The sequence below is a fragment of the Epinephelus lanceolatus genome, chromosome 11 (assembly GCF_041903045.1).
Source record: "Epinephelus lanceolatus isolate andai-2023 chromosome 11, ASM4190304v1, whole genome shotgun sequence".
NCBI classification, from domain to species: domain Eukaryota; kingdom Metazoa; phylum Chordata; class Actinopteri; order Perciformes; family Serranidae; genus Epinephelus; species Epinephelus lanceolatus.
Window position 1 is genome coordinate 1,289,447 of NC_135744.1, and position 144,179 is coordinate 1,433,625.

General features: G+C 42.1%; 1 protein-coding gene and 2 long non-coding RNA genes across 4 annotated transcripts in view; 2 read left to right on the forward strand and 1 right to left on the reverse strand.

The window, feature by feature from the left end:
* Nucleotides 1-2,948: 2,948 nt before the first annotated feature.
* On the forward strand, nt 2,949-80,502 carry LOC144464609 (uncharacterized). Of its 2 annotated transcripts, none has more exons than XR_013492285.1 (4): nt 2,949-3,367; nt 56,391-56,440; nt 75,690-75,727; nt 76,011-80,502. It is a non-coding gene; the product is annotated as an uncharacterized LOC144464609 (long non-coding RNA). The 2 variants fall into 2 exon arrangements; XR_013492284.1 differs by lacking the exon at nt 2,949-3,367 and adding an exon at nt 38,693-38,917.
* Nucleotides 38,933-40,502, forward strand: LOC144464610 (uncharacterized). The gene is made up of 2 exons (XR_013492287.1): nt 38,933-39,228; nt 39,848-40,502. It is a non-coding gene; the product is annotated as an uncharacterized LOC144464610 (long non-coding RNA).
* Nucleotides 80,503-143,349: 62,847 nt separating the features above from the next.
* LOC144464624 (uncharacterized) overlaps nt 143,350-144,179 on the reverse strand; it is a 2,789-nt gene continuing 1,959 nt past the window's right edge. The window contains exon 3 of the mRNA XM_078172155.1: nt 143,350-144,179. This exon is cut by the window's right edge and continues 564 nt beyond it. The gene's annotated coding sequence lies outside the window, so the exon portion shown is untranslated.

Below are 144,179 nucleotides of genomic sequence, written 5' to 3' on the forward strand. Positions count from 1 at the left end.
AAATACAGGTGGATAACAGCCGTTGGACAGAGCACTGTCTAACCTTAATTTCTGTAATGGCTCACTTTAACCATGTCTCACATTAGTGAGATTCAGATACTTAGCTGGCTAGGTTGTGAATGCTAACGTTAAGCATGTTTAATACTGGACAGCAGTCTGGTAATGTTAGCTAGCTAAACACGTCTGACTGTCTGAAACTTGACTCAACGACACTGACTAAAAGACATCTCAAATTATTACTTTATACCTTAACTACCATTAGCTGATGTTGCTTACTTGAAATAAAATGTGTCATGCAAATACGATTGTCTGATCCCAGAGTTCAGTTCTTCCTATACAGCTGTTACCCACCTGTATCCTCTTTCATGGTGATGTTCAGGAGGAATTCTGTACCATGATATTCTGCTGCCCTTCTTTCGACTATTTGTACACTATATTACCAATTAAGATTGCACCATGGTAAGAGTGCCAATCTTGTATTTTCTTGTGTATCAAGCAGGTTCAAATAGTGCTGTCTTTGGTGCTGCCTGTGTTTTGCCCACCAGCAACTACATGTTGTCATTCCGTGATGTCAGCTCGGTTAGGTGCTGTACACATGCCACATTTTTTGTGCTCTCTTACCCATTGTTTTCAATCTAGATGCACAGCAGGTGCACTTAAACACAAGAGCAATGCTGTCACAATGCACACGCATTCCCAAGTGCCTATGTTTTTTTTTAGGGTGTGAAAATGCTCCCTGAGATAGACAGAGTTTAACTTTTGAAATGCAGCAGCATGCACTGCATGTCACTTCATGAACAACCAATCATAGCCGACAGACATTTTTTGCTTCTTCCATTAATATCAGTCTGTAATAAATATGGAGCACAAGTTGATAATTTTTTAAGAGTTTTATATCTGTCTCACAGACAGTATTTTAGGCCTACACGCTTAAAAAACAGTGTTTGGAAGAAAATAAGCTCTGCATGCCCGACCTTGCATTTTCCATGCAATTGTGTATGACCCCTTACTCCTATCGTGAACTTCTATGGGTGGAATACACATAAAAAGCAATAGATTTGATTGAAAGTATGCCCCTTTAATTTAATTGTAACCACTGCATTCAACAGTACTCTTCCATCACATCTACAGAGACTTTGCCAGCATTCCATCATACAGGAATTCAGTAAAATGGCAACCCTTTGCATGCACAGTGCATTCTCTCATCTGATGTGCAAATAACTCCCTTTTTCCATTCCCCTGTCGGGAGTTATTTTTCAACAATCACCGGCTCACTATACATTATCCCTTACATATAGCCTTGCTCCACAATAGAAGCATAGCTTGGGCCTGGAAGTGGATGTATAATGCGTAATACTCATTGAACAAGATCTTTTGTCAGGACTGCCGTTGTAGATGAGGCAGAAATATAAATTTCCAACGGTAAAGTGATCTGGTCTTTTGGTTTTCTTTTTTGTGTCATATTATTTAGCTGTTGAGGTGTATGTGAGTGGATGTTTTTGTTTAGTTAGCATTAAGCTAGATTTTTTTTCACAGAATGCATTGTGTATTTCAATAATGCTTAAATACTGCTACATTTTAAACACAACAGTAATTCACGCAAAAGAAAATTGCATCATATTCACAGTTAATTAAATCTATATTTAACATGTTGGCAAGAGAAAAACTGACCATAGATCAAAATGTTTTTATATCCGAAAGCTGTTGGTGAACATATGGGCTGTGTCTTTCTGTGTGTCTGAGACAGACAGACACAGAGAGACAGAGGAAGCGAGAGCAACCTATATTAGCTGAGACAGTTGACTGAATTTGAAGAATAGGTTTTTACATGCAGAGCAGCCACAATACTCGGCCCTGACTGGCAGACAGTATCAGCCTCTCTGATTCAAATGGCGCAGACCTGTCTGATTGGAGGGATTAAAAAACTTGTTTTAGCACAGCGTCTGAACAAAAGTTTGTGTTGTAGTTTTATTGCCACAAACCTGAAGGTTGTCAGTATGTCTGCTACAAAAGCCTGCTGATTTTTTTTTTCAGAGCACCTTGCATGCAGTGTTTGAGTGTGTCGTCAGTTCTTCCTTTTCTCCATTCATTTCAGTACTATCATTATTTTATTTTTGTTGTTGTTGTTGTTGTTTTTGTTGTTGTTGTTGTATTTTTGTTGTGGAGCAAAGTTTTCTAAATATTTTAAAAAAAAATCATGAACTACAGATGAAAATAAATTAAGGCAGCTTTTATAATGTGTCAAACACTGCAAACTGTCCCTGGGTCTCCAGTATCATGGCCTATATACTGTGTATTTGACAAATTGTTTAAAGTGAGTCAGTCAAACATCTGATTTAGCAAAAACACAATAATGAAGAACCACTATAACACAGAGAAGACCAATGTAAAAAGTGAAGATAAAGGGTTACTAATCTGTTTTTCTGTCCACTTGGAAAACAGCTTATTACAACACCTCTTTAGGAGTGAAGGCGTTAACTGTGTGCACATAATACCAATCAGTGTTAACACTGATTGTGACAGTGGTGTAAATGTCCCACGGTATTTCCAATGTCAAGTGGCTGTCCGGGTATGGTTATGTGATCTCCTGAGGCAAAGCTGGCCCCACAGATTTAAGTAGCCTATACACAGACACAACTAAAGTTCCCCGCCCCTTGCTCACACACACACACACACACACACACACACACACACACACGCACTGCATCTGACCCAGGGGTCAAGGTGCAGTGACTCTGACGGTTGTCTAACTGGGCCTCTTGAAACTCTTGCCTTGCATTCCAGCCAGGCATATTATCAGTGAGAGAGAGAGAGAGAGAGAGAGAGAGAGAAGTGGGGGCAGAAAGAAGCTGGAAGGTATTATGCACTATTTCCTTGGCTTCCTAGAGGCTGCTGATTGTTCCCTCCCACTTTTACAACACAGTCATGGAAACGCTGAGAACTTGAACCTGCTATTCTCCAGCTGCCTCGGCCTTCTAGCTAGCTCACTTGTTTTCTTTCCCTGCCGTTCCCTCTCCCTGTTTCTCTCTCTTTTTCTCTGGGCTGTGTGTAAGAGGATCACTTTGTTTCAGTTGTCTTTTTCCGCACTGCTGCAGACACCAGTAGAGGAGGACAAGAACTGAGGAGATACTGACGGGGGTGCACAGCTGCAACAGTCCCCTCCATCCCCACACCAGGACTACTGCCCCACCACCCCCCACCCCCACCCCGATCTGTATGTTTGCCTCACCCTCTGTCGCACCCTCTCTGCTCTCTGCCTCACTGAGGGGTGGGGGTGCCATGTGGGAGCTCAGAAAAATGGAAGTGGATCAGAGATAGACAAGAGAGGAATCTGTCATTCTTAGACTTGGATGTCGGTATCTATGTGGTATGTACTTCTCTTTCTGTCTTTGCACTTTTTAGAAATTCCTGTCCTGTACCAAGACTCTCTCAAACACTCTGTGTTTGAGCCCTGACTGCTTTGATTCATGTGCTGGTTGCCAGCAGTTACCTATTTTGAGTTTTACTGTTGGACTCGCAGTTTAGTTTTTGGGCATCAAAATTAAGAACATTCTTCCTCTTCCCGTCAATGTGTTCAAGTTCATGTTTTATTGTAACAATAGATCTGTCAGCTCTGGTGATAAGAGAGGGGTTTTGTGCATTTGAATTTGGACCGAGTTTTGAGGGTCATGGTAGAGTGAAAAAGGAGGTGGAGTGGGGGCAGATGGGGGGAAGGGAATTTTGAGGGGTCAGAGAGAATTGAACTTGGCTCTGAAAACTTTTCTAGTATGACATTCTAACTGCACAACATGTGCCAGCCTCAGAACCTGCCAAATACTGCATGTTTGAGCTGGCTCATAGAAGCTTTGTTGTGGAGGCTGTTTCTTTATCTGATGAAACTGATCAGTTGCTCAGTGGTTTCAATTTTTCATGAGCTTGGAATTTTGAAGTCTGGGTTGAGTGCAGTTTTGAGACATTAAGCATCAAAGTTTTAACACCCTGACAAAAATCAGAAATATGTTTCACGTCTCATTGTGTATTCTATACTCATTTGCATTTCAGAAATGAGAAATGCATTGGTAGCTTTGTTTTTATCTAACGCAGCAATGAGATAGAAATTTAGGATTCCAAGTTTGTGGTAGCTGTTGCTTACAGTGCAAACTACTGCATTACTGCAGGATGTCTGAATGACTCCATTATGTGATAAATGTAAGGGATACCTCTCAAGCATTGGACATTGCATACAGCGATTAAAGCTATACTTTGACATTTTTTTCTGTTAGAATTTTCATGGTAGATTTTACAGTAATGGCAGTGATGAAAAATTATTGCAAGTAACGTTTCCCATAAATTTAATTTTACTATATAAACAAACAATATAGCATTATGTTTTTGACTAGGTTTGAACACACAGAGTGTTGCCTGAGATCAAGGATAGGGCTAAAGGTCCTTACAAGTTAGTATATTAACTCTGAGACACAATGGATATTCTGTTCTCTTCTTAGTATAAGGTATGTGCATCCTAAAAGATGTGGCATTGGTGAGTCTGTAAAACTGAGCTGAGCTAAGTGGGTGGGTGAAATCCTTTTGGGAAGCTATTGAGCTTGAGAGCTGTTGCTGATGTGTGTCGCTTTGACTGTTCAGTGGCAGTTAGGGGTTTTGACCTCACTGCCTTGTCTCTGAAAGAGCGTTCATTAGACATCTTAGTAAAATGGTAAAGACGTGTCTCGACCGGCATTACTGGACTCAGTTCTCCTGTGAAAGGTGGGATTTAAATAAGATTGTCATAGTTTAGTCGTTCCTTTTATGAATTTATTGTAAGCCTACTCTCTGTGCCAAATACTATCTTTTTTTTCTTTTTTTTAAATTTTCTTTATTTTGAATCATCAGTTTACAGTCATTTAAGAAAAACTTCACATAGTGATCCAACTTTTCAGTATTTTTAAATAATAGAAACATAAAAAACAAAAAAAACATGGGGAGATTACAACTAACAAAGAGAAGACCAGGCCATCCCGTAAATAAAATATATATATATACATACAAACATAAAGAAAGTTATACAAAAGAGCGTTAGAGGGCGTTTCAGGGAGATATACATTTTCCACTTTTCCCAGATTTTCTCAAATCTAAATTCTTGGAGCCTCATGGAGAATGTAATTCTTTCCATTACATAAATTTGATATACAATAATCATACCAGTCCTCTAGTGATGGGGTGTCTGGCTTAAGCCATTTCCTTGTGATTGCTTTTCTAGCAGCCATACTCAGTATACCAAATAAGTATTTTGTTGTAGCATTTGTGGATGTTGAATTTAGAAGCCCAAAGAGCACTTTGTCCCAATTGAAATTGATTTTTATCTTGAATATAGTCAATAATTCTGTGTATATGTTTTAAAAATGTAAAATGTTTTTACTTTCGGACAATCCCAAAACATGTGGTGATGATTAGCTTTCTGACAGCCGCATCTTCTCCAACAACTGGAAGAGCCAGAGTGATGGGATTTTTTGAACAGGAGTAATAAAGTATCGACCAAGACTCTTCCATCCAAACACTCTCCATGAGGCTGAGCTTGATATTCTCCATTGATATTCACAGTAGTTTAACCAAACTTCCTCTGGTATGCAACTGTGAGATTCCCTTTCCCATTTCTGTTTTACGTAAATGGTACTTGTTGTTTTCATCTCCTGGAGTCCCTTATAAAGTCTTGAAATTACTTTATTTCCACAATCTGCTCTATAAGCACTAATAAAAACATTCAGTAGACTGTTTTCCAATGCCTTTTGACCATAAAGCTGTCACAGTCACACAATCACACAGTCATAATTATTTAACCCGTGTAGCCTCTTATATCTCACGTCCATCCTGTTCGGGACAAAGTCAAGGTCATATGAACACCATCTCAGAATCCTTATTTCTTCAAGCAAGCCACCCCTAGTGATATTTAACCATAATTTAAGAGCCAAATTTATCCACTTATTACCTTTGTCCATTAGATTTTTAATCAGTCTTTTATCCTCTAACCGTACCTGAATTGGAATTTCCTCAGACACGTTCACTTCAGTTTCTTTCCATCTCGCTTGGTAGTCAGAATTGCACCAACAAAACAAGCTCCTCAGTTGGGCCAATATATAGTAGTCTTTTAGGCAGGGGAGCACAAGTCCACCCTTGCTCTTTGACAATTGCAGAGTATGAAATCTTGTCCTTGGGTTCTTCCCTTGCCAAATGTCTAGATATTAATTTGTCCCACTCGTTAAATTGTTATTCAATTATTTCAATCGAACGAGTCTGAAACAAATAGTATACCCTTGGCAGGACATTCATTCTCACCGATTCAATTCGTGACTCAAACGTTAATATTGGGATTAAGTTCCATCTCTTTATGTCCTCCTTTATTTTCTGATTTAAGGGGTTAAAGTTTAAATCATACAGGTTTTTTTTTTAAGTTTTTAGGGATGTTTACTCCTAGGTACCTCATATGATCCAAATCCCAGTCCAATTGGATACTGGAGCTTATGTTTTAGCTAGGTTTGTAATTGAAACTTAAAAACTTTCTTTGGGATATTCAATTTATAACCTGAGACAGAACTAAAAGATTCAATGAATGACAATAGACTCAAAATTGAACTCTTTGGGTTTGACAGATAAATTAAGACGTCATCTGCAAATAATGAAATTTTATGTTCTTGACCTAGCATCTTATTACCAGTAATATTACTATCTTGAGTGTTACCCTGACTTAAAGCTTCAATAAAAATTGCAAACAGTAACGGACTTATTGGGCAACCTTGTCTGGTCCCTCTCTCCAGGCTAAAGGGGTCTGATATTGATCCATTTATTTTTATTTTTCCCCTTGGATTATTATACAGTGCTTGAATAGATTTAATGAAGGTCTGGTGAAATCCAAATTTTTGTAATACTTTGTATTAAAAATTAAATTCCCAATTAACTAGATCGAAAGCCTTTTCCGCGTCAAGACCCAGTAACACCGCCTGGAGTTTGTTTTCTATTATGTTCAATGACTTGTAGCGTTCGGCGAATATTATCTTGAGTCTGATCTAAACTTATTATCTGGGTGAGGATTTTTTCAAGTCTTTTTGCGAGAATGTGGGTAAAAATCTTATAGTCTTGGTTCAGTACGCTTATTGGCCAATAACATCCACATCCACAATTATCTTTACCCTCTTTTGATATTAAGGAAATAACTGCTTCTCTCCAAGAGGGAGGAGTTTCACCAGTCTCAAGCACATAATTAAAGGTGTCTTTCAATTTTGGGGCCAACAGATGTTTCATTTCCCTGTACCACTCTCCGGGAAAACCATCCGGTCCAGCAGCCTTAATGGGTGATAAATTTGATATTGCCTTCTTAATTTCCTCATCTGTGATTTTACTAATTAGATGTTTGTTTTGTTCATCATTCACTTGAGGTAGTTTTAACAGGTCAAGAAGAGCCTCCATTTTCGTTTAATCTATTTTGGGTTGTGTATATGAATTTTTATAAAAGGTTTCAAATGATTGTTGAATGTCTTTTAATTTGCAGTGTATGGAATTTGTTGTAGGGTCCTTTTTTTTATAGATTGTGTTTTCTGCTTGCTGCTTTTTTAATTTATAAGCGAGTAATTTAGCAGATTTTCCTCCCACTTCATAATATCTTTGTTTTAGAAAGATCATCTTTTTTTAATGTCATTTGAGTAAATTTTATTCAGTTCATTTTTTTTCCAGTTGATTTCCATTCGTATTCATTGATTCAAAGTTTTTTTATGCATGTTCTCAAGATTTTTAATTGTGTTTGTAACTGATCCATTTTTTTTCCCTTCTCTGCTTTTTTAAATTAGAACTACTAGTCCATACCCATTGAGTGCAGAGTTGCCCACGTACAATTTCACATGGTGTGTGTTTGGGATACAGGTCATAGGAAATTGCAGATTAAATAGTCAACTGAACCCATTAAGAAGAGTAAATATTGATATGATTTTGTTTGATTGGGTCAATAATGGAGGGGTCCCCTTAGATTATGTGTGGTCATATGCCTACAAAGTTGCGTGGTGATTGGTGAAACCCTTGAGATGTTATACACCTTTATGTGATGAGCCATGCCCTCCGCAATATTCATTGCCTTATAGAAGCTCAGTTTTAGTTAAGTTTTCCAACTTTTGCCAAGAAGGAACTTTAGATATTGGTCCATAGATTATGTTCACCTTGTTTCATGCAGATAGGTTAAACTTCCTAGGAAGAGATTGATTTTAAGTGTTTTTCAAAAAATTCAAAATGGCAGAAAATCTTCATAACCGGAAGTTATGAGCTCGTAGGCAAATTTTTTCCTCATGAAGAGAGGCATCTCTGTGCAAAGTTTCATGTCTATACGGCATACGGGGCATGAGATATGCCCATTCAAAGTTTGCAATTTCAATTGGTTGCTGTAGCGCCCTCCTTTGGCCAATTGATGTAATATTGCTTCATTCGCATCCTCCCATGACCCTCTACCACTGTGCCAAATTTCACATGGAGTGACCAAGTCAGTGAGAAGAAAAACGTGGAACAGACACACAGACAGACACACCCACAGAAACACAGACAGAGTTTTCGTCATTATATAGTAAGATAGCCTATGAATTTCCCTCTAAGAACTGCTTTAAAGGCGTCCCAAAGTATTGGTGTGGACACTTCCCCATTATCGTTTTTGTCAAAATAATCTTTTATATCTGTCCTTATCTGCTGCCTTATTTGATTAAGAATCCCTGTGTTTAATCTCCAAATAGTATTCTTTTTTTCAGAACCTTAATATTAGGTCCATAGAAACTGGGGAGTGATCTGACAACTCAATGGTTTCAATATTGCAATTAACTGCCCTAAATAAATCCCTTTGAAACATAAAAAAATAGTCCAACCTAGAGTAAACAGAATGCGGGTGAGAGAAAAAAGTATAGTCTCTCATTGTAGGGTTCAGCTCCCTCAATACATCTGAGAGTCCCAGCTCCTCCATCATTAATTTAATTTTTTTTTAAAATTTTCTTCTCTCCTGAATAATAAGGTTTTGAAGTGTCTAGAGTCGGGTGAAGTCTAACTTTAAAATCTTCCCCACAAATTAGGATGCCCTGAGCCTCCAAGGTTAATAATTCAAACTTTACAGAATTTCCTTTCAGAAGCTGGAGGGGCGTATACATTCAGAAAAGTAACTAGAACTCCTTGCAAATATCCTCGGACCAGTACAAATCTTCCCTTGCTATCTTTCTTTTCACAAATGCATTCAAAGTTTAATTTTCCAGAGATTAAAATTACTACCCCTCTCCTAGAGTCTTGGCTATAGGAAGATGAGTATTGATTAAATTTCCATGTTTTAAGTTTTTCATGCTCCCTTTCTGTTAAGTGAGTCTCTTGGAGGAGGGCTATTTCTACTCCCTCCCGCTTTAATTTTGCCATAGCTAATTTTGCACCATTTGATTGGATTTCCCAGATCATTCACATTATAGGTGGTTACTTTAATTGGCTTGATACTTTGCATTGTGACTCTTTATGTATATTTTATGTCCCTGCTCCATGCCTGCATAAACAAAAAAACATGTTTTACACCCCTGATGCTACAAGGAACAGTAGCGCAAAACTGAAACATAACCAGAAACACAGTAACAAAATGAACACTGTCACAACAAATGACTTCCAATTTTAAGGCTTTGTTTATAGCCTTATGAGTCTGTTGGAATATAGAGGGAAAGTCTCTTCCTCTTGGCAATGAAAGAAGGCCCTCTTCAGCCTTTAAGCTGATACAAAGGTACATGGTGTCCAGTGAGAGGTTCCCGACCGAAAAATATCCTCTGTATGCCCTGAACAATATTTTTCTCGTAAGTTTAATATCATATTAGGAATTACATATAAGTATAATGGTGTACTCTATCTCTTAACATTATTTAACATTTCTAGGAGGTATATTGCTAATGTAATTATTTCTATCAAAGCAGATCATGCTTTAATCATGTAGCCTACTTATCAGGAGTTTATTGCCGAAAAGCCTGGAGCCGTTCCTTGAAGCCTCGTTTGGCGACTGTGGTCTCCTGGTTTCCCCTCTTTCTGCTGGTTCGCCATGTCAGCTGGTTAATCTGATCCAAAAGAGAAGTTGGGGTTTGGAGCACAGCCACCGGTATCCCTCTCTCTGCCATGCCTGCCGTTGCCTTTTCTGCCAAGTTGTAAACCACTGTGCCGTCCTTATAAAACACCCTCAATCTAGCCGGAATCTAACGGGATATCCCTCTCCTTGAGCGTAGCTTTGGCCTCCGCATATTCCCTCCGCTTCCGCAGCAGCTCTGGTGTGTAGTCATGGTCCAGGTGTACTTTTTCCTTGGAAGTCGAAACCTTTTTTCTGCCAGGCTTTTTTGCTCACGTCGTCCTTCACTCTGAAGCTTGAAAACTTGACCACGTTTGATCTTGGCGGGGCTTCAGTCTGTTTTTTTTAATATCCTCTCTTATGCCGTGTAGTTGCTGGCTGGAGTCCTTTCTGAATTCTCATAACTCTTTTAGGATTAACTCCAGGTTGGCATTTCGAGTCGGCATAGAATCACTTTCCTGCTATGCATCATCCTCCATGTTGCTGCTAGCTTGTGACAGTTGACTTCGTATTGCTCATTTTGTGCGAGAATTTTCTTTCCTTTTTTAGGCATTTTTGCTCGCCCGCTGTATCTGCAGCTACTTCAGCAACTCAAGTTTGTTGGGCAACTTTTACTTTTAATTGTCGGGAGCCTGACGCTCTATGCTGCCATCGCCTCACCTCCAAATACTATCTTTTTAACTAACAAAGCATGCTGGGAAGCTTTTCTGGATTTCAGTTACTACTACTCCTTTATAAATACACACAAACGGTGCCTGCTGCAGAATCTAGTTCTCTATTTCAAGCATGTGGGTCACAATCTAATGAAGCAGCACTGCACATTTTCTTTATGTGGACTGGTAAAGTAGCAGTCAAAAAGTTGAGTTGACTTCAGCTTCAGTCATACATCATGATAAAATACAGAAGCATAGATTGCCTGCTCAGCACTGGGAAACAGAAGATGAATTAGTGGACTACTGTTTTATTAATCAAGTCAAGTCATTTTGTAGATTTTTAGAGCTCCAGAATTTGCAGTTGTGTATATTGTTTAATATCCCAATTGTAGTGATATTCATCTATATATCATAAACAGTGTTAAGGGTAACGCGTTACCACCAAAAATAGTAGTGTAAAGGCCCATTTATGCTTAACGTTAAATACGGATCCGGATACGGACGGAGCCTTCTGTCTGTGCTCCGCGTTCATTTTGTTCGTATTTCTGCACGTTTCCATAAAGCTTACAGATATGGGCCAAACGGAGCAGTACCACTGGAAACCGTGGGGGCAGTGTTGCTGTCACTACCCAATACGTAGCTCTAGTGAGACACGAAGAAGACATAACAAGTTACAAACTATATACATTTCTATGATGTTACTTCTCCTGGACACCGGGATAAACACATGTTACAGAACAGGTAGGAGGAGATTGGAAGGGAATTAAATGTGAGTTGGTCGGTAGCGAAGGAGAAGTGGAGGTTTGTGCAAGTTATCGAATGCCCCGGCGGACATCCTAAAGTACTGGAAATGACGCTCGTCGTCAATTTCTCTCATCAGCAGTACTAGAGAAAAAAATTCTCCATCCTCCAGTCGCGATATATTTAACGGCCTCACCGACCACCGCCTCCTACAACGCTGCCTCTGTTTTTGTCTTTTATGCAAGAGGTACATTATCAATATCTCCTCCACAGTCGCCATGTTTGTTTTTGAGTTTGTTGTTGTCAAACTTTTGACTCTGGGCTGCACCCTGGTGGATATATTGGTCAACATCCATGCCAACGTAAAGGACGCATGGAAGTATGTGGGCAGTGACGGTAACATTGTTTGAAATGGACGTATACATTTTCATACGTATAGGGAGCATAAATGGGCCTTAATGTTAAGGTTTAGTTCAAGCCTGGACCCAAAAGCACAACTCAGGAAACAGGTACACAGTGAATAATGAATCTTTAATGTTCAAACGTGCTGGTAAGTGCAAGGGGGAGGGGTGGAGCGTGGTCCCAGGATCCCAACGTGTTTCGTGAAGGCACCAGTGAGGAGGAGAGTGAGAGTGTCTGTGGTGTGGCGTCCGCCATGTGGTAATGGCGGCGGTGCTGCGGCACGGTGCAGTAGGTTCCGTCTTCTCGAGTGTACTCACTCCGAGGGGAAACACAGGAGAGCAGACGACAGCAGGAAGGTCCACAGGCAGGCAGTGAAGAAGCACACACGAGATCACGAGGCAAGCACAGCAATCTGAGTTGAGGTGGAAGAAACACAGAGACATTAGCTACACAAGCTAATAAGGCACGAGGGCAAAAACACAGAGGAGCCAGGATACAAACTATCACGCGGACTGATGAAACGATCTGGCGACGAGTAGGGAGGAATCCAGAGGCTTTATGGAGAGGTTGATTGCTGGAGTGGATTCACCTGGCGCTGCCTGTGGAAGGAAACCACGCCCACATACACACACACAGAACAGACAGGGAGAGAAACACAGGAGGAGTAATACAGACAGGGAATGACACACACACACGCACACATATGGGAGAGGGAGGGGCTGCCATGATGAGGATCATGACAGTACCCCCCCCCCCCCCCCTCAATGACCGACTCCAGACGGTCTACCAGGCTTGTTGGGGTGTGTCCGGTAGAAGTCAGTGAGGAGAGAGGGGTCCAGGATAAGCCCCCGAACAATCCAGCTCCTTTCCTCGGGTCGATATCCCTCCCAGTCCACCAGGTATTGGTAGCCACGCCCCCTGCGGCAAACATCCACTATGCGGCTGACTGTGAAGGCTGGGTGTCCATCAACAAGACGGGGGGGAGGTGGGGGGACGGTAGGAGGGCACAATGTACTGGTGGAGACAGGTTTTAACTGGGAAACATGGAAGGTAGGGTGGATCTTCAAAGAAGCAGGGAGTCTGAGGCGAACAGCAGAGGGATTAACAACTGACTCAACTTCAAACGGACCAATGAATCTGGGAGAGAGTTTCTTAGAAGCCACACTGAGAGGGATGTCCTTCGCATTCAACCAAACCTTTTGTCCTGGTTTGTACTCCGGAGCAGGAGTACGCTGCCGGTCAGCCAACCTCCGGTTTTGGTCCTGGGTGCGCAGGAGAGCCTCTCTGGTCTCCCTCCAGACTCTGTGGATCCTGCGCAGGTTCAGCTGGACCGATGGCACGGCGATCTCCTGCTCCTGGGAAGGAAACAGAGGTGGTAAGTAGCCCATTGAGGCTTCAAATGGTGTCATACCTGTAGCTGCTGACGTCAGGGAGTTGTGTGCGTACTCCACCCAGGCGAGGTGAGTGCTCCATGAGGCTGGGTTCCGAGCACATACGCAGCGGAGGGTGGTCTCCAGGTCCTGGTTGGCCCTCTCCATCTGGCCATTAGACTGAGGGTGGTAACCCGATGACAGACTCAATGTAGCAGCCAGTGCCCGGCAAAACTCCTTCCATACCTTAGATGTAAACTGGGGGCCTCTGTCAGAAACAATGTTGGCTGGAATTCCATGAATCCGGAACACATGATCCACCAACAGTTCCGCAGTTTCAGCAGCAGAGGGCAGTTTAGGAAGACCCACAAAATGAACAGCCTTGGAAAAACGATCCACAATCGTTAGAATGGTGTCTTTACCTTGGGATGGAGGTAATCCGGTCACGAAATCCAAGGCTATGTGGGACCATGGACGGCCGGGCACTGGGAGTGGATGGAGGAGTCCAGCAGGTGGCCGATGGGTTGCCTTACCGCGGGCACACACAGTACAGGCCTTGACATATTCACGGGTGTCCGAAGACATGGTGGGCCACCAGAAGTGGCGTTGTAGGAGCGTCAGGGTGCGGAAGGCTCCAGGATGGCAGGCGAACCGGGATGTGTGCCCCCACTGGAGGACCTGAGGACGGACAGAGACAGGCACAAACAAACGACCCTGGGGACCACCACCAGGATCTGGGTCAGTACGGAGAGCTGTCCTTACCACGGACTCAATCTCCCAGGTCAGAGAGCCAACAAGACAGGATGGGGGGAGAATGGTGTCTGGCACAGGTGGGCTGCCCTCGTCATCGTGAAACTGTCTCGATAAGGCGTCAGGCTTAACATTCTTGCTCCCTGGCCGGTAAGTGAGGTTAAAGTTGAACTGGCAAAAAACAAAGCCCACCGGGCTTGGCGGGAGTTCAAACGTTTAGCACTTTGAATGTAAGCCAAATTTTTATGATCAGTCCATACCGTGAAAGGTGATTCCACTCCCTCCAGCCAGTGTCTCCACTCCTCCAGTGCCAACTTGACAGCCAGCAGCTCCCGGTTTCCCACATCGTAGTTTCGCTCCGCAGGTGACAGTTTCTTGGAAAAGAATGCACAAGGATGTAGCTTGTTGTCTCCTGCGGCTCTTTGGGACATGAACACCACGAACTGGCGGGCAGGATCTGGCTGAACCAGGACGGGAGCCGAGGTGAAGCACCTCTTCAGATCCCTGAAAGCCTCCTCAGCCACAGGAGACCAGACAAAAGGCACAGAAGTGAGTAGGGTTAATGGTGCAACTACCTGACTGTAGTTCCTGATGAAGCGCCAGTAGAAATTCGCGAAGCCCAGGAACCTCTGGAGCTGCTTGCGGGACTTGGGTTGGGGCCAGTCCGTCACCGCCTGGATCTTCGCAGGATCCGTCCTCACCTGCCCGCTCTCCAAGATGTACCCCAGGAAGGAAACAGAGGTCACATGAAACTCACGCTTCTCCCCCTTAACAAACAGCTTATTCTCCAACAACCTCTGCAGAACCTGTCGAACAATGTGCTCCTCGAGGTTGCGGGAGAAAATCAAAATGTCGTCCAGATAAACGAACACAGAATGGTTTAGGAAGTCTCTCAACACATCATTAACCAAAGCTTGGAATACGGCTGGAGCATTGGTTAACCCAAACGGCATCACAAGGTACTCGAAATGTCCCAGGGGTGTGTTGAATGCCGTTTTCCACTCATCACCCTCTTTTATACGCACCAGGTGGTAGGCGTTACGCAGGTCCAGCTTCGTGAAGATTGTTGCACCATGGAGAGGCTCAAAAGCAGAGTTAATGAGGGGTAATGGATATTTATTTTTGACAGTGATATTGTTCAACCCCCGAAAGTCAATGCAGGGTCTCAGTGTTTTATCTTTTTTACCCACAAAAAAGAATCCGGCACCAAGCGGAGAAGAGGAAGGGCGTATGATACCTGAGTTCAGGGAGTCTGTTATGTAGGTCTCCATGCTTTCTCGTTCAGGTGTGGAGAGGTTGTAGAGCCTGCAGGTGGGAAGAGGGGCTCCGGGCAGCAGCTCAATGGCGCAGTCGTAAGGTCTGTGAGGTGGTAATGATTGAGCCCGCTGCTTGCTGAACACCTCAGCTAGGTCGTGATACACGGATGGTACGGATGGGGGCACTGCCCCCTGGTGCCCCCTCGTGAAGCCGACTCTGGGTATATCCATCTAGTTAACTATACCTACGGATTGTTACACATATGTAAGGTTTAATGCTATATCGTACACTGGCAAATTATGTGACAATGCATTTCAGGCAATTTTACAGAGTAACTAGTAATGTAACCAGTATTGTAACTAATTACTTTCTCCAGGGAGTACTCAAGTAAAGTAAAGGATTACTTTTTTAATATAGTAATGTGTAATGTGTAATACAATGTGTAATGTGTAATACATTACTTTTTAGTTACGACCCCCAACACTGATCATGAAGTACAATTGCTAAATAAGGAAGTCATTTGTCAGCCTAAAACAAACACATTTTAGGTAGCACAGGTGCTCAAAGAAAAGGACTATGGTGCTTTGTGGGTCACCATGAAGTCAGGTGATATGGTACAGGTCATCTTCTCTCCAACACTCTTTTTTTTATGTTGTTTGAGATGAAAACAGAAACTCTGAAAGCAGGCAGGATCTGACTTCTTCTGGGAATAGGACGTGGTTTCCTTTTCTGCCACAACCAAGAGAAAAAATGCCATGATTTGCCTTCCAAGGAAACTTTTAGTCGTGGAGAGAGCATGTTCATAGTGCCACTCCCTACTCCACATGAGCTGTTTGATAGTTAACAGCCATGAAGAAAAGAAATAGGAATGTAAAATGAGCACAACCTCTGTTACTTGCAGTGGTGCTTGCAGTTGAAAATCCATTTGCTGTTGTCCCAAGAAGCATGCTTTTTTTTGTCATGGCTGACTGCCTGGTGGCTCTTCCTGCTTTGCATTGGGTTCACTCTTTGTGACTTTTGTGGCACATGTGCAAAAATCACAACCCTGAAAGAAACTAGGCGCATGCATGGGGGCGGCAGTATCTCAGTACATAGGGACCTGGGTTGGGAACCGGAGGGTCACCTGTTCAAGTTCCCGTCCGGACCAAAATGTGGAGAGTGGACTGGTAGCTGGAGAGGTGCCAGCTCACCTCCTGGGCACTGCTGAGGTGCCCTTGAGCAAGGCACCGAACCGCTCGGAGCGCCTGTCATTGGCAGCCCCACTGTGACATCTCTCCACTTAGTGCATGTATAGGTCCTGTTTGTGCATGTGTGTGTTTGGACCTGTGTGTAAATGACAACAGAGTGAAAAAATTGAATTTCCCCTCGGGGATTAATAAAGTATATAAAATTAAATTAAATTAAAATGTTGAGAGTGAAACAGTAATCAATTTGTGTGAATGGAGTTGTGCTACTCTGATCACCACCTTAATGCAAGTCTCAGTGCCAGCATCCTTAGCTTCTGTACTGTGACATATTTCCCAGTGAGCATTGCAGTTACAAGAGGGCTTTACATTAAATCCTTCACATTTGATTAGACTGCCAAAAAATGAGAGTTTAGTGCGATATGGATCTACAGTGGAATCGGCTGCTGAGCAGACTGTTGGCTCCACACACATCTGCCTCTCTGTTAGATCAGGAGGAGGACAAGGGACACAACACAGCACAGTACACGATACTTCACGATGCAAATGTGCTATATTTACATCGCGGGGCTTGCGATGTGGCTTGCCCTAATTAATTTAAGCATGCATGTTTAAATTGCCGAGTGATGCGCATAAAACTCGCTTCCATTTTAAAGACTGACCAATAAAGTGTCTCTAATTTTGTGGAATAAAGAATAAATGGCCTATTCAAGTGCTGGAATTTGTTATTTACGTGACAACGCCTGAACGCAACACAGGCTCCGCTCCATTGACTGTGTGCACAGTGCCATGCTGCGGATTCAGGCCTGGCTCGGTTATAAATGTCTCGGATTCAGGAAAATGCGGCCCGAGCCGTGCTCTAGTGTGCTCACCTGTGTCTGTGTGTGCTCACGTGTTTGTCTGTGTGTGTGTGTGTGTGTGTGTGAGTGTGTGCGTGTGCGTGTGCGTGTGCGTGTGCGCGCGCTTCGGGGCCTAACTCTGCCATGCATGATACAGAGAGCAGAGGAGAATTGTAAAGGCACGACCATGTAGAGACAGAAATGACATGCTGTCATGTCTACAATATAATTTATCACGTTATTAAGTGAAACGTTAGTATAATGTTATGTTATTATATGAAGTGTCACGCAAAATAATATAACTTAAGTTTACGAAGAGATAAGATGGAGCCCTCTCCTCTTATATGGTTTACACACAAGTGTGTGAATTGACCTGGTTATGAAGCGTCCATAGCGCCAAAGCCTACTTTGCAAAGGTACACAAACTTCCGTAGAAGGATATTTTTGGAGGAGGGGGAGAAATCAGCTATTAAAAGAAAATATTATAAATACCACAAATCTAAAAGTACATTAAAATAAAGATAAACATATTTATATTGTTTACCAGTATCTTTGGGTCTCTAGCCCTTGCATCTTGTCAGTGGTCACGTCAGTGCTGAGCTGAAACATAAATCGATAAAATATACTTAAAATAACTTTCCGGTAACATTACTGCTTCTACACAGGTTAAAAAATACTTTACACAAAGAGCATCGGTAGCACACAGACATGAAGTCGCATAGGTGAGACCAAACAAAGGCTAGCCCAAGCCTGAGCTACTCACTGCTGAACAATGTTTAGACCACTGAGCATTGCCGTTAGTTTCGCTCTATTTCCAGCTCTGTGATGGACAGAACACTCATGTCCGGTTATCACCCTAGCAGAATTAAAATCACACACTCAACCTTACGCTGCACTTGTTAAAACATTATCCGAATACACACCAAAGCAATAACCTGCATACCTGTGTGAAAGGGAGCGTTCACCACGCTCGGACGCTGCAGCCAAGTCAAAGGCTCTCTACTAAGACAGGAAGTGATTTATCACTTCCTGATTGGCACCTGATCACAGGACTGAGGACAAGTGATCAGTCCTATGACCCTGCTGTGTCACTAACAAATATTACCTTTTCCACATTCTCACATATACATAATTTTTCCCGTTACACAGCTTTTTTTGCAGGTTATCTGTTGGATACCTGACCAGGTGCAGGACTCTGGTTCAAAGTCTCATTTGATTGGATGAACGTTTGTAGACACCCCTGAGTGCTGGATGAGTCAATAAACATTTGAACTTGTCTGACCTGGTTTTACAGGAAGAGAAAACACAGGGGTTTTGATGCAAAACTAATCTGATACAGTTTTTTTTTTGTTGTTTTTGTTTTTTTTACATATATTTGGCATTTAACAAGAAATTCATCATAAATCAAAACCCTGTTTGTTTCTCGTGTTCTGTCCACAACACTTTCTGTCAGACACATCAGTATTCAGGCAGAAAAACACAGTTTTTACCTCCTGAACAAGGAATATTTTCAGTAACAAACCTCAGACTTTGGCCTCTAGCTTCCCAGCGCGGCGCAGGGTGGCGCAGGGTGGCGAACCCCGCACAGAGCTAGTTTCGAGCAGCGCAACCCGAGGTTGGTAGTTTGGCAGACCGAGGTGTGCTGAGATGGGTGTGGCGGCGCAGCAGGGGGAGGTGTCGACAGATCCAGCTTGGCGCAGTGACAGTTTGGTGCCAAAAGGCTTCGCCGAAGGTGTGCTAAAAGCTCGCCAGCTGAAACCAGGTCTACTGTCAGCGCAGGCAGAGCGCAGCCGGTGTAGCTGAAGTTTGGCTGACAGGCGGACAGTGCGCACACGTCACCAAAACCTCACAGGCAGGTTTCCAGAATGTCAGGCACATTAACAATGCAATAAATACCCACAAAAACCACTATTCAATGCAACTATCTGCAATCAGCACATAAATGTATCTCTATATCGACTGTCCCGTCACATCTGATTTCAGATCAAAGGGGATCAATTTTACGATTGTGGTGACCTCCTCCCAGGCTACCTTTGCATCATCAGCCCGTGGAGGTCTGCTCGCAGTTCCGTATATTTGGACACTGCAAGCTTGGACCTCTCGGACCAAGACATCAGTTTCCTCCTGGGAGAAGTTTGGCCGTCTGACGCTGTTGCTCTCTTCTGCCATGGCGAATTGAGCAAACTCGCATTACGCCGTCACGCGGCGCATTTAAGGGCGAGGAGAGGGGCTCATTTGATTGGTGTGATGTGAATCTGCTGTGTAAAACCCACTCCACGCCTTCTCTCCTCCCTCTTTCTGACTTGCGCAGGTAGGAGGGACAGAGGTGGGAAAGAGGAGTAGCTGCGCCAGCACGCACGGTGTGCCAAACTTGCAAAATCCGCCTGGCCACACCCAGTTGGCGAAGCACAGGTGTGCTGCGCCTCCGCCTCGCCCGGTCTGTGAAACTAGAGGCCTTTAAGTAAACTGCTGAATTCTAACTAGGAAACTATTTCTGCTGTGAATGTGAAGAAAATGTGAGGTACTCTTACTGATACACCTCAGTTCATTTTGGCAAACACAACTTATACTCAGTACATTTCCATGCACAGTTAAGTGGAGCTATGGTCATAGCTTGACTAGGCCATTTAACTGGACTACTGCCCTTGTCCCAGTATACAAGCATGGGAAGGGAATCGATTTATTGATTGAAGTACGTCCGACTCCACTACGATAGGTGGCGGTATGCCCCCTCTCAGTTTGTTAGTATTTACTTTTTCCAGTTGACCTATTACATCACAGACCAAACAATCGACAAACAAGTTAGCTACGGTTAGCTAGCAGCAAACTGGTACCATAGTGGACAACTTTACAGCTCTGTACATTTTGTCCATTCAAAAATACACAGCTCTGAATTTAGATTTCGCCATGTTGTTACCGGCTTCTTCTTCTGTTGTGCATTTAATTCTATTTGACCCCCAGGTCAAAGCCTGGGGTGGAAACTGGCGCATACACTCAGCGCCTTTGCCAGTTTGGCTCTGATTGATTGTTTATATTGCAGGAGTAATTTGAGACCCGATGACATTATCTGGGTGTGTTTGTCCAACTTTGAGAAATTTAGTACGATTTCAGTCAGACTAACATGTTAACATGTATTTTAAAAATCCAGTTTTAGTCAGACTAATACAATAAATCCATTTTCTCTAATGTCATGGAAACGTACTGACTCTTGAGTCTGGACAAAGGGATATGGCTCTGTTCAAGTTCAAGTTCATATACTGGCATAATACTGACAAACAATTTACAAACAAAACTGTTGGCACACAGTGTGTGACTGTGAATCCATCCTGTCCTACGATGGGAGTAGTTATGAGAATAACTGCTTTGACAAGCCAGCTGTTCATTCAGCCTAAGGAGTTATGACTCTGGAGGCCAAGAGAAAAGGAGCCTGACTGACTACATCGCCTCTTCACACCCATGTCTGGTGGCGTTTGGACAGATGTGATGGGCACAATCATTACTTCCTTAGAAAGACTGCTTCAGGTTGTTGATGAAGCTCCTGAACAAAGTTGAGTCTTCCAAACATGACCATCCATATGATTATGCTCAAGCATGAGGTCCAGCCCAAATTTGAATGTCAAAGCAGAAGTATTATTGTCATAGTTTATCTAAATGATGTGCCATTACATGTTGGGTTTATTCTGCTAAAAGCTTGAATGTTTCTCTCTGGTTGAGATGGTTGACAGTAGCCTCATGTAAAACCTTAGATCAGTAAAGTAAACCTTTGGTTGGTTAAGTATAAGAGCTGTCTTGTCTGGATTCCTTGTTTTCGCAAGAACTGTAGAAGAAATAGTAGGTTTGAAACTAGTCCTGTGCACCTTGTGTCCAGTTAGTCACTTAGTTACTCTCTGGTTTTCTAGCATGTACCAAACTCTGGGATGCACTCCCACTCAATTTTTGTACACTATAATGGTAAGGAACTACCCTGAGTCTCTTCCACTGACTTAATATTTTCACAAGCGTCTGTTGTCAGGACCCACCAGCTCTAGGCACTGCTGTGGCTCATTCTACCAGTACTGAAGCCTTTTTGTGAAGTGATTCTCAGTAGATCTAGTGCCTCACCACCAGGTTGATACAGTTAATGTGACACCAGTGTTGAGCTGCTGCAGTTTAAATTCAGATGTCAAATGGTATTCTAAAGACAAACACATCATGTTTCACTCTCCACCCTGCGGGCAGTGATTATCTAAAGGTAGTACTATAGTGATAGGGGAACACTAGGACTGATCTCAAACACAGAAATAGAATGAGAGTAGAAAGGACATTCCCATTCAAATCAACGAAGCAGGATGGTCGGAGCGGTGGCCATTTTTATATGTAATGTTGCCCATGCAACTTATACCAGGCTAACTTCTATATAAACTTTGGTATAAGCACACTAATCTTTCGGCAAGTTGCTTCCTTATTCAGGTGATGTTTTACATTAATGAACAAAGGAACAGTAGAGTAGTAACATTACCTTTTTAAATAAGCAATCAGATACAATAACTGCTGTTTCGTTGTTGCTTTTGTTGCATTAATTTCACATTTGTTGCAACATGATATAGGCCTACTCCAGCTGGTTCAGAAGAACAAGTGTACCCTGCTGCTGAGTTATGGGGACAAACTGTGTGTAGATCCAGTATAATTTTGCATCTAACTCTGTGAATTAAGGGTTTATTTCGACCAAACCAGAGTTGGCAAGTGTTTAAAGGATAGATTACAGCAGCATAATTTCCATTTTAACAGCATCTACACATTATATATCAGTGTTCTCCATCTCTCACATACTACTACAGCCTTTATTACTGATAATACTGTTGCTACTTTTCTGATTATGACTGTTAAATACATATTGTAACGTGCTGTAATCTTATGCACACATAGTGCTCAGTAATTGTAGCACATGCAGTACGCAGCATGACAAGTGACTTACTTATCAGTCGAGTCACCCACACAAACACATAAACAAAACCACACAATAGCCCCTTTTACACTGCCAGATTTTCCGTGACTGTTGGGCCGATTTGCCGGCCAGCTGCGAGCGTTTATACACACAGAGGTGGAAAGGCAAGTTGATCCGAGGCGCCCAATTTTCCGCCTTGGAGGGTAGTCATATTGGCGGAACTCTTTTAGTTTAAACAGACCGAGGCGGCCTTCCTCAACGGGAGGGACTGTTGATGACTTGTGGGAGGAGCTGTTGATGACTCCGCACGTGCGACCCACTGGCGGTGGATAAACAGGAAACAGCTGTTAGCAGGAACTGGCGAGCAGCGTGAAGAACAGGCCGATTTACGAGAGAATCGCCATCTGACTAGCGCCACCTGACTAGCCACGGCTTCCCTCCCACGTCACTGTTTATGTCACACGCTGAGCTACACATTTTGTTACTTGCTCACGCCCCCCATTGCCCCGAAAATGGCGCATTCTGTATAAACAAAAGTAGGTAGGCGGCAATTTTCCGCCCTCCCTGATTTTGTTTTTATACTGCCAATGCTGAAAAAAGACTGATTGGGCTTTCCTGCACATTTGCACAATTCCTATCTAAAAAGGGCTAATCACACACACCCCAGCAGCATCCTCCCATGGCACGGGGGTTCATTTCTTCAGCAGTTTGGATTTCAGAAGCCATCAAAGTTCCACTTCCAAATCATGTTGTCTACCTTTTCCTTGGTAAATTTATAAGGAATGTAACTGAATGTTTGTGGGTATTTCTCAGCATCACACACACCTGACAGTACACACACTGACCAAACTGACCAGCTCATGTGGCTCAGTCCTACAACTTCCTAAATAAATGCCTGATAGCAAAAATATGTAAATACAAGATTTCTAGGTCAAACTCTTTTGCCTTATTAGAATTTGAATCAAACCTGTAGCTACAACTATGCTGCAGCAGTACACGTTCAAATACATGTTTGCCTGCTCAGTTTTTCCACTGAAATTAACTAGTATATATTTGTGTCTGCCTGCTGTTACTTATATCCTTACAGCAGCCAGTACACATCAACCAAGCTTTCACATGATTTCAGATGAATATGGATGAGTCGTTTGATCATCACACGTCAAAGTTTCATTAGGTCACATGGCTTATTGTCTACGTCTTTCAAAATATAAGCTCACACCACCTTCATAAGAACCCTTTAGTTTATTTAAAATGAACTTGAAAATGACCACATTCATTTGTTGTACACACTTAAGCTCTTCAACAGGTCGAGGGGTTTTAAGATACTTTAAAAATTACCTTAAAAGTATTTCCATTTATTTTCATCAATATTATTTCTCTGAACCCAACTGAATGACCTGGAGGGTTACAGCAAATGACCTCATTTTAAGTACAAGTCCATAACATAGTGTTACAAACATCAGGAAAGTATACACATCTTTGAGGAAATGTTACACTCCAAAATTACAAGCTCCTTTGTTCAATCACTACTTTAGTCTTTGTAAGAAATGTTTTCTTTTATGATTTACGCTCCTTTATAATTCATGTTTTATCCATGTTAATGTTTTGTTATCCTGTTAAAATTTATATTATGTGTTTATATATTCATGTACTTAGATCATGATCTAGATCAACAGTAAACCAGTAGTACTGTCACCACCACAGACCTTTGTTTTTTACAGTACATGGGGAACACTTCAATTCTTAACAGTATGACAGACACCATTTTGTTATTAACATTATATAAGTTATTTATCATTACAGTGTATTTCATTTCAATGTGGATGTTTTGGTGAAGACATTTTGTTTCCATAGCTGACATATCACAGTTACATTTTAGTTAAAGCAGCTGTGCGGATCTTTACGTTTTCGTTGTTTAAAGCGCCCCCTTTGGTCGAAGCGGTATGACACCCACAGCCTGGTGTCATAAAATTTTGACTGCAGCTGGCATTCGGCTTCATTCGTAAAATCTCGACTGCAACCGGCAATTACCGCATGCATTTGTTTTGGAGAGCGAGAGGAAAATCATAAATGTTCTGGTGTAGCTCTGAATCACTTATAAACTGAGGACAACTGCCTGCGGTATATTTGTGTTCATGATCACAGTCGGGGTCATCCCTATATTCCCCAGGTTCTATGTTCCCCGGGTTCTATGTTTCCTGATCGGGGAACATAGGACCCTTTAAAAAAAAAAGGGTCCTATGTTCCCCGCTTTCCCCAAAAGGAAATATGTTCCCCGCTTTGTATGGGACCTTTTTGAGAAAAAGGGGTTAGGGTTAGGGTTAGGGGGGTTAGGACCCTTTTTTAAAAAAAAGGGCCTATGTTCCCCAGGTCCTTTTGGGGAAAAGCGGGGAACATAGAACCCTTATTATTAAAACTTAAAATTGTTGGTTGGGCTTTCTTTTTCCCTTGGACCCTCTTCATACCACCATGGATGCTTCATACTGTAACGAACTGGGCCACGTTACTGTTATGTGTGTTATAAATAAGAGAGATTTAGCCCAGATTCTGTACTGTTAAGTTGAAGTACTGATATTTCCGAGTGTTAGTGAAGTGTTACGTTAAGTGCTGATTTTCCTGAGTGTCTGCAAACGCGTCTCGTGAGTGAGACGCTGCAGCGAGCGGGTAGGTGTGTGTTTCTCTCGAAAAAACAAGACGGCGGCACTGGTGTGGATAGTGAACTTTTCTGTTAGGCTTTTGTTGTTTTGGCGTGGCTTAATCACCACCAAATTTTTATTTAACACTCTTTTTAGCTGTGAACAATGTGGTTAACATGAATAACTGCAGTGAAAATACAAATAGGCACTGAAAATGTATTCCAAAATGAACATGTAATGTAAAAAAGAAATGTGTGTGTGTGTGTGTGTGTGTGTGTGTGTGTGTGTGCGTGTGTGTGTGAGGCATCTGGCAGGACCACTGCAGCAGCACAACCACATACGTCACACTATCCAGGCACCGCTGCAATATAATCAATCAATCCTCTTTCCGGCTGGGCCTGGGACAGCAGAGGCCGAAACCCCTGCTCCATAGCCCAAACCACTAAAGGGAGGGCAACTGATCACAGACTCTGTTGCAAACACAAGGCCATTGCAACTAGCTTTCCAGCAACAAGTAACTAAGTGAGTTAGCACCCAGCGTCTAACTCTGCAAGGACCCCAAGTGACCAGCTTCCTCGGATCAGAACCTTTGGAACAAAGGACACAACAAAGACTGCAGCTGAAACCACACCTTCCCAGCCTTCTTCTGCCAGCTATCAATCAATCAATCAATCAATTTTATTTATAAAGCCCAATATTACAAATCACAATTTGCCTCACAGGGCTTTACAGCATACGACATCCCTCTGTCCTTATGACTCTCGCAGCGGATAAGGAAAAACTCCCCAAAAAAACCCCTTTAATGGGGAAAAAAAACGGTAGAAACTAATTAATTGATGAGTTTCTTCTGGCTTCATCGATAAACTGTGTATCATCCGCATAACAATGGAGATTTACAGAGTGATTTCTAATGATGTTACCTAAAGGAAGCATATATAGAGTAAATAGGATTGGTCCAAGCACAGAACCTTGCGGAACTCCAAAACAAACTTTAGTACGTAAGGATGATTCATAGTGAACATGAACAAACTGAAAACGATAAGATAAATAAGATTGAAACCAGCTTAGTGCAGAACCTTTAAGGCCAATTAAGTGTTCCATTCTCTGTAGCAGAATTTGATGGTCAATTGTGTCAAATGCCGCACTAAGATCTAATAAAACAAGTACAGAGACGAGTCCTTTGTCTGAAGCAATCAGAAGATCATTTGTAATTTTAACTAGTGCTGTCTCAGTGCTATGATGCACTCTAAATCCTAACTGAAATTCCTCAAATAAATTATTATCATGGAGAAAATCACACAGCTGGTCTGCGACTACTTTCCCAAGGATCTTTGAAAGAAAGGGAAGATTAGATATTGGTCTATAGTTGGCTAACACCTCTGGATCCAGGGTGGGCTTTTTTAGGAGAGGTTTAATTGCAGCTACCTTAAAAGAGTGTGGTATATAGCCTATTAATAAGGATATATTGATCATATGTAATATATGAGTGTTACCTAAAGGTAAGACTTCCTTAAGTAGCCTAGTTGGGACGGTGTCTAAGAGACACGTTGATGATTTAGATGAAGAAATCACTGTGGTCAATTCTTGAAGAGAAATTGGGGAGAAGCAATCTAAATATATATTAGGTCCAGACGTTGCGCTAGACTTTCTCGTCGCCGGTCATTTTGACCAACAGGGTCATTAAAATCCGGTCATAATCTATTTTTACCGGTCATTTTAATTTTTGTTTTTAAATGATAATAAAGATATTCAAAGACATTTAGTTTTCATTCGTCCGTTTTTAATAAATCCAACAAGCAAGTTATAAAGTGTGCATTAATAAGGACATGAACGAAAAGATGAACAGTCACATCTACACACCGCAGCACTTCAGTTTGGCATCTGGTCTATTTTTCATGTGAGCCGCGAGCGCTTCTGTCAAGCTGGATAGAGCGGATCGTACCAAACAGGAAGTCGGACACAGAAAAGACGAGAGAATCCGGCCAATTTTCAAAATAAAATAACAGCACGCACTGAGGAATGTGAGGAGAAAATACCGTGTTTATAATTCAAAATAACACAACAGTGCATAACTGAACACATTTTTCAATACCCTAATCACTTCATTACAATTTTAATTTTGTGTCACCGAGCCTACAGACATAACTACATGAATAAAATGGTCAGAACAATATGCCCTATTCATTGTGTTTATCCAACACGCTCAATACATGGACATGCAATGACAAATTGTCATTAACTTATTACATTATAAAAACACGATTAAAATATGGCCATACCCATGTTTAAAATGACCTGTTGAAGTGAAAAAACAAGTACTGACGGGAACAGACGAGTGGAGTCGATGTTTAACCGGCGCGGAGAGTGCAGGAGAAATGCGCTGCCTGTGTGGACAGTCAAGCGCCTGCGAGTACACTCGCAGGACTTCTGCGGCACTACCGCATCTGGTGTGTCCAGGCCGTTATGTCAACAGCGCTATATGAAGCAGATGAATGACTTTTTCTCTGCAGTGTGAAAACGGCAGCCAGCTACTGACTGTGCACTCCGCCGCCAAGTGGGCAGGGGTGGTAATTGCAACCGGTCAAAATGACTGACGGCCTTCAGATTTTCCGGTCATTGTAGTAAAAAAAGGATCAATGACCGAGAATATCCGGTTAACGCGACCCCTGATTAGGTCTTACTGCTGTGTTTGAGGACAGATAGGTAATATCTGAGGACAGGAGGTCATGAATTTTGCCTCTAATAGTTTCTTATATTTTGTCATTAAAAAAGCTCATAAAATCATAACTGCTAAGGGCTAAAGGAATACAAGGCTCAATAGAGCTGTGACTCTCAGTCAGCCTGGCTACAGTGCTGAAAAGAAACCTGGGGTTGTTCTTATTTTCTTCTATTAAAGCTGAGTAATAGTTTGCTCTGGCATTGCGGAGACCCCTCATACGTCTTGAGACTGTCTGCCTAGACTAAACGAGATTCTGTGTGAAGATACGATACTAGTCTGGAAGGTGTGGTTCACGTGGGGGGGTAGGCACAAAAGCACGGGAAAGAGATGGGTTCACATAACAAACACCTGTCTAGTCTGTGTAAAAATATGATACATTGTTTCATCAGGAAGGTGGTGGTGAACTCTTCCTATTATCTGGGGAAGTGATCTTAACTGAGGGACTTTTTAAACCCATCAGCAAATTGGGGCTGTGCTGAGATGCAGTGTGTAATGGGTCATGATCAAAGCCCGGAGAGTGTGTGTGTTTATAGAGGCCAGCTGTGAAGCAGAAGACAGCAGTCACAACAGCACACAACCTGGGCCTGGGTTAGCACTGAGCATGCTATCATGACCATGTTATTATTGTCGCAGCCGCTGTATTCACTCATGGGAGGCACAGGATACGTTCTTTCTCATCTACACTAAAAACAGACAAGCACCATATGTCACAGGGTCAGCTGAGGGCTCCCAAACCATATGCATCCACTGCCCTTTAAAATGCAAGTTTCCAATCTCTCTATTCACATTAAAGTTTAGTTTAGGAGAAAAAATACTTCAATGACTGATTGATAATCAAAATAGTTGCTGATAAATATTCTGTCAATCAGCTAGAGGAATAAGGGATTACTCATTCCAGCTTTACTAACCACTGTAGATGCAGGTTAGCTTTGAGCCTGTTTTATTAGCTTAACAACCTGTCAAGTTGTACTCTCATTTATTACTTGAAAACAAGGCCTCAATTACATGGTAATTACATGCTCATAAAGGTACTGCTTTACTGCTTCACAATATTAACTATTCTTTAGCTGCCTCTCAGTAAACATGCAATTTACCTTAGGCTTGTTGAGCCACAAGGAAACAATATCACCAAAACAATTTTTGTTTTGTATCAAATTAAGAAAAAAAGACTTGAGGAACAAAAAGGGAAAAAAAGATTAACCTAGAAAACAAATGTAGGCAGGAACAACTTTTAGGAATCTTGAAAATGGCCCAAGTGAATGTCTGTATATTCACATGTAGTTGTCTAACAGCGTGTGCTTTTTTGTATGAAACCCTACGCCTGTTTGTGTGACTGAAGGGCCAATATGGGACAGGCTTTTAAGGGAGAGCTGGGAAGTGGATACCTAATACTGCCTGACTGCTGCTCTTGTGTACATGAACCCCACAGCTGCTAGAGAGAGAGAGGAATGAGGGAGAAAAGAAGGGAGGAAGAAGGAGGAGGGGGTAGAGGAGAGCGTGGTGTGCTCAGTAATTAGTTGTCTGGTTTTGTATTGACCAGTCTGGTGCTTAGGCCTTGGGGACTGTTAAATTTGCTATTGAAACTGAAAGGATTTTGCACCCAAAAGAAATTAAATGGGAGCAATGAATAGATTGGCAGCCACATGGTGGACTACTGTTTTTTCTTCTTCTTCTTCTTGGTTCTTCTTCCTCCAAAGGCTTTCACTCTTCTTCAGTAAGACATGGTTATATTTTTTAGGTTATTTTTTTTCATGTTATAGGTGAACTGAAAAATGCACCAAAGGGTCATGACTGCTTTACGCTATGATAATGACCCCTCATTTTTAGACCTATTAAAAAAGAGAATGCACTTGTTCACTCTTTGCCAACTGTCAAAGTCTTTGTTGGGGTGTGTTTATTAAACGGGGACAAAATCCAGAATAATTTCCACATGTTAGCTGTTGAAGGGTGTAATGTGGTGAGGGTGTAATGAAATCTGTTTGAATGCAGACATGGTGATTGTTGGGAATTGATGTCTCCTGCCTGGACTGCCTAGAGGTCAGAGAGATTTGTGTCTCTGTTTACTCCGCCTTAGGTTGGTCATACTTATCACAATGGGCATGGTCAGGGAGGAAAATCCTCCACAGGCCTACAGAGAGACTGTATTACCTTTACATCAGCATCCAGTATGGTCAAACTGTTGTCAGTCTTCTTCTGTTACCAGTTTAGCTTTTTTAAAGGAGGATGTAAGGACAGAAACAAGCCTGCTTCAGACCAAACTAGAACACATTCCCCTTGTAATTACTTGCAGTGTCTGTTTAGCAGGCCCATGTTTCAGGGAATGTTTTATAAAATATTTCTGTAAGATAACTGCATTACATAACACCCTTCTACCTTAACAGACAAAGCATTTCTCGCTTCTTCTTCACACTCATATAACAACGACAGCAGAGCTGCATACCGAGAGCAGCTTAAGGTTCAGTGTTTTGCTCAAGGACAATTAGAATAGGAGGATGTGAACCCTGTGATTAATGAATCTCTTGCTCAGTGAGTTAACATTAGCCTCCATCTGCACCGAGCATTTAAACCAGCTGAACTGTGAGCCTTGAGTGTATCTAGAGAATGATAGAGGGGTGATGTCATGTTCTCTCCACTGTTTGTGTAGCTGGCAGAGACTGGTGTGATGCTGGAGAAGGTCGCACACTATGACTCAGTCCTGACCAGAACAGCTCCATAGGACATTGTCCAAAAACTAGGATCCAATCAAGTGTCATTTCTTGTCCCTGTTGCCATAAAAATCTGTTTCTTTTTTTTGTTTGAGTTTATGGTTTTCTCTCTAGTTCTGTTTTGACAGTTGAAGTCTTGTGCCAATATTCCAAATTTTGAATCTGTTTGAGTATCTAGTAACTTTTTGATCCGGACGAGAGTGAGCACTCCTTGTAGATAAGACATATCCGTGTTATCTATAAAGAGTCGCTCACTGTAAATACAATCTGGTTGTGATTATCACAACATAAATACAGGAGGGCCTGTGCACAGGTGGCTGCCACTGGGCTGATGGTAACCAGACCCAACGGATGTCTGCACGTGAGAAAAGAGTCTTTGCTCCAATGTAACAGAGAGCTTCAATGTAAGTTTTAAACTATATCAGGACCACTGAAACATTGTACAACGCACAGTAGTAACTCCAACTTTTTGAAATCTCATCAGGATGTGTTCAGTGTAAATCGAGTGCAATGACTGGCTTTAAAATCCCCTGTGTCTTACAAGGAGTGACTAGAGGGGCCAAATCCCTGCTGTCTGATTGGCTCTTTGTAAATCGAAAAATGAACGTCCACTCCAGTGACCCATATTTCTGAGCAGTATGATTGACAACACTTGAGACCCCAACAGTTGTAAAATGGAGCGCAGTGTCACAGAAAAGAAAATGATACAGGAAAGCTAGAGTGAAAATTATTCTTCTGCCAGGGACATTCACCAACTGAATTTACATTCATACTCTTCACTTACTGTTTTTGTATTGGGTTGTTTGCCTTTCTCTCTTTGTTCACGGTGCTTGGTCTGCAGTTACTGCACAGGGCCAGCAATGCATGCTGCTCCTGACGTTAGTAAAACAGATTTAGGTTATTTGTTCTAAAAGCCTACACAAAGAATAATTTTACATACATATTACTGATGAGAAGTGTGGACTGGAACATGTGTCGTGTAACTGTTTTATTAACATTACCGTGATTCTTTTAAGTGATGCATGTTGACTGCATCCACACAGGATACAAAAAATCTACACATGCCCTGAAATGTTACTTATTGCCTTCAAGCCTTAAATTAAACAAAATATAAAGTCAGATTTGAGGTCCTATTGCAAAATAGACAATGCTGAACCAGCAAAAGAAAAAACACCTCCATCAACATGAAGGAAACTGGTAGTTGTTTTTTCATGAGGGTTGGTGTTATAAAAAGTGAAAGTTCCTTTCCTCTAATTACACTAAATAAATGAAATATGTATGCAACATTTCAATATCTGCTCATCTAAGCCAGATATGATTTTTTTTTTTTATTTCTGACTTGCTGGTTACTATTATTAGTAGTCAGACTACCACATTGATTTGATAATCAGAAGGCAAAGAACCAACAATAGAAATAGAAAATAATGTTTAATGTAATCTGATCTGTGTGATATCTATAAGTTATCTGACATCATGTGATTGGTTCCTCACATGTTAATGTTTTTCTGAAGAATATTTCTGATCAAAAAGAAGGGTCAGACCTATGGTGATTATATAACCTATGGCTCACTCTGTGACCAAAGCAAAAAGACATGGTAAAAAGTAACAAACCTTAAAAGACATTTTGATATTGACTGCATCTGTGTGTAGCTGAGGACAGTGTGGTCGTCAGGAGGCAGGCTTTGGGCTGTTGGGGCTCACCAGCAGTTACCTAGCTGAGTAAGCTTTTCCCCTGTTTGGGGGTCTGTATCTCCCCTCCCCTCATCCCTCCTGGTAATAGATGGCCTCATCACTGTAGGTTTGAGCTCACCTTTAAACAGCCAGACAGGACTGGGGTTTGTCTCTGGCCAAACGCTGGAGTGGAACAATAGGAGTGGGTGACATTGCCTATGCGTCTGTGTGAAACACACGTATAAGCACGTGATGGAGTGGTGTTGGGGCCTGCCAAGCAGCAGAGGGAGGATACAAGACATCCAGGGTATGCAGATCTGTGCTATTTGTTCATTTTTACTCTTGTGTCTTCTCACTCCAGTGTGGCATCATGCTTCTGGGAGTTGCTCGATGTCTGTGCATCACGTTCATTGCTTTTTTCTTTGCTTTCTGCGGTTTGTCTTTCAGGACAAACCCTTTGTCTAGCTAAAGCCTTTATGCAGTGGCTGGGTTGTAGCCTGTACAAATCTGTTGTTGTGTATATGTGTGTGCTTGTCCATTCACGATAAAGCATTTTTAAATATGTGCTTGCATTTGTGTTTTGATTTATAGGCTGCTTGGCCGAGTGCAGCGTCGACCGCGGCTGGGTTTAAATGTGTGTGGAGAGGAGATAGAGAGAGTCTGTGTATGTGTTAATGTGTGTGTGTGTGTGTGTGTGTGTGTGTGTGTTTGTGTGTCAAAGCTGTTTTTATTATTCTCTCTAAATGTGCTTATAATGCCAATATTATATTAATATTATTAATAATATTATTATATTGCCATGGGGGAGGATGTAGAGTCGTCCCTACAAATGTGTTATTTAACCCTGTGGAGGTTCCTGGCACAAGGATCTAACTTTTTTTTTTCTTTTCTTATGCATATTCTACATTCATATGGAAATGGGGGCAGAGGGACAGAATCTCACATCAACTTGATCTAGTTATGAAAAGCTGCCAGTGTTTGGACTGACCCAGAGCTGGCTTAAAGGTACTGGCCAGCCTCTGCCCCCAGACCACAGAGCAGAGAGACCAGCACATTTTTAGCTGCAACACACTCACATGGATGTGCTCACACATATACGCTTATACTAAAGATGAAAAAAGCAGATGCCCATAATTGCACTCACACAATTAGATACACTTGAGCACTTGGAAACACTGAGCACTGCCTCATTTTCTGTCACTTTGTCACAGACAGCCATGCCTAATCCTAGGGAGACGTCAGTGTTGCAAGATGCTCCTCTTCTTTAATTTCTCTCTCATTATTTTTCTCTTTCTTATTTTATTAACCCTCACTTTCCACTTTTGAACACCCAAACCAACTCCACACACACACATGATGCTACTCCTTTAGCAGTAAGAAGGACATTTGACTGCTGATTCATGTTGTTTTTATGCATTTTATTGTTAAAATGGCAGTATGTAATGTAATACCCAAATAAGGAATTAGTAACATTTTAAGAACCAAGAGTGGTACAGTTTTATTTTTATTACATTATTTTATTATATTTAACTATTTAATGTTACAGTTTTGTGTTTGTCTGCGTTTTGGATAAAAATAGACTGTCATGTCATGGAAGATTTTTTAAATATATTTTATTAGAATAGCTAAATTAAATTTCATCAAAAAATGTTTCATGCTTTTTTTGTGGTCTTGTGTGAGCAGATAAATACTGTAAGAGGAATATTAAAATTGTGTGAGAGAATGCAAAGGCCTTGGCTGGATTAAGATAATTTGGTTTTACCATGCTGTCTGTAAATTAATATAGTATTTGAGGAGTCCCATTTCTAATAAAATTCGAGTGTGCTTCCTTCCCAAGTATCGCTGATACAATAGGCCTCCCAGGCCAGACTGCTGCAGCTGGATCTAGCAGCAGGGATCCATCAAACAAGATTTGTCTCGGTGGATATGCTGGTTTTGTCCTTCAGGATTAGAGCCCACCACCCAGATTCAACCCCAGTCTCAGTTACATCGTGTTTGATACAAACAGACAGTTACCAAAAGTGAGCCTGTAGAGTTTTAATTCATTTAGTAACAAAAAAAGTCTCTTTGTTGTTTCCAACCTTTTTAAAAATTGTTTCTGCAATTTGCCCTATTTCAGTGAGCCAAACATTTTACAGGATTAAAACAAAAAATATTGAGGTAAATAAAAAGTGCAAAGTTGTTTTTCTTATTCAATTTAATTAAACACCAAATTGCCTCTGAAAAATTGTGAGTGCTTCAAGAGATGATTTTTGTTAATTTCACAAAGATTTCAGGAAGTACCTTTAAACATTTCTTAGCATTTTTACAGTTTTTTATATATAGAGTTAAAGATATGAAAAAGATATTAAAAAAGAATTTAACACTACTTACTCAACACTGACACATTATTTGCCTCCATACAATTGTTTTACATATAATTTGTGTGGGGATGTGTGAGGGTTTTTTCTGGTGGCTGTTGTGTTCAGTAGGATCATAATATGTGAGCTGAAGCATAGTATGTCGTCCCTCAGATTTTAGGCACGCGTCTTGACAGTCTACAAATAGAGCAGCACATTGCACGGTGTGTGTGTGTGTGTGTGTGTTGTTTTGTCTCTCCATTAGCACCCATTCAAAAGACAATGAGTTAGGGAAGCACATGATGGGCTTGTTAACTCACACGCATTAGTGGATCAGTGTGTGTCTTTGTGAGGGAAGGGAAACTCCTCTGTTATGATGGGAGTCTTTCACAGATGATACACTCCACTCCAACACCACAAGTGTCCAGCCACTGAATAGGCAGGATTTGTTGCTCTCCACCTAATTAAATAGTGCTTTGAATGGTGGTTATGGTGAGAGGGCTTTGTTCCAGTTCACCTTCTAAAGCTTCATGTTTGACTTTGGTGACAGTGATGTGGCTCGGCTGTGACAAACACAGGAGCTGTTTCACTACACAATGATCAGAGCTTCTCACACTGTTTGTCAGAGACAGAGGTGGAGAGTGTTTAGTTTGTTATGGTGATCCCTCATGTACACAATCATTATCAGAGCCCTCTTATTTAATAATGTTTTCATCTTCCAAAATATTAACAAGTGGCCATAATTTAATTGTGAGGATTGTGAACACAGCAGTCAAATGTAGTCAAGTAGTAAGGGGCAGATCATGTCGTGGAGATGTTTTGGATGTGCTTAGCATTGTGGATTATGAGCAAGGTGGACTTGAGGGGGGTGAGGAGCAGATTATGGTGCTGTCTGTGTTTTGTGCAGCAGCCTATGGGCTTGACGTGAGGTACGGGGACACATGCCTTTGTGGCCCTAAGAAAGGACAACAGATCACGTTAGTTCAGCAGAGAGTTTTGTGTGTGTTGGAGGTTAGTATCAGTGCTACACAGATCTGTTGCAGCCTTTGATTAGAAATGAGATTTCAGCCTGTCAATGAAATCTTTATTTAAAGGCTTGTTGTCTCCCAGGATTTCCACGCCTTTGAATTGGTGTAATCCGTTATAGTGACAACCCTTAAAGATTTTCATGACTTTGGATTTCAGGGGTGTCTTACAATGGTCTAAATGCTGTTTGAGAGGCCTTTCACATGTTTAAGAGCCCGGTACCAACAGATTCTGAGGCAGGGAGGACTGCATATACTATATACTTGTCAATATTCTTTTAATCAGGAGGGATTTTAATTATTTCCACAAATGTGACTGCTAACTTAAGTTTAATATATTCATATCAATTCTAATGGCAAACAGTAGTAACCAACATTGTCTGTATCTAATATTAAAATGGAAGGTAGTTGTGCAGATATGTCACATGTAGCCACACAGTTTGCATGCAGAAAACTGGGACAGGATCAGTTCGGGGAAAACAATGTGAAATCAGAGAATGGGAGCTGGAACTTGTCATCCCTTGTAAACGCTGCCTTGCATTTGGTTAGCTCGGCTGCCTTGTAATGAAGGGTGTGTGCTGCTAACACTGGGTTGTGTCTTTGTGGCAGCACACAGTAGAGCCGCACTTGGCATTTGGCTTCCATTTTTTCAAGGCATGAAATGGTTATGATGGGCGCTGCTTTGCTTGTGTGTTTCAAGGAACACTTGCCAAAACCGTTGTTCTAGTGTATCTGTGTGTGTATTTGTGTGTGTGTAGGAGAGAGAAAGAGGTGAGAGTATTCAAATGCTGTTCTTTGTTTTTTTAAAAAAAAATAGATTTATGCTCTGCCTGTCATGTAGTTCCAACCTAAATGTAGCTGATACAGAATGAACAATAACACATCTGTTATTGTTCATTCTGTATCAGCTACATTTAGGTTGTCAGTTTCAGACCCCCTCCTCTGCAGCACCCTGGGATCATCTGAAATGATGAAGAAAAAGACAAAAAAAAAAGTCTTTGTCAACATGTCTGTATTTGTTCTGCCATATTGTACTCCAAGACAACTTAAATTCCACAGCGTGGAATTGGTTTAAAAAAACTGCAGTGAGGAAAAATAATTTCATTTGGAAATATCCTATAATCCTATATTTATTTTATTTCCAGTTGTACACCAGGCCCACCACTTTATCATTTGATTCTGTATACTGAGTAAAATATGGCCTCCTGCTGGTGTGTAATATGAGACAAGAAGGTTGACCATGCCAGCCTGTCCCTGTCGGTGTGTTGTATGTTGGTTCAGTCAAGACATCTCCTCGTCCTCCACCCCCCATCTCCACCATTGTTCCTGCTCCAAATCAGCCAGCTCCATTTTCAACATGCAGCTTGTGCTGTTATTATATCATAGCTCTGTCTTTTCTCTTCAAGGATGAATAATATTCTGCATTATTGTGGGGATCTTATTTTATTTTATATGGTTACTGCTCTCTCTTCAGTTTTAGATATTCCCTTTCAACTAGAAGATAATGTAAAAAAATAAAATTATAGTACATTATTAAATAACCACACATTTTCTACATTTTACTCTTTAAAATGATATAGATTTTTATTATATATACACATATACATATATATAATATATACATATAAATGTGTATAAATATATATATATATATATATATATATATATATATATATGTTCTGATCATATTGAGCAGCCACTAGTGTTTCTTAGAATTATTTATGTTTATGAAGATTTGTTTCTCAGATTATCATCTCAGTAAATGTTAATCACATAGAAGTAATGCAATACTAATGTTGAATTGTTTCTGCTGTTTAATTCCATCATTTATTTTCACATAAAGCCACATTTTTTCAAAGCAGCAGCAGACCTCCTGCAGCAGCCCTTTGGTTTGTACTATTTGGATTTGGCGTGTGGTGGGCGCAATATTTTCGGAGGCCAGCCTCGTACTCACTATGGAAGCAGCCTCAATTGTTCTGTGAACACAATGCCTTTGCCTTCTTACTTCACTGGTTCCTTTGCTTTCCTTCCTCTGCCTTTGAATTTGCTCATTTTCTGCCCTGTTTTGTTCCCCCTCTTCCCCCTCTGATTGGCCCCTGCATAGCAACTTGTCTGATGGAGCATGGAAGCTTGAACTGTTCCTCTCTGCAGGCTCCGCTTTCAATTTCTTTTTGATTCTGTGTGTTTACAATATTTACAGTTGTTTTTACCTCAAGCTGTATTTTGAACTCTTGTTATGCAACTAAACACAGTCGAAATATATTTAATTGCTAGAATGCAAATTTAAAAATATGTTATCATGAGCAAATATTTGCAAATTGGATTCTGTATGTATTTACAAAAGTGACTGTAAGTCATAAAAACAAACAAATCATCAAGTCTTACGTCCATTACACAACAAAATGAGTTTTGCTTTATAAATGTGACTGAACAAAAAGTCACCTTATCTGTGGCCTCATTCAATACTGATATGTTGACACTGATCGTCTTACCTTGTGCTAAAGCTATCACTGAAGCTCTTGCCTGCGTTCTCTCTTTGTCCCCTCACCCATATATGCTCACCCATAACATTCACTGCAAGCAGTCAATAAACGTTATCTTATTAGAAACACATAACATTCCATGAGCCCTAAAATAATGTTTATATTTAATTAAAGTGGTTGATTTCCAGGACTTGACAAATTAAGTGTATTTTTTTACTTGTATTATAATTATGGTTTTACATGTGTTATATTGTCCATTTTAAACATAATTTAAAAATATTAGATTGGGTCAAATAATGCAGTAATGTCTACATTTATCTTAATTCTGTTCTTCTTTTTTAGGTATTTAATACAAAGGGTTCCCATTTCTGTTTGGACTGTAGCAAATGCATTCAAATGGAATGTGCAGCTGCATGTGTCTCATGTCAGTCCTTCATTTCTTGATTTATTAAAAGTTAAAATGATAGAATTTTTTTTTCTGCACTTTTACATTTTAGGTTTTTTTCTGCAAACATGTTAACATTTATTTGATCAATAAATACAATTTCTAAAATATACAGTGAAAATCAATCAGATTTTTCAGAATGATGAAATCTGCCTGACTGCAGACCACATCAGAATTAAACTTAGCACAAATTATTAAAGAGAGAAAAAATGTTTGAAATAAAAATGACATTCTTACAATAAGTGAGAAAAAAAAATCACAGCTCTGGGCCCACAACACAGACCTCAGAAGAGAGAGGGAAAAATGCTTGCTAAGCTATCCGTTTCACGCACGCAGGGACAGAAGGTTCGATATTCATTCGATCGATGAATGAAAAGGCACAATGGCGAAATCGGACGGGCTCCTTTTCAAAACCACATCTCCAATGTTCCCCCCCCCCCACCCCACCCCCCCCCAGCCACCCCTCCACAGTCTGCAGTCGCTGGGCGGCTGGTGTAGCAGGCACAGAGAGAAAGAGAGAGAGGAGAGCAAGGGTTACATCAAGGCTGCTCCCTGGACCGTGCAAACAAGTCTAGACCAGTGACCTATTCAATGGCTCCTTTTGAGGAGTGGGGCAAGTTCGGTCAGAGTGAGGAGAAAGGCAGGCACAGCCTCTTTTCACTGCCGAAGCAGCTCACAGCCTACGATCGACAGGAGGTAAGGAGGGCCGGGAGGGCAGGCATCTGCTTCCATGGTTACGGGCCGGGTATGGGGACCCTACTATTGAGGAAGCTCCGTTCTCATGCTCCCACAGAGGCAATGTCACGCATTTTAAAAATGCATCAGGCCGAGGCGAGGACCATAGCCACCAGCGGCAGAGTCGCTCTTTGAGAAGGGAAATAAAATGATAGCATGTCAGTTTGAGGAGAGAAAAAAAGAGTATGCGGAACGCTTTGAGACTGGGGTGGCAGCATGCGCTTAAGAAAGAAAGAAATGCATCACATGATCATGGCAAATCCTAATTCAAAGTAAGATGTTTTTTGTGGATATTTTTTTCGGCATGCTCCATCGATGTTCTACAACTTGCTGGATCTACATTTTGAGCTGTATTTGTGGTTAAATTGTAATGTCTCTGTGGAAGTCAGTGGCACAGATGATTTATCCTTGGAGGGAGCAAAGGTCAAGGTTTATATGCTGAACTCAGAGACATTTTTTTAATGAGGATTCTCTCCAATCAGCAACTTTCACGTTTGAAGCATCAGAGCAGGAAGGAAGGAAAGGAAATTATCTTTTTTCACTTTTACATACAAATTTATTCTTTATTGTTATTAGCAGAAAACTGTAAGCTAGTAGACATGTCAGTATTTAGAGGCAGATAACTAAACTGTGAATAACTGTTATAAAAACAGACTGTGTATGAGGGCTTTGAATTGCAAATCTGTTGAAAATGAAGAGTCACATCTGTGTGTTGATTTGTTTGTGTTTGGGCACAAGCTGTGTGTGTGTGTGTGTGTGTGTGTGTGTGTGTGTGTGGTGTATGTTGAGTTGAATGGATGCTTTGGGCTTTTCTTCATGAGGGAAGGATGTGTTGGAACGTTGAATTTGGTCATGCAGCTGACGCTTTACCCCCTAACACACTCCAAACAGAACGGACAGATGGCTGGCCCTTAGGAAGGGCTTGGGGCGTTTGGATTTGCTCTCAGACCGTGGGAAAGTCTTTGGCTGACTTCACCTGCTCAGGGAGCTGATGTGACTGGATTAAACAGCAATGAAAGACGAGAGAAAGGAAAAATAACATGGACAACAGTGCACAAGGCTTTATGCAAGTGTGAGCATTTTCTCACCTCTTGTTTAAGAGAGAAAATTGGAGACATGGAGACCCATTGAAAAACGACTGACAATTTGAATTTAGATATATTTTTAAAGAATAGAAAACCTGGCACTTTGTAGTGAGTGCAAAGAGAGACAGGGTGGATGGGTTCATTCTTTTTTGCATTTGTCTTTGTTATCCTAATTGGAGACAGTTGATCCTCAAGTTTGTTGGGACATTAGACATGATGTTTGGCCATCTTACTCTCTCTCTGCTTTTGATTATCTGTGTCTTAGAATGATGGCCATGTGCATGCTTTGATTTATTGTTACTAAAAAAGAATGGGGCCGTTTGTTGAGCTTTGTCTGATTGATACCAAGATGCATGCACTCTTCAAATTCATACTCCACAAACCACAGACCTTGCATTTAATGGCTCATTAAATATCAGTTTGAACGTGCAATAAAATAAGATGGATTGTGTGCACTGAAACATTGTGTTTTGCTCATTTCATTCAGTGTGTGGATGTTAGAATTTATTAAGAGGCCACTAAAATGTGTGCTGACAAGTATGAAAGTCTGTTTTTAATCCCACAAATAAATGATAAAAAAAAAAAAAAAAAAATCCCTGCCATGACTGCGATGGTGATTGGTGGAGCGTGAAGTCCGGCCCTCTGTGATATGAGTGCAGATTTCAGTAATGGAAATCACCTGGACTCTTCATATATACATTCATAATTACAGACATGATTTCTGAAGGCTTATTGCTGTAACCATAGCAGTAGACTCATCTTTAATATTTAGAGGATTGTGTGTGTGTGTGTGTGTGTGTGTGTGTTTGAGATTAGTTGAGGATATTATCCAGCTCATTTTCACTCACTCCATGATCTGTTACACATTTTAGAAACAAAAAAATATATTTGCTGTTCTTTTATATATTGTGGTCCTTCTGATTTAACTCTGGCACTAACTTTGTGGAAAATACAGAAGATAAATGTGTCAAGCATCTTTGTGCAGTGGCACATAATTGCATAGTTTTCATGTTTGTGACACCAGCCCAGGCTCTGCAAATGTTGATTCCTTACCACAAGAATCTCTATTTCCTGCTACTTTGAGTGCCATGCTCTCAAAAAATACTCTTTTGCTGTTTGGCTACAAAAAGGCATTATCTTTCATACAAGTAGAGTGCATAAGAGTTCAATTTGGGAACGAGTCAAGTGCTCTCCATCTGAGAAGGGTGTGCGTGTGTTGTTGGATGGAAGGGGCTGTGGAGAACTAATCAAATGTGGTTTGCACAGAGCGCTGTAGTCAGTGCTTGACAAGAAATGTGAACTTGACTCTGCACTGCTTAAAGGGATGGTTTGACATTTTGGCATATTCACCTATTGCCGTAACCCCTATAGTCATATGAGTAGGTACATTACCTTTAATTATCAGTGCCTGTTGTTCTGCGATTGGTGGGGCAGAACTGCCTGCTGCTCTGTGCACAAAATGGAGGTGAATGGTACAGCCCCCTCTCTCCCTCAAAACTAATCAAATACACCATCAAATGACACCAAAACGCTCTTGTGTACAACTTGTAGCTTACACATTCACCACGCTATGAAATAATAATGTAATATTACGAGACAGAGTTGTTTTGAAGCCAAATGCACAGCCAGAACTACATTCCAGACATACAGTACTTGCTGGGCGGAGTGATTTCAAACAGCGTATGTTTAGTGCATTTACTCCCGTCATCAAAACAAGTTTGTTGAGAAGAAGCCAGAATATACAGAGGAAGAGTTACAGGTTTTGGAAGAAGAGAGAGCAAGAAGAGAGGCTGAGGCTGCCGAGCAACCAGGGGCTGAGGGGAGACCCAGAGGCGGCATGGATTGGTGGTGTAAATGTGCAGCTTACTGGCCACTTTATTAGGTACACCTATGCAATCTAATACAATCCAATACAACATATCTGCCACACATTCTATGTTTACAAAGCTTTTACATTTTCAGTTTTTGTTGACATTGTCAGTTGTCATTGACTGTATGTTATATACATATGTTGATGGTTGGATGGGACGAGAGTACGCCTCAAAATAATCACCGGAACACGGGGACAACATGCTAACTCCACACTCATAAATCACCACAACTCCTGAGGGAACAACAACTTAAAATGTTCCTTAGCAGTCTGTTTATTCCCAACAATGAGAAGTAATGCCAGTCACTTCACTATATGCTCTGGGCAAGCACTTATCCATAACATAACCACAACAACATTTGCATTTTAGCCTTATTTACCATTGCTTGGGTTGTAGGCTAATGTTACTCAACATGGAGGTAACATTACAGCAGAGAGATTGCTGGGCAAAATACACAACGATCACTTACCACGTCTGCTGGTTTTGTGATGCCGACAGATGGTATGGCAGTATTTTTCAAGAAAAGCGTTTGAACCATTACTGAGCTTCTGCGCTCCATCCTGTAGTCCTCTGGTAAAAAATGGTTGGAGTGAACAAACATTTTCCGGACCATTTCCACAGGCGTGTTGGGGTCGATGTCCAGCACAAATAGCCATTGTTTCATCCTGTCCGTATTTTTGGTTGGTACTACGTGATGGTACTGCTCCATGTCTTCGGCTTGTTACCGCAACCTTTTACAATACATGTGTAAACCATGATTTACAACAACACTGTAAACTTTCTGGTGCGTCCAGCTGACGATACCGCAAATGCAAAGCTGCAAGCAATAACAACGGCATTGTCTAAGGTGCGCACTGTGTCACTCCGCCCAGTGGTTTACTCAAGAAAGTAGTTCCGAGTATTTTTTTCATGTGTCGTAATGTTAGGCCTACTTAATTATACATTATTATTTCATAGCGTGGGGAATGTGCAAGCCATGTGTTGTCCACTAGAGTGTTTTAGAGTCATTTGATGGTGTATTTGATTAATTTTGAGGGAGAGAGGGGGCTGTACCGTTCACCTCCATTTCAGCGGGCAGCTCTGCCCCACTGATCTCAGAACAGCAGGCACTGACAATTACAGGTAATGTACCTACTCATATGACTATAGGGATTACGGCAATAGGCGATTTTGCCAAAATGTCAAACTATCCCTTTAAGGGACCCTAGAGGACTTTGCTGTGGAGCAGTTTAGTTGTTGGTGTATTGTGCTCTTCAGATTCAGCCAAAGCTGCCTTTTTTAATGGGAATGATTTGTGCCATAGAGATTAGGTCATACAGTCATACATTTGATATTCATTTGCACCACATTCACTCTCAGAGCAGTGATGATGGGACAATGTCAACAAGAATTAAGACGACATTGTTGTCTCTTTTTTCTCTTTCTCTCTCCGCTCTGAAGGTGTTACTCAGACACTCACAGAAATATGAGGCTTTTTTCCTTAAAGTGTGCATCTGAGCTCATCTCAGGCTCTCAGAAATGTCTCCATGCAAAATGCACACAAAACACACTTTAGTAGGACCGCAGGGCTGCGTAACGTTGATGTGGATGGAGCTGGTCTGTGTCAGTGGACGAACATTAATTGGGTTACTAGAGCTCGTTCCCCACTTGCTCATACTCTGTATATAAATACACACTAAGAGACATTTTGTGCTCTGGCATCGCTGACCTGTTCACATCATGGTTTATTTTTATAGTGGTAATTTGCCATTGGCGCGATGGTTTGGTTTCAGAGGGCCACAAGATTAATCATGGAGGGCATTACTGCAGTATAATTACACTTTCTGTAAGTGTACTGGCAACATTTCTCGTGTGTGCACTCTCTATCTCTGTCCATAACACATATACACACACAGTCAGCTACAAAGAATGCTCAACACAACAGCAAAGGGCAGAGCAGAGGTGCCTGCTCTACATAGCATTGCTAAAATACTGCAAACCACAGTGTATCCACAGTAATAAGAGGTGTAATATCCTCATATACAATGCAAACATCAATATCCTTCTTAATCTCAGTCTGTGAAGGGGGACTGAAATGGTTGTTTTTAGGTGTGGACAGACAACACTGGGACATCTGCCTGAAGAACATTGTTCAATGCTGTTAGCAAGAAATTAAGACCACAGTTAACAATAACTGATACTAGAACCAACTCAGAAAACAAATGAATGTGTGTGTGAGTGTGTATGTGTCGGGGGGGGGGGGTTGGAGTCAGTAGCAGTGCTGTGTAACGTCTTTAAGATCATTACTCCACACAAAATGCACCCCTGGGGTGTGTGACACATTTCTCAATGGGCTCTTCCACGGGATTTAACGGGTAAACAGCAGACAAAGGGAGTTGGGACCATGTAGCCCAGCAGGGGACACCCCGGTGGAAACACCAGGTTGCTTTATAATCCCTGCTCTGTCCCATCCTGTTGGCTCTGCCTGCAGTCGTGGCTGACTGGCATGTGCTTCTGTCATAGGGAGTCTCGCCAACTGTGTTACGACCTGTGTGTTGTAATGGTTTTGGGTCCGTGTAGCTCTTTGGAGTTAAAGGACAGGCAGAAACTCACTTTCACACACGTGTGGGATTTCACAAATGCTCGTCGTTTATTTTTACGTCCACTTAAAACTCTCCAACCTTACCAAGCCCGGTTGTATGGCTACTACAATTCCACACATGAACACAATAGTTGCCACACGTACTTACAACCATTACTGTTGTGTTGAGAGACATAAAGGAAAGCGGGAGCACATAGGTGTAGTCCGACCAGCGTTTGGGTGCACTCTCAACAGATAGAAATCTTAACAAGCGCTGCTTGATGACGTTGCTGTTAAGCGACACAGTATACATCATGTTAAAGGCACATTTCATATATTCGACTGTTACAGTGTGCACACCACAAGATTTCTCCACTGAGTGCTCGCCAACAGAGCCGCAGATAATGTGGTGATGTCACCAAACTACAGTTTTTGTTGTTTGCCCGCTTGTCAGTGTTGCCAGATCTTGGGAGAGAAACAGGCAACCAGGGCTATGGAAACAAGCCCAAAAGAAGTGATTGATATATATAGAGAAAAGCGATGTTTAGAGAGCAAGCCCAAAATAAGCAACCTTGCTTTAGAAACAAGCCCAAATAACCGCAACCAGTGACTACCAATATTTGTAAGCTACTTTACAAAAAAACAAGGCCAAAGTCATGGCTAATAAGCGGACCTGACAACCCTGTTGTCGGCTTGTCCTCCTCGCATATCTTCTGTCCTCCTGTGTGCTGACGTGGGAAGTATCCCGCCTCTCATTGGCTGGTGCTCTTTGTCAGTGGTGTCACACTTCTCCAGTTTTCTAGCATGCCAGATATCCAGTCCCAGTCACAGACGAGGGGGCGACTTGCTCGTAGGCTTGTTCACACGAGGACTCGTCGTGGCAAACTATCTGCCAACTCACCTCCGACCCAAGGTGGCTCTCAAGATCCTCTGCGTATCAAAATTGTGGTGAAAATCGTGTAATGTGAACTAGGCTTAAGGCGACATGGCTTTGGCGTGAGAGGAGCCACGTTTTCAATGGGAATGCATCACACACACACACACACACACAAGAGGATATTTTACACTATACAAGCTAACTGGGGGCATGATCATTAAAATCATCAAATATAATTTTAGAATAGTTGTAAGAAGGCATGCTTACAGACCTTCTTTGATGCCACTTTTTATGTTAAATAATAATGAGGTTCTTTGTGGGTGAAGTTCAGTTCAAACATTAACCAAAACTAATGTGGGTAAGCAACATAGTCCCAAGGTTTGCTAAAACACACCTGTGCTTGTAGGTCTTCTTCAAGAATGTCATGTTTGTGTTTATGTCTGAACTTAAGAGAGCAGTATTCAGACAGTAATTTCAAACATATAGCTGAAGAAATGCCTAAATAATTCTAACAACTTGTAATATTAAATCATTTTAGAATGAGTGGATGGTAATGTCTGTTGAAGGAAAGACATCTGATAATCTTGTCAAGTTTTGGCATAACTTGAAACAGTTTGGTTTCATGAAAAGTTCTAAAGTAGTTTGATGTCTCTGAAGTCTGAGTGTTGAACTGTGGATGTCTTGACAATTCAGTGCATGTTTCCAGACCCTCTCAGACAGTGCTTAGTGAGTCAAGTATGAGCTAATGGTCATTTTAGTAAGAAGGCAGTGCTGATTCATCTGCTGATTTACCTGCAAGTCACCTGCTTTATTAGCCACAATAAGAGCCATCGACACTCTCCTCTATCTCATACCCAACTGTGAGCAAAAGGTATCTGAGCTCAAACAGTCTTTTAAAAATATGAATTCATCTGCTCTTGCTTATGAGTTTTAGGTTATTGATTGGTACCTCCTAATTGTGTCTGATTGTTTTGCACAAGCCTAATTAAAGTCTTGAATTGGCAATCATTTTCTCACAGTCCTTTGCTAAATCTTGTAATTTCCAGTGTTCTTCCCACTGTTAGGTGATTGCTTTGATAATGAGAGGTTGTGCAGAGGGATTATGTTTGGTAAGGACATGTAGAGAAAAGGTATCATCATGATAACTTCCTTCTCAGCCTTCTAAATGAGAAGCTATCTCAATGTAGTCATTTACGGTCCGCTCCTCTGGAGATAGCCTGTGGAAAATTCTTTATACCATCTTTGAAATTTGCACACCTGTCACTGAGATCTTACGGCAGAAAGAAGAAAATGGTGGTTGACTTTGGCGACCTTACTAATGTGGGGTAGGCTATAACTTGAACACAGGAGTGAATGTGTGCTGGTTCCTCAGAAAACCTTTAAGCCATGTTTACACCAAGCAGTCCAGTACGGTTCAGTTCAGTTCAGTATGCATTTTTCCTGTTTCCACTGTGAAAAGTTGTGGATGGTACCAATAGACTGTTCCTAACAGCCCCCATTTTTGGTCAACCCTCTGTTGGGGTACCTAACACACATCGTCAATAGCGGACTGTGTCTCTTGTTCAGGGCTGAGTTGTGGCTGGTTTTGAAGCTTATGTTACCACTGTTAAAAGTCTTACATATATAAGTAAACTGTAACTATAAAATGAAAAAATATTTAGCTGCCTATCGCAGCAGTTGTAGACTGAGAAAAAAATGACTTAATTCACTGGGCCGACTGCCAGCAACTTTTAAGGTGGAGCACTTACTTGTAATGTTATTCAATGCGTGAATTGACGACTGATTCCATCAACACACCTTACATTTCAATAGGACCACTTTGACCAATCCATTAGTTTTTATTGCCTCTCTTGGATGATATACACTTAATCTTAAAGCATTTAAACACAAAAACATCTTGAGCTTCATTAATTAATTTCAATAAGGTTATGTGAACTGCATATATTCTAATCCTCACCTGGAGAGGAAAATAAACATTGCAGGTCATCAGTCTTGTGAGCTCCAGCAACACTCAACCCCTACGCTTGCCTGAGAAGGACTAAATGCAGAAACCCGCTATTTTCAAATATACCATCGACAGAGACTCTTCAGTCCAGCCTGTTCTATTTTGTTCTGAAAATGTCAGCATGCAACCCCATTCCCTTGATGATAAATGAGGTGCAGGCTTCCCTTCCTGTCACTGGTGATGAGGAAATACAGCGAGAGCTGGATGGGGAAGTGAGTGACAACAACCCTTCCCACATTTAAGAGTACTGTTTGTGGTGGAAATGGAAAACAGACCTAGGGTCTAGGTACCATGTCTGAAGGTTACTTTTGGTTCCAAAGGTACTATACTGAAAATGTTTGGTGGAAACGGGGCTTAGAGATTTACCAGATTCAAAGTGGAAGACTGTGAGCCTTTCTTCTTGAATACTTGAATAAGGCCATTTCAGTAATAGGCTATTTGAGTGCACACTTTGATAACAGAGATAGATATCATAAAACAAATCATATTTTGGATGGTGTAACCTTTTGTGTCACTTTCAGTGTTTTGAATGAGTTGTGTTTCTGAGCCCCCAAGTTTTAGCTCACCTGCTGTTTATCCTCTCCACTGGTATGGATATCTAATAGCCGTGATACACTGCTGTGTTTCAGCTCCAGATTAAATGTTGATTTGCTTTTTTTGAAGATGATAATGTCAAAAGCATTTGTTAGTTATCTCTAAGCATCTCTTTTAATGGCATGAATAACAACATGCACCTACCCCCTCACATGTGCATATCATGATCAGGCAAGCTATTGTATGTACCTAACCATGTAGGTGGTTCCTTAGAGAACAGATTTGGCATTGGTATTTTTAAAACTTTGCAGTGTTTTATTCTCAGCCATGATAATACAGCACATGAACACAAAAACATCTTGAGCTTCATTACTGCTTCCTGTAATGTCCTTAGTTCTCACACATTGCTGTACAGCAACTATGTACTTTTCAACTGTATTTGATATGAAGACAATTGTAACTTTATCTCTGTATAGTGCTAATTTTATCACCATGTAAATGCCAAACTAAGCCTTTCACTTCTCCATTGCTTTTGTGGTGTTGCCTAAGTTGCCTGATAGGAGACAGTGGTAAAAAAACACAAGGCCAGGTGACAAGGTGCTGTGTGAGATTCCAGGACCAAGGTGCCACACAGTCCAATTTATTTGAATTGTTGTTTGAATAAATTTGAAAATGCTCATGTCAATTAAGAGGATGCATTCCTCTGGCTGTGTGTAATGTCATATTTATCAATCTGTAGAGGTTACTCTTTGCACTCATGTGTAGAATACATTTAGACTTCTGTTTGGAATTCATTAGTATTGATCCCGTTTAGCGATGCAGAGTCCGATAACTGCCTGTCCGGAGCCAGATTATCAATTCAGTGCCATTCAGAAACAGATGTCCTTTTGCTTTGTTATTGTTATGCATCAACATTTAATACCCCAGCAAAAGCCTGTAATTCTGTCTTCAAATGAAGAAGCAGCTTTTCTATATATTTACCTCAAAAGACAGCCTTTGTGCTCAGTGATAGAAAGTGATGCCCTCTTTCTGCAGTTTTTGTCTTGGTGTGCTTTCTTCCTTCTGAGTTTGCATGAGGTTTGGTTGTCTCTACACAACCTCTTTCTCTCCTTTATACTCTCACTGTCTGAGTCTTGCTCTCCATCCATTCCTCCCTGTGTGCTGATTGGGTGTTGGTTAGTCAGCTGCAGCCAATAAGCCTTGGTAGAAATGTCAGTGTTTAGTCTGGTGCTAGGCAGCAAGATCAACAGACAGGTGGGTCAGGCAAAGTCATCGCTATGGTTGGCTGCACGGCAAAGCTCTGTCAGCTTTTAAAGGAATATTACACCCTGGGTGACCAGTCACAAAACATTATTTCTATCATCCAAAACACTTTAGTCAATATTTGTGTAGGCAACAACTCTCCTCTAAAGCCAGAATGCTGAGATGCATGGCTCCAATTCAGTAAAATGCTCAACAGAAAGAATCTGGAGTTGCTCTCATAACTGAATTTTTATTTTGTCTTTTGCACCCAGTTAAGCTGTGTTTTATTGATCTGTTGTAAAATAGATGGCTTTAGGCTGAGATACTCCTTGCTGTGCATCACAAGTCAGTTTCCAAAATTAATGGTAATGATACAACAGTTTGTCTCATGCAACCTTTGTAAGTGTCCTGACTCTCTTGCTTGGTTCTCATATTAAAGTTCTATTTTTTCCTTTGTGAATCCTGTTTGTTGATGTCTGAACACTGAGAGGGGCCAGACAGTTAAAGAGGATTTATGGTTGTGCGTAGACCCTATCGCCTACGCCGTTGTAAGCATTTTTACTTGTGCGGTGGTGTGTCTGTGTCACTCTGCAGTTACACCTCCAAAACAGTAGTCGGTGGTGGAGGTTTCTGTTAAGTAGGTGTAAAAATTAGTTAATACAAAACACAACCAAAACACACATTAACCCTATGGGCCCGAACGACGCATAGTGCGTCCAAATTCACACCTGTTCTTCTCTATTGATTTTCTCCACGACCGTGTGTCATAGCGAGAAGCCACACATATCACATGAAACAGCCGAATTGTAGCTTTCCAACAAGGCCACTTTTTGGTAGTCCAATGTTTTCACAGCGAAAAACAATGATAAAGTTACACTAAAATTATGTATAAGAGAGCTTTCATACAGCTTTGCACACACATTACTCTTGGATGAATTACTCGCGAATGCAGGGTCTCACAGAAATGCCACGCATATCGCATGAAAGCGCAGGACTAGAGTTTTCCAGGGATACCACACACATCATTGTGCTATCATCCCATCATGCTATAAATCCAGATTAATTGTCTACGAAATAAAAACCTGACGAATTTCTTTACAATCCATTATACAGATCTTGTTACCAGTCACTTCATATAGTGAGGAATATCGTATCTTACCACATCTTAGGCTTGCGTGTGTTTCTCCCTGTCTATACACATTTGTAGTCCGTCTTTCAAGATGCAAATATCTCCATATTGTCCAGTTGACACTCCATCAAACTTTGTATGACAAGACCAGCCACTTCACCTTTGTGCACCCACACAACTGTAGCCTAATTATGCATGCATGACAGGGCAGCAGTCACCATATACATTGAGGGGGACAAGTGTTTACTGCAAACAAAGTGGCCAATATTATCTTGGAGGACATCATTGCATTTGGTTGACTATTTTTCTATGATCTTAGATGTAAATATTGCATGAATCTTTCAGATAAAACACATTTTTGACTTGTGAATGAGTCAATGGAATTTCTTGCAATAATGAAAAAATACTGGCAATCATGTCCGCCTGGCACAAACCACATGTTTTGGACAGCTGTGAAGTGACAGAATGTCCCAGCATCATGGTTCTTGTATTTCCGGACTCCAGAGAGTCTCCCCTCTTCAAATATGGCAGAATATGTCATTTTCCAACTTGCTATGGTGAGATACATGAAAAATGTAAGAATTTAGTAACACAGATTTGTTTTTTTCATTGATATAAAAATTAATATAAAATACAGGCACATAGGAGGACATGAAATGATGGCAAATCTGGATAGCCCACACTGTCCTGAAAAAAAAACAAGATATAGCATGTGTATGTAGTCTTTAGAATGACTGTGATATGAGCTTAAAAGTAAAGGTAGTAAAAATACCCCAAAAACGCCTAGGGCCCATAGGGTTAAATATGGCTTAATAAAGACAATTTCAAACACAAGTACACAAATTGGCTTCACTTATAACTCGCAGCATTCACAAACAGTTGTGTTAATCCGGACACATTTTCCCCACAAATACAACATGCTAACATTTTTAGCACAGCTCTATTGCATTTTATATTGTATAAATTAGCCTAGCAACTGCCGATCTTTTCCTCTTCTCATATAAAGCCAGGGACAACAGCAACATTTAAAAAGACAACAGCACACAATTTGGCTCCATTACAACTGTTCACTGAAAACAGCTATCTTGTACTTAGACTCACAAGTCAGTCTTTAGACGTTTTGCTTAACTAACTAACTAAAGACTGATGACTTTCTCCCTGATTTTGTGTTTAGATGGGCAGATACAATTTCAGAGTTTAAAAAAACTCCCTACGTTGCAGAACCAATAGTAAATCCGCAGGGCAGTCCTTCGGTGGCTCGCTGAACTCTTGTGCTCGTAAACATAGTCCGACTAGAAACACGTGTAGCGGTACAAAATGGCTCAAGTTGCTGTAAGTCCTTCATTTCCACAATCTTGTGGACTGAGCACATGTTTGATAAAACGGAGTTAAATCTCTCGGCGTCCATTTTCAAGCTCTCTGTGTGTTTGTGTCCTTGCGGACGAGAAAGGAGAAATTTAAACACATGTTCCAAACAAATATAACATACTAACGTTATTAGCCCAAGCTTAAGGTATTTTATGTTGTATAATTTAGCCAAGCAACTAGCGATCTTTCTCTCTTCTCATATAAAACCAGGGACAGCAGCAACATTTAACAAAGGTAACGGCACAAAATTTGGCTCCATTACAACTCACAAGATTCACCAACGAAACAACCGTCATACTAAACACATTTTCCAAACAAATACAACATGCTAACATTATTAGCGCCAGCCGATGGCATTTTACATTATATAAATTAGCCTAGTGACTAGCGGAGAGGTGCCAGTTCACCTTCTGGGCACTGCCGAGGTGCCCTTGAGCAAGGCACTGAACCCCCTAACTGCTCCAGGCGCCTGACCAAGGCAGCCCCCATACTCTGACATCTCTCCACACATAGGTCCTGTTTGTGCATGTTTGTGTCTTTCGGATCTGTGTGTTAATGACAAAAAGTGTGAAAAAATTGAATTTCCCCTCAGGGGGATTAATAAAGTATATAAAATTAAAAATTAAATTTTAAATTTTTTATTTCACAGATAAGAAACAATAAATTGTGTAGACAGTAAAGCCTCCACTAAAATAGCATTTTAAGTCTTGTATGTGATTTATCCTTTAGGAAGGTATACTTCAGGATTTATCCTGCCTTCATATTTAATTAAAAAAAATTTAATTTTTTTAAATTTTTAACTTCGTTTCCACTGAGGGAAATGGTTTCAGCTTACAGAAACAGGAGGTCTGCGTCACCGTGATGTGTAGTTACAATTCTGGGGAGGTGCACATCAGGCTACGGCGTAGGCTCTACATCGATGTGGAGCCTACACCGTAGCTATGGTGTCGATTCAACACAGAAGTATAAATTCGCTGTTAGGCTTGACCTGTCTACAAAGGAAACAGCCTCAGCTCTCACTTTCATTGCCACTCACAATCCACTTTTTTTCCAAAATACAAACGTGAATAGTTATTCAAATAATTATTTACAGTGACAAATGTCTGTATTTATTTTATTGTGTTATTCTGTCCTTGGGAGGTCAAGTCACACAGTGAAATGTTCTGAAATGGCTGGATGGATATGGCTCTCATTAAACCTAAATGTATAAACTTCTTTCTCAATAACCTGTTGACTGTTTTTCTGTCATGGCTAAGGCATGGCGTGAGGCAACATGAAATTAATGGAGATATTGGCTTTTAGCCAAAAATAACATACTGTCTCTGGTGTGCCTGTGGAGAATAAAATAGCACAAATGATCTTCCATCAGAGTTTTGGCTGCCAGTGTGCAGCGTGTTGGTAGATAACAGAATGTGTAATGTGGAAATGCCAATTGTCAAGTGAACAACTCCTGATTAATACAGCAATAAGATACACATTTACTTTGAATTAAAAAGGGAGAGTTTTTGTTTCCTCTGTCACATACAGTAGTTTCCACCATGAGGACATTAAAAATGTTCTCTCAGAACAGAGTTCTCTGTTACTATGCAGGTATATGTTGTCAGGGTATGTTCACAGTTATTTTTTGAAGCCATCCACAGGCTTATATGTCATGTAGCTTTTTCATATCTATTCTGTGCACATCCAATGGGTTTTAGTGTCCACCTCTATCTTCACCACCCCAACTGACTACAGATTTTCCACATCTTGTATTTTACCAGTTTGAGTAGTCTGTCTGATTTTTTCACCCCTGTCTGGAGCGCCATGGTATATGGCGTTCCCAAGGGAAGTCCTTTGCCCCCTCCCCACCCCCTTCTCTGAACTTTGACCCTGGCCTCCTTCCTCTCAGGATATGAAATGACACTCTTGGTGGGAGAATGTTTTGGAACTGCTTTAGATGAGTCTCTTTAATGTAGGCTGGAGTAGATGAGCCCAGAGGGCTGCATGGCCACTTTACTGTGAGATCTAAGGGGTTCTGTTTTAACTATGCAATTGTAATGACAAGTCATGTGTCTTTAGACAATGAAGGTGTCTTAAAGTGGACTCTATCATGTGTGCTAAAAGGTATAGTGATGTGGAATATAGTTAAGGTGTAGTGGTTAAATAGTGTCTGTATTTAATAAATAGCTGTGCCAATCATGGAGCATGATGAAAATGGCTCATCAGTGAAGAGTACAGAGCTCTTTCTCTGAATCAAAAATCATTTGAGGGATGCAGAGTGCTTCTGTGTCCCTAGGATGTACCTACAGCCACCAGACTGCAATAAACAGGAATACAACTAGAGCCAAATAGTTTGGTGTATGACAGAGAGGTGTTGACTGCACAACATAATTAATGTGGCGGGCATGCAGCTCCAAACTTTTTGCCTCTCCTGCATGAAAAAAAAAAAAAAATCAATAGATGTAATAGTGCTGTTTGCACCAGTTCTTGCACTGCAATGAGAAAGAGATTTTGCTTTGCTTGTCCTGGCCACCACGACGGTCTGTGGTCACACTGTGTATTTTTGATGCATGTTCGATGTTTTATGCATTGCTCGCATTTTATGTTCTTCTCTAACCATAATTAACATTCTCTGCTTTTGCTTTTTGCTTGTGCCTACATATACACAACCATCTGTTTTAAAATGGCATCTCAAGCAGCAACTGCACAGTCTGACATTACTTTATTGATGTTTTTACTCACTAAGATCTATTGATAAACACTAAATAACTCTAATAGCACAAAGAGCATTGCTGCATATGGTCAGCGTGTGGTGTCTCTGATGTCTCTCTGTCTTGGGTGCTGTGCAAATAAAAGTTATGATTTGCTTATATGTAGCACAAAACTTTGGGTCCTGTGCATGATATAAGCAGTCTTTGTGGGCCCCCTGCCCTTCCTCACTTGATCTCTTGTATGCACTAATATATATATATATATATATATTTTCAAAGTCAGTTTGCTTTTTTCTTTCATTTTTTTTTTTTTTTTGAAACCCCAATTTTCCTTTTTGGGGTAAAGACATGACAATCAGTGGTGTAGTGGAGGGTATACTCAGGTATACGGAGTATACCCACTTATTTTTCTATCCATTGTAATACATAGGAGAGTATGCCCACTTCCTCATCGGTAAACCTACCTATCTACCTAGTAGTACACCCACCTCATCAATTACCACTACACCACTGATGACAGTGTATATTAGTGCTCCAGCACAATAAGCAGTCATTCACTTTTCTTCAGCTATGTTTATAGACGAATCCTAGTGCAGGGCAGACCAAAAAATTTTGCACCTTTAAGGGGTGTGAAGTTCAGTCTTTCAATTGATACTCGAAATAAAAAATGCATACAAAAGCAAACTTTTCATGTCAGGCTTTTTGGGCACCTCCCCTGCTGTCTGTGTTTGCTGGAAGTTCTCACGTGGTGTAGATGAGAGGAGAATCAGTACGAGTCAGTCTGTAGTTTGTTGTGCATCCATTCTTTTGTGTTTACTCTGTCAAAAAATTCTGGCATCCGAGCTGAAATCTCAAGCAACCAGCACTCCGCTATATAGTTGACTTTGGAAGGCACTAAGCATTCCTGCTTGACACCATATTAGTCCCCACTTCCCCCTCCTCGAGGTGCTGGGCAGCCTGCCAGGTAGAGGTTGTCATGACTCCTAACACCACCCTTCACCCTCAACACCCACCTACCCCAGAAGGTGCCAGATTTTGGGAGGGGGCAGGCCAGACTAAAGTTTTGATTTAGACAAAAGATGTCTTCACAATGTCAGCAGAATGGGAATGCTGTGGCTTTCTGGTCAGAAATCACGTGATCTTTCCAGCCAAGGTTTTGCAATGGTGCCAGGTGAGAGAGACAGAGGGAGAAGAGGGGGAAACTTCGAATAATGATGTCAGCAAATCATTGTTTTATCATCTCATGTTCTTGTTTGAATTGGAGAAAATGGCAGATAGTGCATTGCAGAACTCAGCTGCAAGCTCAGTGTAGAAGTGCCCCTCGGTCTTTTCATCATTCCTCTCATTCCAAAAACACCCCAAACCCTTGTAATGGTCACAGCTCATTCCTCACACCCAGGTAGAAAGTGTCGATGGAGAAGAATAGAGATGATAAATCAGACAGGATAGTAGAAATGCAGGTGTGTGGCATTTTCACGCCTTTCTCACTTCAGACTTGCCTTTGTTGCGTTGCAGCTGTAGGAATATTGTGTTGTTTGTGGCTGTCTGGCACTGGCACAGTTAATGGTAACTGACCGTGGTATGCTTGATCACACTGGCATCTCTCTCAGACTCTGCTTTCTTCTATCTGTTATCTGCAGTCTTAGCTAAATTAAACTAAGCTCTCACCCCAGTCACATTGCTGCTGGCCAGAAAGAGAACTGCTAAGGCATTTCTGCAGGTTAATTTGTGATAGCAGTCCACAACACAATTATGATTGTTATTATCATGGACCTAGTTTCATATGTGGGAACTGCTGGAGCATGTGACACTCCAAAATGGAGTCACAGCAACTTAAGATTGTACTGTAGTTTGTGTTTAAACATGTCTTTGTCTTCATGTGGGTCTGATGTTGTCAGAACAGTTACTGGCATGTTTTGTAACATAACACTTCTCTTTTCCTTCCTTACCATCACATTACTTATTGATTTCTTATGCAGTTTGTTCATAAGCACTGTTGCTGTTCATCCATTTCCATCCCTGACACACCCTTGTGTGATTTTTTAAAACCACTTTCTTTTTCTGCTGTTTTAGAGAGGTGAACTAAAAATCGACCCGACAGCAAAACTGCCTGAGCATGAAGGGTAAGTTAACAATCCTTTCACCATCTGTTTGATGAACTTCTTTCTCTGAATGCCAGCTGAACTGAACTCAGAAACCTTTTGCTCCAGACTTCGGACTCATTGTCATTGTCATGCTCTATAATATAGATATATATATATCTTTGTAGTTCTTTGTCAGAGACTACATTTTATTCCTTTATTCAATTACTTTGATACTTTGACAATAACCATTTGGCACAAACCCGTAGATCCGATCTTGTGGCAAATCTGACAGCACAAGCTCGCCTCTGTGGGTCTTTGTCACTGTGGTGTGAACATCGTCTTTTAACCTTTTTTTTGTTTTTGTTTTAATAACTTAGGTTGGTGGTGAAAAGGTGTAATATTGGTGAATATATATTAACCTCATGGCAGTACACTTTAAAAAAAAATCCAGCAATGCACAGCATCTCTGTTAGTTGCAAAATCCTAGACTGACTTATGATAAGGAGGACAAAGAGTCATTTTGGCTACAGGATGTACATACATTGTTTAATAACTAGACAAGCACACCCCTAGTTGAAAATGTGTGCATCCGGGTTGAGGTAGTAGGTTGTATGGTTTAGAATTACACCCTGGGAGTTAACTGTACAACCTTCTAGCTTTCCTTGGAGTACACGTATGACATCAGTCTGTACAGAAAATAGTTTTGCTTTAGATGCAGAATGGAATTTTTCTATAGCATTGCATTTTAGAATGCCTCTGTGCATTGTTAATGGTCTCTGTATTATTGTAATCTTTGCCCACCTGAGGTTCATAGTTGAACTTTAGAAATGGTCAGCCTGCCTGCTGTGGCTCAAAATCATCAGTTAGTATTAGCTTGATGTATGTTATATTTTTAAACATACTACATTGTGGTCAGTTGGAATAACCGCAATGCATCGGTTGTATTCAGGTGTCCCTTTAACTGCAAAACACACAGAACGAACAAATGAGCAGTCAACTGTTTTCCTCTATCTGTCTTTAACTTCTATACACATACAGTATATATCTCTAATATATCAAGTCCCATTCATGACAAATGGGAGTAGACAAGATGAACCTAATTACACCAAATCTAAGCAATCAGTGGAGTTGGTAGTAAATGAGCCCAATGACATTTTAAATTGTTGAACCAACAATATAAAGCTGTTCTCTTGTTGCGGATGTACTGAAGCTATTACTTTCAAATTCAGCATGTAAGAGAAAATCAAGAGTTAAAATCTTCTGTTTATGCTGTGTTTGGAATTGCCATTTTCTCACTTATTGTGTGGGGGAACCTATTTCACACGGTGATGGCTTAGCTTTTCAAACTGTTGCTCCATCTTTGTGGCCTGATATTACACCTCAGCCTGTTTAGCGAGTGTGGGGCTGCTGTGTCTTCTGAATCAGTCTGATATGCGGTCTGTGCCAAACATTATGATGCACAGAATGTTCAATATAGACACAAAGTATGAAATAGAATAATCAGAATAACTGTTAACTTGTTGACTTGTTCTGTATGATAGGATTTTGCTGGTGACTGCCATGCCCTGTGGTTTTACAGTATTGCCATTTGCACAGTACATTGAAAATGTTTGTGACAGCTGACTCAGGTTAGATACATTTCTCAGGGATGTCAAGGTTTAATGATGACCTAACATATAAAAAGCTTTTTGTCCCAAGTGGCCTAAGCAGACCTCAGGAATATTTCAGGTTTGCCTGAATGTTTATATGTTGTCTCTGGGCCTTGTGATATATTGTCCACAATTCTGTACAATGAGCATCATAAGGTCTAGTTTCAGGCTGAAGCTTGCCTCAGTGACACTGAAGTCTCTGTTTACTTTTGAGTAGTCCACTAGGCTGAATGCATCTGACTTCACCTCTGTCTGGCAATAAGCCACGGCTTGTAAATGAGTCCAAAGCACCACACAGGAGAAACATGGCCCAGTAGATCAGCTTAAGATTTACCACAATTTGTAACTCTTAAGGACTGCTTCATTTAAAATGCAGCTTGAGTAGGTTGTGCTGTTGTAATTTCTGCTATAGTTCTTTATCATTGTAACAGTGTTTTTTTTCTCCTTTTGCTTTGATGGATGACAGTGGTGCTGTGTTTAGGGCCAAGGCTTAGTGGACTGCCTTTCTGCAGCCTTTGTCATTTATCCATTTAGCTCTTTGGTTTCAAGTGGTTGACACTGCATTTTTTTCATGCTGTTTAATGCTCAGGGTTTCCAATAAACTGGTCCCATGCTCCTCCAGATGTGTTGTTTAAATCAAATGTGTAATGATTAATAATAATCTCTAAAGGCTGTATTTGCCCTTCCATTTGGAAGAAGCTAAGTTAAGTTCAAATAGAAAAACTAGTGGCAGGAATAAATGCTTTATTTAGGAATAAATGCCTTATATATTTTAAGGGCTGAGATTTTCTTATCTTTCCTCACCTCTGAACCCTGATGGTTCTTCCAGATGTGTAGAGAGAAAGCGTTGCTGCTGAGAATCATGCTGCCTCAGCACTCCTCTGTTCAGCTGTCCCGGCAGCATAGCTAAAAGTCATTGGTTCCAGCTGGGCCTTAATTTATGGGATGGTTGAAAAAATAAATTATGGGATTAGATATGGGTGGTTCAAGTCTAGTCTCCACTGCTATAACAGCTCCTTTGTGACGTCAGCTGGCCAGTAGTCTCAAGGTCTCAAGAATAAAATAAAGATTTTCGTCATTGAATTTGTATGTTACAGTGCAAATTATGTGTAGCAGAAAGTGCTGGCAACATCACCAAGCTCGACAATGACACGGTGTCACCTTTACACCAAATTATTAAACAACAAAAACAGTCAATCATACACCTAAACTACCCATATTGGACATTATACTATTAAAGAAAGTATCCGTTGCACAAAGTTTTTATATCACAGCTGCCTTATTTCAACACTTTACTACTTTACTGTCTTGTTTAAAAAAATATTCTTAAAAATACAACGCTGTTAATCATTTCAAATTCTTCTTTACTACCACCTAGCATTCATTAGATCCCAATCACACAGAAAGCCTTTTGCAAGTTGCAAAACTTAAAGGCGCTGTATGTAAGAATGTGGCCAAAACGGTTACTGCACTCAAATTCAAAATACTGCCGCGAGTCTTGTCCGCCCCCCTCCCCTACAGATTCGAGGTTGCTGGACAGCGGCACGCTGGAGACTGATTTGTTTGCCCACGGGCGGCTGCCGTGGCAGGGCTGCGTCGCCGCATCCTTGATCTTCGGTTTTCCAGTGGACCGTTCAAGCAATTCCGGCTTCTCTGCTGCTAACGCTGCTGCCAGGATACAGCTGAGGAGAAGCCGGCTGCTCATGCTGGGACACTGCTAATGCTGCTTGCCGTGCTGCTGTAGCTCAGTCGTAACTGTAACTGATGCTGAGACTCTACTGACTGCGTGACTGGTAGACGGCGGTGGGTGGCGCAGCAGGCCAAAACACAAATTCAAAACATAAACATGATTTGTGGACCGCAAAGTTAGTTCCTTTATAGTTCCTTTAAGGCACATAGCACTGTCTTTAAAAAAAAATTCTAAACTGAATGCCACTTGCTGCACCTTTTTATTGTTGCCAGGCAACCACTGCATCACCTCCTTACCCTAACCTTCCTGTGTAATCAATCTACTGTTTATTTTTTTTTTTTTTATTTCATAGTAGTTAGTATCTGGCACCTAAAATGGACAGGTAGAGGATAGTTGCTGTAGCTCTGGTTGAGGATAAGAGGCTGTCAGCAGCAGTTTGCTCAGGCAAACCTCTCTCCATTGTTTACCAACTGTAAACTTGTCGTGACCACTACGCGACTGCACAATGGGAAAAAAGTGGAGATGACGTGGGGCACTTTACCGCCCTGAGCTTAAGTTTTTTCAACTCAAGGAGTTCTGAGCACTCCGGCAAAAATGCCAGGTGCCGAGAGCACAGTAATGAGAGGCACGTGGCAATGCAAAAACAGCGACCAAAATGCTTTATTCTCATTAAAAACAATGACAAAAGCTTCATTCTCATTAAAAACAATTATTACAATTACAATTACAAAAAGAGGCTTCCAAGCTGCTAAAACACTGTCTGTGTAATCGGGGCCTTAGACAGTCTGCTGTCAAAACAGTTGATTGTCTCTTATGGTGTGTACACCTCTAATGACAAAGACAAGCCTCAGAGCTTTATAGCTCCATCAGAGGATACAGCTCCTTGAGATAGAAAAGCAAAAACACACAGTCTCCAAATATAATTAATTTTAGTGTCAGTGGAGTAGATCCAGTGTATATATTGTGATGACATTACACTTTGGCTTTTTTTGTATCAAAATCTGGGAAAACACATATACTGGAATTGACCCGACACTCGTGGGTAATATACTTTCTGATCCTTTCTCCTCTTCGAGTGTTCAGTAGCCTTCTGAGTCTATCATAGGGAGTGACTCTTAGGCACAAATACTTGGAAAATGAGCCAATTGCCGCTTGCGTTTGTAACTGATGTGTGAGCAGTGATTGGGGTCTTTTTCCTGATGTCACCAAGGGGTGGAGACCTCAGTAACAAATCGCCTGAGACCAGAACACTGTCAGTTCTGGCCAGACTGGTACTTCAGCCCCCCAACTCATAAAATTTCATTTCCCTATAAAAGTGAGCAGCCTCAAGTACTATTTCTTCCCAAGGAAACATATTCCCTTAATGTGCTCAGGTTAATGGCAAATGAATAATCATAACACACCCATGGCAGACTGGGGGTGTCATTGATCTGTCTGGAGTCAGCCCTTCTCCCCTGCTGCATCAGCCATTCTCCCCCTATTGATACACTTGCCCCTTGACCCCTGGGACAGATCAATGCCATTGATTGGAAAAGGGCAAGGACTAGGGGGCTGACTGGTCCGACAGCTAGTGTGACAAGACATGATCGTCATTAATGTCCCACTGGCTGGCTGGCTGGCAAGGCGCTGTGCATCACATATTTCCTGCCTCCTGCTCCCCTCCCCCTTTGCCAGACTCCTCCTTCTACTTCACTCTCTTCCTTCACCCCTCCTTCTTCTGCTGCTCTGTGTTCCCATTCTGTGCTGTTTGCGCTGACTGAGATAAGTCCATTGTTTGGATACCTGTCTGATGCTTGCCTGGCATCTGTGGCCTAGATATGCATCTCCAGGCTGCATGAAGATATTTTGAGCTTATTGTAGAAGACGGAAGAGTGTCATTGCAAGTGTCTGCTGCATAATGTCTTTTGGTTCATTGTACCAATCACAATGGAGCTGGTCCTATTTTTGGGTGCTTTGAAAATTTCTATCTTGGTACAATTCAAAGCAAGTGAATTAGAATCTGCTTCAACTCTGTCACAACAACTTGGTTCAGTGTTCACTGATCAATGGCAAATCCCACACTAATAAAATACCTACATGCTGCGATTCCCACTGCCTCTCTGAAAATGTGTCATTGGTACATAATGACTAGAGTGTGTCTGCTGTTGTTCCCCATTTGCTGTTGTGGACAAATTTCATCATGTCAGTGGGTCAGATTTCCAGTCTAGACTGGCAACGAAGCGAGTAAGTGTGTGTGTCTATGTGTGGAGGGGTGATGGGTGGGATGCGGCGACAGCTCCAGACTCTGCAGTGACACTGCTGTAATGGAGCTGATTGATCACCTATATGACTGCCTGCTGGCCCTGCTGGCTTTAACATACAGCAAACTCCCAACCCCCCGTTTTTGCGTCACCACTGCCATCACCGAGCCAATGTGCGAAGACCCACCATCCCCCATAGACTTCAACCTGGCCACGGTTTTGACATTGGCTGCAGGATTTACTTCTATACCTCTTCAGCATTAGTCTCGCCTTGTATGTGTACATTTCTGGAGTATAGAAAGGTACCAACGCATTTGCCATTTTTGATGAACTGACATTTTCCATTTCAACCTTTTGTGTGTCGCAGCAGAGTTAAAAAGCTGCTGTTTTCCATTTGAATTAAAGGGCATAATCAATCAATGAAAACATTTGCAGACCCCTCTCCCTGCCCCACAGGGTCATAACCCTAATCTATCCAGGGTGTTGAGGGTGATTAATTTGTGAGGTTAGAACAAGCTGCCAAGGGCAGATCTCAATCAGACAGAAGGAGAGTGAGAGAAATGTTTCTTTTTTTAGGTATTTCTTTCCACAGCCTTGCCCCCCAATTTGATAGCATTCTTCATATAAAAAATCCCACACTTCAGAATTAAAACATTTATCACCTTTGAAGTCTCTGGGGAAACTGGATTTTTGCTCTGTCCATTTGTGCAGTGCTTGTTAAACATTAGACAGGGGAAGTCCATCTGGAGAATGTTTAGTCGACAAGTAAAGAAAATTGACCCCCGAAAGTAAATTAACTTTGAAATGAACACACTATTTCACTTACCCCTGCAATTTGTGATCCTGTGAGATGGTTTGCCTATGCATATTATATTTAATAGCTGTAAGTATATATTGTGGCCATCCATGGTGTGGTGACATGGTGTAGTTTCAAAGGCCCTTGAGAGATGTGTTTGTTTAGTTTGTTTATTAAAGTATTTGGAGCTAAAAAATAACAATACTATTTCTTGACAAACACATTTTTAGACGTAATATTAGCCGTGGCTTTCCCATGTGACTCGGACTGTTGTGTGCCTTACACTGCTGCTTGCTGCTTTCAAGCTTCAGTCACAATATTGTGACAGTGACCGTTTGTGTCCATGCTTGCAGTGACCACATCACCGTCTGTGTGACTGTGTGTGTGTGTGTGTTTGCCGAGCGGAGCCACTGTAATGCCTTTCTGTGTATCTCTGTCTTTTTTGGGTGGACGTGTGTTTGCTGTCGCCTGTGCATGTGCTGCCAGTTCTGTGTGTGTGTGTGTGTGTGTGTGTGTGTGTGTGTGTAGGTGTGTAGGTGTGTGTTGTCTGTCTCAACTGTTTGCAATTTTGTATCACAGGCTATATCTGTTTATAGGTGTTTGTGTATATGTTTGCATGTGGGAGTGAGAGCTGAATTCATGTTACAAGACACTGGAATTGCTACAGTGCGTCCTTCCCCATGGCCAACCAGTTCCCTGCAGTGTGTGTGTGTGTGTGTGTGTGTGTGCCGCTGGAAAAGACAAGAAATTGATCAGCACAGGGAGGAACGTGTTCACTAGCAAAGGCTGGATGGAGGGTGTGGGAGAGAGAGAGAGGGAGAGAAAGAGCGAGGGCTGTCGCTGCAGACTCCTGCTGCAGTATCTCACTTTGGGCAAGCAGCTGCAGACAGGGAGTAACAGACAAGCAAGACAAGCAGACAGGTACAGACCTGGTGTGATGGGAGGGGATGAGTGGGGGTTGGGGGTGTGGAGATAGTGGTAGAGGGCAGTAGATGCTGGAGAGGCAGGGCTTGGAGGTGGAAGGGTCAGATGTGGGAGGGTTTGAGTGAGAGTGAAAGGTGGTGGTGTCGGCAGCTGGAAGAGGCAACTGTTTTTGACTTTTTTTTTCTTCGGTGATGGCAGCCCATCGTGTTGGACCTGTGACGATAGAGGAAAGAGGGAGAGGTGGAAAAATAAAAGTAGAGGGGGTAGATGACAGTGTCACGACATGGCTGATGTCCTAGTGTCTGGAGCAGGGGGTAGGAGGAGGAGGAGTGGTAGTGGTGGGGGTTAAGATGCTGAGATGGAGCTGACAATGCTCTGTGTGGTGGGGGGGTTGGAAGAGGTGTCCCACCTCACTGACCTGCGTCTGGTTGCACCTTCCCGTGGACACCTTGGCTTCACCCCAACCCACCTATCTCTTTTTTTCACCCCCTTTTCCCCTTTCTTCTACCCCTGCCCTTTTTTCCCTCTGTTCTTTCTCATCTTCAGCTCAGAGGCGGATAACAAAAGGAGTAGTCGTGGCAGACAGAAGAGTGAGCGTGTGAGGCAACGCGTCGGGTGGTGCGGAGCATTCATTTCCGGAAGCCTCCACTTTGCCTGGCGTTCCCCAGAGAGAAGGAGACAGTCAGAGACATCTATCCAATTTTTTTTTTTTTTTTTAAGTCTGAGGGGGAGGAGTTGTGAGGTGGGTGGCAGTATGGAGGGACTGGGTAGAGGGGGGTGGGTGCAGTCAGCGGTGTGTTTGGGTACATGACAGGCAAAAAATGACAAGGGAATGTTACTTTGTTAATATTTACCACAGTTTGGCATTTTAAGGCAATTGATTGTTTGCTTGTAACTGTGCCTGAAGATAGTTTTAGTTTGATAGGAGCTGTTTTATGTATGACTGATGCTTTTTGCCTTTGACGCTGACAACTCATTGCGTGCCAAGCTCACCGCCATGGCAGCAGAGTTGTGCGAGTAGGTGGTAGGGTCTAGCACTGAGAGTGTTGCAGTCAGTGTTGAGGTTGCCTTGTGTTCTCATCGATGCTGAGCAGCCACAGAGCAGAGCCTCAAAGCTCTGTGTTGTTTTTTTCTGAGTTAACACTGCTGCTTGTCCCTGTGCTGAAGAGCCAGAGGCTGAGCATGCTAGGTGGCTCTCTGCATCCATCAGTCAGTGCAAACAGATGGACGGTCCAGCAGACGGGTCCGTGTCCAGCTATCCTGGAAGAGACAAATATAGAGTGAGGATCAGCCGATGCTGTTTAGGACAAAGAGGCAAGCCCGGCTGCTTGGCTTTGGGGGGGGGGGTCCTTTTCCAGCACAAAGGCTAGTTAGCACAGAGCAGGCAGGGCAGGCTTGTCTGTTTGTCTGAGCCTCTGCTTCAGCCTCTGTCTGGGTGCTGCGATGAAGATAATTTAAGTCTGCTTGCCTTCAGTGAATTCACTGCTTTGTCCAATAATGTACCTCTTTGTCTGCCTTTTTATCTATGTTCTTGTTTGCTGCCACTGTGGTTGTCTTGTGGTATTTAGTGTATGAAAGCATGTCTGAAAATGTGTCTACCTTAGCACCTCTTTGAGTGCACAACCAAGCTGAGCCTCCTGAACAAAACAAGTTATCTGCAGTGGAGTAAAGGAGAAACATGGACAGCTTTCTCTCTGTCCAGGGCACAGACCATTTGATTTTTGATTGCAACCCATGTCTCATAAAATACAGACAGGCTGCCTTTGGGCAGAAAGTGGGTACTATTAAGCAGTGGTAGAGGAAGAGACAGTGTGAGTGCATATGTGTGTGTGTGTGTGTGTGTGTGTGTGTGAGAGAAAGAGGGAGGGGGGAAAGGTGTCAGTGCCACTCAGTGCCCTGCAGCTGACTGCGGCTCCTCAGTAGACTCTGTCGTACTTCACCTGTTCCCTGAGACCCTAACTTGTGAGCTCTCTCAATAAAAATCACGGGTTAGGCTCTTGGGACGCGGGTGGAGGGCACAATCAACTTTCTACCGAACATTCTAAGGGTGGAGTCGGAAAGAAGCATCATCTGATTCACCGTTAAAATGTACTTGTGGTAGGGATGATGTATAAGAAGGAAGAGGACATGAGAAGGAAGTAGCTGAATGTAATAAAGAGCAATGTTGCAGGATTTTTGTTCATCAAATTATTATTATTATTGTTATTATTTTTAAAGTAAACTGATATACCAGTGATGTAGGAATTTGCATGTTTGGTATGCCTGTTTTTGTATTTTATTTTCTGTCTTAAATTCATTATAAATGGCTTTCATGATCACAGCAGTGTCATCACTACAAAAGCGAAACACTGGTCTACACTGCACTGGTCTGTCCACCGACATTGTAATCTCTCTTTGTGTCAACATCTTTGTTGTAATACCATTCGAGTAACAAATGATCTGATTAGAAATGGCAGGAAACCAACCACTCCTCACCCTATGCCCCAGACTCGTGTTGATTAACTCCCGTCACCCCCACAGCACAGCATCACAGAGACCCAGGCAGTATATTTACCAAGGTAGTTGCTGTGAGTGTTGTCACTCCAGCTTGATTCAGACGCTACAGGAGAACTGTGAGACTACTGCCACATCTGCTTTTGCTCTTTCCATGTTTTCAATCTAAAGATTATGGCTATCTCAATCCCTTGACAGCAGTGAACTCACTTATGTGCTCCTCGTTTCTTTCTTCTTTTTTTTTTGCAAACAGATTCTGTAATTTAAGTTATACTGCTCCATCATTTTCAACATTTCTCAGCAAACTATCAGAAAGTGTGAAAATATCTGACAATATTTTTTTTTTTCAAAATCAATATCAGAATGTAGTGTTTCCCTAAAAAGTAGTCATTTCACAAAGCAAGTTCCAAAGTTTTTACCCACTTATTTACAAATACAAATTAAAAAAAAAGTATTATCACAATGACAGAGCAAGTTTCTGTTTGTTTTTTATTTTATTTTAATAGAAACTGAAACGGTTCAAATGAATCACATGCATGATGTTTATGATTGTAAAAATGTATTTAAATGATCAGTGACTGACAGCAGATGCAATAAGTTGCTGACTGAGTTAAAATCAGACAAAAAGTATGTTTAATAAAAATCAGTAAGCACACTTCTAAATTAATTAGAGATGTTTTTCTCAGTTCCACAGGAATTTCTTAATTTGATCATTTCTGTGGAGATCTTCCACTGTCATGAGATGACACAACCAAATGAATTATTGGTGTAAATTAATATCTAAACTGGATGCGGACGTTGTAATTCAGCAAGACAGCCTGGTAAAGAGACACGATGGAACATTGAATAGAAAATGAAAATACTGGACTGGTCTCTTATTAACACAACTGTGCAATAACATTAAATTAGGCCTGCTACAAAATATATTTTTCCTTATGCTATTCAAAGGTGTGACTTCATTCACCATTACAGCTTGACCTGGTTTTTAAACATTCAGTTTTTCCCAAGGCAGCAGGCTTTTCTGAAAACCTAATTTCTGCTAAATTACCCATATTAGAAATGCAGTTCAAAACAACTGATTTTCTCTAATACTCTCCTCTCCATCTTTCTCCCGTCTCCAGTCCCCCTCTCTCCCTAATTATGTTTTTTTTATTCCCGTTTCGCCATTCGGTTTCATAGTGAACAATGCCGATGCCACCTAATAAGTCTGTGCCTATGCCACAGAGCCCCCAGCAACAGCTGAAGGAGTGCAATGCCCCATGAATACCAAACAGCCAGGCACAGTGCGACAAGTGCTGAGCAGTCAGATGCAGCACAGCCAGAGCAGAGCTGGTGTCCACAAAACAGCCAGACAGTTTTATTAGGGTCTGTCTGACACTCAGCAAAGTCTGGCAACACCCGAGCCCACTGATGAAATCCTCACCGCTCCCCCAACGGTAACAAAGCAGCATGCTCAGAGCAATCTGCCAAGGATCCAATAAATATCATCCCGTAAAAACCAGCTCCTGGCGAGTTTGTAACTCTGTTGAATGGGGGATAAAAAGTTTGTTCAAAGTCAAACTAGTCCTCATGAGTAACTGCTAAACTGATCACTTTGTGCCATCTACATGGTGAAAAAGGAAGTCTCCTTCAGGAAAACCGTGCCAGCGTTTTCTGAAAAAGCTGCTATTTTATTGATTTGGGAAAAAAGGCCAGTGAATTCACCTTTACATCTTTGACCACCTGGGCATAATGTTTATAAGTCATGTTAATACAAAGGTTAAGGAAATTTTGTCTTTTCCTTTTAAGTCATTAATATTTTAAGAAAAAAAATGCAGAATTAGAGGTGTTAACATCAGTCAGGTCTTAAGAAGTGTATGAAATGCAAATACAGGGTTCATTTAAAATAAGAACAGTGCTTGATTCTGGAAATGCTCATTATAACATCATCTAATTTAGATATAATAAGATGCAGTCATTGTAAATGTGAAAGTGCCTGTCAAGGTCAAATTACTCAACAGTAGGGTACAACAGCAGTTTTTTTATGTGCCTCAATAAAAACAGTAATGTACTGTGTTTACAGAGAGCCAACCAAATTATTTTACTAAAAAGAAAATGATAAATTAGTGAAAATTAAAAACGAAAAAAGACTGGAAACTGAGTGAGATGAAAGTAAGACATTAAATTTACTTTAAAAACTGAATTCCAGAAACTGATCAAGATGCAGAAATTCAGCTTATGCTGAAGGGGGGTCTGAGTTTCCAGACACTGCGGCAGGAGGCCAGACAGTTACCTGAAGAAAACACACACACACACACACACACACACACACACACACACACACGCCTACACTCACATCTGAGCAAAAACACACAGGTGCACATTTTATACACAAAACACTGCCCCACACCCCCACCCTACCGCACCCCCAACCAATAAAAGTCTGCACTAAAGCCAATTCAATTTTGTTTTTAATTCAATCAAGAGTATACAGTGTAGTGCCACTCGTAATGTAATTATCCCCATGCATAGACAGCACTAAAGTTTCTCTGGCCAACAGGGATGACAGATAAACTCCATTAACTTTTTCAGATTACAGTAAGTGCTGTGGGAGGTGGGGGTGTCTATCTAAAGGACAGCCAAGCTGCACTGAGACTTAAGGATTTTCACGGCTGGCCTGTGGTCACAGAGCAGGAGTCTGGAAAGTGGAGTTGATGATTAAAAACCAAACAACAAAACTCAAAGGGAGCAGACTGGTGGCCTGGCAGGACAGAGGTCTCTGCACAGTCCACTGGAATGCACTCACACCTGCTTTGTTGTGTTTGTGTTTGTGTGTGTGTGTGTGTGTGAAGTCCTATCCATATCAAAATAAGCAGACACACGCGCAGCAACATGTGTGTGCATCCGTGATTAACATAGTAAATTTTGGTACACGTGCGTGCGCACGTGCGTTGTTACATGCGTATTGTATTTCACACGTAACAAGAAGATGCGCACAGTACTTACAGCGTGCACACGTCTGTCTGTGACTGTTGGAAAAATGTTGTTAAGTGTCCACACACACGCGCGTTCGCATTTTTTTGATACTATGCAACCGGAAGTTTATCTGCATTACATGAACATGAACGCCTCACGTAGTTTCCTTTTCCATTTCATTCTATTTCTGTGTTCCATTTTCATCCAGTAGATGGTGCCATCGAGCCAATAATACACTCTTTATAGACATATATAATTATAGGTTTTTTAAAAAGTATTACTATTAGATGTAATTGGAAAAACACGGACAGTTAGTAGCCTAGATACAATTTTTTTAGTATTGTGGAAGAAAGTATTTGCATGAAATATTTATTGTACCATTACCACAGAGAGCAGAGTTCGCTCACTGGGTATGGTGCTAGGATTACAGTCTAAACATTATGGGACTGAATCCCACCGTTACCATGTTTTGTTTTTTTTGTGTGTGTGTGTGTATTAAAAAAAATTATTAGATCAAACTGCAAAAGAAGAACAGAAAGTCTGAAGCCTAATTTTGTATTTTCTTCAATATCAGACAATTTTGGAAGAAAATATATGACTGAAATAAATTATGGTAAAGCTCACTAGGCAAGGCAAGTTTATTTGTATAGCACATTTCAACAACAAGGCAATTCAAAATGCTTTACATAAAATATACAGCAAGTAAAAGCAATAGGCAACATATGAAGACATTAATCACACTGATGTAACTACAGTTAAGTTAGAATTAAAAACTAGATAGGAGACAGAACTAAAACCTAAACAGAAGACAGATAAACAGAATAAAAGTTACAGTGCAGTGTGAGAAGAAGAAAGCTCAGATTTGATTTAATCAAAGGCAGCAGCAAACAGAAAAGTCTTCAGCCCTGATTTAAAAGAACTGAGAGTTGCAGCAGACCTGCAGTTTTCAGGGAGTTTGTTCCAGATATGTGGAGCATAAAAACTGCTTCTCCATGTTTAGTTTTGACTCTGGGGACAGAGAGCAGATCTGTCCCAGATGACCTGAGAGGTCTGGATGGTTCATAACGTACCAGCAGATCAGCAATGTATTTTGGCCCTAAGCCGTATAAACCATCAACAGCACCTTAAAATCAATTCTTTGATAGACAGGCTATACACAGCCCACATGTGACACATATATAAAGTTTTGGAACAGTGTTGATAATTTTAGTGTTTTTATTTTTTTTAATTGATGACAATACAATGTTTATTTGTACTACCATGCAGGATATGCCAAACTGTGCACTGGAAATCTCATTTTATGCCTCATCTGGGTTAAATGGTAAATTCAAATCCTACGCTTAAGTCAGTGTCAACAGTGTCTCGTTTCTTAGTTCCTGTTAGTACACGTGCTGCTGCATTCTGAATTAGCTGGAGAGTTTTTAAGGGCAAGCCTGAGCCAGCCCCAACTATAAGCTTTATCAAAGAGGAAAGTCTTAAGTCTAGTCTGAAATGTGGAGACGGTGTCTGCCTCCCGGACCGTAACAGGAAGATGATTCCACAGGAGAGGAGCCTGATAGCTGAAGGCTCTAGCTCCTGATCTACTTTTGGAGACTTTAGGGACCACGAGTAACCCTGCGTTCTCAGAGCGCAGTGTTCTGGTGGGATAATATGGCACTATGAGCTCTCTAAGATATGACGGAGCTTGACCATTTAGAGCTTTATAAGTTAACAGTAGGATTTTAAATTCAATTCTGGATTTTACAGGGAGCCAGTGCAGAGAAGCTAAAACAGGAGAAATATGATCTCGTTTCTTAGTTCCTGTTAGTACACGTGCTGCTGCATTCTGAATTAGCTGGAGAGTTTTTAAGGACTTACTAGAGCTACCTGATAATAGAGAGTTACAGTAATCCAGCCTAGAGGTAACAAAAGCGTGGACCAATTTTTCTGCATCTTTTCGGGTCAGGATAGGCCTAATTTTCGCAATATTACGCAGATGAAAAAATGCAGTCCATGAGGTTTGTTTAAATGAGAATTAAAAGACAAATCTTGATCAAATATTACTCCGAGGTTTCTTACGGTAGTGCTAGAGGCCAGAGCAATGCCATCTAGAGAAACTATGTCATCAGATAAAGAGTCTCTGAGTTGTTTGGGGCCAAGAACAATAACTTCAGTTTTGTCTGAATTTAACATCAGGAAATTGGTGCTCATCCAAGTTTTTATGTCTTTAAGGCAGTTATGGAGTTTAGTTAATTGATTACTTTCTTCTGGCTTCATCGATAAATACAACTGAGTATCATCCGCATAACAATGGAAATTTATAGAGTGATTTCTAATGATGTTACCTAAAGGAAGCATATATAGAGTAAATAGGATTGGTCCGAGCACAGAACCTTGCGGAACTCCAAAACAAACTTTGGTACGTAAGGATGATTCATTATGAACGTCAACAAACTGAAAACGATCAGATAAATAAGATTTAAACCAGCTTAGTGCAGAACCTTTTAGGCCAATTAAGTGATCCAGTCTCTGCAGTAGAATTTGATGGTCAATTGTGTCAAACGCCGCACTAAGATCTAATAAAACAAGTACAGAGACGAGTCCTTTGTCTGAAGCAATCAGAAGGTCATTTGTAATTTTAACTAGTGCTGTCTCAGTGCTATGATGCACTCTAAATCCTGACTGAAATTCCTCAAATAAATTATTATCATGGAGAAAATCACACAGCTGGTCTGCGACTACTTTCTCAAGGATCTTTGACATAAAGGGAAGATTAGATATTGGTCTATAGTTGGCTAACACCTCTGGATCCAGGGTGGGCTTTTTTAGTAGAGGTTTAATTACAGCTACCTTAAAAGACTGTGGTACATAGCCTGTTAATAAGGATATATTGATCATATCTAATATATGAGTGTTAACTAAAGGAAAGACCTCCTTAAGTAGCCTAGTTGGGATGGGGTCTAAGAGACACGTTGATGATTTAGATGAAGAAATCACTGCTGTCAATTCTTGAAGAGAAATTGGGGAGAAGCAATCTAAATATATATTAGGTCTTACAGCTGTGTTTGAGGTTAGATAGCTACTATCTGAGGACAGGAGGTCATGAATTTTGCCTCTAATAGTTAGAATTTTGTCATTAAAAAAGCTCATAAAATCATTACTGCTAAGGGCTAAAGGAATACAAGGCTCAATAGAGCTTTGACTCTCAGTCAGCCTGGCTACAGTGCTGAAAAGAAACCTGGGGTTGTTCTTGTTTTCTTCTATTAATGCTGAGTAATAGTTTGCTCTGGCATTGCGGAGGCCCCTCTTATAAGTTTTGAGACTGTCTGTCCAGATTAAACGAGATTCTTCCAGTTTGGTCAATCGCCAATTCCTTTCAAATTTTCGCGATATTTGTTTTAACTTACGGGTTTGAGAGTTATACCAAGGAGCGAACTTTCTTTGCTTTGTTAACTTCTTTTTAAGAGGAGCTACAGAGTCAAGTGTTGTTCGCAAGCGAGCCTACGGCGCTATCGACAAAATGATCAAAGTCGGTACAGGAAACCTCTGTTACTGAGCGACTTGGTATTGAATTTAACGACGGAGTAATCTTTTCCTTAAATTTTGCGACAGCGCTATCTGATAAACATCTAGTATAGTAACTGTTGCTGAGTGGCGTGTAATCGGGTAAAAAGAAATCAAAAGTAATCAGATAATGATCCGATAGCGAGGGATTCTGTGGAAAGACTTTTAGGTTATCAATTTCAATTCCATACGTCAGAACTAGATCGAGGGTATGGTTAAAACAATGAGTGGGTTCATGTACACCCTGACAGAAGCCAATGGAGTCTAATAATGAGATAAATGCGGTAGCCAGGGAGTCATTATCAACGTCGACATGAATGTTAAAATCGCCTACAATAATAACTTTATCTGATTTAAGAACTAAACTGGATAAAAACTCTGAGAATTCAGATACAAATTCAGAATACGGGCCAGGAGCACGGTACACTATAACAAATAAAAGTGGCTGCGAGGTTTTCCAGGTCGGATGTAAAAGACTAAGAACGAGGCTTTCAAATGAATTATAATCTAGTTTAGGTTTAGGGCTGATTAACAGACTAGAGTTAAAAATGGCTGCAACTCCCCCTCCTCGGCTGCTGCCTCGAGGAATGTGGGTATTATTATGACTGGGAGGAGTGGATTCATTGAGACTGACATATTCATCTTGACACAGCCAGGTTTCTGTGAGACTGAGTAAATCAATATGATTATCTGATATTAATTCGTTTACTAACACTGCTTTAGATGATAGAGACCTGATATTTAACAGTCCGCATTTAATTCTCCTGTTTTGTCTTTCTGTCACAGAAGAGGTTTTAATTTTTATGAGGTTGTTACGCACAACTCCTCTTTGTTTAATTTTAGATTTAAATAATTTAGGTGGTCGGGGGACAGACACCGTTTGTATAAAACTATGAAAACTATGGCTGGGTAACTGAACTAGAAGCTCAGAGAGGCGTATAGGACTGTGTCTCCAAGTCCTGGTCTCAACTCTGGGTTGTCAGGGATTTGATTTACTAATAAAGTTTGCCAGGTTCCTAGAAATGAGAGCAGCTCCATCCAAAGTGGGATGAATGCCGTCTCTCCTAATAAGACCAGGTTTTCCCCAGAAAGTTTGCCAATTATTAACGAAACCCACATCGTTTGCTGGACACCACCTGGACAGCCAGCGATTAAATGATGACATGCGGCTAAACATGTCATCACTGGTCAGATTTGGGAGGGGTCCAGAGAAAACTACGGAGTCCGACATCGTTTTTGCATATTCACACACCGAGGCAATATTAATTTTAGTGACCTCCGATTGGCGTAACCGGGTGTCATTGCCGCCGACGTGAATAACAATCTTACTGAATCTACGTTTAGCTTTAGCCAGCAGTTTTAAATTTGACTCAATGTCGCCTGCTCTGGCCCCAGGGATACACTGAATGGTTTTCCATGGTGTGGAGCCGCGCTTCTAATTCACTAAGCCTCGCCTCCAACGCAGCAAATAAGCTACACTTATTACAATTACCACTGTCGCTAAAGGAGGCAGAGGCATAACTGAACATTTGGCACACCGAGCAAGAAAGAGCAGAAGGAGAAGCCATCGCTAACTGTAAAGCTAATGTAGCTACCAAGGCTAGTAACGTGCAAACAACAGCTAAGAGATTAGCAAGAAAGTCGTAGAAAGAAGGAGAGCTATAAGTGCTTAAACAGAACCACCGTGGGTTAAGACTTGAAGTAGACGTTAAAGCAACTGAAGTGAGAAAGCAGGCTAGCAGAATTCACCAGAGCAGTACAGAGACGCTGTCACAGGAACACCGGAAATGACACAACTCGCTTACCGCAATACGTCAGCACGTCAGATCCTCCAGAAGCAGATGAGCTTCTGAAGGGTTAGCGTCTTCACAAGGCCAGCGCCATTTTATTTCTGACGCTACGTTGGGCTTGCGGGAAATATCTCTCAGCCTAACCCACAGAAGCGTTAGAGCTCCATCTACTGGTCTGGTGGGATAACTTCACCCTGTATTCAAGTTAGGGTTAGTTCAGTTCTCAATGTGATATCTTAAAAATAAAAAATAGGGGGTGACTGTTTTATGTTAAAACACATTAAATCACAACATTTTCTGTCTGTTTTATATTGAAACATTTACTCAATCTGTTGCGCCTGTTTTATTTTATATTAAAACGTTCATATTCAAAGAGCATTTTCTCAGTCCCTTACATGTGCATGTGTGTGTGTGTGTGTGTGTGTGTGTGTGTGTGTGCATGTTGGCATTGAACATGTATGCACTGTCTAAAGGTCCACAGTATTTCTGGGTGAATCCCCCCTCAGTCCTCCTTGCCCAGCTCACTCACTGGGCCCAGTCTTACCTCCCCTTCTCTTTATGACTTGGGAGGTGTTGCCAGGGAAACCTGGTATCTGTCTAGCAGCTTGATGGAGTTATTGAACTGTAACTGGCTGGGATAATTATGCTCTGTCTTGCAGGTTGGCACTTGAATGTGACTTATAGCTGGCCTAGAATCGTAGCTACAGGCAAATGCGTTTAACCCCTTGGCCACCAGACAGTTGATCTGTCGTAACTTTAGCAGATGTGCCCAGCCAGAGTTTACACTTTCAGCCTAACCGTGATTCTTTCATTTCCTTATGCAGACACTGCATTAGTGCTGCAGTCAGTGGTTTTGTTCAAACAAACAAAAAAAAAGTTGACTTAGGGTTATAAGTAAAACTTCTCACTTCTCACACACACACAGGTTTGCTTTGTGTCCATCAAACAGCTCATGACCACAAATTCCACAAATTTAGTGTGTTCAGCCCTGTGCAGGTGGACAATTGGATAATCACCATGTGTTTTTTTTTAATAATCCACCATAAAAGAATTGATGTTTGAGAGATAAATTCTGCTACATTTTCCTTGCAGTTTTCCTGAGGGTTTTTTCATCCTTATAAAGGCAGTGAAGATACATGCTAAACCCTTCTGCATTTGCTGTTACCCCCACTTACTCGAAATTGTTAACATTATCTCTTCTTGTTCAGGAGCCCTGACAATTGTCCATCGTTCACCACAGTCTAAGGTAAGTCTACAGCCTTACTTTTCAGTCTGTTTCTGTGTAGTCTGTGCAGTGGAGGATAGCGTTTGGAGTGCGACTGCCTTGTTTTGCTTGCGCACTAGTTGCAGTGAGTCAGTAAAAGTGTCAGGCTGCTGTAACAAAAGCCTATGTGAGCCAATTAGCCTGAAGTCATGTGGAAGCTGCTCAGCGCTGCCCAGGTGCCCACTGTGCAGAGACTAGACGACCTTTTACACAGCTCTGTCCCATTGCAGTCACTTAAAACAATGATGGATGTTTCTTTCAACAGCCTGCCCCCCGCCAAGCTGCTGGATTGAGTCTCAACTGTAGGAACATCAGCAGCATGGCAGAGAGCGGGATAGCAAGTAAGGACAATGACAACGGACGGGAGCAAGGAGATGAGAGGGATATACTTCTTTTAAGGACCTCTTTTGGGATTTTATGTCTTTGAAGAAAATGTAATAATTGTAGATGTTACAACAACTGCTTGTCATTTTATAAATTGTTTTTAGAGTTTTGTTCTACTTTAGCAAACAATCTTGCACTTTACCCTCAAAATATTTTCACTGTTTTCACTTGTGAGGTTCTTATTCCCCTTAATGTGTATATGTGTGTGTGTGTGTGTGTGTGTGTCAGAGGGAAAAAGAATACAAGGAGAGGGTAAGAAAAGGAGGAAAAGAGTCTGCGTTAAGGTGGTTTTTTTAACTTCATTGGTGTGTGTGTGTGTGTGTGTGTGTGTGTGTGTGTTGGGGAAGCAGTGCGGCCAGGCTGCAGATATCATCCATCTCCCTGTCACTGGCCCAAAGGCTGCTGGGAAAGTGGCAGACAGCTCCCTGGCTCTGACAGCAGAGGCAGCATCCTCATTTTCTGACACAGAATGCTTGAGAAACCTGGGCTGCTCCTCCCTCACTACCCAATATGGGAAACCATTAACCCGCGATCCAGGAACAAAGCATGGAGCTCAGCTTGGCCTACCACTGGCTGCAAGTCATATCAGCTCCCGTCATCTCATCATTTTCATGACACCTTGAAGACTGGTTATTTCATTTTATTTTATTTTTTATATATATATACTTTATTAATCCCCCTGAGGGGGAATTCAATTTTTTTCAATTTTGCTTGATTTTCAAGCTGCACAGGAGTAACCTCATAAAATGAGTTTATTTCATAAGTCATATTCAGTTAGGAGGTCATATTACTAATACTTGATGACATTTGGAGAGTGCATTTAAAAATAAATGTCCTGCCGGCAGTAGCTATTGTAACTGGATTACATGCTTTCTGGTTAGCCATGACTAATGATGTTATAAAGCTGTTGTCAGACATTCTACTTTTGTTCTATGTGACAGCATTTCCCATCTCTTCACGTGTGTATTTCTCATCTCTGGTCTGTGGCATCAACTAAACTTGGCCATGATGCTTATAGTAGTAATGTGTCATGTGTAAGTGTTAGCATATTTTTTTTTTTTCAGTTCAATTTCATTTCAATTTTATTTATAAAGCCCAGTATCAAAAATCACAATTTGCCTCAGAGGGCTTTACAGCATACCACATCCCTCTGTCCTTAGGACCCTTGCAGCAGATAAGGAAAAACTCCCCCCAAAAAAACCCTTTAAAGGGCCAGTGTGTAAAATGGGTTGAAAACAGTGACATCAGTGATCAAATTCTAGATTGCAGGGCTCACTCGCTCACCCCTCCCGTCGGGTAAATGACGGTGGCCTCGTAGGGACAAAAAGCCTTGCGCACGAGTTTTTCAGGAGTAGGTCTATCTAGCGACGAGGTGAATGTTTATTTAGAAATCTAAGCCATGTTACGATATTGTAATGAATCCCTCACGAGCAGGAGATCAGAGGAGCGTTTGGGGAAAAGGCCAGTTTATTTGAGCACTCCAAAAACTCCGGTAACACTCCAGGGGGTAAAAGACTCCGTCCCAAACTCTGACTCTTCTGGCGTAACACACACACTTCATAACTTTACACACATACTCGTTTACCATAACCGAGTGGGGACCCCCCTCCCCTCTCTGCTCCACCAACCTCCAGCCCGCACACTGACTGACAGCGTAGCCGGTAAACAGAGCTCAGCTGTTTATTTAGCCTAGCAATATCTCCGGACTATAGTAGCTGCAATGGACAACTTTGAATGCGATTTGGAAGAGTTTCTTGTAGCGGACACGGACCCAGAGCCATACCTGTTTGAGCCGGAGCATACAGATGAGGAACTTGGGTGCTGAGCGGGCGAGAAGAGAGGCTGAATGCACAGAATGGGATTCGGTGCTACTGCTACCATCGTTGGGAAGATATATCATCAGGAGGAAAAGCGCAGCAGAGAGTGCATCACAAGGAGTGAAGCTGCGTCTTCTTTTCCTCACAGATGATGGTTCGGGTTCATTCTCTCCTGTTGCGTGGTAAGTGTGGTCCATTCGCAAACTTTATAACTAAAAAAACTTTTCACTACTCTCTATTGACGAACTTCTAACACTCTCTGCTGTTTCCTCCTCCTTCTTCCTTCCTTCCGCTGTCTTCGTTGGTTCATTTATACACGCGAAACGTGTTCTCTGGCTGCCAGGATTGTCCGCTCGGGCTGCCTTACATACATGGCGGCGCAAGATGGCGACCTCTCTAAAGCAAGGCCCTTGATATATATATATATATATAAAAGCATAATTATAAGGCTACGAAAACCAAACGAATTTTATTTTATAGTGATTATACACTTGTATAAACATATTATTATTACACATAATATTACACACTGGCCCTTTAAACCCCTTTAAAACCCCTTGCCTGATATTTGACTTTTGTAGTTTCACTTAAGTCAGGAAATTAGAAAGCTTTTAAAACCTTTTCTCACATGGAGATGGAGTCAGATGTCAGGTCACATTTCAAGTCTAATTACAATCATGAATAATATGTCTCATTTTTATGTGCACTCACTAGAGTCTAATATATAATAGTGGAGAAATGGTGGAAATAAATTTATATGGATGATATGCTCATAATGTGCTCATTTTCAACGTCACTGGAACAGGACATCAGAATCTGAGCTGATTCTTATGTAGGGGAGTGGAGAGAGAGTCTGCCTGGCTGCAGAAAATGTTCACATTATTTGACTAAAAAAATATATGCATTTTAACATCAGTTTGGACCACTCTAGCTAGTAGCTACTTTATTGTAGGCTGTACATAATCCTATACAGTGAGGTGATAGTTTTGTGATAGTGATCAGACCTTATTGATTACATTACATTCTAATGCTTGAAGATAATTTGGAATGAAGGGTTGAATTATTGCATGTGATTATTTTCAAATTCTAGGTTAGCAAGAGTAATGCAACAACAACAAATAAATAGTAGTCTAGATGACACAAACATGGAGGTCATGTACTCTTCAAATAAGTGAATAAAGCGCTGCATAATGTAACAACATTATTTGATGTGGTTTAAGGCTTCAAGCCACTGAATAGTGTTCAGATAGATAGAGGGATGCTCTTATTTCCCAGTGCATTATATATGAAATACCCACTTCAATCAAATCTAGTGTACAACATACAGGTGCATCACCATAATTTAGAACCCTCTAGGGCGGTCCAGGGGCATCCTCCCCCGAGAGAAATTTTTTTATATATTTGATTTAAAGGCATCAATCTGGTGAATTCTGAGAGCCAAGTTATGATGGCAGAATATGCCTAGATTTCAACATCTTTGTGCTTTTTATGTGTGAATGTTCTACTTTTACTGATAAAAACACTAGTGGTATGTTATGGTTAAGGGTTACACTTAAAATACGGCTAAGGATTAGAGCTTAAACATTTCAGTAATCAAAATAAAAATGACTAACGTACTGATCTGCCTCTGGAGGGCTAGTGTTTCCCCTATATGCAACTATATGACCGCCACTGCTGATTTTTATTTTTTTTTTTAAATTTTTTCATCTTAGCTCTTAAGAAACTACAGTTATATTATTTGGCGCTACGGACGCTTCATATTCAGGCCTATAGAACAGGTCTATACCATGTCATTTTATTAAACAAACTAAATAGCCTTATGTTATTTATCTTATTTACCTGACGGCATGTCATTTCTGTCATTCTGTACATGGTCGCACGTTTACAATTTTCCTCTGCTCTCTGTGTCGTGCACGGCGGAGTTTCACCCCGATGCCCACACACACACACACACACACACAGGTGAGCACAGTAGAGCGGGGCTGGCGTTGTTGTGTTCAGGCGTTGCCGTTGGCACGTAAATAACAAAGCCAAAGAATTCTCAGTAGGCGCTCCAGCCAGTGCGCTACAAAGTGACGTTCATTTACCAGAGGCATTTTATATCTGGCCGATTTTTGGAGACTATGGCGGGGCAAATTAGACTTTGGCGGGCCGCCATAGTCTCGTCAATGTATGGGAAACACTGTAACCCACCTCATCTGTCAGCTAGCAGTATTGTCGTCTTCCTGTCAATTGAATTCAAGTTTTCCATGTTCCACCGATACTTTAGATAATTTCCTGTGTGTCGTTTCAAAATAAAAGCTGTCCAGTGTGTTAATATGTTTACCATGCTGTTTGGGGCTTCTTCTATTTTTTTTATCTGTGAAATTTTTGGCTGGCTACAGCCATGTGTCTCAGTACAAAATTACATTAAATCTCATTCCCAAATTTTGCAAAACAAAAGTTTGCTCCTTGTAAATAATGTAATTGTTGGAAGTAGAAGCAAAGACAGAAAATGTAATGAATCCAATTGATTTTTAACTCATGGAATAAAACTTTTACTGTCAAAGAAATGGATTCATGTTTGCTTGTCTATTTTCTATGACTGCAGAATTAGATTTTAATTTAAAAAAAGAAAATGTATTTATATCTGTACACCGTAGCTAGATATTTAGATAGATATGTTATTTATATTTAATGTCTATTTCTGTGTGAGTTTATTGAAGGCAACAAAAAATTGAGTCAAATTCCTTCTATGTGTACTCATATTGGGCCAATAAAGCTTTTTCTTGTTCTGATTCATTTTCAGCATTCACATGTACAATAAATAAAAATAAAGCAAATAAGAGCACAAGAATTTCTCTGTTGTTAATCATGTTGATCTGCATATCCTACTAAAATGAAAATATCACAATATTCAAACCACTTTTATTCAAAAAGAATGACAGAAAATTACATTTCATGTGATGTGGTTATAAATAATGTAAGGAGCTGTGAGGAAGTTTGTTTTGTTTCAGATTAGGGCTAATATGAGAATGACTTCTATCAGGACTTCAAAACCCATGAATTTATTAGCGAAGCTGTGAGAACAAGGCCTGCTAGGTATTCTTCTTCTTTCTTCTTTCTTCTTCCAAGGAAATCATACTTCCCATGGGTGAAAACTCACCATACTTTGCACAAAGGTCCATTCTCATACCAGATATCCTCAGCTGTAAACTCAAGCCAATAGTCCTGATGGTGGTGCTACAGCAAGCGTCTAAAGTTTAAAACTTTGAAAATTTAAAGATATTTTTTGGGCTTTTTAGCCTTTAATGTATAGGACAGACAAGTGTGAGGGGGGGAGAGAGAGAGGGAGTGACATGCAGCAAAGGGCCACAGGCTGGAGTCAAACCCCGGCTGCTGCGGCAGCAGCCTTGTACATGGGGCGCCTGCTCTACCACTAAGCCACCGGCGCCCCAGAAATTTTTGTACATTTAAACCTATTAAAAATTATGAAGTTCATCACTGTTTTTTTCAAAAACTGTAAAACTTCTCCCACAATTTTTGCTCAATTGACACCAAACTTGCTACAGAGCATCTTCAGACTGTCCTACAAAAACTACGTTTCTCAGATTTTTGATTTATCAAAAATTGAGTCTACAGTGCATCAAAATGTTTGACTGTAAACGGTACTGTAAACATATATATGCAAATTCTTGCTAAATAAATCTTCAATGTTCATGAAAAAAATGACAAAATTCTAGAGTCATGGTAGGTGATGTGTGGCAAATTTCAGAATTTTATCTCAAAAACTGAATTTTTGACAGCATTTTGAATTTTGCTCTAATGTGAACAATTAGAGTCAATGTAAAAATGGCAATTTTAAACATCAGTTTTTCACTTATGGAGCAAATCAATCATTGTTACAAACAAATTACCAACATCTCCATGCTGTCTAGATGCAATATGTGTATTTGAAATCTGCTTTTCCATGCATGGACGGCTGCTAAACCTGCACATCTGGCTTAGTCAATTTGTGAAGCTACACATGAATTGTCACTGACTAATTAGCTCAGTGAGCTAGAAATTGATCCTTAGTCTCAGAGGTTGTGAATTCAAGCCTCAGCTGATGCAAAAGGCAGATTGTGTTGCTAAATGTCTTCCAATTCTTCTGCTTGTTGCTCAGAATTGCCTAAAAATGCCCAGACCCGACCCATTGCTGTGCAGCAGCTATAATTTCATTTATTTCCCGGTTGACCTCTCCTGTTAGACCACTGACATAACATGATGGGCCAATCCACTTGACGGAATGGGGGAGGTGGCGACAGCCAGTGACACTGCACCTACTTTACCGTATAGGTAGTCTACTGAAAATTTTGGGATCATGTAACTCATAATCATGTACTGTTCCAACATGAAGTGGGCCTTAGCCAGCAGGTCTTTCTTTTTTTTTTCTACAACTTTTTTCATAGCCCTGCCCATCTGGCATTTGCCAGAATTGTCTGATGGCCACTCTGAGCCTGGAGGCTACAGTACAAAGAAGATCTTTATTTGGACGAGATGTAAACACGAGCCGGTAAAATTTCAACTTGTTGCTGTTTGCTCATGTAAACAGTCGCATACATCAAACGTCATCAGAGCAACGGGTTACCATGGATACTTGTCAACAAATCCGGGCTATGCTGTGATAAGAAACTGCAGATTCGTTACGGTGATGTAGTCCACGTTTTTTCTTTTTTTCAATTGTTCTTCTTTTTCTTTTCTTTTTTTTTCTTTTTGCTTTTCCTTCTCATTCTAAGTGACTTCAAATTATGCAGCTAGGGTATGGCTGATACATATCTTTTTTTTCTTGCTTGCTTTCTTCCTTAATTTTTTTCTTTTCTTTTTTTTGTTCTGTCTGTTTGTTTGTTTGTTCGTCTTGTTTGTTTTTTGTTATCTCTCTCGTCGGATAATGTTGAATTCCCTTATCCCGTTTTTTGTCTTTTTGATTGCTTTGTTTTGTGTTTTGTGTTTTGTGTTTTTACCTGCAGGAGGGCATTGGGAACATGGGGGAGGGGTTGGGACGGGTCAAGGGGAAATGTTGAATGTTATGAATGGGGATGAATCAACACACGCACAGGCACACACAGACACACACATAAATCAAATCAAATCAAATCAAATCAAATCAAATCAAATCAAATCATTTTTCATTACTTTTTCTCAAAACACAGCAAAAAAGGGAAGAAAGAAAAAAGAAAACAAAACAAAGCGCACATATTTCTGTTTATTGAATCATGTCCACAATTAAATTTGTAAGCTGGAACATATGTGGAATTGGGAGTCAGGCAAAACAACTAAAAGTCATTAATCATTTGCTCAAAATACAAGCTGACATTTGTCTATTGCAAGAAACTCATTTCACTGATATTAGAAACACTGTTCTGAAATCTACACATTTTCCTCATATCTTTACTTCAAATTACAATTCAAGACAAAGAGGGGTTGCAATTATGATTAATAACAAAGTTAAATTCAATCACAATAACACAATTTCAGATCTGGAAGGACAATATATTATCATTAACATATCCATTGATAGCAACCCTCTCACAATAGTTAATCTTTATGGCCCTAATAATGATGACCCCTCTTTCTTTCTTTTTCTCTATCCTTAAAAACCTACCCAGCTCATACTTAATCATAGGTGGAGATTTCAATACAATACTTGATCCAACAATAGATAAATCAAACACAACAGGAAATATCAGAACACTTAAATCTACTATAGTTTTAAAACAGTATATGGAGGATTGGGGTCTTGGTGATAGCTGGAGGCTAAATCATCCTAATGACAGAGAATACACCCATTTTTCAAAAGTACACCATACAAACTCTAGACTTGACTTTTTTCTCACTAGCAACTCATTACATTCTGATATATTTGAAACACAAATCCATCTCAGTCTCGGTTAAACTGCACACAAAGACAACTTTCAGTACTTCTTCCAGATGGAGGTCCAACACATCACTGCTGGAGGATCAAGAATTTGACAGTTATTTTAAGAGAGTGGACATTCTTTATGGAAATGAATGACTCTCCGAATACCTCGCCAACTCTACTCTGGCAAACAGGGAAAGCTGTTCTAAGAGGTAAAATAATTTCATACTCATCATACAAAAAACAAAAAGACACAAAGTCACAACTGGAAATGGAAAAGAAAATTAAAGAACTTGAAAACGCTCATGCAACCAATCCTACTGATAACATTTTTTGCGAACTACAGAAATACAAAATGGAACTTAACAATCTGTTAAATAAAAAAAACAAGTTTCTTATTGAAAGACTCAGACTTGATACATCTCAAAACAGTAATAAATCAACCACATATCTGGCAAATATGGTTAAACAAAATAAAGAACAACTATAACAGTAATTAAAGACTCAGCGGAGAAGCCATACCATAATCCGAAAGATATCAACAATGTATTTAAGAATTATTATCAAGATTTATACACATCCTCTCACAACCCAAATGCTTCTGACATACATCAATTCCTCAATAATATTAATTTACCCCATTTAACAACAGAACAAACTAATTTACTTGAACAACCATTAACCCCAGCTGAATTTCATAACGCACTCAATAAAATGGAAAATAATAGAGCACCCGGTCCTGATGGCTTCCCTGCTGAGTTCTATAAACATTTCTGGTCCACCATCTCACCCCTTTTTCTCAGAATGATTGATGAATTCCTCATAACCAACAGTATACCTCCAACGACAGATACAGCCGTAATTACCCTGCTTTTAAAACCTGACAAAGATCCTACTCACCTATCTAGTTACCGACCTCTCTCACTAATTAATACAGACATTAAAATCATAAGCAAGGCACTGTCATATAGAACTGAAAAAGTCATTCCCTTCATAATACATCCAGACCAAACCGGATTTATCAAAGGAAGGCAGTCATCTTATAACACACGGAAATTATTTAACCTAATGCAGCTCTCAAACAATAAGAAAACCGAAACCATAAACCTCTCATTAGACGCACAAAAAGCATTTGATAGAGTCAACTGGTCCTTCCTATTCACAACATTACAAAAATTTGGATTCAGAGAATCATTCATTAACTGGATTAAGGCACTATACACCTCACCGACAGCCACTATCACAACTAATGGGTTAACTTCACAACAATTCACGCTTCACAACGGCACTAGACAAGGATGCCCACTCTCTCTGTCACTTTTTGCAGTTTTCTTGGAGCCACTTGCAGCTAGCATATGACGAAACAATAACATCAAAGGTATCAGATCAATATCCACGGAGCACAAAAAAATCCTCTATGCAGACGATGTGTTGATCCTCCTCCAGGAACCCTACTCATCACTACAAGAATGTCTGTCAGTCATTAAATCATTCTCATCTCTATCCAACTACTCCATCAACTTATCAAAATCTACCATTCTACCCCTCTGCATGGACCAAAGGGATGTGGCAGCCCTCACCTCACAGTTTCACCTTCCCATAGGAAATATTAAATATTTAGGAATCCACATATCCCCCAAGCTGTCAGAGCTGTTCAATCTAAATTAAACACCATTACTCAAATCAATATAAAATGACCTCAGTTGCTGGACAAATCTACCAATCTCACTGTCAGAAAGAATCTCAACAATAAAAATGTCAGTCCTCCCTAAAATTAATTACCTATTCACCATGATCCCTTCACTTCCAAATTTACCCTGGCTTAACTCCCTCAATACAGCAATATCTCAATTCTATTGGAAAAATAAAACACCTCGTATAAAACTATCAACACTACAAAAACCCAAGTTTCAAGGAGGACTAGATGCACCCAACTTTGAATTATATCACTTGTCAAGTCAGTTAAAATACTTAATACAATGGCTCACCTCTTCACATCATGATTCTCACTGGTTAGAAACCGAACAGGCACTATGCAAGAATATAAACCTTTCAGATCTCCCATTCATCCATTCAAAGGCTCCATGGTTGCACCATCCACTCGCTCACCAATTTGGAACAACCCAGATTTTACAATAAACAGGAAACCATTAAACTTCACATCATGGAAACACAAAGGTATCACACATCTCCACCATATTGTACAGGATTCCAAAATCATCAATTTTCAAGAATTAATCCAGAAGTTCGACATTTGTAACAGTCAATATCTCCAATACTTACATCTTAAGTCCACCATTCTCCCCCAAATCAACAGTACATTTAACACGCAAGATCAAACAATTATTATAGATGAATTTTCAAAGATTTCCAGCTCTGTTAAATTACTCTCAATGATATATACATTTCTAAACACTACTGACACTTTAATTTTTCCCCCAACCTCAAAGTGGGAACAGGATCTTTCCATCACTCCAAATGCAGATTTCTGGTCTCAAATATGCAAAAATAACTTCACTCACTGCAAAATCCCAAATTTACAACTCATTCAATTTAAGGTTAACCACAGAACACACTACACAGGTGAGAGATTACATAACATGGGTTTCACTACATCAGTTCAATGCACTTATTGCACACAGCACACCACAGATAATTACATGCATGCTCTCTGGCACTGTACACCAATTAGAAAATTTTGGATACAAGTCACAGATCACCTATCACATATACTAGGCTGCCACATCCCCCTATCCACTCAACTCTGCATCTTAGGAGACATACCATCTGTACAATTACATAATCACATTAAAACTACACTGTTCACAGCCCTAGCTGTCGCCAAGAAAACAATCCTCCTAAACTGGAAAACAAGAAATCAACTGAACATCACACACTGGAAGAATCTGTTAATAGATCAAACCACAACAGAAAAAATGTCTGCATCAATTAATCAAACATACCCCGTTTCAACAAAACTTGGTCCACATTTATTCAAAAATCCACCTCTAGAAATGCCTGATCTCAGTTCCACAGAATCTTGCAACACACCTCGTTTTTTTTGTTTTGTTTTGTTTTCTTCTTTTTTCTCTCTCTTTTTTATCTCTTATTTATTCCATTATTATTATTATTTATTTTTATTTATTTATGTATTCTTTCTTTGCTGCTGTTGTTATTAATATCATCATTATCACTGAAATATCCACACATACAAGCACTTATAAATACAGATTACACACATACTTACACACACACACTCACACACACATACACATGTGCAGCATATACACAAAAATCCCCAATTAGTTAGGCTACCTCCTTGTCAATCAATCAATCAATCAATCAATTTTATTTATAAAGCCCAATATCACAAATCACAATTTGCCTCACAGGGCTTTACAGCATACGACATCCCTCTGTCCTTTGGACCCTCACAGCGGATAAGGAAAAACTCCCCCAAAAAAACCCTTTTTGTCTGTCCGTCTCGTCATCTGTCTGTTTGTCTGTCTGTCTGCTGGTCTGTTTGTCAGTATATATGTAAGGCCACACAATAACCCTCCTCCTACTTGTTTACCATCAAAGATCAATGTTAACAACACAAGGTGTATTACTACGTAAATATTTACTTTCTGTTTGATTATTTACCTTACTTCTTCCTTATGTTGTTTAACTTAAAATAAAGTTGTCTTCCAAAAGTGGGGGGGGTGGTGGTGGGCCAAAAAAAAAAAAAAAAAAAAAGAAGCTCTTTATTTTAATGTTCAGCGTTTAAACGACCCACTGATAACAAAGACCAAAGAAAACAGATCAGGTGAGCAATTAAATATGATTGGGAACTCAGTTTTCATATTATTTTGATACTACATGAACACAGCAAAAGGTGGTCAGTGAAATTTCTGTGACTTCCTATTGAGCTTACATAGCCTACTTACATAAATGTGGGATGCTGAATCAGTGCGTTAAAATGAGTATTTTATCTTCATTATTGTAAAATTAGATATGATTACAGGTAATCTGTTGAGAAGTTTTGTGGGGCGGGCACCACTAGCTGTCGTATATGCATGTAGCCTACTAAAAAGTCTCAGTGTCACTGAGAAAATGACATGATATTTTACAAAAAGTACAAAACTCAAAAGATTTAACAAATTTATATGTATCAATTCAAAAGAAGTGATACTATATAAATAACAATAAACCCCCTTCCTCTGATGTGTTTAGGTGCAGCATTGTGCATGGAAGGAGCTGTGACTGTGATTCAACCACAGCTTGCAAATGCTACGCTGAGCTCAAAGAGACCTCTCTAAAGCCTGGAAATCCAACTCTTGCTGTGCACAGACGACTTTCTGATGAGTAAAATAAACATCATGCTTGTACATGTACCAGAATCTGCTGACTCTGTCTCTGTAGTGGCCTCCGGGAATCTCATACTGAGGAAAAAAACAAAAAACCCACAAGCTTCTCAAATGTTGCAAATGAGGCTTGAAAACACATAAACTTAGCCACAAAGTATGACTGAAAGTCTGTGTGTGTGTGTGTGTGTGTGTGTGTGTGTGTGTGCGTGTGTGCGTGTGGTTTCAGTAGTAAAGTCATCAGCTGATGAATATGTGCAAAAACTTGTGTTTACTTTGCAGATATGCTTTTCAAAATCCAAGTGCAAAAGAAAAATGTGTGTATGTATTGCTAAAGAGTTGTAAAGAGTAGTCGTGTTTTAGTTCATATCTCAAACTCATTTTGGAATAAATAAATGAATTTTTTATTTTTAAAATTTTTTTGTTTTATATCATCTACTTTGATGGTATAAAAAAAAATTATCATGCGACACAATAATACCACGTATAAAAAGTCTTTCAGCAGTTCATATTCATTTTCCAAAAAAAGAAAAGAAAAAAGCTGTGGGCCTGTATCCCATACTACCCATGTTTCCGAAATCAAAAGAAGAATGGGTTCTCTAGAAACACAGTACAAAGGATTCACATTTTTAACTACGAGCGGTTCTATGGATGGCAATGTTGGTCCGTCAGTTGATTTGTTGTCATGTTGTCATGAATTTTGGGATAGACATTAATGGTTCCCAGAGGCTGGATCCTACTGACTTTGGTGACTTTTCCTCTAGCTCCACCACCAGGGGTGTAAATATAGACAGTGCAGGCAGTGTAGTTGCACTGGGGCCCATGGGTTGGGGGGTCTATAGAGAGAGTGGGCCCACCAACAACGTGGTGGATGGAGAATGGGCCCTTATGACATTTAAAAACAGTGTTATTTGCTATATATGCCCTTGAAAAAGTCAAGCCCATCTCTGTACTAATAAACAAATGTTAGCGTGCTAAGAAGCCAAACTAAGATGGTGGACATTATGCCTGCTAAACATCAGCATGATAGCATTGTCACTGTGAGCATGTTAGCATAAAGATGTCAGCATTTAGTTCAAAGTACAGTGTGCCCAAGTACAGGCTTGCAGTGATGCTAGTGTGGCTATAGTCTTGTTTTATCTGATCTTTGCCCAGATGTTTTAGGCCTCTGTGGCCTCTGCTAGGCTAAACAGGTACAGTTTGTACACCTCTGAAAATTGACCTTTCCAGATGTTCCTCAGCTTCATAATATCACAGTAACAAGTCAGTATTGTTTTTTCTCTGTGGTCTAATATCCTCAACTCTAATACTCAAGTGCAGACCTCAATGTCATTTGATTGGATATAAGACCTGCAGTGCTGCCTTATCACCAGAGAGCTCTGGTGCCATCTTGTGGTGGATGTGAGGACATAAACAGTTAAATGCAACACCTCGCATCATCATTATAAGGACAGTTAAAACACCACCTCACCTTCCATTGTACCATTGTTTCTCTGCTTTCCTTATATGACTTCACTCCTCCTGTATAAATGGAGACCAGTCTACTAACAGAACACACGTTATTGCAGTCATTCTTTTCACAGAGCATACAGTTTAATTTTGACATTATGAGAGGATTGATTCGCTTTAACATTTGTCCATTAAATATGCTGCAGGCAGCTGCCTGTTTGCTTAGGTTAACATAAAAACAGGAAATGGACAGAGAACAGCTAGCATGGCTCTGTCTAATAAACTCTGTCTGAAAACTGAAGCTCCCTTAAATACAGTTCAGTCAGGACCGCTGATAGTAAGAAAACTTTATTTCCAATTGCAGTATTATATTTGGTGGTATGGCTCTGTTCTGGGGCCTCTCTGCCTTTCCTAGGCCTACACAGAAAGCCTCTTCCACACGCCTATGTGGAAAGCCTAAGGTGGAGAGAGCACACCTCTCCGCCCTTCCATACACCTACGTGGAATGCCTTAAGGCAGAGAGAGTACAAGCAAAGACCCCTCAGGAACAGAACAGAGCAGCATCAATGACAAACAGAAATGACACTGATAACTCAGACACAACATGAAAAGGGAGAGCTGGGGTGGAGGCGGGCTGCAAAGCACCTTGCAGAGGGAGCAGCAACGGTAGGCAGGCCAAAGCAATTTAAATAGGGTACTCTAAATAAATTTGCCAATTGCTTGCATAGAAATAAAAGGAATCATGTGATATATCAGCTAACTCCCTTCAATCAGTCAGCTGCTCTATCTGTTGATTGAGCTGTTTGAGATCAGCTGACGTAGCTAGGATGTGAGCTGAGCTTAACATCATGTCCTCAATTTTACATGCACAAATGCTGGCGCTCCTGTTTAGACTTAGATGGCATCTTTATATGTACTAGCTGTATATATAAAGATGCTTCTTTAAATACACATGCTTTGGTTACATGACAGTCACATGATGATCCTGGTGAAACACAACACCCGCCCCCCCCCCGCCCCCCCCAGAGGTAACAATTTACATTACATATGTCATATACAAATGTATGGTATATACAAAGGCATGTTAAGAAAAACACATATGTGCATATTATGCACGACAATGTGCAACACAACAATATAGATAAAACCTAATAGCACACAAGAAAGACATCAGGCCAGAGGCTGTCAGACCTTCTGCTAGCTCTCCTGGCACCTCTATATTAAAATAGAATGTCCCTAAAATGTTTATTGGAAACAGAAATATACAGACCACAAATATTAACAAAGAAAGGGAACAACATGTTGTATTTATTTGGAGTCAACCAAGTACACAGATCGGTAACGCTTCAAGGTAAGGGTACATGAATCATCATGAATTCATGCATAAAAAAAACTTTAAAAATAAAAACAAAGACACAAGTAAACAAACCCTCTTATTCCATCTCTATACCCCCTTGTGTTTAGACTGAGGCCTTGTTTACATTGACATTGTGTGTCAGGAGATTCCTCCTGAACTGTCAGGACTGGCTAAGCTAAAATAACAAGTCTGACTGCTGTCCATGTGATAGGAGGGAGAGGAGGTACACTTGGCCTAAACATCTCCATCTGAATATCTGCAATCCAGCTACATCCTTTATTTCTCTGCCTTCATCTGGTCTCCTCAACTGGATCTTTATTATTGTAGTCTACTTTATATAACCTTAGTATATAGCTTATCATTTTGTGTTTGCAAATCAACAGAAGGAAAAAGCCAGCAAAGATACTGCATATTTTTGAAGCAGATGGTCTTAAAGGGATAGTTCGACATTTTGGCAAATTCGCCTATTGCCGTAATCCCTATAGTCATATGAGTAGGTACATTACCTGTAATTGTCAGTGCTGTTTGAGATCAGTGGGGCAGAGCTGCCCACTGAAATGGAGGTGAACGGTACAGCCCCCTCTCTCCCTCAAAACTAATCAAATACACCATCAAATGACTCCAAAACACTCTAGTGGACAACACATGGCTTGCGCATTCCCCACACTATGAAATAATAATGTATAATTAAGTAAAATTACGACACATTAAGCAAATACTCGGAACTACTTTCTTGAGTAAACCACTGGGCGGAGTGACACAGTGTGCACCTGAGACAATGCCGTTGTTATTGCTTGCAGCCTTGCATTTGCGGTATCGTCAGGTGGACGCACCAGAAAGTTTGAGAAAAGTTTACAGAGTGTTGTTGTAAATCATGGTTTACACATGTATTGTAAAATCCAGAACTGAATTTAAAATCCTACTGTTAACTTATAAAGCTCTAAATGGTCAAGCTCCGTCATATCTTAGAGAGCTCAAAGTGCCTTATATCCCACCAGAACTCTGCGCTCTGAGAACGCAGGGTTACTCGTGGTCCCTAAAGTCTCCAAAAGTAGATCAGGAGCCAGAGCCTTCAGCTATCAGGCTCCTCTCCTGTGGAATCATCTTCCTGTTACGGTCCGGGAGGCAGACACCGTCTCCACATTTAAGACTAGACTTAAGACTTTCCTCTTTGATAAAGCTTATAGTTGGGGCTGGCTCAGGCTTGCCCTGTACCAGCCCCTAGTTAGGCTGACTTAGGCCTAGTCTGCTGGAGGACCCCCTATAATACACTGGGCACCTTCTCTCCTTCTCTCTCTCTCTCTCGTATTCTATTACTGCATCTTGCTAACTCGGCCATTCTGGATGTCACTAACTCGGCTTCTTCTCCGGAGCCTTTGTGCTCCACTGTCTCTCAGATTAACTCATATCGCAGCAGTGCCTGGATAGCGTGACGTGTGTGGTTGTGCTGCTGCCGTGGTCCTGCCAGATGCCTCCTGCTGCTGCTGCCATCATTAGTCATTAGTCATACTTCTACTGTTATTATACACATATGATTATTGTCACACATGTATACTGCCAGATATTAATATATACTTTCAACATATTGTACCACAATAGCCAGAACTATAACTATAACATTATTACTTTCATTAATGTTGTTGTAAGCTACTGTCATTACCATCTGTCCTGCATCTCTGTCTCTGTCTCTGTCTCTGTCTCTGTCTCTCTCTCTCTCTCTGTCTCTCTTTCTGTCTCATTGTGTCATACGGATTACTGTTAATTTATTATGCTGATCTGTTCTGTACGACATCTATTGCACGTCTGTCCGTCCTGGAAGAGGGATCCCTCCTCAGTTGCTCTTCCTGAGGTTTCTACCATTTTTTTTCCCCCGTTAAAGGGTTTTTTTGGGGAGTTTTTCCTTATCCGCTGTGAGGGTCCAAAGGACAGAGGGATGTTGTATGCTCTAAAGACCTGTGAGGCAAATTGTGATTTGTGATATTGGGCTTTATATATAAAATTGATTGATTGATTGATTGATTGATTGATTGATTGATTAAAAAGGTTGCGGTAACAAGCTGAAGACATGGAGCAGAGTGAAGTTTCGCGTAATACCAACCAAAAATACAGACAGGATGAAACAATGGCTATTTGTGCTGGACATCGACCCCAACACGCCTGTGGAAATGGTCTGGAAAATGTTTGTTTGTTCCAACCATTTTTTACTGTAGGACTACAGTGAAAGGATGGAGCGCAGAAGCTCAGGAATGGTTCAAACACTTTTCTTGAAAGATACTGCGATACCATCTGTCGGCATCACAAAACGAGCAGACGTGGTAAGTGATCGTTGTGTATTTTGCTCAGCAATCTCTGCTGTAACGTTACCTCCATGTTGAGTAACATTAGCCTACAACCCAAGCATGGTAAATAAGGCTAAAATGCAAATGTTGTTGTGGTTATGTTATGGATAAATGCTTGCCCAGAGCATATAGTGAAGTGACTGGCATTACTTCTCACTGTTGGGAATAAACAGGCTGCTAGGGAACATTTTATGTTGTTCCCTCAGGAGTTGTGGTGATTTATGAGTGTGGAGTTAGCATGTTCTCCCCGTGTTCCGGTGATTATTTTGAGGCGTACTCTTGTCCCATCCCACCATCAACATATGTATGTAACATACAGTCACTGGTCACTTTGTTAGGTACACCTGTGTAATCTAATGCAAATCCAGTAGAACGACTATACCATGATTTTTTTCCCCAAAGCTTATAAATTTTCAGTTATTGTTGACATTGTCTAGAAAGTGATGATTCTACTTTGTTTATTATTGAGGTCATAGTGAATGGTGGTGGTGTACTGGGGTGGCCTCCTAATTTTGTCTAATTGAGGGGGACAAAATATTAGGAACACTTTTCAATATATTGCACTCCAGTACACCAGCACCACCCACTACAACCTCAATAATAAAGTAGAATAATCACCTTTCTGACAATGTCAACAAAAACTGAAAATGTAAAAGCTTTGTAAACGTGGAATGTGTGGCAGAGATGTTGTATTGGATTGTATTAGATTGCACAGGTGTACCTAATAAAGTGGCCAGTAAGCAGCACATTTACACCAGCAATCCCTGCCGCCTCTGGGTCTCCCCTCAGCCCCTGGTTGCTTGGCAGCCTCAGCCTCTCTTCTTGCTCTCTCTTCTTCCAAAACCTGTAACTCTACCTCTGTATATTCTGGCTTCTTCTCAACAAACTTGTTTTGATGATGGGAGTAACTGCACTGAACATATGCTGTTTGAAATCACTCCGCCCAGCAAGTACTGTATGTCTGGAATGTAGTTCCGGCTGTGCATTTGGCTTCAAAACAACTCTGTCTCATAATATTACATTATTATTTCATAGCGTGGTGAATGTGTAAGCTACAAGTTGTCCACAAGAGCATTTTGTGAGCCGAGCAGCAGGCAGCTCTGCCCCACCGATCTCAGAACAACAGGCACTGATAATGAAAGGTAATGTACCTACTCATATGACTATAGGGGTTATGGCAATAGGCAAATTTACCAAAATGTCAAACTATCTCTTTAATACACAGCAGATTAGCTGTCAGTCTATTTGGTGTTTATGAAAGACACCTGACTGTGGGACCTCATGGCATTGTTTCACAAATTAAGCTTCGTCTCATTCAGCCCTCTCTGAATAACACAGCTGTTACAGGCAAGTCAAAATGATGAGCCTGCATGCTTGTCAACCAGGCTACTTTCAGTTTTAGCTATGTATTGCACTGGAAAGAGACAATTCCACAAGGATCTTTCTTACCTAGAGCAGTCCAAATACTTCAGTCTGCTTTAAATAATTTTTTTTGGCCACTTGCACTACAAACCCCAATCTATCCATGACACAAAATTTTAATATAAAGTCTACACAAATGCCTCGGATTGTGAATGACAAAAAACTCAGTGTTCACTTGACACTAAAACTCATCCCTTGTGAGCTTGGCATCATTTTTAATGTTTTTCTATGTATGCTAATTAGATTGAGGCCAATAAACAATACTATCCTTGTTCACTCAACATATTGTGGCGCATTGGGGCTTTTACTTTACAGTTTCCTTGCATGCCGTGAGGCAATGACAGTTAGTGACCTCCCGTCTGTGTGGATATTAGAGCCTATAACATAAAGTTGTGCTTAGGTGAAATAAAGAACACTTGAGTGAGTTCATTTCTTTGCCTTATTCTAGCAATCAAGAAACCTACACTGTAAGACTGAACAGTAAAAGTCTGTCAAAGAAAATTGGTTGTGTTATCTCAAAGAGTTGAAAAGCTATTTCACCTCTAATGTTCTGAGTCATTTGAACAGATTTTTCATTTCAAGTTCACAGTGCTCATCCCCTTTAATTCATATGTGTCAGTGGCTACGGTTACATGATAGCTTCTCATTCGGAATGAAATAAATCTGAATGAAATCATTCGGAATTAAAGTCTTTCCAGGTAGTTTACATGGGAAATATTCATTCCGAATGAGGGTTTACATGGGAGATCAGTTCAATCGCCTTTATTCAGGTCTGCGCAAGGTTTGGGGCAGGGAAGGTTTCTGATTGGATAGGGGGCGGGGCAGATGTTACGTGTTTACGTTTACCGGAAGAAAACACTGTATAGTCCTTGCTCCGGATAACAAGATGCTTGACGACGCCGTACTTAGTGCGTTTTTCGGGCTTGTTTTGCTTATATTCTTGAAGCAGCAGTACGACAACAACCTTGTTCTGGTAATGCTTCGTCTGTTGAGGAGGAGAAGGGAGGTAGAAGGTTGAAGAAGGGAGATAGAAGACTGTGCTTTGGCGAATGGAAACCGGTGAGTGCAACAAGTCCAACTGCTCTATCTCAGCCTGTTGCTATGCAGCCCGTTGCTATGCACGCTATATACATCATCGCGCCAGAAGGGCAAGGAAACGAGCATGCGCAGAAAGACCGGAATGAATTTAAAGAGGAATGAGTGTATACATGCACACAAAATTCTTTCATTCGGAATGACAAACGGAATAAACCACCCCCTTTAATCGGATTTAATTTTCAATCGGAATGACTGTTTTTCAATCGGAATGACCGTTTACATGACCACTTTTAATCGGAATGGCCTTTCATTCCGATTAAAAGTGGAATTAAACTGTGCATGTAAACATACTGAGTGTTGGGATTCACTGAGCCACACATGATTTGTCATTTGTCAATTGCTCACAGACTCTCTTTCTCCTGGACCATGACCTGCATGCCCACAGCAGGGCCAAAACCTGTGAACCAGAGGAATTAGTGTGCAAACAAGGAGGACTAAGTTGAGTTAGCACCCCAACGTCTAACTCTGTAAGGAACCCGACCGATGGGCTTCCTTGGATCTGCACCATTGGAACAAGGACACAGCAAAGACTGCTTCTGGAACCACAGCTCTTTCTGGCGTTCTTCTGCTGGCTAACAAAAGCAGCACCACAAAGCAACTCTTTCTTCCATCCATACAAGGATTGGTAATGTAACAACTGGGCATAGCTTTATTACAACTGTACAGGCAAAGAAAGACTGTTTAACTTGTTGTATATGATTTAATGTCGTTCACTGAGTCATTGTTTTGATTGTTTGCAGTTAGGTTATTGGTTAGTTGGCTTCGCCAAAGCTAAGTGAGGTTAGTTTGCTAATGCTGAGTCTTGTACGCAACTAAACATCCTCCATATTCACATAGACTCAGTTATCAAACAAGAAGAACAGAACAATAAATAACAAGGCATAACCGAAAATGGGCATATATAATCCTATCCTAAGAAGCAAGGGGAAATACTGTTCGTTGGTTTATTTTTAGAGCCTACCTTTAGTTAGAAAAATTCGTCCTCTCCAAGTCCGAACTGTTTTGTCCATCAGAACAGGCTACTCCTCATTGAAAATGAAATAAAAACAAAGTATAATGATAACTATAGCAGCATCCTATGCTTCAAAACTATTCAAGGTTTGTCGCCAGAAAAACCAGCATGTTTACTTTTTTCCAGCTGGAGCAGGGCATATAGTGGACTGACAACTTTGGCCGTGGTGCTGAATAGGCGCTCTGATGGAGAGCTCATGGCACAAATGCACAGGTACTTTTGGGCAACTCTCGACATCAGAGGACATTTCCACCAGAGAAGGGGGTCTTCGTCTTCATGAATAACAGGCTTGCAACAACAGGCCGTTATCTCTGCTCCTGCTTGCTCCTGTATGGTGTTGACTGGACCTGCCACATGCATCGGCTTTTCTTTGAAGAAGACGGCCCAGAGTCATCTGTTTTTTCATCTGTTTTCATCTGTTCATTGAGTGCACAGTTGCAGATGTACAGTTTCACATGGTGTGTGTTTGGGATACAGGTCATAGGAAATTGCAGATTAAATAGCCAAGTGAACCCATTAATCAATCAATCAATCAATCAATTTTATTTATAAAGCCCAATATCACAAATCACAATTTGCCTCACAGGGCTTTACAGCATACGACATCCCTCTGTCCTTATGACCCTCGCAGCGGATAAGGAAAAACTCCCCAAAAAAAACCCTTTAACGGGGAAAAAAAAACGGTAGAAACCTCAGGAAGAGCAACTGAGGAGGGATCCCTCTTCCAGGATGGACAGACGTGCAATAGATGTCGTACAGAACAGATCAGCATAATAAATTAACAGTAATCCGCATGACACAATGAGACAGAGAGAGAGACAGAGAGAGAGATGCAGGTAATAACAGTAGCTTACAACAACATTATTGAAAGTAATAATATTATAGTTATAGTTCTGGCTACTGTGGTACAATATGTTGAAAGTATGTATTAATATCTGTCAGTATACATGTGTGACAATAGTCATATGTGTATAATAACAGTAGAAGTATGACTAATGACTAATGATGGCAGCAGCAGCAGGAGGCATCTGGCAGGACCACGGCAGCAGCACAACCACACACGTCACGCTGTCCAGGCACCGCTGCGATATGAGTTAATCTGAGAGACAGTGGAGCACAAAGGCTCCAGAGAAGAAGCCGAGTTAGTGACATCCAGAATGGCCGAGTTAGCAAGATGCAGTAATAGGATGAGAGTGAGAGAGAGAGAGAGAGAGAGAGAGAGAGAGAGAGAGAGAGAGGGAGCCCGGTGTATTATAGGGGGTCCTCCGGCAGACTAGGCCTAAGTCAGCCTAACTAGGGGCTGGTACAGGGCAAGCCTGAGCCAGCCCTAACTATAAGCTTTATCAAAGAGGAAAGTCTTAAGTCTAGTCTTAAATGTGGAGACGGTGTCTGCCTCCTGGACCGTAACAGGAAGATGATTCCACAGGAGAGGAGCCTGATAGCTGAAGGCTCTAGCTCCTGATCTACTTTTGGAGACTTTAGGGACCACGAGTAACCCTGCGTTCTCAGAGCGCAGTGTTCTGGTGGGATAATATGGCACTTCAGACAGAGTTTTTTATGAATTTGATAGTATGATTGCTTTATTGACAGTACAGTAAATTGACCACGTCAGTGAATAGAAAAACGTGGGACAGACAGAATGACTGACTGACAGAATGACACACTGACAGTTTCCATGATTATGTACAGCATACCAAATACATATAATTAGAAAAAAAAAACAACAACATTCGGCCACAAGGGGAGCCACAGCGATCTGTCGCATTTTAGCCATTTTTAAGCATTTTTCTGTTGTTATAGTTGCCAATTATAGTTAAATTTCTCCAGTCACCTTGAGGCGACCTGTTCTACATAGCTCCCAAGTTTAGTAAAAATCGATATGGTGGTTAGGCATAGACAGGAAATTAGCTGTGTGGCGCCCCAGTTTTGTTTGATCAGGTCAATAATGGAGGGGTCCCCTCAGATTATGTGTGGTCATATGCCTACAAAGTTGCGTGGTGATCGGTGAAACCCTTGAGATGTTATACACCTTTATGTGATGAGCCACGCCCTCTGCAATATTCATTGCCTTATAGAAGCTCAGTTTTAGTAAGTTTTGACAACTTTTGCCAAGAGGGAACTTTAGATATTGGTCCCTAGATTATGTTCACAGATTGAGTTTCATGCAGATCGCTCAAACTTTCTAAGAAGAGATCAATTTGAAGTGTTTTTCAAAAAATTCAAAATGGCAGAAAATCTATATAACCGGAAGTTATGGGTTCTTGAGGCAAATTTGTTCCTCATGAGGAGAGGCATCTCTGTTCAAAGTTGGGAACTGCCCATTGGTCCGACCTCCCATTGGTCCGACATCCCATTGTTCCGACCATATTAAACCCATTGTTCCGAAGTCCCGTTGTTCCGAAATCATCATGATGCCCTGTGGTTAAGGTCTGGTTAGGTTTAGGCACAAAAACCACTTGGTTAGGGTTAGGAAAAGATCATGGTGTGGGTTAAAATGAAAAAGAAAGTGACAAACACATAAGCTGTGAGCCTGCTCTGCCTCAAGCCTTCCCCAGCTGACCCAGAGCCGGTTACGGTGCACCATCAAGGCAGAAATACACCCGCCGGGAGCTGTTCAGCACCGCGGAGAGCTCCCCACACAACCCTGACCCCAGAGTTAATAACAGGAGGTTATGGTGTTTCACTCTCTTCTCTCTATTGCACTCGTATTTCTCTCTATAAATTAATTTTGAATGAATCAAAAACTAACTGCATGATATTAGGCTCAAATTTCAACATCAGGAATAACCCACAGTTAAATCTTAAAATAAAACAGGGCAGTATCAAGCAGGTGCAGGAGACCAAGCTGCTGGGAATAGTCATTGATGAAAAATTATCATGGAAAACACATATAAAAAAGATAGTTAATAAAATGGGACATGGTATTTCTATAATACGAAGACACAGGGCATGCTCCAAAACTCCAAAATCAACTAGACTAGTAATTCAAGCCTTAATTATATTAAATCTTGACTATTGCCCTGCAGTTTGGGCAAATGCAACTGCAGATATGATTGCAAAACTACAAAAAATACAAAACAGAGCTGCACGCATTGTTCTTGGTTATAATTTGATGTCAAGTGTCATTAAAATGCATATGAATCTTGGCTGGTTAATGGTTAGCGACAGATTCATTTATTCATTATTATTATTCATTAGAAATGTGACCATAACAAAGACTCCTCATGCATTATACCAAGAGCTATGCTACAGCGCTGATAACCATGAATACATCATTAGACATGCGGCTGGCAGATATTTGGCATTGCCAAATGTGAAATCTAATTTGGGTAAAAGAACTGTTGTGTACAGAGGCATGTATGAGTGAAACTTGTTTCCTAGGCACATCACACAAACAAACAGCAAAAGAACATTCAAAATGTTAGTCAAACAACATCTCTTCAATCAGTATAAATGACTGATAAATGAATGATAAACTGTTGAACATAGGGTATACTTAAACAAGCAGGTTGCTGTAATTGATTGATGTGCTGGAATAATAATAATATATGAACATAATCATATATATATGAATTGTGGACTGCTTCTCAGACTTATTGTGTCTGACAGTGACCTCAGTCAGTTTCTAAACTGTCGCAGTGCTCCTGTTTAAGTTGTGTTTTTGTGTTCTGTTTTGTTATTTTTATTTATTTGTAATTCTCTGCTTTCACTGGATTTTTATCCAGTTTAGTTCTTAAATCAGATAAAGTTATTATTGTAGGCGATTTTAACATTCATGTCGACGTTGATAATGACTCCCTGGCTACCGCGTTTATCTCATTAATAGACTCCATTGGCTTCAGTCAGGGTGTACATGAACCCACTCACTGTTTTAACCATACCCTCGATCTAGTTCTGACGTATGGAATTGAAATTGATAACCTAAAAGTCTTTCCACAGAATCCCTTGCTATCAGATCATTATCTGATTACTTTTGATTTCTTTTTACTCGATTACACGCCACTTAGCAACAGTTACTATACTAGATGTTTATCAGATAGTGCTGTCACAAAATTTAAGGAAAAGATTACTTCGTCGTTAAATTCAATACCAATACCTTCAGTAACAGAGGTTTCCCGTGCCGACTTTAACCTCTCCCAAATTGATCATTTTGTTGATAGCGCCGTAGGCTCGCTGCGAACAACGCTCGACTCTGTAGCTCCTCTTAAAAAGAAGTTAACAAAGCAAAGAAAGTTTGCTCCTTGGTATAACTCTCAAACCCGTAGGTTAAAACAAATATTGCGAAAATTTGAAAGGAATTGGCGATTAACCAAACTGGAAGAATCTCGTTTAATCTGGACAGACAGTCTCAAAACTTATAAGAGGGGCCTCCGCAATGCCAGAGCAAACTATTACTCAGCATTAATAGAAGAAAACAAGAACAACCCCAGGTTTCTTTTCAGCACTGTAGCCAGGCTGACTGAGAGTCAAAGCTCTATTGAGCCTTGTATTCCTTTAGCCCTTAGCAGTAATGATTTTATGAGCTTTTTTAATGACAAAATTCTAACTATTAGAGGCAAAATTCATGACCTCCTGCCCTCGGATGGTAGGCCTACCTATCTAACCTCAAACACAGCTGTAGAATCTAATATATATTTAGATTGCTTCTCCCCAATTTCTCTTCAAGAATTGACCGCAGTGATTTCTTCATCTAAATCATCAACGTGTCTCTTAGACCCCATCCCAACTAGGCTACTTAAGGAGGTCTTTCCTTTAGTTAACACTCATATATTAGATATGATCAATATATCCCTATTAACAGGCTATGTACCACAGTCTTTTAAGGTAGCTGTAATTAAACCTCTCCTAAAAAAGCCCACCCTGGATCCAGAGGTGTTAGCCAACTATAGACCAATATCTAATCTTCCCTTTATGTCAAAGATCCTTGAGAAAGTAGTCGCAGACCAGCTGTGTGATTTTCTCCAGGATAATAATTTATTTGAGGAATTTCAGTCAGGATTTAGAGTGCATCATAGCACTGAGACAGCTCTAGTTAAAATTACAAATGACCTTCTGATTGCTTCAGACAAAGGACTCGTCTCTGTTCTTGTTTTATTAGATCTTAGTGCGGCGTTTGACACAATTGACCATCAAATTCTACTGCAGAGACTGGATCACTTAATTGGCCTAAAAGGTTCAGCACTAAGCTGGTTTAAATCTTATTTATCTGATCGTTTTCAATTTGTTGACGTTCGTAATGAATCATCCTTACGTACCAAAGTTTGTTTTGGAGTTCCGCAAGGTTCTGTGCTCGGACCAATCCTATTTACTCTATATATGCTTCCTTTAGGTAACATCATTAGAAATCACTCTATAAACTTCCATTGTTATGCGGATGATACACAGTTGTATTTATCGATGAAGCCAGAAGAAAGTAATCAATTAACTAAACTCCATAACTGCCTTAAAGACATAAAAAATTGGATGAGCACCAATTTCCTGATGTTAAATTCAGACAAAACTGAAGTTATTGTTCTTGGCCCCAAACAACTCAGAGACTCTTTATCTGATGACATAGTTTCTCTAGATGGCATTGCTCTGGCCTCTAGCACTACCGTAAGAAACCTCGGAGTAATATTTGATCAAGATTTGTCTTTTAATTCTCATTTAAAGCAAACCTCACGGACTGCATTTTTTCATCTGCGTAATATTGCTAAAATTAGGCCTATCCTGACCCGAAAAGATGCAGAAAAATTGGTCCACGCTTTTGTTACCTCAAGGCTGGATTACTGTAACTCTCTATTATCAGGTAGCTCTAGTAAGTCCTTAAAAACTCTCCAGCTAATTCAGAATGCAGCAGCACGTGTACTAACAGGAACTAAGAAACGAGATCATATTTCTCCTGTTTTAGCTTCTCTGCACTGGCTCCCTGTAAAATCCAGAATTGAATTTAAAATCCTACTGTTAACTTATAAAGCTCTAAATGGTCAAGCTCCGTCATATCTTAGAGAGCTCATAGTGCCATATTATCCCACCAGAACACTGCGCTCTGAGAACGCAGGGTTACTCGTGGTCCCTAAAGTCTCCAAAAGCAGATCAGGAGCCAGAGCCTTCAGCTATCAGGCTCCTCTCCTGTGGAATCATCTTCCTGTTACGGTCCGGGAGGCAGACACCGTCTCCACATTTAAGACTAGACTTAAGACTTTCCTCTTTGATAAAGCTTATAGTTAGGGCTGGCTCAGGCTTGCCCTGTACCAGCCCCTAGTTAGGCTGACTTAGGCCTAGTCTGCCGGAGGACCCCCTATAATACACCGGGCTCCCTCTCTCTCTCTCTCTCTCTCTCTCTCTCTCTCTCTCTCTCTCTCTCTCTCACTCTCATCCTATTACTGCATCTTGCTAACTCGGCCATTCTGGATGTCACTAACTCGGCTTCTTCTCCGGAGCCTTTGTGCTCCACTGTCTCTCAGAATAACTCATACCGCAGCGGTGCCTGGACAGTGTGACGTGTGTGGTTGTGCTGCTGCCGTGGTCCTGCCAGATGCCTCCTGCTGCTGCTGCCATCATTAGTCATTAGTCATACTTCTACTGTTATTATACACATATGACTATTGTCACACAAGTATACTGTCTGATACTAATACATACTTTCAACATATTGTACCACAGTAGCCAGAACTATAACTATAATATTATTACTTTCATTAATGTTGTTGTAAGCTACTGTCATTACCTGCATCTCTCTCCTCTCTCTCTCTCTCTCTCTCTCTGTCTCATTGTGTCATATGGATTACTGTTAATTTATTATGCTGATCTGTTCTGTACGACATCTATTGCACGTCTGTCCGTCCTGGAAGAGGGATCCCTCCTCAGTTGCTCTTCCTGAGGTTTCTACCGTTTTTTTTTTCCCCGTTAAAGGGGTTTTTTTTGGGGAGTTTTTCCTTATCCGCTGTGAGGGTCTTAAGGACAGAGGGATGTCGTATGCTGTAAAGCCCTGTGAGGCAAATTGTGATTTGTGATATTGGGCTTTATAAATAAAATTGAAAATTGAATTGATTTGCTGAGTATTTTTGCATTTGGTATTTTCTTTTATTTATTGGAGCCTTTTTGGTTCACTTTTATTGTGTTATGATTTGTACTGTTATTTTAAAATGTTGGCGGACCCCAGGAAGAATAGCTGCAGCCCTGCTGTAGCTAATGGGGATCCTAATAAACAATAAATAAAATAAATAAATCTCGACCAGTAGCCTACTTTTGTTGCGTTTGCTGATCCTCTATGGTACACAAATACAGTATAGCCTAGTATAATCACAAATCGGAACAACGGGTCGTCAGACTAATGGGATGTCGGACCAATGGGCTGTTGGACCAATGACATGGACCCGCAAAGTCTGATGTCTCTACGACATACGGGGCATGAGATATGCCCATTCAAAGTTTGCAATTTCAATCGGTTGCTATAGCGCCCCCCTTTGGCCAATTGATGTAATATTGCTTCATTCGCATCCTCATCACCCTCTACCACTGTGCCAAATTTCACATGGATGGACCAAGTCAGTGAGGAGAAAAACGTGGAACAGACACACAGACACACCTACAGACAGAGTTTTCGTCATTATATAGTAAGATATTTTTGGAATCAAACCTGCTGTCTGTTAAATGTTGCACAAGAGTGAATGAATAGTCAACTTCTGCTGCATCAAGAACTCCGAAATCCTTCAGGTTTTATTATTAAATCTGGTTATTGTTATTAATTTAATTATTAATCAGAATTCCCAATTGATAGTTCAGTGAACGTTTTGAGACTGATATCTTTAACTGGCTATCATTTTTCCCTTTTCGGGAATGGTGCCCCAAGAGGTGATTTAATGGAAATTAAGTCACATTTTTTAACATAATTAATAATTATTATTAATAATTATTAATAATTTCAGATAGCCAATTTGATACTTTAATTGGAGATCTATTATGAGGTCAGGCCCATGTTAAGGCTAAAGTCCTAACAAATGGTTCCACCATGTAAAACAAAGCACTGGTGCCTAGATCACAACAAATAGCATCCCCTCTTTTACAGTATTACCAGTAGATTCCCTACATTTTGGTGTCCTCCCGTGAGGCCTAATATTGTAATTTACTACATTAATGGTGCCTCCTTGTGATGCCCAGAATTGTTCCCTACATCACTGTACTCGAATAATTTTACAGTGATCCCTTAGTCATGCTGACATCACAGACGTGCGTATGTGCTTCTTCACCAAGCCTGCTGAAGAGTTCACCATGTCAGTCGTACGCTGTATGCAAATCCATGCCAGAAATGAAGGAAAATTTGCAGCTTGTAAACAACAACTTGGACATATTTGGATGATAAAACACAAAAAGAGTTGTTTTTTTTAATCTGTTGGACATTTGTCTGAGCATGTTTAAGCGACTAAGCATTAGTGGCATAACATCAGATAATGGAAGGGGTTTCCAAAAGTATTTTATGCAATAGTGTTGCTGACTTAAGAATTTTAGAAAGTGGCATATTAACATACTCCCTTAAAAATCATGGATTGTTTTTTGGTATTACGCTAAAAACTTAGTAATCTTGTGAAAAGCTAGCTGCCACAATTTCTTCCTTCTTATAAATGTGTAACTGTAAGGCATTAAATAATCCCTTTGTTTAAAAAATACTGAGTCATTTTGTCCTTTGGTGTTGCAGAGTTGTGTTGATGGTAACTGCCTCAATAATAACTGCACAGTTATTTCTTACTGTTTATCATTATTTCCTCCATATTGCTTTCATTTTTCACACAGCTCTATTGAATAATGCATATTTAAGTACTTTCATGACATAGAATAGTGCAAAAAAGATAAGCTGCATAAGATTTGGAAGGATGCAACTAGCTTTAATTGCCTCCAAATGAAATTAACATGTCCTCCGGCTGTAACATTTGCATCACTGTCTATTGGAGCAAGAGCCAATAAATACCAGTGACTATTGCAGAGTTATTTGATAAGGGACTAAATGCCGATTGTACGCATTTTAAACTGAAGACAAACCCCAGGTGTTAGCGGGCAAAGGGCACTGTAAAAAAAGCTAATAGAGTTAAAGAGTTAATGGTACCTACTTAAAACATTTCAATTTTCCATTAAAAAAAACACAAGCTCCTCTCTTAAGTTATTTTTTAGTTGTTATGGATAGGATGTATTAAAATGTATTATTTAACTTCAGCCTGTTTTTAATCATTTGGGTCTGAGACAATAGTTCATACAATTCCTGTAATAACTAATAACTAATTTGTGTTAAATGAATCCCACATGTAGTACTTAAGTGCACATATTGCAGCCTAGCTATCTTTTTTATCTTCTGTCTCTCAGGCTGAAACTGAAGCAACTGGCTGGTGTACAGAGTCTTCAGTTGGATATGTTGATGTTAAACAAGTTTCTGTTTTAATTGTGCAGATGCACTTAAATGTGAATGAATATTTAGTGCAAAACACTGAAATTAATCTAAAACCTGTTTCAAAATTATTTTCATACTGTACTTTAGACTTGTTGATGGGACAGTGGGAGAATATTGTTTGGTTATCCAATGGCTAGGAGGTGCAAACCTTGCTACATTTGATAAAAGGGCAGAGTTGCTTGAACACTGTCTATTGCATCATAACAATGTTTCCTCAGTATGTCCATTCTCTGGTCTCTATGATGACTGTATCTGCCCATTTCAGTCAGTAAATGCATTAAAAATCCATTTAACATGGACACATAAAACAGTTGTGCCTTCACCTGTCCTGTGTGTGGATTCAAGCAAAGTTCAGTGACAAAAGTCTTAGTCATTTAAGGACATATCCAAACAACACGAGATGGTGGATTATCCTTTCATAAATTGCCACTACTGTACTAATGTGTATTCCTCCTTCAATGCCCACAAAAGTAGAAATCAACCAGAATGTGATGTCTTAAATTTTAAGAACAAGGTTGTCTTGTCAAAAAATGACAGCTAATCAGTACAGAGTCAAGTTGAATCTGATGAGTGTGGTCCCTCTCAGATTTCTCCTGAGCTGGATGCTTTTGATTGTTATCCTCCTGAGTCTAGAGACACTGGTGAATTGCAAGCTCATTTGAGAAACAATTTAGCTTCTTTGTTCTTGAAAATGCACAGTGCTCTTCATGTATCAGAAATGGCTATACAGGACATAGTTGAAAACTTGACACAAATATTCTCTTAGACCAAAACTCTTGTGAGGGACTCTGTCATCAGGGTTTTTCAGGATGCACTTCTTCACGAGCTAATGGAAGCTGTAATGAAAAGGAATGTTTTTGTCAGTGCTACTTCTGAAGGTGCAGAGCTGTCCACTGCTAAGCGCAGGGAAACATTTTTAAGGAGTAACTACCCACTGGTAATGCTAGTACAGTACAATGTAGATTCCAGTGGACACACAGCAGTGTATGTTCCACTATTACAGATGCTTCAGACAATGTTTAAAACACTGATCCTCTTGACAAGATTCAAGAAGCCAAACCATCTCCTTATGGAATGTAAATATCTCATGAAAGATATTTCAAAGAAAATCAGTTATTGTCAGAAATAGGAAACCTGCAATTGTCACTGGTTTTGTATGTGGATGACACTGAACTAGCTAATCCTTTAGGAACAGCTAGAAAGATCCACAAGCTTTGTGCAGCATACTGGGTGCTTGCCAATATACCCAGTAAGTACAGGTCCAGCAAAGTGTTCTTTCACCTTTGTTAAAAGACTTGAACACTCTTGAGCAGGATGGCATTTTCTCTGAAAGTGTTGGTCAGTGTATCAGGGGCACTCTGTTGTGTGTTGCAGCTGATAATTTGGCTGCTTGTGGTCTTGCAGGCTTTGTACAGTGTTTCAGATGACACTATGTTTGCAGATTCTGTTGCTGTACAGTGACCAGATACAGACTACTGACGCTTCTGAAGCAGAGTTAAGTTTGAGAACAAAAGCCAGCCATGATCTTCACGTGCAGACTGTTGTGCAAGGAGAAAATGCAACTCACTTTGGTGTTACAGATGAGTGTGCTCTCAGCAAGGCATTGCAGCATTTTCATCCCATAAATGGTTTCCCGCCTGATATACTTCACAACTTGTACAAGGATATTGGGCCACTTGAGTTGGCCTTGTGCATCCATGAGATGATTGGTCTGAAGTATTTCACTCCTGAATATCTGAACACTCAGATTCACACATTTCCACATCAGCACTCTGACAGGCTTGATAAACCACAACTAACTCCAAAGAATTTTGCAGCCAAATTAAGCATTGTTGGAAATGGGCATGAAAATTCCACTTTGTTGAGGTTATTGCCATTTATGGAAGGAAGTAAAGTTCCTGAAATAGATGAAGTGTGGTCCATATTAATGGACCTTAAAGAAATGGTGCAACTGGTGTTTTCTAACAGAGGAATCCATCCAGTATATTTCCACACTAAAATTTCTGATCACAGACACAGTCACAGTCTTCAAGCGGTCTTTCCAGACTTTAGGCTCAGACCCAAGCATCATTTTGTTGAACACTACCCAGAACTGACCAAGCGTTTTGGGCTTCTTGTTTACCTATGGACTATAGTCAACCAAGGAAAATCTTGGTCGACTGAAGTCGTACAGTACAGTCGTGCAGTGGTGTGTCTGTGTCACTCTGCAGTTACACCTCCAAAATGCTAGTCAGCGGTGGAGGACTCTGTTAAGTGCTGTAAAGTTTAGTCAATTAAAAACACACATAAAACACACATTAAATATGGCTTAATAGAGACCATTTCAAACACAAGTACACAAATTGGCTTCACTATAACTCGCAGCATTGGCAGACAAACACTTGTCTTTATCTGGACACATTTCCCCCACCAATACAACATGCTAACATTATTAGCACAAGTCTATGGCATTTTACGTTGTGTAAATTAGCCTAGCTACTAACGATCTTTCCCTCTTCTCATATAAAGCCAGGGACAACAGCAACATTTAACAAAGGTAAGGGCACACAATTTGGCTCCATTAAAACTCACAAGATTCACCGACAAAACAACTGTCATACTTAACACGTTTTTCAAATAAATACAACATGCGAACGTTATTAGTGCCAGCCTATGGCATTTACATTGTATAAATTAGCCTAGCGATGAGTGGAGATTTCTTCTTCTCATATGAAACCTGGATAAATCCTGAAGTATAAAGTATAAATTCCTTAAGGATAGATCACATAGTATTTTGAAAACACCCCCATTTTCACAGGTAACTTAGCCTGTCCCTCCTGCTGCAGGAAATAATGGATTAATCTTGGAAAGCTATTGATGTAGCACTTTCTCCTTATGAAAGTAACACGGCAATTATTTGACCAATGAGAATTTGGTCGGACGAGAGCATATCCACCAAATAATCGACCAGGAGACTACAGCCCTACTATGGACCATGAGGTTCAAGGGAAAACATCGCTTCTTCAAAAAGGTGATGCATGACACAGGCAATTTCAAGAATATCTTGAAAACTCTCGCTACCAGGCACCAGCACATGATGGCACATCATTTCGGTGCGCTATCATTTTTCCAGAGGTGGGTAGAGTAGCTGAGTACTGAGTTACTGAGTAACTGTTGAGTAACGTCTGATTTATTTGTTAACACAAGCATTCAATCAAACAGACAAAAATACAAAATAATCATCTTCAGGTAAATTAGAGTTCATCCAATCAATAAAATAATAATAGAATAAATAAAAAATAAAAAGAAATAAAATATTTACAAAAAAACTTCAATTACAGCACAAGTAACTGTAGTGTAATGTACTCGTTTGATCTTAAATGTAGTGTAATGTACTTGTTTGATCTTATGCTTTGTCCTCAAGTTGACCTTTAAAATACATGTCGAGGCAATGTACTCTGCTCACTTACACCCAGGCACACATTGGTTTGCTGTATCATGTATCCACATATTACACACACACACACTCATCTGTCAATGTATAGCATGTAAGCACTTAAGACTGAAGTGGAAAGTACCTAGGATTCAATGTGCATTATTTTTTAAAAAATAGCATGATTGGGCTCGAACATAATGGTGGGAAAGTTTGGGGAATACCAGCCTGGCCTAATATGGCCTGGAAATATGAATTGTGCACCACTATGTTCGGGCTCAGGTGGGCAGGATTAAAGAAAAAAGGTGGAGATTCAACAGAATCTCCACCAGCATAAAAGAGAGTGCACAGAAAGTGAAACTTCAGTCCTGCTCGAGAGCTTGACTCATTGAGTTGTACGTGTTGTTGCCTGCTAGCACATTAAACTCAGTTGCTCTTGATTCTTCGTGTCTCCACTGATTCCTTGAATACAGAATACTTGAGTTTAAGGTATTTAATAGAAAAGAAAGTAAGTTCAATCTGAAAGTTGAAGACGAGGTCGGGAGCCACCAGGCCCAACTCCAGGCCCCAAATTCTGCTTCATCAAGTGGCGAGCCAGCGTCGGAGGGTGAGGAGGTCGGATCCTGAGACCGGAGGCACTGGACTGCGCACCAGACGTACAGGTGGCCACCAAATAAGGTAAGCAGAGCCTTTTTCTGCCTAAAACCGGATGCGTCTGAGGTGCAGTGCCGGGGGCCGCCCAGGTCAAAGGTATCTGACAGTTTCCTCTCCTGAAGAACCTAAACTGTGATGGGATAATTGATAACTGATAATATAAACATTGAGACATAATTGATGACTGCTGGGGACAACTGAATCTAGTGCAATAAGCATGACCATGGTGCGGAAAGAGTGAATGAGAGAGTGTGTGTGTTAAAGGTAGAGCAATTAACTGTAAGAAGTGCAGAGTACAATAGAAAATAAACCTTGTGAGTTAAGAAGAGGAATAATAAATCAAAGCTTCTGCAGATACCGCTGTTAATCTCGTAGCATCTCAGCCCGAAAGCAGGGGTGCTACGTCAGAGAACAGGTCTGCACGGGCAAAGAGTGCTCATAAACAGCAAAAGTGGGCACATAAGAACAAAGTAATAAAATAGGTAAAAGTAAAATAAAAAGAAAAAGCTAAGAGGGCTGCTAAAATTAGATGGAAGAAGGTGACAGTAGTGGAGATGAAATTTGGGCTGAGGAACATTGCATGACTGAAGGTTCAGCAGAAACCAGAGGTATAAGAACAGATTTTTGGTTAGAAAGAACCTACATAGACAACGAGGGTGAGGAGCAGTGGCAGGAGGAGCAAGAGATTCGACTAAGACTTTGGCTAATCACTAAATTCACAAATTTGAAACAAGTGCAGGAGGAATTTCCAGGCGTACCGTGGGAGACGATTTTGAGTGATTTGTGGACTCCTTTCTCATTAGATCCACTATTGCAATATTTGTGTGACAATTATAAGATAGGACCAGTAGCCTCACTTCCTCTGAACCAGGTGGTAGTCCAAGACCTAGAAAACGGAGTGTAATTTAATCCATGATTGCAGATTGTTGTCGTGCCTAGAAAAGTTGATTGGGAGACAGGAAAATGTGGCTGTTTAACCAAAGTCCCCCAAGGAGACAGGTCACATAAATTAGAATATAACCCTTGGAGAGAAAAGAAATAGAAAGCTGCCATCACAGTAGGGAAAATACTAGTGTTAATACGAACAAAAGAAACAGACGAGCAACCACAAATTCCAAGAGCCAGCAAAGTCAAACAGGGCTTCATGGGAACCAACCAAGGAAAGTTGGAAAAAGGGGTTTTGACCCCCGTGGAGATAGTGATGCAGCAACACCCAAGTCGGAGGAACCGAATCCAATGCTGTGTGCTCAAGTGGCACAAAAGAAAAAGGAAAAAAACGTTGGCCTTAAGATGGTACCTTCAACCTAGCATGCTGTGACGAGGTGGAGACAGAATTAAGGCACACAGAGGTAAAAGACACTAAAACCAGTTACAAGAAAAAGATCAAGAGGGCTAAGGAAAGGGAAGTACTGGGATGGTTTAGACAGGTAGGGGGCAGAAAGCAGATGGTGCAGGTAGAGCATAGCAAGCACTCAGAAGACTCACAGACACAAGAAGGCGTGGTACCTACGGCACCACCCCTACCAGTAGCACCACCCCCATACCCACAAGACACACCACAGTCACAAGCAGGACAGTAGACCGTGCTCCAGACAGGGAAAGCAAAGACAGCCACAAGGATGGAGGGTCAACTAGAGGGGAGATTCACCATGACCCTGGCCCAAAACACGATAGCCAAACCTAGAAGTAGAAGGTGGGGAGTGACCTCATCATGTAGAACCCTGCCAATGCAGTCACCACGCTGTACCGACGAAGAGATAGAAGAGGAACGGTGTTCCACTGACAGCGAATATGTCTCTGGAGAGGAAACAGACGGCTCAGACAAGGAAGTAGAGCAAAGGCGGCAGTCAGGAGACTCAGGCCAAGAAGAAGGAAGCCAGTCCGAGCCACTGACAGAAACTGAGGAGATAAGGCCGGAAGGCAGGAGAAACCCCCAAACCAAACCACAGCAGGAAGATAGGGAAAAGACACACCCAGCTAACGGACAGCCGAGGCAACTTCTGAAGGCCAAAATCGAAAACCCCAGACCAGCCAGAGGTACCAGCACCCTGAGGACAGAGGCACTAGACTGGGAAGAACAGTACAGGAGGGAAAAGGAGGGAGCTGAGTTGAGGAGACGACAGAAAATGGCTGACCTAGAACATCTGAGATTGCTGACACAGATGGAGGTGGAAGCGGCCCGAGCCGAGCTCCTCACCGACCCACTACTGACCAGGTCCCAATTGATGGACGCCACACAAATCATCGGGAGACACCGGCACCAGGGAATCACAACCCCCGCGCGGTCATCAGAGACAAGGGCTCAGGAAGAGGACTTACTACAAAAATGGGTTGAGGCCTTGAGCAGACATGAGCAGAAAATACAACAGATAAGTCAAGACATGAACCTATTGGAGACGCACCTGAACAGCTCCAGAGTCTCCCAACCGGGGGTAAGCGAGCCCCTGGCAGACGCCTCCAAGAAACACATCATAGTAGAACTTCTAGGCACCATAGAGACAAGCAAAACAGAGCCAGCAGACGGACAGACCTACCAAAATGTGCTTGACGACAGAAGGGACAAGGGATACCAATGTGATGGGTCTCTTGGGATGACCCTAAGAGGAGGAAAGAGAGTCAAAGGATCTGTTCATGCTGAGGACGACAGTGACTCAGAGTCAGGACTCCCCCGCCCTATGTGCCCCCTAGTGACAAGAGCCTCAGGACGAATCCAATACGAACCATGGCCCTTCATGGACATGATAGGGCTGGCCGAGCACCTGCCAGGCCTCACAGATGGGGCTGAGAAGTGGATAATGGCATTGGAAGAGACCACAGCCGGCATACACTTGGCACTGGGGGACATTAAGGCTCTACTGACATATGTGGCAGGCAAACAAACCACCCATAAGACGTTCAACGAAGCCCATCTGGGCAATGCGACCACCGACAACACCTTCGATGATTTGGATTTCGGACTGCACCGCAACAGGCTGTGGCAGCAGCTGAGAAAACAGTACCCCGAAAAGAGAGACCCAACCAAGCTAGAAGGAGAGACCCTGTCCGAGGACGAGTGTCCCTCCAGGTTCCTGCATAGCTTCCAGCGAAGGTAGAAGGAGGAGACGGGAGAAACATGGAATGCCAACCAAACCACCCAAAGTCTGTTCAAAATGATGGTCAAAAAGGCCATGCCAGAAGAGGTGCAGCGGTGTTTGGATGGCGTGGTGGAGCTGATGAAGATGGACTGGCCTATGTTCTCAGAGCATATCGCACATCATGTGGAGCACTACAGGAAAGAAAAGAAAAAACAGGAAGAAGACAACAAACAGCTAGCCACCAGGCTGACACAACTACAGTTGGCGGAGCTAAGTAAACTGGCCAAAAAGGAAAAAGAGAAAACAGAGATCCAACCTCCCATCGTCATGGCCAACCAGGCAGCTCCTCAAGCTGTCCAACCTCAACCAACATCTCAGATGGTTGAGCAAACGCCCCCCACAGACCCAAATGCCAGAGAGCCTAAACCCGCCAGCACCACACATTACCACTACTACTATCCACAGCAGGTGGCTGGAAACAACGGTAACCAGAGGCCCCCGAGGGGGCGGGATCGGGGCGGACCAAGGGGAGAAGCAGTAACTCAAGGAGGATGGAGGGGGGGCCGAACTTCTTACCGGGACCCCAACCAGCTCAGCAACAGACCCATCAGCAAGCTGCACCCTATCAACAGTCAGGCCCCCAAGAAATGAGCTCCGGCTATCCAGGGGCAAATCTTACTGCACCTGACAATTTGTGCTGGGGATGTGGCCAGCCCGGCCACCGATGCAGAGACTGCACGGTCAATCCATGGGAAGGTCCAGCAGAAAACTGGCCTAACATGGAAACAGGGTGCCCATGGTAGGGCTGCCCAGAGGAGCCTGAGGGGGAACTAATGTCACCAGTCATTTCGCTGCAGCCACATGACGAACCAACTATACCCGTTATCATCCACGAACAGGCGTATCCTTTCATGGTAGACACAGGGGCCACATATTCATGCACTGGAAAAGAAGGCTCTAAACTCCCCCTCTCATCCATCAAGACCATAGGCTTCTCTGGGAAATCACAAGTCATACCACTGACAGAGCCCGTTCCAATGCTCATAGCAGGAAAGGTTATATTTGCACCCCTAATTTATTCAGCTCACACTCCAGTGAATCTATTAGGCAGAGACATATTATGCCCACTCAAAGCCAAGATCATGTGTACTCAAGATGGGCTATATTTGGACTTCCCTGAGGACCCCCCACAAAGCATGATGCCACAGCTGCCCGTGAACTCCATAGAAACACCACAGGCATTGGTCTACTGGCTCCAGTTGACCCCAGAAGAGTTTAATCTCAAACAGGCATGGAATGAATGGGAACCGTAGGTCAGGTTACATTTTGACACAGTACACACTCCCACTCTGCCACTGCATTGCACACTCATGTACGACGCAGATCAGACTCATGTAGATTATCAAGAATGTTGGGATGCAATGCTCAATACAAAACCATGTCTGATCACAAGTGAAGACATGTATTTGGGACCTCAAGGCGTAGCAGCGGCCGTCCGCCTCCCAGAAGAATTAGCTGGGTGGTTTCAGGTGCCAAATTCTACACCACACTTTACATTATTGACAGCAGAAGGCTATGAGTCTCATCATCTGGGTCCTATGGTCAGGCGTGCACTACAGGTGCGAGAGTGGTTACCCACCAAGAACAAATACATCCACATTTCAGAAGATAAACAATACATCAGAATCTCAACTAAGACAGGTGATGAGGCAATCGCAGACAAGGTGCTGGTGGATGGTATTACTCCCACACAGATGGCAGTCACAGATGAACATGCACAGTTATTTAGTAAAGTTCCACCACAGCTATGGACAGCACATAAAACAGACGTAGGATTGATAAAATCGGCACAACCTGTCCGCGTCACACTAAAACCACATGTCAACCTACCATACCAGAGACAATATCCTCTCTAGCAACACGCCATTGATTGTATCCGACCCACAATTGAAGGCTTGGTGAAAGCAGGGGTGCTGGTTAAAACCAGAAGCCCCTGCAACATGCCCATTTTTCCTATCAGGAAACCAAATTCCAAGAGACACCACATGTGCCAGACCCACACACGTTGCTTTCAAACATACCACCAGACACTTAGTGGAACACAATCAATGATTTGTGTTCTGCCTTTTTCAGTGTGCCACTACACCCAGACTCTCAATATTTGTTTGCGTTCACCTACGAAGGATATGCCTATTCGCGAATTCCGCAGGGGTTTTCCAATTCGCCATCTATTTTTAACCACGTGTTAACGCAAGACCTTGCTAATTTGGCCGTACCAAGCACAGTACTACAATATGCCAATGATTTGCTCGTCGGTAGTGCCAAAAAAGAGCAATGTCAAAAAGATTCCATTGCAGTACTTACAGCTCTAGCAGAGGGGGGACACAAGGTCAGCAAGGACAAATTGCAGTTCTGCCAGCAGTCTGTAGAGTACTTGGGCAGACAATTGAGTGGGGATAAAAGCTGTATCACCCCCATCTCAGATAGAGGCAGTAAGTAAGGCTCCTCAACCACAGATGGTGGGGCAAATGCTGTCTTCTCTGGGCATGACAGGATACAGTCGGCCATGGATTTGTGACTATGCCATCAAAACTGCTCCACTCAGAGTGCTAATAAGGGCGGCAGGACAGACAAACAATACAGCACAACTGGCCTGGACAGAGGAAGCAGAAGGTGCATTTCAAGCTTTAAAAGTAGACATGCAGTCCGCCCCAGCATTAGGCACCCCTAACTACTCCAAGCCTTTTCACCTCTATGTAGCAGAGAAATCTGGGTTTGCATGTGCCGTCCTGATGCAAGACACACTGTAGTGTAAAGAGTTAATTCCTAATCAAGTAAAAGTGTTATACTGCATAAGTTGATTAAGAAACAAAGTCATGTAACCATCATATGACCATGTTTTATGAGTGAGATGCATCTATATGTGTTAAAAGCACTGTTATACATGTCAAAGTATTCACAATACGGAGTTATGAGCTGATATTGTATCCATACTAAAAGAACACACATATAACCTATCACGTTTTGTATAATGATAACACACACACACACTCAAATGTTTGTATTACCTGATGCACATTAAAGGTTCATACTGCATGAGAACACATGAGAGCACAAGGGGCTGCATAAAGAAAGTCCCTAAAATTCACGTTTTTTAAAAATAAAGTGAAAGCAAATCTGAAGCTAAGGGTGGGAGATTTGGGGATTTCCAGACTCAAAACGAAAGTGATACACCATTAAAAATGGGCCTGCTCATGATTGGACAAAAAGGAAAAAGTTTCCACCAATAGATTTGGATTAAAGTGGGACAGATTAGCAGAAAGAGGTGGAGACTCTACTCAGTCTCCACCAGCATAAAAGCAGATGTGCTGAGAAGCAGTTTTCAGTCCAGCTCCGGGGCTTGGCTCGATGAGTTGTATGTGTTGAAGCTTGTGAACACATTAAACTCGAATGCATCGGACTCTGCCTGTCTCCAGTGTTTCTTTGAGTATTATTTAGTTGACCCAAGGTACCAGTTCAACATCAGAGGACAACTGAGAAGCAACATTGAGGACAAGGTCGGGAGCCTACAGGCCCAATTCCAGGCACCGATTTTTGCCTCTTCAGGTGGCGAGCGCAGCCAGGAGGGAAGAAAGGTCGGAGCCGGAGACCGGGAGCACTGGGCTGTATGCCAGACACACAGGTGGCCACCAAATAAGGTAAGCAGAGCTTTTTTTCTGTCTAAACCGGGTGTGTCTGGGGTGCAGTGCTGGAAGCCGCCCAAGTCAAAGGTATTTGACAAATTCCTATCCTAAAAGAACCTAATTATGATGAATTGATTAAATTGGAAAGTAGTTAGAGATATCACTGAAAAAGGTAACCAACATCACTGGAGACGGTTGGGTCTGCTGCAATAGGTGTGATCGTGGAGCGGAAAGAGTGAATGTGTGTGTTGAATGTATGGAATACAAGCAGTAAGATAGCTAAGGTATTTAAAGTATTTAAAGTATTAAGAAAAAGTGCATGACAAAAAACCTGTAAGAGTTAAAACAGGAAAGAGAAAAAGAAACCGGTAAAAGAGTTGAAGAAAAGTAAGAGTAACAGAAATATACAAAAGCATATCCGTGGATACCGCTGCCTATCCTTTCAGCACACCTTTAAGCCTGTAGGGGCAGGTGTGCTGTGTTGGACGGCAGGACTGCACGGGAGGAATGCTAGAAGTCAAGAAAGATATAAAGAGTTAAAAAGACATAAAGCTTCTGTGGATACCGCTGTTTAAAGGGTGATCTCTCAGCCAAGAGGGCAGGGGAGTCGCCACAGACAAACAGGACTTAACGGGCAGAATGCTAATAAGTTAAGAGATAAAGAAAAAAAAGGAAAAAAATAAAAAACAGTCAACAGATCGATCAAAGTGTAAAAATTTGTAAAAATCTAACTGTAAGCTATAAAGTTGTTGTATATACATTGTAATATATCTAGAAATATCAAATAACCTGTAGTAAACTTAATATAACCTACCTAAAAAGTAATGCATGAAGTGTTGTATAAAGTGTTGTAAATATAGTAAAGTGTTGAATAAAATGTAACTGTAAAAAGACTGACAAATCATTAGACGACTGATTTAACAGAGAGCACGAAGGGAGGGGGTGAGGAATGCAGCCAGCACAGAGTAAGGAACAGAGCCAGCACAGAGGAGTTAACCAATAAATCAAACTGTTGTAGAAGAATTTGAGGAAGTGAGCTCAGGGAGAAACACAGAACATCTAAAAATAGATGGAAGAGGGAGAGATTATTGAAGACGAGACTTGGGAAGAAGAACACTGTCTGACCTAGGGCCCTGTAGAATATAAAGGGATACGTACACATTTTTGGTTGGAACGAACCTACATAGACAGCGAGGGGGTAGAGCAGTGGCAAACGAGCAAGAGATTAAACAAAAACTTTGGCAGATCACTAAGTTTGTTAACCTAAAAGAAGTAAAAGAACAGTTTCCGGGTGCCCCGTGGGAAGAGATTTTGTGTAGATTGTGGGTCCCTTATTCACTAAATTTTCTATTACAGACACTGTGTGACAGGTATAAGAGTGGACCAGTAGCTTCACTTCCTCTACACCAGATAAGTATACGAGGCCCAAACAGGGTGAGATACCCCCCACGGCTGCAGATTGCTGTTGTGCCCAGAAAAGTTGAGTGGGAAACAGGTAAATTTGGGTGCTTAATCCCGGTTCCCCAAGGGGATGGTTCACACAGGTTAGAGTACAACCCATACAAGGAAAAGAAATATAAAACTGCCGTAACAGTAGGGAAAATCATAGTACTAATACACACAAAAGAGACAGACGAAATACCAGAGATCCCAAGAGCCAGTGAAGTGAAACAGGGCTTCATGGGAGCCAATCAGGAAAAAATGGAAAAAAGGGTTTTAACCCCCGTGGAGTTAGTAATGAGACAGCACCCAAACAGGGTGAAACGCATCCAACGTTGTGTGGCAAAGTGGCACAAAAGAACATCAGGAAAGAATTGTTGGCCTATGGAAGGTACTTTCAATCTGGCATGCTGTGATGAAGTAGAGTCAGAGCTGAGGCATAAAGAAGCTTGTGACACAAAAGCCAGTTACAAACTGAAAAACAAGAGGGCCAAAGAAAGGGAAGTGTTGGGATGGTTTAGACAAGCTGGTGCAAAAATAATGGTGCAGCGGGAAGAGAAGGAAAAAGAGCAGCAGGCTCAGGAAGTGGTGGCGGCTGCAGCCCCTGTGACACCTACAGCACCACCATTACCCACACCACCACCACCCCCATACCCACAAGAGCCAACACAACCAACAATGGGACAATATCCACTAAGAAATGCAAAAGCCATGGAAATGGAGGACCAAGTACAAGGAAAGTTCACAGTAACTAAAAACTCTGAGCGAGAGATCAAAAGAAGGAAACTGCAGAGACCACGGAAAAACCTGCTGCTGGAATCGGCGCCTCCTTCAGAAACTGAGAGTACTGATGGATCGACAGATGACGAGGGGGACGAACACACTGATGAGTATGAGACAGAACTATATCCAAAGGTACCCCACAACTGGAGAAGTAGCACTTGCAACTCAATAACAGATATGGAACTGACAGAGCTGGTCAGCAATGAGGACCCCCCTCCCAGCAAGGACAGAGTGAGAATGGGAGGAGAAGGCAATTGAAGAGAGGAAGACTTGAGAAACACCAGCCCTACCACTCTAGCTGCTTCAGTCTTGCAGCTGAGGAGGCCCGATCCCCTGCAGAAGAAATATGGGAACGGAAAAGGGAGAAGCAGGTGCGGCAACCTAGGCGCTACAGTAACTTGGATGGAGCTGCAAAAGTTATTAGAGGCAGAAGTTCAACGTCACAAGAGACAACACCATAGACACTCATCCACTGTCGACCCACCACCAGGTCCAAGTAATGTAGCAAGCACCACGCAGGCCGACAGCAGAGGCCAAAGTCAAGAAAATGGTGCTACAGCACAACTGTCGTCGTTCATGAACGAACATGAGGACCTGCTCCAAACATGGCATGACATGATAGAGCAAACCGACCAGAGGATAGAACGAATGACTCAGAGCATAAAGGCCCTAGAAGAAGACCTCAAGAAACCCCAAAACCCCCAACAAGGGGAGAGGGAACCCCGAGTTAGCCCCAACACAGAACATATCACTCTCACACTCAAAGGTATGTTGGAGTCCAGCAAGGTACCATCACAGAAGACGCATGATGTTGACAAAGGATTGGTAACTAATAGCAAGGGGCAGAACCATAAAGGTATGGAACTGAGGGGTGGGAAAGTACTTGGCAGACCACCAAGCCCATCAGATTCCGACTATGAGGAGATAGAAGGACAACACATGTGCCCCATTGTGACAAAAACTAGTGGAAGAAAAGAGTATGAGCCCTGGCCCTTTATGGACATGATAGGGCTAGCAGAACGTCTGCCAGTGCTCACAGATGGAGCTGACAAGTGGATCATGGCTTTGGAAGAAACTATAGCTGGAATACAGTTGGCGGTGGGAGACATCAAAGCCTTACTCACTTATGTGGCAGGAAAACAAACCACCAAAGAAATCTTCACGGATGCTCACCTGAGTGCGGCTATTGGATCCAATTCACTTGATTGGCTGGATTTTGGAGGCTACCGGGCTAGCATATGGAGGCAATTGAGGTTTCACTATCCAGCAAAAAGAGACCCCTCTAAACTGGAGGGAGAAACCATGGGGGAAGATGAGTGTCCTTCCAAGTTCCTACATAGCTTCCAGAAAAGGTGGAAAGAAGAGACAGGGGAGGCATGGAATGCTAATAAGACAACCCAGAGCTTATTCAAAATGATGGTGAAAAAGGCCATGCCAGAGGATGTGCAGCGCCGTTTGGAAGGTGTGTTAGGACTGATGAAGATGGACTGGCCACTATTCTCACAACATATTGTCCATCATGTAGAGCTCTATAGAAAAGACAAAAAGAAAATAGAAGAGGACAGTAAACAACTAGCCAACAAGCTGACACAGCTGCAGCTGGGAGAACTGAGTAAACTGGTAAAAAAAGAAAAAGAGAAAGAAAAAACTAAAGTTCAGGCCCCCCTGGTTACGGCTACCCAAACTCCTCCCTAGGTGACTCAGCCGCAAGCTCCCTTGCAGTCAGCCCCCTCTGACCCTAACACAGCAGGAACAGCCACCTCAGCCAACGCCTCACATCACCATTATTATTACCAGCAAACACCAAGAGGTGGCGGTGGTCAACGACCCCCCAGAGGGCGGGGCCGAGGGGGAGGCCGAGGAGATCCAACATTTCGAGGAGGATAGAAAGGGGGCAGGAATTACATACCAGGCAATCAGCATGTTTATCAGGACCTAGTCAACCAGCAACCAGGACCACCTCAAATGGGTGCAAGCTATCCAGGAGCCAACCAGGCTCCACCTGACAATCTCTGTTGGGGGTGTGGTCAACCAGGCCATATATGAGCCCAATGTCCTAGTAATCCATGGGACGGTCCAGCACAAAACTGGCCCAGCACAGAGCAGGGGCGCCCTTGGTAGGGGTGCCCAGAGGAGCCTGAGGGGGAACTAATGTCACCAGCAATATCGCTACAGTCACATGATGAACCCATCATACCTGTTGTCATCCATGAGCGTGAGTATCCGTTTATGGTAGATACAGGAGCCACGTACTCATGCATTGGAAAAGAAGGCTCCAGGTTCCCCTTCTCTAAGTCATCTATAAAGACAATAGGCTTCTCTGGGAAATCACAGATCATACCACTAACGGAGCCCGTTCCAATGCTCATTGCAGGTAAAGTCATATGTGCACCTTTGCTATATTCAGCCCATACCCCAGTAGACCTGTTAGGAAGAGACATTCTATGTCCATTAAAGGCAAAGATCATGTGCACCCAAGATGGACTGTATTTGGACTTCCCAGATGAACCCCCACAAAGCATGATGTCACCACTGCCTCAAAGTGCAACAGAAAAACAACAAGCCCTTGCCTATTGGCTTCAACTGACACCAGAAGAGTAAAAGCTTTAACAGCAGCATGCAAATTAGCAGAGGGGAAGTCACTAAATGTGTACACAGATTCAGCATATGTCTATGGTGTGTGCCATGTTCATGCTAAGATATGGAAACAAAGAGGGTTTCGTAGAGCTGATGGCACTCCTGTAACTCATGGAGCTGCAATTCTTGATCTATTACAGGCCATGCTTCTCCCCACAGCTCTAGCAGTCATCAAATGTCCAGCTCATCAAAAAACTGACTCTTTGGTAGCCAAAGGGAACAATCTTGCTGATGAAGCAGCTGATGAACAGGCAGCCATAGGGGCAGTAATGGCACCTATATTGACCATAGAGGACTGTGAATCCCTCACCTCCTTGCCATCACTCAAAGCCGCTCAAGATAGAGTAGATGAGGCAGAAAAGCGCCTATGGAAAAAAAACGTGGGGCTATAAAAAACATGCGACCAGGCCCATTGCATGGCGTCTGGTTAGATGCTCATGATCATTTTGTACTACCAACTTTGCTGTTAAGACATGCAATAATTTGGGCGCATGGTAGTGACCATTGCGCAAGGGGGGAGTTCCTAAGGAAACTTCAAGCAGTATGGTGGTCACCATTTATGGCAGCCACAGTAGATAGAGTATTAAATGAATATGATATCTGCGCAGAATACAACATAAGGAAAGTTTTTACAGCCCCATTGGCTCATATACCGCCCCCAGATGGTCCATTCAGACACCTCATGTTAGACTACATAGACATGGGACCACAGTCGAAAGTAAGGGGAATGAGATATGTTTTGGTGGTCATATGTAGATTTAGCAGATGGGTGGAGGCAAAAGCCACAGCAAAATCAGACCACAGGACAGTTGCAAAATTTTTGTGCCAAGAAGTCTTCCCAAGATTTGGAATGCCAGACACCATATCATCAGACAACGGCAGCCATTTTGTGTCCAATGTCATACAAGAGACGCTGAAACAATTGGGAATTAAGCAAAAGTTTGGCTGCGTCTATCATCCCCAATCACAGGGGGCAGTAGAGAGGGCAAATTGTATTCTGAAAGCCAAAATAGCCAAAATAGTAGCAGGTAGCAGAAACAAGCTTAATTGGGTGGATGTTTACCACTTGCACTAATGTCTATGCGCTCACAAGCCAGCCGAGTCACGCATCTAACACCGCATGAAATGCTTACGGGCTGGCCCATGCCGATACCGTACTTAAGAGGTCCCTATGAGGGACCGTCCCTGGAACAGTTGCAAGGTGAAATGTTTGATTATTTACGAAGTCTAACTGGTATCCACAGGGCTGTGTTCCAGCAGGTGAAAGGTGCCACAGCGGACAGAGGGGTCAACATCCCAGCAGACCTCCAAAGAATACGTCCCGGAGAACGGGTGTACGTCAAGGTGTTCAAACGAAAGTGGGACCAGCCGCGAAGGGAAGGTCCATACAAGGTTGTACTAGCCACACCAACTGCCTTGAAAGTCGAAGGTAAGGACGTTTGGTTCCATCTTAACCACTGCTGCAGAGCTAACAGCACAGAGAGACCTATACTCTTGCCTAGAGCCAGACGGAGAGCAGCTCCCCCAGATCCACAAGGGGACGGCGAGGCCGCCCCAAGGGAAGCGGAGAGCCGTTCAGAGGGGGAAGGCGATGCCTCCCCACAGGAACAGGGAATGTGAAGGTCTGCACGCGTGGCACAGAGGCGAAGAGCAGAGAGAGCCCAGAGTGACAGCAGCGGGTCGTTACCAGGGAGGGTATCAACAACGACAGAGAGCTCCTCATCCTCCGGGACTGGCAGCGAATCTCAATCTTATGAGTCATCACCTACTAGTCATAGGGAAGATCATGAGAGGACAAGTGCAGAGAGATAGGTGGAAGCAGAGGCAGAAGGACAGGAGGGAGAGGGAGAGGGAGCAGAGGCAGAAGGAGAAGAAGGAGAAGAAAGCCTTAGCTCAGAACCAGGTGAAGTTAGAGACCCAGGAGGGCCAGACTCAGACTCAGGCACAAACCCAGACTCAAGAGACACAGACACAAGAGAATCAGACCCTGAAGAGGGGACAGCCCCCCGACAGACCTGAGGGGTTGGTCAGTAGGAGAAGAGGAGCTAAAGTAGGAGTAATAGCTGCAGTACTACTAACCCTATTACTCATCTTGATGGGAGTGAAGCAGAGTGAGGGAGCAGAACAGGACCAACAACATCAGACACAGATAAGTGAATGCTTAGTAGCGTTAGAAACCATGGCCGCCAAACAGGGAAAGATACCATACAGGAAAATGTACAACTAACCTACTATAAGTCACATGCTTACGACACTGTATTGGTGGAGGGTCCAGGAGATATTAGGTTGCATGGACGGACCACAGGACCACGCTGTAGTGCAGAAGGGAAGGTGACAGCAAGAGTTATGTGTGACATGAGAGGCTGCACTGACACAGACACAGGATGCAGCGTACCCATAAAAGTGGCCTGACAGTGGCTCCAATTGAACCCAATGTCCCAGAGAAAACCAAGGAATGTGCAGATGCAGAGAGTAGAGTTAATTAGGACAACCACTTGGAAGTCTAATATATCAATGGTTAGAATACTCCGTTAAACAAGTAACTAATATTACGTGTATAGCATGCCATAGAAGGAGGGGCCTACCTAGGGTTAGGCCTCTTCCAGACATAGATAACTGCTGGGAGCATGCAACATGTTTTGCTGCATGTGTCATGTGGATGGCGGCAGGACGAGAGAGGTGGACCAACACAACCACAATTTGTCCAGGAAACTTTAAGAATGCCTCTGATCAGTTCCAGCAGGAGTTTTACGTGCCTCCAGTAGTACATCTGGCACCAGACCTTGTATTCCCATTCTGTGTGGCACGGGGAGGTAATATAGAACATTGGTTGAATAATGCCACTTCCACTAACTCTTCCCAGGAGGCAGAGAGACTGATCCAATGTAGGTATGAAGATATCGTAGGAAATGTAACTTCAACAGCAGGTACAGCCCAACTCTCAGGGGTTCAGAAGGTATGTAATACAACCCAAGAAGCTAAAATCCAGTGTCACCAAGTGGTTAATGGCAGGAACGATTCAGTGGTTATGGGACGAAATTATAACAATACCACCTGGATTTGGACACTTGACTTAACTAACGGTACAGCACCACTAGCAGATATATTTTGGATGTGTGAGAATGATCTTCAGGTGAAAGCTGTGCTGCCAGCTAATTGGACAGGAATCTGTACCCCAGTAATGTTAACAGGACAAATTACGATAAAGAGTCTAAACAACAGCCAAAATAATGGTACTCGCACACGGACTCGTAGATCAACTAACACTTAAACATACGCCTGGGAGGAGGATTTTAGTGTGTACATTACATAGGATCAGGTGCCACAAGGGGTTCCCAGGGATCAACAGGCTATATCAGATAAATGGATAGAGACAGGTAGTGTGCTGGGTTCTTGGCCAATCTGGGGAGCCATAGCCAATGCCCAGTATACAGCCCGTAACAGCCGTTGGATAAATTATTTATGGTATAACCAACAAAGATTTGTGAATTGGACTATAGAAGCCTTACAAGGTGTAAGTGAGCAGTTACATGCCACATCCTTAATGACGGTGCAAAACAGGCTTATTATCGAGACTATGCTTGCTCAAGACCAAGGGGTCTGTGATGTGATAGGAGAACACTGTTGTACTGTCATCCCTATGCACACAGGGGAGGATGGCCTGATGAACCCAAGCCCTCCAGAACATACGTACATTAAGAGACCAACATGTGCAGCACTCCAGTTGGAATACTAAGGTTTCCTCGATTTGGGATTGGCTAGGGGGACTATCCCCTAAAAAGATACTACGAATGATGGGAATATTGTTGGTACTTGTTGTGTTGGCCCTCCTCGCGATAGCCTGCTGTATTCTTCCCCTGGTACAACTTGTGATTAAAAAGACTATGGCAAGTGTCACAGGACAATTTGTAATAGTAAACCAAGGTCTACGTCCCATAGCAAGGGTAGAGCCATATGAAAACATGACTGGTTCTCAAGGAGAGGTTTCTAAAAACAAGATCAGATTACAGGACAAAATTGTGAGAATCAGTGATGATGCCACGTGGTATGGCAATGGAAGAGGTCCAATATGAGCAGATGAATAAGCAAGCTGAAACAATATATGAGGAATGTGTGTAGAACAGGATGCTACAAGTCAAAAATAACCCTTAGATATTCTTGCTGTCACCTGACTAGTACTAACATCTATCACTAACAAACTAATCTTGCTTGCATGGCTTGTTTAAAGCATGTATATAAATATCACAGGGAGAGGAAAAACATGGTAGGGAAAGTGCACTAAAATGTCCTTTACAACCTTAAGATAGATATAGACTATGGTTGAGCCCTGGAGAACCCCACCACCATACCAGCAGAACCAAGGAGGCCAGCCGGTGTTCCTGTGCCAGCAGCAGGGGTCATACGTGTTGGGTCGCCCTCGCCTGCCTCATCCTCCACCACCATCCGCACCATTCCACACTGGGTCACCTTATCCGATGGCCAACCTTCCCACACCGACCTGCACCTCCAGTGAAGGCGCCCCGATGGAGGGACGTGGACGCACATACCAGATGGTGTTAACACAACCTCCGGCTGAAGATCTGCTCCGCTTCATGCTGCAAGGGCCCGATGTCCCAAGCCCCAGTGGAACTCATCAAGAACCACTTGCCAACACCTCTAACCCGGGAGGCCAGGCCTAGGCAGGTCCCAGCCAGGAAGGCAGCTGGGGCAATGTGAATCCAAGCCTGTCAGCTTCCCGGTACCTGAGGCAGATGCAGGCCTCAATAGAGGCTCGGAAGTCCACTGCTGTGCAAGCCCCTACTCCACAGGAACACATTCAGCACAGTGCTTGTGCTGACATGCAGCCAGTACACTCCCCTGACTCGTCCTCATCATCAGAAGAGGGCGATGACCTACAGTCATGCGGTTATTCACCCACCACCCCAGAGCCTGTAGATCTGCAGACAGACAGACATGTCCGTAGGGCGGATGACAGCCACCTACCAGTGCAGGCCCTACAACGCGACGTACGCACCACCCTGGAAGTTGAGTATGGGGTATACCCTGAGATCCTAGAAGGTTACCTCTGGCAACTGCCTGATGGGGAGCCAAAGCACACAATGCATCGTAACATAGTAAAAAACCTGCGCACACAGCTTCACCTTGTACCCCAGGGCCCTTACCGCCTACTTGCGCGCAGCCTCCCTGTAATACTGCGGAAAAGGCTCCGTAGAATTCGCCGTGAAACCTATACAATCAGGAAAGCTGAAAGCAGAAGGCTGAGTCGGGAGCACATGGAGCTCACTGACCAAGAAATACTCAACTTGCGCACTCAGGTCAGGGAGCTGACTCAGGCTAAGGATGCCCTCCAACAGGAGGTCGTCATGCTGAGGGATCAGGTGGCGTCCTATCGCCGCCTGCACATGGGAGGCACATCCTCCTATGTGTCTGATGGACAACAACCATATGGCAACACTGGCTGAAGATTGAAATGTAACCAACCAACTGTAACCCTTGTATAAGAATGCCATTATGAATGATTATGCATGCAATGACAGGTAACCAATGAAATCAGTGTGATTATTGAGTAAGGGAATCATTGAAGTTAATCTATATGTATTCGGCAGTTTGTATGACTTGATGATTATAGAAGTATGATTTAGTTGTGAAATCTACTGATGACCATTCTTGATTTATGTGTCCGCTATGTCATTACTGAAATATGAATCATGAGTGATATTTATTAATCTTGATTTAAGGGTGTGGGACTATGAAGTCCCAAAGGGGGGAATATGTATATTTTTTCTCTGCCTCTGTGATTCAAATATTATGTGATTCAAATATTAGATGGGCCTATGAAGCCCCAAAGGGAGGAATGTAGTGTAGAGTTAATTCCTAATCAAGTAAAAGTGTTATACTGCATAAGTTGATTAAGAAACAAAGTCATGTAACCATCATATGACCATGTTTTATGAGTGAGATGCATCTATATGTGTTAAAAGCACTGTTATACATGTCAAAGTATTCACAATACGGAGTTATGAGCTGATATTGTATCCATACTAAAAGAACACACATATAACCTATCACGTTTTGTATAATGATAACACACACACACACTCAAATGTTTGTATTACCTGATGCACATTAAAGGTTCATACTGCATGAGAACACATGAGAGCACAAGGGGCTGCATAAAGAAAGTCCCTAAAATTCATGTTTTTTAAAAATAAAGTGAAAGCAAATCTGAAGCTAAGGGTGGGAGATTTGGGGATTTCCAGACTCAAAACGAAAGTGATACACCATTAAAAACGGGCCTGCTCATGATTGGACAAAAAGGAAAAAGTTTCCACCAATAGATTTGGATTAAAGTGGGATGGATTAGCAGAAAGAGGTGGAGACTCTACTCAGTCTCCACCAGCATAAAAGCAGACGTGCTGAGAAGCGGTTTTCAGTCCAGCTCCGGGGCTTGGCTCGATGAGTTGTATGTGTTGAAGCTTGTGAACACATTAAACTCGATTGCATCGGACTCTGCCTGTCTCCAGTGTTTCTTTGAGTATTATTTAGTTGACCCAAGGTACCAGTTCGACATCAGAGGACAAGTGAGAAGCAACGTTGAGGACAAGGTCAGGAGCCTACAGGCCCAATTCCAGGCACCGATTTTTGCTTCTTCAACACCCACAGGGAAACAACCGCTAGCCTATTATAGCACCAAACTTGTTATCAGGGGTTGGCAGCTGCCGTCTTTGCATTTCAAAAAGCATCCTCATTAACAATGGGACATCCTGTAACTCTGTATACCTCTTACCAGCTTCATGCCCTGCTGACAAGTCCCAGATTTGTTCTGACGCAAGCCAGACGCACTGGTTACGAGGTCATCCTGTCCGCACCCCAACTCAACATCCAACACTGCACCATCATTAATCCGGCTACCAAAATGGTTCTACCCACAGAAGGTACACCCCATGACTGTCTTCATGACACAGACAAATTCATGCACGCTCGAGAAGAGTTGCACAATCAGCCCATTCAGGCCGACCTCACATTGTTTGTCGATGGCTCCTGCTTTCGGGATGCCGCAGGAAGTCACGCGGGCTACGGAGTTGTGCAACTCAACAACGATCAAGATTTTGTGACTATACAGTCATGCAAACTTACTCAGCCCTGCTCAGCCCAACTCGCAGAAATACAAGCTCTAACAGCAGCATGTAAATTAGCAGAGGGAAGGTCGCTAAATGTACACACCAGGGGTTCTCAAAGTTTTGATAGCCGAGGGCCAATTTAGGAACCCAACATTGGACTGAGGGCGGCCGAAGGAAAAAAAAAGGAAAAAACAGAAAAAAACCCATTTGTAATCATTTTAATGACCAGGTTGCATCTCTACAATTTACATTTATTGGTCTGCATCCAGTAATGTGCAATAAACACATTTTAATTAATAAATGAGGCTAAACCTGGCAAAACTTGAGAAAACCTTGAGAAACATTGTAATGCACACAAAGAAGAGGTTGAATGACTTCTCGTGGCCCCTGAAGTCAGTGAAGCAGTGGTCAAATTCCTCTCTTTTTTTTATGAGGTTATGGTTCTTGTCTGAACACAGGTCATGTAAAACGTGGCGCCCATCTGTGTCTGTGTCATCTACGAGCGCCTTGCAGGTGGGAAAATGGGTTAGATCTTGAGGTGACTGAAATCGGTGCCTGGAATTGGGCCTGACGGCTCCCGACACCGTCCTCCTTGATTCTTCTTAAAATGTCTTTTGTTGTCAATTCAGTATCTTAGGTTCGGCTGGCAGGTACTTAGAAAAACACTGGAGATACGCAGAATCTGGTGCAATCGAGTTTATTGTGTTCACAGGCAACAACACAGACAAACTCACGAGTCAGCCTCCGGAGGACGACTGAAAAACTGCTCTCAGAGCTCTGGCTTATATGCTGGTGGAGGCCGAGGAGATCTCCACCCATTTCTGTAGTCCTTCCCATTTCGACCCGTTTTTACTGGTAGCAGACTTTTGCCTTTATTCCTGCTCAAGCTGGAATCTGCCACCAGTATTTCCGGAGTCGCTCTCGCTCTATTTTTTAAAAACCCATGTGATCTGTGGGGACTCACATGCTACAGTCCCTCGTGCTCTTATTTTTAGAAAAACATGTGATCCCTGGTGACTCACATGCTACAGTTCCTCATGACACAATCATTTGAATGTGTGTGTGACCTTTATATAAACTCCTAAGTGCATTAAGCAGTACAATCAAGTGAGTGTGCTATCTTCTTCACACAGCACGTGGTAACTTGTATGTGTGTCACTATAAGTTCACAACATCATGTGAGTGTAGGTTAATGCATTATATCATTACACAGCACGTGATAGGTTATGTGTATCAATAAGAGTTCACAGCTGAGATGTCACTAAGAGTTCACACCGTTATATTGCATATTACACATGAATGCAGGATTAGTTTTTGCAAACGTCTACACACTAACATGGTTATATAACTATTTGTATCTTATCCAACTTATATGGTCTAATATCTGATGAGGGTTTTGACTTTTACACTACAATCTCCCTGTTTGAGCTGTCCCTGCAGCAGTTCAAGTTTTTGCTGGAAATCTTTGACGTTGTCAAATAGTGTGGAAATGAGCTTCTCGTGGCCCTGCAGCTTCTCATTGAGATCGCTGAGACAAGTATTCAGGTTAACAAGGAGCACTAGGTCACAGAGCCATTTAGTGTCACTTAACTGTGTCACATCTTGTCCTTTTGACTCCATGAACTCTCTTATTTCTTTCCTCAGGTTAAAAAAAATGCTTCAGTGTGGCACCTCTGCTCAGCCACCTGATGGCAGTGAAGTATATAACGTCACCAAAATCTGCCTCTGATTGCTCCAAAAAAGTCTTGAATTGGCGGTGATTCAGACCTCTGGACTTGAGGAAATTAACTGTCTTTACAACAATGTCCATGACATGTTTCATTTCAAGTGTTTGAGCAGCGAGGGCTTCTTGGTGTATTATGCAGTGATATTTGATTAGTTTCTCACCTCCGTTGTTGGCCACTTTCTCAGAGAGCAGCGACACGGCACCTGTCTTTCTCCCGACCATTGCCGGTGCTCCATCTGTTGTGACACCGACCATAGCGGCAACTTCACATTGTATGCATCGAGACTGCGACACACAGCATCACAAATGTCAACTCCCCTTGTTCTGTCTTTGATACTCTCCAAGCTTAGCAGCTCCTCGCCTATTTCAAAGTTCTCCGTGACTGTTCGGATGAAAATCAGCAATTGCGCTGTGTGAGAAATGTCTGTGCTTTCATCCAGTGCGATGGAAAAGGCTCCCTTTCCCAGGCCCTCCACACGTTGTCCCAGTTGCTCTTTGAGATCGTTAGCCAGATCTTCGATTCGTCGTGTCACCGTGTCATTCGACAAACTTATGTCATGGAGCTTTGTTTTTTGCTCTGGGCATACAATGTTGGCCACTTTGAAAATGAAGTCTCGCACAAATTCTCCGTCACTGAACGGCTTGCTCCGCCTGGCTATTTCTTGAGCTACCACGTAGCTAGCCTGTGTTACAGCTTCACCGGATTTGGCTAGATTTGTGAAAACTGACTGCTGTGCAGTGTAGCCTCTTTTAAGTTGTACAAGCTTACTGGTGTGCTCCTCGCCGGTGAATTTGTCGTAGGTTTTATGGTTGGTATCATAATGGCGTTTTATGTGGAAGTCCTTGAGCATTGCATTAACCTGCTTGCAGATCAGGCACTGTAGTGTAATGTACTGATTTACTGAAGACATATACTGTACCTTTTAGCTGACCTTTAAAGATATGTGTTGAAGCAATATAATCTGTGCAACTGACAAATTACACACTGGTTTAATATTTCATGTATTCTTATGACACACACACACACTCATTGAGCACTTAAGCATTGTGGTGGAGAAGTACCTAGGACTCACTGTGAATCATTTCTAAAAATAGCATGAGGATGGGTTCAGAAAACACTAGTGGAAAATTAGGGGAATTACAGCTTGTCCTGAGAATGACCCTAGTAAGAGGAGGCGGTCTTAGATCTAGGAAAAACATTACTCAGCAGAAATATGACACCATTATGGTGGAGAAAAAGTGACTCAGCAGAGGTGGGATATGTTACGATCAGAGCCAAGTGAGAAGGATTAAGGGAAAGAGATGACTCAGCAGAAATTCTACGATAAAAGAGCGAGCGCAAACAAAGAAATTTCAGCCTTGCTCCGGAGCTTGGCTCATTTGGGTTGTGATGTGTTTGTTGCCTGTGAGCACATTAAACTCAGTTGCATCTGATTCTACGTGTCTCCAGTGATTTTTTTTTTACCTCTGAGTATTTGAGTTTTTGATATCTAATGGAAGATAAAGAAAGTCCGTTTGAGAGGAAGGGAGCGAGGTCGCGAGCTAACTGGCCCGGCTCGGGACCTTGACTTTTTTGCTTCTACAGCACATGACTTTATTCGACCCGTGAGGTACAACAAAGTAAGCGTTTGTCCACTTATATTGAAACCGCCTTTTCTCCTCGCCGACACAACGTTTTTTTCTCGAGGGGCCAGGCTCCGGCTCCCGCTCTGACTCCATATTCAGAGCTGCGGTCACGGTCTCTTCCCCGCCGCAGAGTGAGGCAGTAGATGCTGTCAGCATCCCAGTGGTGAAAAAAAACAAACATTGCGCCGTGGACCTCTGGGAGTGAGGTCAAGTGAGGTCTAAACCACAGCATGTGAGCGGAGCAGAGCAGGGAGCGGGAGGATTTTGTGTTGAGCGAGGAGCGGCTATTTTTTTAAAAGGTGGAGCGGAGCCTTATCTCTCGCTCCAATTTCGCTCCGGTCGCTCATGCCCCATCCAGAATGCATCTTTGCACCTGCGCACACCCACACTATTTTCTTTCAAAACTATGGCATTTACTGTGTACTTCAGAAAAGAAACTGAGAAGAGAAGCAGCGGTACCTTGGAGAACGGTCCCTAACTGCGGGGAGAGACGAGAGGGCTTCGGAGGTCGGCCGCTTAACCTGGTCCGTCTCCTCCACACTTTGACTATTTCCACCCTGCCAGCGGTACCGTGTAGAACGGTCTCTAACTGTGGGGAGAGGCGAGAGGGCTTCCCCGGAGAACCTACCAAGCTCATGTTTTATTGGTGCCGTAGCATTGTTCCGACCTCTCATTTTTCCGACCTCTCATTAGTCAGACGTCCCGTTGTTCCAATATGTGATTATTACTGTAGCCTATTTGTGTACCATAGAGGATCAGCAACGCAACAAAAGTAGGTTACTGGTCAAGATACAAGTGTCATAGAGAGGAAAGAATGAAACACCATAACCTCCTGTTATTAACTCTGGGGTCCGGGTTGTGTGGGGAGCTCTCCGCGGTGCTGAACGGCTCCCGGTGGGCGTATTTCTGCCTTGATGGTGCGCCGCGACTGGCTCTGGGTCAGCTGGGAAAGGCTTGAGGCGAAGCAGGCTCACGGCTTATGTGTTTGCCACTTTCTTTTTCATTTTAACCCACACCATGATTTTTTTCCTGACCCTAACCAAGTGGTTTTTGTGCCTAAACCTAACCAGACCTTAACCACAGGGCATTATGAACATTCATTCATTCATTCATCTTCTAACCGCTTCATACTCTTGAGGGTCGCGGGGGGGCTGGAGCCTATCCCAGCTGACATTGGGCGAGAGGCAGGGTACACCCTGGACAGGTCGCCAGACTATCGCAGGGCTAACACATAGAGACAGACAGCCACTCACGCTCACATTCACACCTACGAACAATTTAGTGTTATCAATTAACCTAATCCCCAATCTGCATGTCTTTGGACTGTGGGAGGAAGCCGGAGTGCCTGGAGAGAACCCACGCTGACATGGGGAGAACATGCAAACTCCGCACAGAAGGGCTCCCATGCGGGACCGAACTGGGAACCCTCTTGCTGTGAGGCGACAGTGCTAACCACCATACCACCGTGCTGCCGCATCATGAACAATGGGTTTAATATGGTCGGAACAATGGGATGTCGGACCAACGGGCTGTCGGAAAAATGGGCAGACGCTATTTTTATATATATAAATATATATAACGGTAGTACGACGCAGTTGTTTTGAGCGGAGTGGTGAGTGAGTGGAGCGGGATAAAATTCATGATGGAGCGGAGCAGAGCGAAGAATGCGCAGAACCAAGTGGAGCGGATGAGCGGCGCATAGTGACAGGTATGCAAGCGAGGAGCGAAAATTTTCACCCGCTCTGCTCTGCTCACATGCTGTGGTCTAAACCACACCTGTAATTACCGCGTATTCCTATAGATGCCGCTAAAGACCATGAAATGAAGATTCATCCTTTCAAAGCAATGTACGGTTGGATTAAAACTAACAACTGTAATTCATTGCGGGCCGCCAGAAATGTTTCTGCGGGCTGCCATTGGCCCGGGGGCCGCACGTTGAGAACCTATGGTATACACAGACTCAGGATATGCATATGGAGTATGTCACATCCACGCCAACATTTGGAAGCAGAGAGGGTTTCGCAGAGCTGACGGCACTCCAGTCACGCATGGGGAGGCCATCATCGACTTGCTAGAGGCCATGTTCCTCCCCACAGCGCTAGCCATAATTAAATGTCCAGCCCATCAAAAGACTGATTCCTTGATAGCCAAAGGTAATAACTTAGCTGATGTAGCAGCCAGACAGGTGGCAGTGGGTACAATAATGGCACCTATACTAACCATAGAAGCCTGCCTTGTTGCAAGGAGTATGGTGGTCACCATTCATGGCAGCCACAGTAGATAGAGTACTAAGCGAATGCAAAACTTGTGCGAAGTACAACATCAGGAAAGTTTTCACAGCCCCACTGGCTCACATACCACCTCCACATGGTCCTTTCAGACACCTCATGTTAGACTACATAGACATGGGACCACGATCCAGAGCAAGAGGAATGAGGTTTGTTTTGGTAGTCATATGCAGATACAGCAGATGGGTAGAAGCAACAGCCACAGCCCGATCAGACCACAGAACAGTCGCTAAATTTCTTTGCCGAGAAGTCTTCCCACGATTTGGGATGCCAGACACCATATCATCAGATAACGGTAAACACCTTGTATCCATTGTGATACAAAAAACATTGAAGCAACTGGGCATCAAACAAAAGTTTGGTTGCATCTACCACCCTCAGTCACAGGGGGCAGTAGAAAGAGCAAATGGGATTTTAAAAACAAAAATATCTAAAATAGTAGCAGACAGCGGGGACAAGCTTAACTGGGTGGATGCTTTACCACTTGCACTAATGTTCATGCGCTCACAAGCCAGCAGAGTCATGCATCTAACACCGCATGAAATGCTTACGGGTCAACCCATGCCAATACCATATTTGAGGGGTCCCTACGAAGGGCCCCCATTGGAGCAACTGCAAAATGAAATGTTTGACTACTTACGAAGTCTAACTCGCCTCCACAGGGCCAGATTCCAGCAGGTGAAAGGGGCCACAGAGGACAGAAGAGTTGAGATCCCAGAGGACCTTCAGAGAATACTCCCAGGAGAGTGGGTGTACGTCAAGGTGTTCAAAAGAAAGTGGGACCAGCCAAGAAGGGAGGGTCCATACAAGGTCATATTAGCAACCCCAACAGCCCTGAAAGTTGACGGTAAGGACGTTTGGTTTTCATCTAAACCACTGCTGCAGAGCTAACAACCCGGAGAGACCTATACCCCGACCTAGGACACGGGGAGGGCGAGGCCGCCCCAAGGGGAGTAGGGGGTCATCCGGAAGGGGAAGGCGATGCCTCCCCGCAGGAACAAGGGACAAGGCAATCCTCACGCTTGGGGGCCAGGCGGGATCGGAGCGGGGCCCAGAGTGACAGCAGTGGGTCGCTGCCAGGGAGGGTATCACTAGAGAGTACCACAGAAGGGAGCACCCCCTCCACAGTGGCTAATGATGAGTCTCATGAGTCGACACCTGACAGCCGCAGGGATGATGATGAAGGTGCAGGGACAGCAAGAACAGAGGTGCAGAAGAAGAAGAAGAAGAAAGCAGCAGCTCAGAAGCAGGCACAGCAGAAGGCCAAGAAAGTGCAGACTCAGACACAGGAAACGCAGACCCACGAAATGCAGACACAGGACAGGGAACAGCACCCTAGCAGGCCACGTAGCGAGAAAACCCCTGGTGATGTAGGAAGCCAGACCAGAATAGGGGGAGGAATCCAGGCAGGGACAATAGCTGCAGTGCTATTAACACTACTGCTTGCCATGACAGGGGTAAAACCGAGTGAGGGAGCAGAACAAGGCAGTCAGGATCAGGGACAGATAGACCACTGTTTACTTGCACTAGGATCCATGGCCATAAAGCAAGGACAGATGCATAGCCGTAAAGCAAGGACAGATGCCTAGCGGAGAGATAGTACAACTGACCTATCATAAGTCGCATGCTTATGATCATGTGTTGGTGGAGGGGCCAGAAAATTGCATGGCCGGTCTATAGGACCACAATGTAGTGCAGAGGGGATGGTGACAGCAAGAGTCTGGTCTGACAATAAAGGTTGCGGCAATGTAGACACCGGGCACACAATACCCGTAGAATTAGTTCAACAATGGATCAAACTAAGACTAGAGCCCCACAGAACACCCAGAAATGTGCCAGCCCAAAACACAGAACTGATAAGAACTACCACGTGGAGATCTGACATGTTCTACCAATGGTTAGAGTACTCCACTAAACAGGTATCCAACAGCTCGTGCATAGCCTGCCACAGAAAATTGGGCCTACCCAGGGTCAGGCCCCTCCCAAGTATAGAAGACTGTGAGCAACGAGACACCTGTTTTGCACAGTGTACTATGTGGATGGCGGCAGGGAAAACCAATTATGCCAATAATAGTGAAATCTGCCCTATAAGTCTTAAAGTGGCTCCTGATCAAATTTAAAAAGAATTTCAAGTACCACCAGTAGTGCATTTGGCCCAAGACATTGTATTTCCCTTTTGTGTAGCCCGAGGGGACATAGAACATTGGCTAGAGAACTCCACCAGCAGCAACATCACTCTTGAAGCGGAAGAATTGATCCAGTGCTGATGGGAAAGTGCCACACATGAACAAACCAATCAGACATGGATTGCAAAAGTATGCCAAACTACCGAGAGAGCTAAGATTCAGTGTCATCAGGTGGTAAGTGGCACAGCAGCCATCTCTAACTTCATGGGGCGCAATCTCATCCACACCACATGGATTTGCGTTTATGACCTCAGCAAAGGTACAGACCCCCTAGCAGATATATTCTGGATGTGCGAGGAAGATAGACAGTTGAGAGCCGTATTATCAGCCAATTGGACTGGAATCTGTCCGCCAGTCATGCTGACAGGACCAATCACTATAATAAGTTCAGCCGATGATGGGCCAAGGAGGGCTCACAGAGTAGTTAAGAACCAAAAATGCTGGCTGGAGGATGAGAACATATACATTACGTGGGACCAGGTGCCTCAAGGTGTCCCTGTAGAATATCAGGCCATAGGAGATGACTGGATAGGGGGAGGTAGAGGACTAGGACTTCGTAGGGCCCATAATGAACGCCCAGTACATACCGTGTAATAGTCGCTGGGTGAACTACTTGTGGTACAATCAACAAAGATTTGTAAATTGGTCTATAGAAGCGCTGGAGGGTGTAAGCGAACAACTGCATGCTACATCTTTAATGACTGTGCAAAACAGACTTGTCATTGAGACAATGCTAGCCCAAGACCAAGGTGTCTGTGATGTGATAGGAGAAGAGTGCTGTACGGCCATCCCCATGAATACGGGTGAGGATGGCAACCTGACCAGAGCTTTAGAAAACATACGCAGGCTGAGAGACCAACAAGTGCAGCACTCTAATTGGAACACCAAACCCTCATCACTTCTTGAGTGGCTAGAGAAGTTTTCCGTCGGAAAGATCTTGCGAGGTATAGGGATAATATTTGGACTTCTTGTATTAAAGATTCTTTTAGTAACCTGCTGTGTCCTTCCCCTAATAGAGATCCTGATAAGAAGGGCCATGAGAACGGCCACAGGATAGTTTGTTATGTTGATACAGCAACAGGCAAGGCTCCCCGAGGAAATAGAATTGTTGGATCGAGATGGCTGTCGGGTGAGTCCTCACACACACAAAAGATTGAACAAAGACTTATACATGCCAATGACTGACAACACAAACCTATACGAGCTGATGAAGGGGAACATGGAAGGGGAGTACGAGGTCGTACAGGGGGAGAGCCAAATTGGGGTAAGGAATAACCTATAGGCACAACAGACTCAGATAACCCTTGCTGTTACCAAACCACTACTAACAATCAACTAATTAATCTATATAGTTTGTCTATATTACTGGGTGATTAGTAGGGAGAGGAGAAAAGAGAGGAAAATGAATTGAACTAAAAATGTCACATGTAGATACAGTGGTGGAAAAAAGTTTTCGGACACCTCATGCATTTGTGAAATACTGCATTGATAATCACTCTTAGGTCTTCAAGTGCAATTTCTTTTAGTACAGTCACAGCCAAAATACTAAATAAATCCTAAAAAAGCCATTAAAAACTTAAAATTGATTGGTTCCATAAAAATACATAAGAAATTTTGAGTATTGGGTCATTTTGGTACCAGTGATGAAGGTCGTTCTTTTTATCAAAAGACACAATTTTTGTTGCCAAGCTTCGTGTCTACATAAAGCCAGCACATTTGAAAGTTCTTCAGACACAAAAATGGCTAAAACAAGGAACCTAACGCAGGAAACACGCCTGAAGATAAAGATTCTCAGCCAGGAAGGGTACAGCTGCTGCCAGATAGCCAGGAAGTGCAGATGCAGTCCTTCAGCAGTTGGATACACTTTGCAGAAATACAGACGAACCAACAGCTTGGAAGACAAACCAAGATCTGGGCGTCCAAGGGTTTCTTCAGCAAGAAATGACCGCATCCTGATCCGCATGTGCAGGCAAAACCGCCCAATGACATCACAGGAGCTTCAGCAGCAGTGGTCAAACCAAACTGGTGTCCAGTGTTCCACCCGCACTGTACATGGCCGACTTTTAGATCATGGCTTAAGGTCCTACAAGACTATCAAGAAGCCCCTGATCAATGAGAGACAGAGGTTAGCCCAGCGTCGTTGGGCCCAGGCACACAAGAACTGGACAGCCAGGAACTGGAAGAAGATTTTGTGGTCAGATGAGTCCAGTTTCCAGCTTTATCTTCCCCCTACTAATGTGAGGGTACGCAGAAGGCCAGGCGAAGCATTATCTCCAGCATGTACAGTACCTACTGTCAAGCATGGTGGAGGCAGTATCATGGTTTGGGGATGCATGAGTGCTGCTGGTGTTGGTCATCTCACTGTTTGTGATGGCACATTGAACTCTACCAAGTATTGTACCATTCTCGATGGGAACTAGATATTTCAACAAGATAATGCCCCTTGCCACACATCCAAGGCCAGTAGAACTTGGCTGCAGGAGCACAGTATCCAGGTCTTAGAGTGGCCAGCTCAATCCCCGGACATGAGCCTCATTGAAAATCTGTGGTGGATTATCAAAAGGTCTGTTTCAAAGCATAAACCAAAGAATTTAGAAGAATTAAAAGCAGTAATTCAAGAAGAATGGGACAAGATTACCCCTCAACAGTGTGAAAGGCTCGTGGGGAACATGCCAGCCAGGATTAGAGCTCTACTACGTGCCAATGGCAGGACTACTAAATATTAATTTGATGATGTGATGGTTTATTTATTTTTTGTTCAGTTTTGAACACATTCTCTGTTATTTGTTGACTTTGATACTGACAATGTTGAGAACTGACATATTGAAACTGTCAAGAATTTAGTTTTGTTAGTTTTTCTTGTAAACAATAAACAAAAATATAATTTGTATTTGTTTGTATCTGTCTAATGCAGCCACACCTTTTGAAACACAAAAAAGATTTTTCCACAAATATTTCATGATAATATTTGAGACTGTGTAAAATTTTAAGGGCGTCCGAAAACTTTTTTCCACCACTGTGGGTGCAGAGCATGGCCAGCAACTGGAGAACCCCGTATCCAAACCAGCAGAGCCCTGGGTGCCACCCCGGGTTGGCCTACCAGGAGCGCCCAGCCATGCAGGGGCACCCCGACCACCCCAACCCATCCCCCAGGCTGATCAACCGACCCCCACTCCCATATGCGCCCCAAGGAGGAGGCCCCATTGAAGCCCACTGGTACCAGTATGCCCCGATGACCTCGCCAGTGACCTACACGCCTCCGCTCATGCAGCCGCCATTGATGTACACCCCGAACCAGACCCCCTTCAACCCCACAGACAACTCACAACGTGCCATGCCAGAGACCCAGCTCCCACTTGAGACTCCAGGCCAGGGAATGGCCATGATGGAATGGGGATCGACAGCGACAGGAAGGATGTCAGGCCAGAGAACCTTCAACCAACCCCCCAGCACTATCAACGTGTACGATGTGACCCGACCAGGCTCAAGCCAAATGATGAGCCCGTGGGAGACACGCCCAGACAGCATGGGGCCTTCCTCATCTCGATGCATGGTGTCAACTGTACTCGAGTCCCGATCAACCTCCATGGTGATGCAGCCTCTGCAATATGACGCTCCTGAAGGCAAGCAGTGGATGGCACCACTGCCTGAGCCAGCCTCTGAGGCATCCTCATCCTCAGAGGAGGATCCCTAAACAGATGCAGAAAGGCCGACACCTGCACATGCATCCTATTCTCCAACCAGCCCACCTATCAGTGAGCCCCAGCCAATGCCGGACCCACCACAATCCCCGCCAGTGAACATACGCACACCCCTGCCACAGAAACCAATGCCCCGAGCTACCAGAGTCTTGTTGCAATGCGAGTATGAGGTGTGTCCTGAAGAGGTGGAGAGGCACCTCCGCGATTTGCAGAATGAGAAGCCCACCACGGAGGGATACAAGCAGCTCGTGGATGATCTGCGAACCCAGCTCCATGATGTTCCTTTAAAACCCTACCGCCACCTAGTGAGCAGCCTCCCCCTAGAGTTGCGACCAAGACTACGCAAACTGCGCCATGCCACCTACAAAATCACAATTGACCATCAAATTCTACTGCAGAGACTGGATCACTTAATTGGCCTAAAAGGTTCTGCACTAAGCTGGTTTAAATCTTATTTATCTGATCGTTTTCAGTTTGTTGACGTTCATAATGAATCATCCTTACGTACCAAAGTTTGTTTTGGAGTTCCGCAAGGTTCTGTGCTCGGACCAATCCTATTTACTCTATATATGCTTCCTTTAGGTAACATCATTAGAAATCACTCTATAAATTTCCATTGTTATGCGGATGATACTCAGTTGTATTTATCGATGAAGCCAGAAGAAAGTAATCAATTAACTAAACTCCATAACTGCCTTAAAGACATAAAAATTTGGATGAGCACCAATTTGCTGATGTTAAATTCAGACAAAACTGAAGTTATTGTTCTTGGCCCCAAACAACTCAGAGACTCTTTATCTGATGACATAGTTTCTCTAGATGGCATTGCTCTGGCCTCTAGCACTACCGTAAGAAACCTCGGAGTAATATTTGATCAAGATTTGTCTTTTAATTCTCATTTAAAACAAACCTCACGGACTGCATTTTTTCATCTGCGTAATATTGCGAAAATTAGGCCTATCCTGACCCGAAAAGATGCAGAAAAATTGGTCCACGCTTTTGTTACCTCTAGGCTGGATTACTGTAACTCTCTATTATCAGGTAGCTCTAGTAAGTCCTTAAAAACTCTCCAGCTAATTCAGAATGCAGCAGCACGTGTACTAACAGGAACTAAGAAACGAGATCATATTTCTCCTGTTTTAGCTTCTCTGCACTGGCTCCCTGTAAAATCCAGAATTGAATTTAAAATCCTACTGTTAACTTATAAAGCTCTAAATGGTCAAGCTCCATCATATCTTAGAGAGCTCATAGTGCCATATTATCCCACCAGAACACTGCGCTCTGAGAACGCAGGGTTACTCGTGGTCCCTAAAGTCTCCAAAAGTAGATCAGGAGCTAGAGCCTTCAGCTATCAGGCTCTTCTCCTGTGGAATCATCTTCCTGTTACGGTCCGGGAGGCAGACACCATCTCCACATTTAAGACTAGACTTAAGACTTTCCTCTTTGATAAAGCTTATAGTTAGGGCTGGCTCAGGCTTGCCCTGTACCAGCCCCTAGTTAGGCTGACTTAGGCCTAGTCTGCTGGAGGACCCCCCTATAATACACCGGGCACCTTCTCTCCTTCTCTCTCGTATTCTATTACTGCATCTTGCTAACTCAGCCATTCTGGATGTCACTAACTCGGCTTCTTCTCCGGAGCCTTTGTGCTCCACTGTCTCTCAGATTAACTCATATCGCAGCGGTGCCTGGACAGCGTGACGTGTGTGGTTGTGCTGCTGCCGTGGTCCTGCCAGATGCCTCCTGCTGCTACTGCCATCATTAGTCATCAGTCATACTTCTACTGTTATTATACACATATGACTATTGTCACACATGTATACTGCCAGCCAACTATAACTATAATATTATTACTTTCAATAATGTTGTTGTAACCTACTGTCATTACCTGCATCTCTCTCTCTGTCTCTCTCTCTGTCTCTCTCTCTGTCTCATTGTGTCATGCGGATTACTGTTAATTTATTATGCTGATCTGTTCAGTACGACATCTATTGCACGTCTGTCCGTCCTGGAAGAGGGATCCCTCCTCTGTTGCTCTTCCTGAGGTTTCTACCATTTTTTTTTCCCCGTTAAAGGGTTTTTTTTTGGGGGGAGTTTTTCCTTATCCGCTGCGAGGGTCATAAGGACAGAGGGATGTTGTATGCTGTAAAGCCCTGTGAGGCAAATTGTGATTTGTGATATTGGGCTTTATAAATAAAATTGATTGATTGATTTATTGATGATAGAAAACCGCTGGGCCCTGAAGGCACAACACGAGCAGGACCAACAGGAGAAGGTCACCCTGCGCGCTCAACTCAGCATCCTGACGAGAGACAACCGTGACCTGCAGAGGCAGTTGGCAACCTACCGAAAGATGCAACATGAGATTGAGCTGCTGAACGATCAGGTTGCAGCCTACCGTTGTCTGCATGTGGCCGGGGCGTCAGCTTATGTCTCCACTGACCAGTGACTGTGCTATATCAGCAGTTGCAGGATCACTAGAGTGTCCTACTCGATGTAATCGTTATATAACTATGAATTCACTGGAGTGATGATATATCCCACTATTATTTATCTTGTGTGTTGCACTACTCTTAACAAACACTTTTGTATTCTTTAGACTGAGCACTGTGATAGAACGTCACTACTGATTGAGTGTCTTACCCTTGTTGTGCCTAGATAAAACTATAAGCAGTAGAATTTAGTCATGTGTGATGTCTAGCTAATTGCTTGAGTGGAATGGGCCTTTGCAGTCCCAGAGGAAGGAATATATATTTTTCTTTCTGCTAGCTTGATGATTTGTGCGGAATGTAGAATGGGACCTTTCAGTCCCAAAGGGGGGAATATATATTTTCTTCCCCACCATTTAGTGGGACATGTTAGCCCCAAAGGGGGAAAATGTAGTGTAATGTACTCGTTTGATCTAAAATGTAGTGTAATGTACTCGTTTGATCTTATGCTTTGTCCTCAAGTTGACCTTTAAAATACATGTCGAGGCAATGTACTCTGTTCACTTACACCCAGTCACACATTGATTTGCTGTATCATTTATCCACATATTACACACACACACACACACTCATCTGTCTATGTATAGCATGTAAGCACTTAAGACTGAAGTGGAAAGTGCCTAGGATTCAATGTGCATTATTTTTAAAAAATAGCGTTAGACTGGAATCAAACATAATGGTGGGAAAGTTTGGGGAATTCCAGACCGGCCTAATATGGCCTGGAAATATGAATCGTACCCAGGTTGCTCAGAAAAGATGACACAGTTAAAATTGGCTTCGGCGAAAAAGGGAAAAACCATGACACCACTATGTTCGGGCTCAGGTGGGCAGGATTAAAGAAAAAAGGTGAAGATTCAATAGAATCTTCACCAGCATAAAAGAGAGTGCACAGAAAGTGAAACTTCAGTCCTGCTCCGGAGCTTGACTCATTGAGTTGTATGCGTTGTTGCGTGCTAGCACATTAAACTCTCCAGTGATTCCTTGACTACAGAATACTTGAGTATAAGGTATTTAATAGAAAAGAAAGTAAGCTTAATCTGAAAGTTGAAGACAAGGTCGGGAGCCACCAGGCCCAACTCCAGGCCTCGAATTCT